The sequence below is a fragment of the Arvicola amphibius genome, chromosome 2 (assembly GCF_903992535.2).
Source record: "Arvicola amphibius chromosome 2, mArvAmp1.2, whole genome shotgun sequence".
Classification (NCBI taxonomy): Eukaryota; Metazoa; Chordata; class Mammalia; order Rodentia; family Cricetidae; genus Arvicola; species Arvicola amphibius.
This window is the reverse complement of record NC_052048.2, coordinates 189,236,699-189,362,056: the sequence shown is the minus strand read 5'-3', so window position 1 is coordinate 189,362,056 and position 125,358 is coordinate 189,236,699. Positions and strand designations below refer to the sequence as shown.

General features: G+C 44.6%; 6 protein-coding genes, 1 non-coding gene and 1 pseudogene across 11 annotated transcripts; 1 reads left to right on the top strand and 7 right to left on the bottom strand.

The window, feature by feature from the left end:
* Positions 1–2,024: 2,024 nt before the first annotated feature.
* Positions 2,025–2,951, bottom strand: LOC119806289 (taste receptor type 2 member 41). The gene has a single exon (XM_038317913.1). It carries the CDS (start codon positions 2,949–2,951, stop codon positions 2,025–2,027), a length of 927 nt encoding a protein of 308 aa, XP_038173841.1.
* Positions 2,952–5,698: 2,747 nt separating this feature from the next.
* Positions 5,699–15,965, bottom strand: LOC119807367 (annotated as a pseudogene).
* A 20,420-nt stretch (positions 15,966–36,385) lies between these two features.
* Positions 36,386–39,642, bottom strand: LOC119807368 (proteasome subunit alpha type-3-like). The gene is given in 6 exon segments (XM_042054576.1): positions 36,386–36,486; positions 36,735–36,842; positions 36,845–36,916; positions 36,919–37,308; positions 38,691–38,859; positions 39,580–39,642. Coding segments are annotated over 6 exon segments (903 nt in total).
* Positions 39,643–44,981: 5,339 nt separating this feature from the next.
* On the bottom strand, positions 44,982–46,061 carry Tas2r60 (taste 2 receptor member 60). Its single transcript, XM_038317907.1, has one exon. It carries the CDS (start codon positions 45,945–45,947, stop codon positions 44,982–44,984), a length of 966 nt encoding a protein of 321 aa, XP_038173835.1. The 5' UTR covers positions 45,948–46,061.
* Positions 46,062–49,697: 3,636 nt separating this feature from the next.
* Positions 49,698–50,606, bottom strand: LOC119807369 (taste receptor type 2 member 143-like). The gene has a single exon (XM_038319397.1). It carries the CDS (start codon positions 50,604–50,606, stop codon positions 49,698–49,700), a length of 909 nt encoding a protein of 302 aa, XP_038175325.1.
* A 26,491-nt stretch (positions 50,607–77,097) lies between these two features.
* Positions 77,098–93,909, top strand: Epha1 (EPH receptor A1). Of its 2 annotated transcripts, none has more exons than XM_038320259.1 (18): positions 77,098–77,238; positions 78,157–78,224; positions 82,346–82,627; positions 86,341–86,743; positions 86,960–87,115; positions 87,434–87,778; positions 87,901–88,028; positions 88,159–88,309; positions 88,551–88,647; positions 88,849–88,907; positions 89,653–89,778; positions 90,510–90,695; positions 90,829–90,890; positions 90,993–91,199; positions 91,314–91,463; positions 91,725–91,918; positions 93,396–93,551; positions 93,642–93,909. In XM_038320259.1, exons 1-18 carry the CDS (start codon positions 77,157–77,159, stop codon positions 93,718–93,720), a joined length of 2,931 nt encoding a protein of 976 aa, XP_038176187.1. In that variant the 5' UTR covers positions 77,098–77,156; the 3' UTR covers positions 93,721–93,909. The 2 variants fall into 2 exon arrangements, with proteins under 2 accessions (XP_038176187.1, XP_038176188.1); XM_038320260.2 differs by lacking the exon at positions 77,098–77,238 and adding an exon at positions 77,469–77,894.
* Positions 79,903–80,004, bottom strand: LOC119808513. The gene has a single exon (XR_005284453.1). It is a non-coding gene; the product is annotated as a U6 spliceosomal RNA (small nuclear RNA).
* Positions 93,910–94,091: 182 nt separating the features above from the next.
* On the bottom strand, positions 94,092–102,987 carry Zyx (zyxin). 4 transcript variants are annotated; one of them, XM_042054612.1, is made up of 10 exons: positions 102,971–102,987; positions 102,200–102,419; positions 101,541–101,743; positions 101,309–101,401; positions 100,702–101,196; positions 96,504–96,624; positions 96,210–96,379; positions 95,941–96,119; positions 95,038–95,158; positions 94,092–94,603 (listed from the first exon to the last, which is right to left on the bottom strand). In XM_042054612.1, the coding sequence occupies exons 2-10, from the start codon at positions 102,405–102,407 to the stop codon at positions 94,499–94,501; spliced, it is 1,695 nt and encodes a 564-aa protein (XP_041910546.1). In that variant the 5' UTR covers positions 102,408–102,419; positions 102,971–102,987; the 3' UTR covers positions 94,092–94,498. The 4 variants fall into 4 exon arrangements, with proteins under 4 accessions (XP_041910546.1, XP_038176762.1, XP_038176763.1 ...); XM_038320834.1 differs by lacking the exon at positions 102,971–102,987 and adding an exon at positions 102,556–102,683; XM_038320835.1 differs by lacking the exon at positions 102,971–102,987 and adding an exon at positions 102,556–102,682 and having other exon boundaries at positions 102,200–102,422.
* Between the last annotated feature and the right edge of the window lie 22,371 nt (positions 102,988–125,358).

Here is a 125,358-nt window from a genome sequence, read left to right as displayed (position 1 = left end):
GCAAGCACAGCCATACCCAGGTTTTTTTTTTTTTTTTTTTTTTTTTTTTTGTGGTGCTGGGAATTCAAATTTAGGCCCTCATGCTTGCAGAGCAAAGCCTCTTATCTGATGACCCAGATCCTCGGTGCCTATATTGTCATAATACCAAAAGTTAAGAAATGACTTTGATGACCACTGACAGGTGACTGATGAATTCGTGCTCCACCTATACCACACAAACAAAATGAGAAGGCTCAATGTGTGCCCACACAAGCAGACCTCTGAGATATACTGTGAAGTGGGGAGCGAGGAGCTGAGCAACACATGGATTACACAACCATTTGCATGGAAAGACACAGAGACGGCGTAGTGAGTAAGTCGTTTGGTTAGGAGTGTGGAGTTACCGGAGTGTAAGTCAGTGGACTGCTTCCTTGTGTCAGTATTAAGACAGAATAAAATAGTTCGAGAAGCACACACGTAAAACTGCTGAAAGTGGCCCCCAACAGGATAGGTAGAAGGGAGATTTTCCAAATACACTTGTCAATACAGTTTGAGTTCTTAATTATGTCAATGTATTACTTCCACACTACGGTCCGCAGCCCGTGCTCACTTAGTCCCGTGTACCCTCCAATGGGGCAAGAGTTTTTACTCAGGGGAGAATGCACCCTCTCTCTGTCAGGAATCCAGTTGTAAACTGGTTTCTGAAATTTGCATATAGACGCCTTTTAGCAAAAGTTCTTCTTTCCTAAATGCCAGAATTTCCTGGATCACAATGAATATGCACGCAGCACCAGTTTCATCAGACGTCTCTGTTTCCGCATGGAAGACAAGAGTGCTGGAAACCACAAGTTCTATTATCCCAAACTTAATTATAAATGTCAATTCGAATCACATATTACACTTCACCCAATGCAGGGGGGGACAGACAGAGAGGGAGAGAGAGAGAGAAAGAGAGAGAGAGAGAGAGAGAGAGAGAGAGAGAGAGAGAGAGAACAACAAAAAGGGGTAAATCAAGAGCAATGAGCTGGCATAGACTACCAAGAGTTTTTCATTCTGTCTTACAAACACCCATGTCTAACCATATTTTTTTTTTTGCCAAAATTACCTTTCAAACCACTTGTATAATAATCGGAGCAAGTTAATTTTTAAATCATAATCATTGGGACATTTACTCAGTGATTTTTGAAAATTGCATTTGCATGTAAAATAAGTGAGATTCTCGTGTCTGTTTTTCTGACTGAAAAGAACATGTTTATGCAGTGCAGATGTGGGTTTGTAGCATTTGCTTGAAGGAAGTAAAAAGGTTCCCTAAGACAGATAGGAAAATGAGGCAACCACATTGGTCTTTTTTTTTTTTTTTTTTTTTGAAAGAAATAGTGAGCAGGGGAAGCTGCAAAGAGGAGAAAATTCAAGGCAGGAAAAGGGAAATAGTGATGAGAAATAAAACAGTAGTGGCACGAATTTCCCCAGCAATTGTCCCAAAACCAAAGCCAAACTTTCCAAAATTGGCAAGAGAAAATAACTTCCATAGGGTGGAGAGTGATCAGGACTCCTAGCCCAGACCACTGCAGCCACAGCCACCTGGCCGGTCCTTGGAGTTCCCATACAGACTGCTGCTCTGCCCTCACGAACACTATTGCTTTCCGTGCACAGCTACATCCCAGTTCAGCTGAGACACAAGCATCTTTTCTTTAACTCCCAAAATAGCCAGCCAAGATGAGGTGATCCAGTTGACCAGGACTTTTACCTATAGCAACAATCAGCAACAAAGGAATAAAAGACACAAAAGCAACAGAACGTATTGCATTTTGCACTTTAGGTCAATACTGGCTGCCCGGGATTCAGAATCTCCATTTTCACAATTCCCATGGTAAGGAAGAATGCTGAGTCCCTGTGTTTTCTTCTCGGCTTTCCCAAGGAGGGAAGCCCACAGTGGTACCTTCATGTCTGCCTACAAAGACATTTCCATGTTGGTGAGTTCACTTCAAGGGTGGTTAACCTCACCTGACTCTCCTCAAGGGGTCTCCGTAAAGAGACAATGCCTTCTAAGCCACCCAGAGACCCCTGGCCAACAGGAGTAGCTGCCTGAATGTGCCTCGAAACCTAAGATTATTGGTGATGAGGATGAATGGATGCACAGACATGCACAAGTAAAGTATAATTTGCCAGGGCCAGTACCACATGTTATCTGAGGAGATGACAACTGTAGCATCAACGACCATGGACACAAACGACAGTGCATAAAGAACCAGGAAGGAGACGAGTGACTTCAGCGCTCTGCTGTGAGCCTGGGCGCTGGGGTCCTGCATGCCGTGGGCATTGTGCTGCATTCTTTGGGTATGTCTCCTGAGAGACTTAATCAGCATCAATATTGAGACCAGGAAGAGAGAGCAAGGAATGGACATGGTGACAAGCTTCAGAGGCATAAAATAGTCGATTTCCAGCCTTCTGTTCCACTCCTTAAAGGTTGTGTTCCCAGAAATTTTTCTTCTTAAGAATGCCTGGTATGCAGAGTGGTTTCCCCAAAAGAACAGCAGAGTTACAATGAAGGACACCAGGATAGAGCCCAGAAGGAGCCGGGGCACCAATCCTGGGAGCCTCCACTTCAACCACAGGAAGGCAGGATGCGAGAAGTTAGCAATCTTGATACAGAACAGGACGCTGAGCCAGGTGCCAAACCAGAAAGTGGCTGAGTTCAAGAAGTCCCAGTGGAGACCAATGAGCTGCCGGGCAAGACCCCTGGAATACTCAACCAGGTAGAGAAAGTAGTAGAGACTGTTCACAAGCCCAATACACTGCTGGCAAAATCGGGAGGTGCCCAAACTGAAGAGGATCATGTCCAAGGGGGGCAGCCTACCGCGCCGTAGCCATTCCCTGCTCAGCATCAACACAATGAATCCATTGGCCAGGATCCCCAGGAAACAAAGCAGGACAAAGATCAGCATGAAGAAAACTGTCAGTGCTGGGAGCATGTCAGTCCTTCCTCCAGTCACCACGGATGGCCTTGGTTCCTGGCCTCCTCCCTGCCACTACCCACAGTCCCTCGCACTCCCTTCTGGAGACGTGGGAAGAATGGATGGGTTCTGCATCTGAGCAAAAACTTCAATGGGAAGAATGCTCAAGCCATAGATAAAAGGTGTGCTCTTGGCTCAGATATGATGCAAATATCCCCTGGGCTTGGGTACCATGGGGCACCAGCTGCTCATGATTTGCCTTCTCTGATTTTGCCTACATGCTACCACGCTTGGAATAGCATATATGGGGAGGGTTTTTAGTCTTGGTAAGTGAGTTTCATCCTTTTTATCTCATCATTGGACTATATGATCACACATCTTCCTATTAGGTGTAGATAGGTAGGTAGGTAGATAGACAGATAGATAGATAGATAGATAGATAGATAGATAGATAGATAGATAGATAGGTAGATAGATAGATCGAACAGGGAGATATCTAGGAAAAATGGTAACACTAAAGAAGTCAGTCTTAGCTGAGTTTCCCTGACATACATCTTCCCTCACTCATGAATAGCTGCCCCTTCAAGGTCAACACCACAGTCTACCTTTCTACCCAAACCTCTATTTAAATCTCCCATGATCACTATGGTATAAGTAATTTATAACCATCTAAACTGATCTCTTTCCAGGGAGAGAATACATCTCCTTGTGGTTTGCAGGACTGAGTGCATTCGTTTCCTCCTGGATATTGTTGGGAATGCACTTAGGTCCCACAAAGATTGACACAGGGGCTGTCCCCAGTCTTTGCCAAGTGAGTTATTTATGGCCACTGACTTCATTAGTCCAGCAGGGTGCAGTATGAGCAAGACACAAACAATTCAGTTCTAGAATTATTGACTGAAACAGCACAGCTCTGTCACTTAGGGCACAGCATGTTGGACTCCTTTGTTTAGAATCAAGACACCGGTCTTATCAACTGGGAATGTGAGTAATCCACAGAGTTCCAAAAGTCAGGGTTGGTGTTCATGAAGGCCACCTTAGGTTTGTCTACCACAGCTTAGAAGACACAAGTGAGCCCCTGTCTACCAGTACCAACATTAGAGAGTTGTAAGAAAAGCTACTTTAACATGCCTATCATCTCAGAGAGCTACATTTTTCAATTTCTTTTATGTGTGACGAAGGCACATAAGATCTACTCCTTCAGCAAACTGCAAGTGCATTCTTTGGTAGGAAGAGCTGCTGTCACATGTCTGTCCATTTAGCCTCAAGGACTGAACTGTTGGTTAGCATAGCTGGAATGTGGTACCCCATGACCAACATCTCTCCATCCATCCCCTCATCCTAGATCCCTGGCAAAATCACTCTACTCTTGGCTTCTGTAAGTTTGGTTATTTTAGCTCCCACATGTGAAGTCCTGCAGAGTATGTCTATGTCTAGAGTTTTGCTTAGTTTCATGTCTTTGAGAGCATAAAGCTCATTTGCGTTGTTTTGAGTTTCAGTGTTTCTTTTTTAATCAAAATGGTTTTAGATAAAGGATGTTAAAAATTAGACATCTGATTGGGGATTTAGTCATACTTTATTTACACATATCAATTTGTAGAGCAGACTTTAATTCTGTAGTTCAATGGGACTTCCACATGATAACAGCCACAAAATTGGCGCACAATATTAAAAAACAAAACCAAACGGAGACAGACAGAATATGAAGCTTTATGCCAGCTTAGACCCAGGATGCACTGCTCTTCATACAAGATCTTAGAAGTGTCTGCGGTGAGCTTACCAAAGTAGAACCAGAGATCAGACGTCACAAACACTGACTTTCAAAACAAAAGCTCTTTTCCAAGAGTGACTGGTTTTATAGAAAAGTACAACAAATAAAACTAATGCTATTTGAAGTTTTTATTCTAAAATCGCAGTTGGTACACTGGTTCATGCCAACCCCTTAGGACATTGTGCCTGGTGGAGACTGCCTTTCTGATCAGGTGCACCATGACTACCCTCCCAGTGCAGGATGATCAAAAGTTACAAAATCATAACATTGTCAACCATTGGGTACACTTACAATTTGTTCCTACTTTGAGATGCAGAAAAATTGCTCTGGAAACATGACATAATTTGTATTTCTTCCTGAAGGAAGGGAATTTGTAGAAATCTGTCAACGTAAAACAGATTTTCTTTTTTATAGAAAAAAATAGCTGATTTTTTTTCATAGGTGAAATTTTACTCACAGATGATTCGAATTTTAACTTTGGTTTTTGAGACAGGGTCTTACTATGGAAGCCAGGGGTCCAAGTTAGTCTGAAACTCTCGACATAGCCCAGATTGGCCTAGGACTTAATTGTAATTCTCCTGCCTCAGTTCCCTGAGTGCCAAGTTACCATGCCCAGCTTTAAATTATCATGTGTTCCTGAAAGGCTAAAGGCTAAGGAACATTTGGTAAGCATGGATGTTGCAGAGTACTCCACTTAGTCCAGTCCTCCAGGTTTTCATTCATGATTATGTAAATTATAAAGAAAAAACATCTTACAAGCTATGTACAGCACTTTATACCTCGGTTTCTTTCTTATTTGTTTACTTATTTATTTTCACGTACCAATCCCAGTTTCCCCTCCCTCCTCTCCTCTTGCTTCCCCCCACATTTCCCCACCCCTATGTGCTCAAAGGGAAAGGTAAGGCCATCCCTGGGGAAGTCAGCTAAGTCTCCATCACCTCATTGAGGGAAGACCTCGGTTTCTTTTTTCACTTGATGAATGGTTGAGATGAATTCATGACATACATTCGTCATGGAGATCTGCATAATCACATAAAGGCTGAAGTGTCTTGAGCAGGATCATGATTCTGAACTCTACTTCCTGAATGAGTGTGACCATGTAGTACAGGAGTCCTTCCCAGCCATGCTGCCTTCTGTATGTTTTTCTTCTCTGGCCTGAAGATCTTTATAAGCAGTAATCACCCCCATCCAATCATTGCTCCTGGTTGGAGTTGGTAGGATCTGAGTTTGTATGTGTTGTGTCCGGCTCTTTCCAAAACTGATCTCCAACAGCAGCCAATTCGATTCCTTCTGTAGAGAAGCAGTCATTTCTGGCCTTATGGAAATTTACAGATTTCTGCTTTTCTTTGAGTTTCTTCATGACCTCTGTAACGGCTGGATAACTTCCTTGAAACATCCATAGATGGACGGCTTGATCCTGCTCGCCACACCATGTGTTCCACGTCCCTACAAAGCTGTCTTCTTGGATCTGAGATAACACTTCTTGACAAATTTCGTTGTACGTGTCCAGGCATTCTTGCTTAACGCTGTGAAACTGTAACCTGTGCAGACTGCTTGTCTCCTTTTTAGGCTAGGAAGTTAGCAATGAGCTTTCCTTGGATCAACCTTCCTGACAGATAAGGATTTTAGCCAGCTGTCCTCTGGAGCTCTGTGACTTGAAGACGTCACTCTCTGGAGCCACAGCAGGCCCCCTCAAGCAAGCGGCACTCAATCATCTTGCTCCAGAGCCTGAAGTTTCTACCTCCTGGGTGCTGCCTATGACAATAGTACCCAGTATTTCAGTTTTTAAGGCTGAGTAATATTCTATAGGGATCATGTACCATGTTTTCTTTACCAGTTTACTTATTTGTCTCCATGTCTTGGCTACTGTAGCTGACACTTCAATGGACCTGAAAATGCTGCTATTTCTGATACAGTGATTTCTTTTTATTTTATTTTTAAAATTGTTTTTATTGAGCTATATATTTTTCTCAGCTCCTCTCCCTTCCTCTCCCCCCCCCCTTTCTACCTCCTCCAGGGTCCCCATGCTCCCAATTTACTCATGAAATCTTGTCTTTTTCTACCTCCCATGTAGATTAGATCCATGTATGTCTCTCTTAGGATCCTCATTGTTGTCTAGGTTCTCTGGAATTGTGAATTGTAGACTGGTTTTTCTTTGCTTTATGTCTAAAAGCCACTTATGAGTGAGTACATATGATATTTGTCTTTCTGGGTCTGACTTACCTCATTCAATATGAGGTTTTCTAGATACATCCATTTGCCCACAGTTTCTCTGGATATTTGCCACTCTGATTTGGATGTCTTTGGTCCACACCAAAACTCATGCTGAGCCTTGGTTCCAGGGTGTCCATATTAAACTGTGTTGCGAACTTTCAGAGGTGAGCAGTTCATTAAAAGAAATTAAGCCTTTTTTTCTCATGTGTGTTCTCACTCTTGTGGGAAGGACTGTATTGGTTGGGACAGAAAAAGGACTAAGATATAACACAAACCCAGGAATGGGGCTGTTGAATAATAAAGTAGTTCTGTTTGGGTTTCTTCTTTCTCTTTATTTATCTCTCTTTCTTTTGCTCTAACATCCATATTATTTACCAAAGTTGCTGGGCCAATTCACATTCCAACCAAAGCATACAGGGACTTGTTTTCTCTGCCTCCTCCCAACATTTATCTCTTTTTGGTAGCCACTAACAGGAGTGAGGTAATGCCTCTTCGTGGTTTGGATTTGCATTTCCCTGAAGCTCACAGCACTGAGCACATCTCCGCATATGTCTTGTCTGTATGCCACGTTTGAAGACTATCATCTCCTCAGCTCCTTTGCTCACATTTAAATCAAGTTGCTTGGGGATGATTTTGCTATTGAGCTGTGTAATTCCCTTGCAATTTTCTTTTTTCTTGGTGAAAAAAAAAAAAAACATTCTTTCCACATTGCATGCTATTGGCACCTGAATCAAAGCTCAGTGGTCTGCGTGTGTGCAAACTTGCGTCTGAGCTCTCAGCTATGTCTCCTAGGTCTATAAGTCTGCTTTTGTTCCAGCACCGTGTTGTTTGCATTCTTTTGGGCTAGTGACTGGAGATTTATTGTGTCCCTTCTGTTTTACGTTTCTTTGATCTTCCATGTCCCATATAACCTTGTGTGCAATGTTTGTATTCCTGAAGAAAACTTATCTTTTCCACTGAGTTGAGTCTTTTCTTTCTGTTCATGAGCTTTTAAGTCTGTTATAACCTTCTTTCTCTATTTGGATGATGTCCTAAAGCTCAGATCCCACATCAATTTCAGGGAGTATTCGACTGTCTTCACTCAGAGTTTTATGATTTAAGATCTCACTCTTAAGTGTTTAACCTATATTAAGCCATTTTTGCATGTTGTAAAATATAGGGGCCTGATGGATGGAGGGGGGAGGACCTTGGACTTCCCACAGGGCAGGAAACCCTGATTGCTCTTAGGACTGGAGAGGGAGGGGGAGAGGGAGTGGGGAGTGGGAGGGAAATGGAAAGAGGGGAAGAGGTGGAAATTTTTAATAAATATATATATATACATACACACACACACACACACACATATGCCTGACTTTACTCTTATTCCTATGGATTTCCCATTTCCCCACTTTTCCCAGCATAATTTATTTAAGAAATCATCTTTTCCCCGCCACATATACTTGGCACTCTAGTGAAAATTCAGTTGACCATACGTGTGTAAACTTGTATCTGAGCTCTCCGCTGTGTCCCATTGTCTCTACTCTTGGTTTCATTCCTGCACCATATTCTACACATTCTTTTGGAATGGTTACTGGAAATTTATTGTTTTCCTTTAGTGTTATGTTCCCTTAATTTTTTTATATTCATATAATCTTTCTTTATACTCAAAGAAGTAATTATCTTTCCCAGATTCTACAAACTTGAGTTTCAAAGGAACCACAAGAAGAAAAATGAACATTGAAAAACCAAGCCAGACATGGTGGCTAATACCTGTAATCCCAGCACTTGGAATGTAGAGGCAGGAGATTCAGGAGTCCACAATCATCCACAGCTATACAGTAAATTCAAAGTCTGCTTGAGTTATGTGAGACCCTGTGTCAAAAACAAAAGCGCAAAATTTAAAGTGTGTATAAGTATGAAGTCACAGGCTAAATGGAACATTGCCCTCTATGTATGAGGAGGACAATGGTGGCTCCAGCTCCAGCTGATATAATGGCTCTGGTCCTGGGGCAAAGGGACTACAGAACTCTGGCAGCTCCACCAGTTGAGCCTGGGGTTGTGAAAACTGCAGGCAACCTCAATGGAAAGAGCTAAGGGTGTCTCAGAGAGTGCAAGGCTGCTCAGATCAGCACTGAAGGCCAGCAGGGACCTCCTGCTCCACCTTTCACTGGTGGGGCCGCTGCGCCAAATATCTCTTTCCCACATTGAGCTGTGATGATTGCTGGCAAGGGTCACACACGTTTAATGCTCCCTATCTTCTGTGTCACCATCGTAGCTTCTGTGCTCAGCTGCATAGCTGCAGCTTACTGTGTTCTGCAGCTCTCTGAGAACAACTGTTTCCAGGAGGAAGTGACTACTACTTTGTGGGAAGGCTTGGGTTATGACTCTTAATCTGCCATCTTGTTCCAAAAATATTTTCAGAGTGAAAACATATTTAAGGTAATCTATATTATGAGATTTTCCATTTAATATTTTCAATGTGTACTAATTTTTTCCGCGGCTGTTTTTAAAGCATTCACATATTCTGTTATAATATGATTTTTTCACAAAAAGAGGCATGTGAGGAAATTAGACCAACTAACAATGGGAAAACTTATTCTCACAGCATAAGGGGAAGGCACTGAGATATTCCTATGATATTCATGTGGCATGATTCCTTGACGTCCCGTGGGACCCAAAATTCTCAAAATGCCCCAGTCCCTTGACACAATGGACTAGAAGTTGCACATCACTACGACACACCTGTATGCTCTGCAAATCTCTAGATTGCTTATGATACCTCATTCAATATAAATGCTGTGCAAGTGAAGTGCTGGGGTTGTTTTCCTCTTCTCATATACTACATCCCAGCCACAGTTTCCCCTCCCCCACTTCTTTCACTCCCCCCTACCACCTCTCTTGCCCAAATCCGCTCCTCCTCCATTTCGCTTCAGAAAAGAACAGGCATCCCAGGGATACCTTTAAGTAATAACGATGAGGGAAAAAAGTCTTTACATGTTCATTACAGACATAGTTTTGCTGTGTTTTCCAGTTGCAATTGGTTGAATCCATCAAACCACAACTTGGACCCACAGGCCCTACTACCACTGTGTGACAATAAGTAACCTACAATAAAAAGAGCAATTTCACTAAAATCATCTGGATATGTATTCTTGTCGTTATTATGGTTCTTATATTGTTTTTCATTTATTTGTTTGTCTACTCACTAAAATGTTACCAGCATTTGCTGCGATTCAGGGGACGCATCCTAGAGCCACACATATGCCCTCTCGTGTTAGCTGTATCCCTGGCACTCAACACGTATCTCTGAGCACTTGAGTTTGCTGCCACCACAGTCATCGAGGATGTAAGTGATAAAGAACAAGCTCATGAACAAGGTGTTTTCAAATATTGATTAGTTCTTTGAAGAAAATAAAAGAAGACTCTTGGAGATTGCTGGAGAGTGAAAGCTGTTCCTTCTTACTTCCAAGGGACAGGGAGAAAGTTAGGAGAAATTTTCTCAGGACTAAGTGTGAGCTGAGAGGCCACAGAGAGCAGAGCCAGGCAGTGGACCAACATTCATTCTTACAATATTATCTGACTGTCACTGAATGCATTCTCCCTCACCGTTGTTTTCAGTTTGATTCTGAGAAAGCACACAAGCCAAAGCAGAATGCAGAGCTTTTCTTTACGTTTTCATCACATAGCTTATCAGATCAACTCAAGTAATAAAGCGGGCTTAAACCACCTGATATACGAATTAGGTAGCAATATAGAGGCAGCTTCAACCCTCTGAGATGGGCTGATGTTGAGAATGGAGAGGGGGCAGAAAGAAGTTACTGAGACTAGAACAAGAACCTGACTTTGTGCTTACTGGACCTGGAAAAGGGTTAATATAGCCTTCTCCTTCCTGGGTTTCTGTTGGAGAGCTGAAGATTTCCTACCGGACCTTTTTACACTTGGATATCCAGTTTCCCTGGCATAATTTATTGATGAACCTATCATGACCCCATTGGGTATCCCTGACTGCCTGGTGGGCACACCTACATCAGGCGTTAATACAGAAAATACACTACAGGCTGTGTATAGGTCAATCTCATATTCAGTTCAGTTAACTGTGTATATGGAAACCTATACCTGTGATCTCCAAAATCAAGACAGCCAACTTGGGTCTTACCTATGTGTTAGTATGGGGTTTTTTTTTTTATTGTTGTGATAAACATGACCAAAGCAACTTGGAGAGAAGATGGTTTTATTTGGCTTACAGGTTACTCTGCATCACTGAAGGAAGTGAGGGCAAAAAAACCTCAAGGATAAAGCAGAGACAATGGAGGAGAGCTGCTTACTGGCTTGCTCTTCATGACTTTCTCAGTCTACTTTCTTATATAACTCAGGACCATGTGCCCAGGGATGGCAGCACTCTGCATGGGAAGCAGCCACCCACATCAATCATTAATCAGAAATTGCACTGCAGACTTGCCCGCAGGCCAATTTTCTAGACTCGCTTTTCTCAGTCGAGGTTCCTCTTCCCAGATGACAGGTTTTGTCAGTTTGTATCTGGTTGGCAAAACTAACCAGTGCACCCTCTCCATCCTTCTGACAGAATGAAGATCCCAAATCTGTTATGACTCCCAACTGAAGACATAACACAGTGAACTTTGTTGATATCACAATGGACTGCTCATGGTCGCAGGTTTTTGATGTGAAAAGAAAGAATTCCTCATCTTTCTCCACAAACCACAAGAGGAGACTCTGCAGAGTTCCATCAATTACTTACTCAACACAAAATCCAGGGGCTTTTTTTCTTTTTTTTTCTTCTTGTTCATTGTTTTGTTTGTTTGTGTTTCCTTTGCAAATCTGGAAAGGCTAAAGTGGTAGAGATCTCATGTTATCAAGTATATGCTCCTTATATAAATGTCAATGTTTAGCATCATGTAACTAAAATTGTTGGTCTTGGGAATTTGGATATTATTCTAGGATAACTGAAATTCATCTGGGGGATTAAAACGAGGAGTGATGTGATCAGATTTATCTTTTAAAGTGGATCCCCTGGACAGTCGTAAATAACAGATCCAGGGCAGGTTAAGGTTACTAGCCTGGATTGTGCATGTAGATTAGAGGTTCTCCTCAGGTGGAAACTGGAGATGAGGAAAGCAATAATAAGATGTTGGCCTGATATAATTTGTAGGCGTAAGAAGAGGGAAAAAAACCTAGCACCAATTCTAAAGTTTCAACTTAATCACTGGAGAGTCACTTGCCGAGATGAGGAGGAATAGAAGAACATGTCTGTGGGTGGCAACCTGTTTTGGTCCTATAGCACTTAAGATGCCTGCTAGATATCTAAGCTGAGACATGAGCTAGACAATTGAAATGTAAGTCTGGATCGCAGTGAGCAGCAAAGGCTGGAGTAACAGGTTTGGAGACTCAACACTTACATGGTATTTAAAGCTATTAAACCGGGTGAGATCATCTGGGGAAAGAATGTTGGTGGAGAGTGTAAAGGGGGCTGGAGTAAGCATTATACCTTCAGCTTGGAGAGGCTGGAAACAAAAGGACCCAACTAATATTAAAGAGAGTCGGAACTAATCTCAGAGCTTACACTCAGAGCAAAGGAAAGAGGAAGCAGAAAGATGGGGGTGGCAGCACCAGAATGAAAAACATACCTAAGAGGTTCTATGCTAGATCCCAGAGTGATCTGCATCCAGACGTTATAGGCCATGTTCTCTGTGATGATATCAATGAAGAACATGTGGCTAACATGTTCTAAGGTTAGAGATGCTCTTGGCTAATCTTGTGTCAACCTAACACACAAACTAGAGTTATCTGAAAAGAGGAAATCTCTCAACTGAGAAAATGCTACCATAAGACCTGGCCATAAAGGCATTTTCTTAATTGGGTTGTGGGAGATAGTGCAGCCCATTGTGGGTTGTGGTCCTGGGTTCTACAAGAAGGCAGGTTGACGTTCCCAGTAAGCAACGCTCCTCCACAGTTCCTTCATCAGCTCCTGCCTCCAGGTTCCTGCCCTGTTTGACTTCCTGTCCTAACTTCCTTAGATGATGAACAGCAATATGGCAGTGTAGGTCAAATAAACCCTTTCCTCTCCAACTTACTTTTTGGTCATGGTGTTTCATTGCCGCAATAAAACAGTAACTAAGACGCCTTTCAAACTCAGTCAAATACAATAGAATCATCAGTGTTAAGGATAGCATTTTCTCAGAGCTTCATTCACTGAGTATTTCCTCAGAAAAGCTGCCTGCTTATTATCCATCTATTCAACAAAATCAATCCATCGCATCTCTCTCAGATAATAGACAAGGTATATTGTTATAATGACTGAGATAGTCTCTTGCGAGAGAAAAACAAGCAAACAGTGTAATAAATGATAAAATAATAGCCGCAAATGTATACTTGTAACCACTATGCCTCCTCCTGTACTATCCAAAATTCTCTGAATTTATTAATGTTTTGATTTTCTTAAAAATTCAATAAGTTTCAAAAATGGTGCTAAGATGGTTCAAAAACTCAAAACAGATCATGGCTCTAAATGTGAGAATTACAGCTATAAAGTTCTTAAAGAAACCATAAGACTATGTCTTCAGGATCTAGATAGAACAAAGCATTCTTGGTTATAGCACCAGATTATAAATGTCTGAAGAGAAAAATAAATTGCACTTAATCAAAACTAAAAGTGTTTTTTACCATCATAACCTGAAAAGCAATCACATAATGAGAGAAAACATTTACAAGTCACAGATCTGAGAAGGAATTTGTAACCAAAAATGTAAAGTGCCTTTCGAATTCAGCAATAGAAAATAAAGTAATCATATGGGGGTGGGAACTTGGGAGGAAGAGGAAGAGAAGGAGAGTAGCTGGAGAGGAAGGATGAATGTGACCAGAATTCATCATGTATACTTGTCAAAGGATTATATTCATTAAAAGATTTGAATAAAAATTTTTCCACAGAAGAGACAAAAAATGGTTAGTAGACACAGAAGTTAGCAGTGGGTACTTTCATTGTTACTAATAAAGCATTCATTGCTAACTGTAGGTCATGTATGATCATGTTTCTCAAGTCTAGACTTAGCAGTTGAGCCTGCAGTATCCTAAACTCTCCAAACCATCACGGGACCACATTTGTAGGAATACAAAGCATTAATTTTCAAAAAGATTACTGTGAGGTTGACCTATTCAGTATACACCCAAATCTCCCAGCTCTGAATTCTTAGCATCCCACATTGCTTTCTGCCAACACCCCCCATAAGGACTCCCCTTATAGCCATACCCCCTAAACATACCAGATCTCAACACGAATGCTATCACAATGCCCCATCATTGTTCAGGAATGGGGTATAACATACACTGCCCAAAAATAGTGTTTCTAGTCAGGCCAGAGGTACTCTGTCAGTAATGCACACTTGACCCCAGTCATTTATGCATTGAAAGGAAGAGGTGTTTATTTTGTTTGTTTTCTGGTAGCTGAAAATAGGAAGCTGGAAAGTCATACTCTGTCTAGCCTGGAGTAAATTAAACATCCAACAATGGGCTGTCTATTAGGGCCATGTGGCAAGAAACTAGTGGTTTCTAAGCACTGAGTACAATGTCCTGACAAGAAGCAGAAATGAAGGCTTCAACTCACTTGGCAGTAGGCAGCTAACAAAGCAGAAACTCCCAATGTAACAAAGGATGCTGAGAATAAGGGACTGCTGAGTTCTCAGCCCTAAATATGACATCTATTCCACCAGCTCCAAGACCAAGGGGACATCAAGGAAGAGGGGAAAGAAGACTGTAGGACCAGAGGGTTGGAAGGAATACTGCAAAATGATTGACTCAAAATATGATATAGTCATTGTGATGATGAGCACACAGGAACTATGACCATATGCGCAAGATGTGAAAATGAGGGGGAAGGGTAGTAGGGAGGAAGGAAGGAGTCAACAGGCATGAGAAGGTCGTTAAGAAAATGTAATAAGGGAATATAATCACAATACGTTATATACAAGTAAGAAACTGTCAAAACTTTTAAACCAATTTAAAAATAAGGTCTTCAGTCTCATAGCTGAGGAAATCCATTCTTCATCATCAGTGAGCCAGGAAGACTCAAGACTCAGATTAGAATCAAAACCAAACCCAGGAAGATGAGCAGCATTTCTGGCCAGGCAGAACACAGTGTACTGGCCTACAGAAATATGAGCTGATAAGTGGGTGCTGTTCAAACCATGGAGCTGGTCATCTATTTTGTAGCAATACAGAATGAATTCAGTCTCTTTAGCAAGTTATCTAAAGCCGACACTGCACACCATTGACTAGCTTTAAGAATAAACAGAAAAGGCCGGGCGGTGGTGGCGCACGCCTTTAATCCCAGCACTCGGGAGGCAGAGGCAGGCGGATCTCTGTGAGTTCGAGGCCAGCCTGGTCTACAAGAGCTAGGTCCAGGACAGGCTCTAAAAAAGCTGCAGAGAAACCCTGTCTCGAAAAACCAAAAAAATAAAAAAGAATAAACAGAAAAAGTATATTACTTTTTCTCTGTTATCCCCTAATATTTAAATAAGAACTTTAAAGTAATTTTGCAAATACATTTATCAGAATGCTTAGATAGAATATTGGCACCAGCATACCTTGGCTGGAAAATATCATCCTCATTTGGACTTTAATAATAGTTATGAAATGTGCAAAATACTAAGCAGTTAATCGCCATTATCAATGTTTATTCTCACAACAAATAGTGGACTAGGAATCAACACAATCATAGCTTTAAAAAATGTTCAAAAAATTTATGTGACTTCTTCAAGCTCACTCAAAGATCTTCTAATTAGATTTGGATATTTTTCTGCTATGAATCGTAAAACTCTGTCTGCTATGTCAAAGCCATCAAATCTACTTCACTGTGTGTATGATAGACAGACCAGAGAGATTTCACTGAAATGACACAAAACTATGCAAAATAAACTAGTCATAATAAATATCCCCAAAGTGACAGACAGCCAACTAACACAGTGTCTGGGCCTGTCTAGGATAATAAAACATGTGTCTGTAGTAGTTTCAAATAATAAATGTTGCCAACCTACCTGAACACATGCTGCTTGGGACATGATGTTACAGGTCAGAAAAACCCAGGCTGAGGAGGACAACGGGTAGAATCAGTCCATGGCTACTCTCTGACTGTCTACAACAACCCTCCCATTATAGGTTACAAACAATGAGTAAAAATGTAAAGGTCTTGCCTGAAATATGTACCTATTAAGACCTTTTGGGTTCAACAAAGGGTGAATAGCACAACAATGGAACAATCCAGACACTTTACTGTATCTATCCCATCCTAATTCCATTTATATTTTTGTGATAATGTAAAAAATAGAGTTCTCTTAGTAACTGATTAAATCAAATATTTTTACTCTCCAGCATTGTACAGGGACATTTTCTTGTGTTACAGCTTACTTCCCTGTATTTGGCTGTCTTGAACTTTGCCATCTGTCAAAACAGATGATTTTGCTTGTGGAATGGAAAGAATTCTTTGCTTGTTATTCATTGTTTGATATTTTTACACATCTCACTTATTTTTATATTTCAAACTCTCTTTTCATAGTCACAGAAGGGGCTTCTTGTAGCTGTCATTGCAGACAAAAAAAGAAAGTCACAGCATGTTGAAAAATAATGTAAATGTATTTTTCTAACTTTGTAAAATTATGTTCATATGTCTGATACGTTGGAACTGTATGTTTTTGTAGCACACACATGGCACAGTTCAGGCGTGAAGCAGCATCTAGAGAGGGTAGTGGGTGCTAACTGCAATTATCTCAAGGGATCCATAGAGATTCTTAATTTTGTTTGTAACACTCAATATTCCAAGCTTTCTGCAATGATCTTATTATCAAAAAAGGACATCCATGCTTTTAAATTGCTAAACGATTTGTGGTATGGCTATTACCTTCGTTTGTCACCCTAAGTTCATGTTAAATTTCATTACTAATATTATAGCATTGAGAAGTGGGGACTTTGAGGAACTTACTAAGCCCCATGAATGGGATGTGTGTCCTTATGAATGAGTTGAAGGAAGCACGGTGATGGGATGAGCGTCCTTATGAATGAGTTTGAAGGGAGCATGGGGACAGGATGAGTGTCCTTATAAATGAGTTTGAAGGGAGCACAGGGATGGGATGAGCATCCTTATGAATGAGTTTGAAGGGAGCACAGGATGGGATGAGTATCCTTATGAATGAGTTTGAAGGGAGCACAGGATGGGATGAGTGTCCTTATGAATGAGTTTGAAGGGAGCACAGGATGGGATGAGTGTCCTTATGAATGAGTTTGAAGGGAGCACAGGATGGGATGGGTGTCCTTATGAATGAGTTTGAAGGGAGCACAGGGATGGGATAAGTGTCCTTATGAATGAGTTTGAAGGGAGCACGGGGAGGGCATGAGCATCTTTACAAATGAGTTTGAAGGGAGCACAGGATGGGATGAGCATCCTTATGAATGAGTTTGAAGGGAGCACAGGGATGGGATGAGTGTCCTTATGAATGAGTTTGAAGGGAACACGCTACCTTCTGCCCTTTTGTCATTTTTCTGCTCTGACGTCTTCCGTGTTATGAAGAAGACATGAAGTAAAAGAGTTACCAATAAAATAAGCGGATGAGCAGCTTAGTCTTTGATCTCAGATTTCCCAACCTCCAGAGAGGCAATAAAATAAATGTCTGTTGTTTATAAATTACTCAGGGTTACATATTTTCTCATAATAGGAACAGAATAAGTCTGATGTATTTCACAAAGATTAAGTGCCTCTATCTCTTTATTAACCTTAACTTGTAAGATCCTATGACATAAAGAATGGACTAGTCTCGAAGGGCAGAAGAGGGTTAAGGAATGGGTGGAGCAAGGCTGACCTGATAACAGGAGCAAATGTCCTACCGTTTTAAAAGAGTGTATATTAATCTTTTGAATACTTAATTACTTTTGTGTTTCTGCCAATCCTCTGTTTTGACTAACTGGCCCAACTAAAGCTCTCAGCACATCTACTCTGCCCTTCCCTATAGACACATGTGGCCACTACCAATCACCGGCACTACTGACTTCCATCCACCAAATTCTGAGGATGGCAACCTCCACTTCCCTCCTTGAATATGGAATCTGAAATGCAATGCCTTTCTGGAAGTTATCAGGAAGAATTACCACTTGAACTTGAATCTTAAGGGCAAGCCAGTATCACTCATTCTCTCAGATCTGCTCACCTAGTTTACTTCTCCTCATCTCTGGATTCACCTCTGAGCAACTATTATTCCTCTTTGCAAATCTCTGCATCTTTGTAAGTGGGATGTAGAACAACCAAGTGGTTGACTCTCTTTGTGTTTTAGAAATGAGAGATTAAAAGGCCCTCTGACTTTGACCAATGACCCTAACTCTCCTATTAAGAATTCTGTGATTCTGACCCTACAAGATTCCATGAGTTCGTAGGAGCCTTCACAAATTTTAAATCAAAACTAAAGTGAGCTCAGTCTAGTACTCCAATGTGGGTCTCTGTCTCTATCTCCATCCATTGCCGGATGAAGGTTCTATGGTGATATGCAAGATATTCATCAGTGTGGCTATAGGATAAGGCCAGTTCAGGCACCCTCTCCTCTGCTGCCCACGAAACTAGTTGGGGAAATCCCCTTGGACACCTGGGAACCCCTCTAGAGCCAAGACTCTAGCCAACTCTAAAATGGCTCCCTCAGTTAGGATAAGTTCTTCCCTGCTCCCATATCCACCCTTTCTCCATCTCAATTATCCCATTCCCCAAGCTCTCCCCAATCCTCCCCTTCTCCCTTCTCTCTCCCCATCTCCCCTCCCCCCAACCCACCCCCATCCCCTTGCTCTCAACTTTTGCCCAACGATCTTGTCAACTTCCAATATCCAGGAGGATAACTATATGGGTTTTGGGGGATTCACCTTCTTATTTAGCTTCTCTAGGATCACAAACTATAGGCTCAATGCCCTTTGTTTATGGCTAGAATACACTTATGAGTGAGTACATACCATATTCCTCTTTTTGGGTCTGGGTTATCTCACTCAGTAAAGTGTTTTCTATTTCCATCCATTTGCATGCAAAGTTCAGATGTCATTGTTTCTACCGCTGAGTAGACCTCTAAAGTATATATGTTCCACACCTTCTTTATCCATTCAAAAGGAGGAAGAACATGAGCAAGGAAGTCAGGACCCTGAGGGGTGTGTCCACCCACTGAGACAATGGGACTGATCTAATGGGAGCTCACCAAGGCCAGCTGGACTGGGACTGATGGAGCATGTGATCAGACTGGACTCTCTGAATGTGGCTGACAATGAGGGCTGACAATGGCACTGAGTTTTGATTCTACTGCATGGACTGGCCTTGTGGGAGCTTAGTCTGTTTGGATGCTCACCTTCCTAGACCTGGATGGAGGGGGGAGGACATTGGACTTCCCACAGGGCAGGAAACCTTGACTGCTCTTAGGACTGGAGAGGGAGGGGGAGGGGGGAGGGAGAGGGGAAGAGAGGAGGAGGTGGAAATTTTTAATAAATAGAAAAAAAACTGAAGTGAGAAAACATGTTGGAGGTTTGGCAACTTTATTTCTCAGGGTTGGGTCATGACTGGTTGTTTTGCTGCCAAGGTGATCAGGAAAACACAGAGGGGAAATAAAGGGACTCCTTGAGGAATGACAGTATCAAAAACAAAGACAAAAGCAATAGGGACTAACAATGTGGGTCAAAAACAGTGGCTCCAGGACTGACCCAGGATGGGGAGAAGATGCCTGGAGCAGTGTTTTCACTGGGAAACCAGCGGACTTTCCAGATTGCATGCTTTACAGAAGACATTAAACAAAAGTTGGCATTCAACATTTAAAATAAGCAAAAAAAAAAAAAAAATGTGAATAGGTTTCGTTCAATTTTACCCAAGAATGAATGCTATTGATCTCAGGGCAGGGACTATCTGCCCCAAACTCAGTGACTTTAGGATCTCTTTGATGTGCTAGAACCAAAGCTTTCCCATAGGTAGTCTCCAGAGAAAAGCATGGCTCAGGAGCACATGCATGGCACATAGTGGCTTGGAAACTTTCCAGAATCTTGAAGTAATGCTCTACAAATCAGCATCCAAGCTGCTCCCCACATGTGAAGGACTCTGTATTATTTACATCCTGGGTGCTCTGCTATGCCTTCTCTCTTTCACTCTTCAGTTTAAAATTTTGATAAAAACTTATAGATAGATGATAGATACATAGATACATAGATACATAGATACATAGATAGATACATAGATAGAGATAGATAGATAGATAGATAGATAGATAGATAGATAGATAGATAGATAGATGATAGATAGATAGATAGATAGATACATAGATACATAGATACATAGATACATAGATGGATGGATAGATAGATACATAGATGATAGATAGATAGATAGATAGATAGATACATACATACATACATACATACATAGATGGATGGATAGATAGATAGATACATAGATGATAGATACATACATACATACATAGATGGATGGATAGATAGATACATAGATAGATAGATAGATAGATAGATAGATAGATAGATAGATAGATGATAGATAGATACATAGATACATAGATAGATAGATGATAGATGACAGATAGATAGATGACAGATAGATAGAATACATACATACATACATGCATGCATACATACATACATACATACATACATACATGGATACCTAGACAGATGATAGATAGGTACATAGATAGATACATAGATAAATACATAGATAAATACATAGACAGATAGATACATACATAGATACATACATAGATACCTAGATAACTATCCTACCAATGCCTACAAATACTTCAGTTAACTGTGATTCTTGATCCTTCCTTACAAAGTATGTATTATCATTCTACTTCTGTTGCTCAAAGGGATTTTCACAAAGAATCTTTGCTGAATACAGCATAAAATCTGACTCATCTGAACACATGCTGCAGCTACAGATGTGGCTCTGGATCATACAATAACCATGTCATTCTCCAATGGCCAAACACAGTTTCCTTCTACTCCCACATAGTGGCACAGAATACCTGTCCTGTGACTGAAGGATAGCTACTTTTCCTTTTAAAGATAATCTTCGTTTGTGAGCACATCTTACAGAGCAGATGCTTTTGGTATTTAGCAATCTAAGGAAAGTGGATTGGTAAATCCTCTGATAAATGCTATGATAACTAAAGCAGAGACTCTCTCGTCTTGCCAGGCAATATCTGCATTTCCATCTTTTTGGTTTTCCACACATATTGCTGGGGTACCTGTGCATATGACTCAGATACAGAGGTGTTATTCTTTGGAAATTGAGACAGGAGGATCAGGAGTTGAAAGCCAACCTGGGCTACATATCAAGACCCTGTATCACAAAGAACAATATAAGGAGCCAATGAGATGGTTCAGTAGGTAAAGACCACTGTTGCCAAGCTTTAGCATCTGAGTCTGATCCCTGAGACCCATCAGACAGGAGGAGAGAACTGCCTCTTTAAAGTTGTCCTCTGACCTCCACATGTGCTCCTTTGTGGCCCCCATATATATATATATATATATATATATATATATATATATACAAAATGAATGAATTGTAGAATTTAATTAAATAAATGAAGAGGAAGAGTGTTTAAAGAACATGAGAAGAAAAACAACTATGTCCTAGTGATTACCTGTAATACTGAAAATAACTATGTCATAGTGATTGCCTGCAATACTGTAATATTCAGGAAGTAGAGACAGGCACATCCCAAGTTTGAGGCCTTTAGGAGTAATTAAGGAGGTCCACAAGAGCCTGGCTAGCTCAGTCAGTAGAGCATGAGACTCTTAATCTCAGGGTCATGGGTTTGAGCTCCACAAGAGGTGCCAAAATATAGGCATAATTAAGGAGGTCCACACGAGCCTGGAATAAAGGATAGTAAGTATTTATTTATTTGGAAAAAAAAATCTCACAATAAGATTAAAGAGCCTCGGTCCTCTCCGGGTGCTAGAAACTGTGAACCAAACTCTGATCACCAACCAGGACAGTGATCACACTATTTGTCTGTGCTTATAGTGCCTCAGACCAGGCCCTAGTGGAACCTATTGGTTGAAGGAATTACCACAACAGAGGCCAGCATGGGTTGCACAGTGGGACTTTCTGACAAAAAGTCAAATATATATGTTACAACCTTTTCTGTTGAGGCCCTGAAATCTAGTCTCAGTTCTGACAGTTGAGGATGACTTTTAGAGAACAGTTAAAATAATAACAATAATAGATTAATAAAACTCAGTGACCATAAAAGAATGTTACTGTTCACCTACATGCATGGCACTGAGTCTAACTTGAAAGTCTGCTCTTCCCCCCAGTTTCTTGTAGAATTTGTAACTATACTTCAGAGTGGCTAGGAATCCCGATTCCTTCTAACCATACATTTTAAGACTGCCTATTTTTCTTCCCTCTTTGAAACTTCCCACCATTAGGGACAGTACAGTCATGCATTGCTTAACAACAGAGGCATTTTCTGAGAAATGAGTCACTCAGCAGTTTCATCGGATTGCGCCTCCCAAAGTACACTCACCCGAACCTGCATGGAGCAGGTGGTCACTCCCCAGAGCCAAGTGATGCAATCAGGAAGTGTGGCGAATGAAGGTGTGTGGGGCTTTTGCTGGTGGAATGTGGATATTATCTTACTGTAGGGTTTCAGTTTATAGACCGCAGCATACTCTAAAGTAACAGTCAAACATAAAGCATGGTAAACCCATAAAGCAGCGGCGTAGTCACTGATTTTCACTATAAAGTATTACGTGCCTAGATAATTATGCTGTTGTTCTTCTCTATGACTAGCAGCACACAAGATATGTTTGTACCACCATCTCCACAAACTCCTGAGTAATTCTTTTGAATTACAATGTCTTTTTAGTTTCCCTATTTTGTGAGATCTTCCTTACGTTCATTGCCCATTGTTGATGAGACTGTCGTGATGTAGCACATAGTGTGGTCTTTCTACATCAGGAAAGGATGGAACCTGCCTTTAGTGGTGACTCAATCATCAGACCCCCAAGAGTTTGTCAGCAGAGCAGGGAGCCATTAACCTCAAATTTTAGTTCTAAACCACTTATCCCTAGAGACAGAAAGTAGTCTCTCCTTCATTTGAGTAGGCAACCTGCCTCAGTACGTAGAGTACTTGTCATGCTAGTGTGAGGACCAAAGTTCAAATCCTTGTACTCGCTTAAATGCCAGACAGGTGTAGCCCTTCCTGCAATTCTACCCCTGGGGAAGGGGAGATAGGACTCCCAGAGCAAGCTGGACACTTAAGCTACATGAATCAGTGATCTCTGTGTTCAAATGAGAGATTCCACCTCAATATAAGGTGGACAGTGATCAAGAGAGACACTAAACATCAGTCTCTGGCCTCTACTTGCACATGTAAATATGTATCATACACAGCAACATGCACACTTACACAAACACACGCATGCACACATACACACACACACACTTTAGTTCTGATACAAAAGGTACAATAATCTTTTGGCACAGAAGTAATTTCGCATTTTTAAATCATCACCATATGCAAAATAGTGATTAGTAGTGCCGTGTAAATATTTTATCATAACTAGTTTATTCAATCACTTCTAGAACCATTTCATTCGCAGGAGGAGAAATAAAAATTAATAAACTCAGAAATAATTGGCCTTCCAATCACAATCCTTGCATCCTTAGACTTGATTCCATCATTATCAAAAAGAGTAAGTCTTATTTATAGTTGAAAGTTGTGTCAGTCAGCTCAGCTTACTGGAGTTCAAAATGTGTTCAAACCACTCACTGCTAGAACCCACTGTCAAACCTTTCATCTGACAATAAGGCCTGTCACCCAGACCATTAAAACTTTGCTTCATTGCAAGTCATGTAACAGAAGCCAACCCCTGGAGAAGTCTCAGAAGACACACCCTGCTCACTCTCAGTCTCACACTTCTGCTCTGACCTCAAGTGTTTATCTCTCCTCCCACTTAGGGGCTGGTCACATGGCTTTCTACATCTGCAGAATGCCCATTTTCATCTGAGTGATTCACACAAGAGGAGCCAGTGAGGCGAACCATTAGCATTAAGGCAGAAAAATACTACAATGGCCATAGGAAATGTCAAATCAGATAAAATGTCATAAGAAGTGGGTGGAAATTCTCCAATATACAGTATGTGAACAAACAAAATTAGCAGCAATGTGCTATAAATAGATCATGCCAGGCAATGGCTGTACCCGAATAATTTTCACTTTAGAGTTCTCTGAGTACTAAATGCTGTTAGAACTTGACTTATGGTCGCTTTAGGTCTTCGTTGTCTTGCATTCCTCTATCTAGTTCTTACATACAGGAAGCAAAAAAAAAAAATCATTCCATACAGCATGGAAAGTTTCTTGAGTGTTTGCACCCTGCTTGCACCCTGCTCTCAGTAGACCAATGTATGTCTAGATCACCATATCTATATGTTTGATACATTCTTTTAAAATTAATTTGGCTGGGATTTTTTAAAAGGGTCTCACATATCTTATCATCACCTCAAACTTACTGTAAAGCCCAGGATAATCTTGAACTTCTGGACCTCCTGCCTCTGCACATACCTCCTGAGGGTGAGAGTTACAGACACATAGTGCCACAACGTTTATGCAGTGCTAGAGATTGAGCACAGAACTTTGCACACACACAAGTACTTTATCAGCTGAGCTATTTCCCAAGCCCCAATAAGTTCTTGTTAAAAAGTGAGAGGAGCCAGGCAATGGTGGTGAATGCCTTTAATCCCACTAGTTGGGAGGCAGAAGTAGGCAGATCTGTACGAGTTCAAAGCCAGTCTGGTCTACAAAGTGAGTTCCAAGACAGCCAGGGCTATGCTGTTATATAGAGAAATTTTGTCTCACAAAACCAACACCTCCCCCACTTCATCAATTCCAGAGGCAAGTGGAAGAGATGGTCCTGTGGTCATAAGAGAGGGAGAGCTGTCCCTGTCCCCTACCAGCTGCAGCACTCAGGGGAGCAGGTCCTGCACCTCACCAGGGCAGCACAATAGAGCCAACCCTGCTAGTGCAGGTATGGTTGAGTCAACCCCAAAATTGTGCGCTTGGGAGAGCTGTCCCCATTACCCATCTGTTCTGTGGTGGCATAGATGCAGGGGAGCTACCTTTGCAAGCCCCCCTATCAACAGCTAGGGTAAGTGGAAGAGCTGGCCTTGGCTCATAAGAGCGGGAGCGCTGTCCCTGACCCCCAGCAGTTGCAACTCTCAGGAGAGCAGGCCCTGTACCTCGCCAGCATGGCACAATAGAGCCAACCCTGTTAGCACAGGCTTGGGTGAGCCAGGCCGGAAGATGTGCGCATGGGAGAGCTGCTACCATTTCTCTCAGTCTTGCGGCAGCATGGATGGGGGAGGGAAGCCTTCCCCTCCCCCACTGCCCCCGCCCACCAATGCCTGGAACAGGTGGGAGAGCTGGCTTTGTAGTCACAAAAATGAGACACTATCCCTGATCCCCACCAACTGCAACACTCGGGAGAGCAAGCCCTGCACCCTGCCAGGGCAGCGCACCAGAGCCAGCTCTTGTAACGGAGATGTGGGTGAGCCAGTCCCGAAATCGTGACCCTGCAACAGCTGTCCCTATTTCCCATCAGGCAGACTGACCCTACAGCTGCCCAGGCCCAGACCCAGGGTTCTGACTTGCTCTGCCCCGACATCCACCCGATCTATAATCGCTGGAGCATGTGAAGGGACCTGACCCACAGACCCAAAGCTGCAGGATCTGCACAAGGATCTCCACACAGGGCGCCAGAAAGAGTCCTAGTTGGGGTCGAACATCGAACATGTAGTGGAGGCCAGGGGCCTCAAACCAGGTCAATGACTCTTTGCAATGAACAGTTGCAAGTTGAGATTTATGGACCAAAAGGTATATGGCATGACTTGGGTTGCACTGCTTGCTACTTCCACGACAAGATTGTGAATTCCTTCCTCTTTTTAAAATTATTTTTCTCATTTTATTTTTTCCCGTTTTTTTCTCTTTAATTTTATTTTATTCTGTGGCGGGGGTCGTTTGCAGGGTGTCATTCCTCTGACAGGGAATGAATGGATCAAGATGTGAAGAACACATAGAAAAAACAAATTTCATTTTGAAAGAAGTGAAAGAAATGTAATGATGTTCATCTCTGTAGGTGTTTATCAAGGAACCATCAAAAATCACTCATATTTCTGAAGATATAAGATAACGTGGCCTGTCAGAGGTGGTGCACACCTTTAATCCCAGCACTCAGGAGGCAGAGACCGGTGGATCTCTGTGAGTTTGAGGTCAGCCTGGTCCACAGAGCTAGTTCCAGGACAGCTAGGGCTGTTACACAGAGAAACCTTGTCTTGAAAAACCAAAAAGAAAAAGAAAAAGAAAAGAAAAAGATAATGTCAGCTGATGATCTAGCTACCAATGATCATTCTCACTGATGTAGGAAGAAAAATTTTGTGTGAATAAAATTAGTCTTATTTATTATGATATAAATAAATGCATTCAAATAATATATATTGAGTGCCTACCATGTGCCAATAGGGGACAAGACAGGCACAAATCTCCGACCTTTTGGAGCTTGTATTGTAGTGAAAGAACTAAGCTGTAGACGATAAAAATAAATACATTAGATATTAGTAACTACAGGAAAAAGCAGAATAGGCAGTATTCAGGTCTGTGGTTTATATGAGCAACAAGGAAAAGGCCTGGAAGAAGTAAAGGAGTGAACCAGGACACTATTTAGAAGTCCAATTACCAAGAGCAAGGATCAGAGAAAGATGCCTGAAGACCTCAAGGACCATTAAGGAAAAACTCCAAATTATTGTTCTCTTCCAAAGCTGAGACGAGCATTGGACTCACGCAGATGACTTCAGATTTGAAGCATTTCTTCTCACCCTCAGACTTGAGCTCCACTCTCCAGGTGGAAAGCAAACAGAGTTACGAAAGAGCTACAACAGGATACAGTTTGTATTCCTAATGGATCCTACTGACTGCTGTGCTGAAAACAGATTAAAGGTAAAAGGACGGTAGAAGCTGCAGAACCAGTTTGGAGGCAATTGTAATAATACAGTATGATAACAGTGGCTTGTACCAGACCGGAGCCGTGGGGGTGGTGCCGGACAGCAGAATTACAGATTCTCCTGGAAGCGGGACAGCTGCAATTCTATCCCTTCAGTTTTCAAACCTTGTGCCACAATCTGACTTCCAATAGAAGTAAGGAACAACTTTGCCTCCTATGAAATCACAACCCAGACGCATGTCATCTACAAACATCTTAGCTCTATGCTAAATGATGTGGCAGCCCAGTTGCTGAGTTTCAGACATTGACTGCCCAAGATGTTGACCAAAGCAACTGGAAGATGGAGATGTCACATACAGACACGAAGTCAACAGACAGAAAACAGTGAGACAATTGTGTTAGAATGAGACAGGATAGCAAGAGTTCTGTTTTGATGCAGGCTTGAAAAGCACAATCACATTTGCATATGTAAAGAATATATATGCGTGCGTAGATCAGAGAGACATTCTTTATGAAAGCTACATGACTCTGCTCCATTTTTAAGATAGAAAGACTGAGGTGGAGACACTTGAACACCTGATATTTGGAGGAGCTACTTTCAGTTGGAACCCACAGAAAAGTATAAAACATGGGAGAGAGCAATGGACGCCTACACAATACACAAGGCATTACATAGTCAGTATCCTTTCTCTCTGATCCTGTTTGCTACAGACTGAACTACAAAGCCTGTCTCACACAAAAATATGGAAACTGTACTGTCTTCATCCTACACCACACAGCCATTACCACAGATCCTCACAAGGAAGGTTGAGAGAAAAGCTCCTAGAAGACTCCTTCAGGTAAAGCAGTTCCAACAAACCAAAAGCAAATCACCTCAGCAGTGAGGTAATGGTAGTGATGAGTCCATCAACTTGTGCAGAGAGCTGGGAAAGGGAGAGGATGCTTGAAGGGTAGCCTACCCCTTAAACCATCCAGTTTTGCCTGACACTCTCAGTGGGTCCACTCCATTTCCTCACAGCTTCCCCGTGACTCGGGTTGGTTGACATTTCTGGAGAAACTTGCAAAGAGTTTTAATGAAGCCAACTATGGGTGTCTTCCACTCTGAAGTTACATGTAAGTATAAACCATTCTCAGTTCTTCATCTCTCAGGGTTTCAAGATTTTATTTGTAGTCAATTGTACTTACCCAGGTACAATAGATACTATAGTGATATTTTGTTTGTAATCTAACAAATAAAGCTTGCCTGGAGATCAGAATGCAGAGCTAAGGCAGTAGTTAGCCTTAGAGGCCGGACAGTGGTGGCACACACCTTTAATCCCAGCACTCAGGAAACAGAGGCAGATGGATCTTAGTGAGTTTAAGTCCACCCTGGGCTAACACGAGATTGAGCCTGTCTAAAAGAGAAAGAAAGCTCATCACATAACCCAAGCACTAGGGAGGTGAGGACAGGACTGATATGGTTGGGTGGACAGAGGAATTTAAGGCAGGAGGAGACAGGAACTTGGATGCAGTCTGAGGATTCATTCTGAGCATGAGTCTGAGGTTTCGTAGAAACAGCATTCAGTCTGAGGAGTCATAGAAACAGGATCACCTTTTCGGTCTGAGCATTGGTAGAGGTAAAAACTCTCTAATAGTTGGCAGTTCTGCTTCTCTGATCTTCCAGCCTTAACCCCCATATTTGACTCTGGGTTTTTATTATAATGACCAATTAGAATTCGTGCTACAACATACAGCTTCAAAAGTCCCAGGGGTTAGCTCAGTGGTCCCAAAAATGTGGCACATATTCCTCATAGCTCCTTTTCCACATGATAATCATGGTCAAATATTCATATCAAAAGGAAACTTTCCCCTTGCTGCCTGATCTTCTGAGACCAGGAACAGAAAATAACTAGGTGGAAGCCATAGAAATTTTAGGACTCTTGTGTCACTCTTTGGTAGTGTCCTTGAACCTGCAAAGCAAGACTTGCAAGCTCACAAACTCTAATCCTAATGTGGATGGGAAGCGTAGATTCTCAGAGTGGGTCTCTTGGAAATATTGTCAGCAAAAATCATTCTCAAAAAATTCCTGACTCCTGGGTATTTTATTTGCTGAAGATAGTGTGCAAATTAATGGCCATTACTTTAGGATATATTCGCCCATTTTAAGAGAAGCAGCCTACATGCCCCCTCCCAGTCACCTCAAAGCTAGCACATCTGCAGCATGCTCTGCATTCTTGTGCTCTCTAGGTAGACAGCTCCCAGATGGCAAGGCTGTGACTGTGCTAGAGAATGTGGCAAAAAGAAAACAATGAGTATAGGACTTGGAAAGTCCAACACAAGATCCAGGTAAAGGGCCAGAAAGCCTGCCTGTCACATACAACAACAACAACAACAATAATAATAATAAATCTCTTTTCACATGTGATTCTAAAGCCTGAAATTTCTGAGAAACAAAACAGGAATCCACAGAGTGAGTGACTGAGATGTGGTAAAATGTTAATTCTCTGAAAAACTTAGGACACCAATCTGGGCAGAGCAGGACCCAGAAAACTGAGATGGAGACACATGGGTATATTCCAATAAAGGCAGCAATATAGACCCCTAGGTTCTGCCGGGTCTTCTGAAGCAACAGAATGCTTCCTGCCAATGCTGTATAGTAGACCACTCTTTCTCTGCAGATCCTGCAATGGACTCCTTACAAAACACAGGCAGGCCTGCTCACAGCCAGGCTCCTCCCCTTTCGTTGCTGATTCACGTCGCAGCAGGTCTGAGAGGGTGAGGTACCAATTGCAGCCCACGAAGAGGCGTGCTCCACACCAGACTCTCAAGGAGGATTGCTGAATCAAAGGGTGCAATTTTATATTGCCAAATTACCCTCTGTATGTATTGTACCAATTTATACTCTTATCAGCAATGTACGGAGTGCAATGTTTTCTTGACAACTCAGCAACAGAATATTTGGTGACTGTTTAGAAAGTTTGACAAATGGGTACCTATTAAGTGATAGGAGTACAGTCTTCTTAAGTGTGTATTTCCCCAACTATAAATCATATTTAAATATATTTCTTTTGTTTCTTTCCCTTTCTGTGAATTTTATGCTCAGATTCTTAAGGGGTTTTTTTCTTATTTTTGTTCATTTTCCTTTTATTTCTAGTATCCGTTTATATGTTGAAGAATAAAGCTTTTATGATACAGAGATTCTCCCAACTTTATATTGTGTAATATTCTTCTACATTTCCGCTATACAGATATTTTCACTGTAATGACTCCATCATTTCTTTTGTTTTTTGTTTGTTTTTCCAGATAGCTATCTTGTTTTCTAAATATCAGCGATTGAATTTTCCTCTGATTTGAAATTGTCATTTCAGCTACACTGAATTTGTACAAAAGTATTATATTACATAGACTTGTTGTCCTGGACTGTCCAGTCTGTAACCCCGCCGGCAGGGTCAGCTATTCAGGGTCCTCTGAAGGGGCGCTAACCTGCAAGACATGGGCTGAAGAAGAGGAATGGAGACCAAGCAAGATTCTATTGTCAAGGTCTCCGTTTATTGGGGTGAAAGTTACAGCTTATATACCCTTGAATGGGGTGGAGGTAGGGGTAGGCAGGAACTCTGCCGGGGTAACTGAAGGTCATCAGCCAGCACCTGGTGTAAGCCGAAGCATGTGATTCATTAACATTGGAGTAAGGGGTAGGTTTCGTTAGCAGATGTGATCCATTAGCATTGGAGTAAGGGGTGGGTTCCGTTAACGGATAGCTCTCAAGATAGTTTGGGATGAGGGGTGGGATCTCTGTCAACATCCTTAGGGCAGTGACCTCTGCAATCCCTGTAAGGACGATGGTCCCTGACAAATCTATCCTTAGGAAAATGGTCCCTGACAAATCTATCCTTAGGAAAATGGTCCCTGACAAATCCCCCTTCCTTTTATTAAGGAAGGCAGCTAATAAGTGGAGAGCACTGGTCAGAATCTAACCACATAGTCAGACCTATAGGAGAAGGGACTGGGGCAAGGAGGACCCTTCTCTCAGGTGGAGTCTCCTATCCTCTCCTGGGAACAGAGGGGTGTCTTATGGGTAGTATTAATTATTTTTTGGCCCTTAATGATGGCCTATGATGAGGGCTCTTGTCTTAGGTCGAGTGGGGACCAGGTTTTTCTCCCCATTACCCGTCGTAGGGTTCCCAGGGCCCTGTCTTAGGTTGGGGGCGGTCCCGCCATCAGTTGCCCATCCTTGAAGCTCCTCAAAAAGGTATCTAGCAAGACCAAAGTAAGCAGGTCTTTGAATGCAGGGTCCCTGTCTTAGGCTATGTGGAGGGCAATCCTCATCCCCTGACATCATGCCATGTTGGGCCGGCCTGTATGGCCTCTGTATGATGTGCTGTTCAGGGGAGGGTTCCACAATATTCCCGTCATTGGGCCTCTGCATGGATATTAATGAAAAGACTGCGAGGAGCTTCTAAAACAAAAGGTATAAAAGATGTAATTTGGACACCAATGACTCCATCTCTGGACAAGAAGAAAGGGTACCTTCCAAACCCAGTATTCACCTTTTAGTCTGACCTATGGTATAAACTCCTTCCTAAGTGTCTACTCCAACATAAGATTACGAGTGCTGCTTGCCAAAAATTTTTTCCATGGATTCCAGGTTTGGGGTCTGTAGCAAGGGTAGAGAGACAGAATGCATGGTCCTCTCCCTGCAGTACTTTGTCTCACACCCGTTTTGCTGGTGTCTATGCCTATCGTGGACAGGCACACATATCTCTGGGTTTTATGTGGCAAAATCTAAAAATTTTTAACATATGCTTTAAACCCAAACGTTTTACAGGGTGTGTCAAACTTTTCCCAACATCTATAAGCAGTTACAAATATCATTAGGTCAATTCCAGTAAGAGTACAATGACAAACATTGTTATATCAAAACACCACCAGTTCCAGTCTCTGAGCAACAGTTAAAATCCTGCTCTTTCCCCTTCTTAAGTGAAGAGGAGTTAAGATTTTAATCAAAAGGAGTTTTGTGTCCCAAAGATTAAAACAGTCAGATGTTAAGTCTGCATCTTAGCTCCAAAGCAAACAGAATTCAAACTGCAGAAAATTGTAGTCACCAATGGTCAGGTCATCTCAGCAGGGCATCTGTGTCTGTGTCTCAGGTCTGGAAGCATCTCAGCGTTTGTGCTTCAGGGCAGGTGGGATTCCTGGGTGGGTGAGCTGGATTCAGCTACCTGAAGCACACCTTGGCAATTATCTCAGCTGAATCTCTGGAGGCAGGATGTGTAGAGTGGCATAGCAGGTCCTGCTATCAGGCACTTCTCTCCATGGGGGCAGGGAAGACTGGATGAGGACTTCCTCCAACTCCTCTCTCCTCGAACTCCTCCATGGGGTGTCCGCAGCTATTACATCATCAGGTCCAGCTTTATTTTCTTTCTGTGAAACAAGGCATAAACATATCCTCGACCCCAAATATATATAGGTCGGGTTTTTCTTATAATGCATTGTAAGGGCTTTTTTTTTTTACCTTGCATTAGTAAAGATCAGCTTGATGTTATCATGTCAGATCTGTTCGCATCAGGATCTGTTTGCAACTTTTTAAGTTGCTTTCAAGGAGCCTTGGTATCATAAATACATGCATGGCCTTTTCCCCAAATAAGCATAGGGTCAGGGCCAGCCCAGACTCCCAACAGGGGGTCCTTCCATAGGGCTTGTGCATAAGTAGATTGGGTAGAAGGGTGCCACAATCTGTCCACAGCGGACTGCCCTTGATTGTCCAAAGTTAGGAAATTGAGCACAGAGAGAGCATCGGCCAATATTGTCTTGGCATTGCCTTTTATGGGGTAAAGGGTCTCTTGTGCCATTAACTTAGAGATGGTATGCTTCACTAAAAAGGGATAGAAGGGCAAAACCTTGGATGAGGTAGCAGGCGCATGTATCCAAAGAAGCGGCTGCTCCTCTTGCCACAGGAGCCCTGATGGCATATAATCAGTGGCAAATGTCAATAGATAAAGGATTTTTTCAGGATCAAAATATCCTAAGCCTTGTTGAGAGATAGCTTCTTCTACCCTTATAAGGGTGGCTTCTGCCTCTAATTTAAGCCTTTAATATCTTAACTGGCAAAACTGGGAAGGTTTACCCAAAAGCAGCATTTTGCTTTTTTATAAAACTGTTGTTGAATAAGTTTTACATTTAATACATAATTTGCCATAGCTGTAATATACTGTACTTATAAATTATTGTACATTTTACCTGTTTGAGTACCTGTTAGGCAGCTTCTTTAATCTTTTTATTGGAAATTGGCTCATTGTTTTTTGTAAGAATTTTACCTATTGGCTCAAAGTCTCCTATAAGAATATTATAACTAGGGCTTTAACCATTGTATATCTAATTAAAAGTTTGTAAGCTATCCTCTTAAGTTGTAAGTCTGCCTAGCAGATAGGAAAATGGAAAAAAAGGAAGCATTTTAACTAATGATCGACATGTAGAAGAATAAAAATAGATCCACATCTCCATGTACAAAACTCAAGTTTAAATGAGTCAAAGGCCTCAACATATAAAAATTACATTGAACCTCACAGAGAAAAAATTAGAAGTACACTTTGCCACATCTTAAACACAGCCTCAGTGGCACAAACATTGGGAGAAACAATAAATTATATCTCCTGAATTGAGAAACTTTTGTATGACAAACATAATATCAGCCTATAGAATGGGAAAAGATTTTTACTTATCATAAACCCATTTCAAAAATATATGAATAACTCAGGAAATTAGTTATCAAAAAATTAATCCAATAAAAATATTTGTTACAGACATAAACTGAAAACTCTCAATAGACGAACTTAAAAGTGACTGAGAGACACTTAAAAAATGCTCAAACATAACATCCTTTAGCCATTAGAGAAATGCAAACCAAAACTCTGAGATTTCATCTTATCCTCGTAAAAATGACCAAGACTAAAAATTACTACTTATGCTTAAGAAAATGTGGGTAAAGACAAAACTTCATTTCTGGAAGTACAAACTAGCACAGCCGCTTTTGGATCATAGTATGGTTATTTTTTAAAATTAGGCAACTATCTACCTTGAAACTCAGCAATACCCCTTTTGGGCTTAAATACAAAAGTTTTTCAACCATACCAAAAGGACATGTGCTCAGCTATGCTTACAGCAGAATACTTTATAATAGTCAGAATCGGAAAACAACCCAAATGTATCTGTTTTACACCTAGGATGAGATATCATCCTTTTAAATAGCCATAAATACCATAAAATATCTTGGAGTAACTCTAAGCAAGCAGGACAGAAGTTTGGATCCTGTCATCTCTGCTTGTGAAGGAGTAAATGTTTTTTATTTTTAACCATTATCACTTGTTAGAGGATAACTCTGGCCCTTGATAAATTTAGTAAGAGGCCTGAGTCTCAGCAGTCCACCCTGAAGCAACACGTGGCAGCAGGAAAAGACCACAAGCTGAGATAACTCGACTCCCACCCAAGAGCGGGCCATACAAATGGAAAAACTTGTATGATAAGAACTTTAACTCTTAAGAAAAAATTAAGACATTAGAAAATAAAAAGATCTCCTTTTTGGGGGGAAAGTAGAAGAAACACAGCAAAAATGACAATCTCACTAAAAGCAATCTACAGATTCAGTGTAAATGTCCATTAAAAAACTATAGCAACATTTCTCACAGAACTCACAAAAACTTAGGATAGCCTAAACAATCTTAAAATCCTGTACAATCAAGGAACTTCAGAATGTATTACAATCTCTGACTTTAAACTTTACCACAGTACTGAAATCAATCCACCTTGGGTATAAATTCACCTGCCTACAAACAGCAGATTTTTGACAAAGAAGCAAAATTGTGAAATGGAAAAGAAGCATTTTAACTTGCTTATCTCAGAGGCTACCTTAATTTAAACCTGTCTTTTTTCCTTTAGCTGAAGCTGCGCCGCACGACAGGGGGTGGAACACAGGCTTACTTTGCCTGTTAGTGTTAGTTAGACTGCCTTCCCGAGCTCTGGAGGGCGGATTTTTAACTATCTTTTTTATTTTAGCTTGTAAATCATAAAATTAGGAGAATTTTTTAATCCTTTCCTCTGTTCTATAGACTGTGTGAGGTTAAATTTGCTCTCTAAACTTACTCTTGCTTCTGCTTGCCTTTTACCCACAGGTGAGTTAGGTTAGCTGACTGTGTGCACGTGGCCCTTCACAAAAATCATTTTTTCTTTACCTTTTTTACTCATTTAGCATGTAATAAAAGTTGCAATTCTACATCTATCATGCTTACTGATTCTCAATAACTCTGCCATTGTTCCTGCTCCATTCTTACTCCCTTTAGTTACCAATATATATAGCTGAATACTTTCCTTATCCCCATTATAACTTATTTACAAAGTTTTACTCCCTATTTTTGTCCTGCTTTTCTACATTTTTTTTCTATGTTACATCTCTATTAAGAGCCCAGTAACTGAGGACAGCCTCCAGCACAGGGTCTCCATTTTTTAACATTTTACTAAGATCTTTCCCTACCTTGTCCCATGTCTGGGGGTGAATTCCTGGGCTGGTTAAAATTAACCAGGGGCATTTTTTTTATCTATAAAACAAAAGAATTCAACTAAATCTCTCTTTTTTTTAACTCTTACTCCTCTCTCCCTAAGTGACTGTTGAAATTCCTCTACGAATTTCTCTTCCTTTGGAAGCGATTGTCCCATGTCCTATAGACGACAACGAACCTGCGCCTACCTCCGTCCTGCAGACCTGTCCGAGTATCACAGCTGGTCAGGACCTTATTTTCCTTCGTCCCGGGACTGCGCCTCGTCGTCCGATTAGTTGGCCGTACTTCAGGGTCCCTGTTCGGGCGCCACTGTAACCCCGCCAGCAGGGTCAGCTATTCAGGGTCCTCTGAAGGGGCGCTAACCTGCAAGACATGGGCTGAAGAAGAGGAATGGAGACCAAGCAAGATTCTATTGTCAAGGTCTCCGTTTATTGGGGTGAAAGTTACAGCTTATATACCCTTGAATGGGGTGGAGGTAGGGATAGGCAGGAACTCTGCCGGGGTAACTGAAGGTCATCAGCCAGCACCTGGTGTAAGCCGAAGCATGTGATTCATTAACATTGGAGTAAGGGGTAGGTTTCGTTAGCAGATGTGATCCATTAGCATTGGAGTAAGGGGTGGGTTCCGTTAACGGATAGCTCTCAAGATAGTTTGGGATGAGGGGTGGGATCTCCGTCAACATCCTTAGGGCAGTGACCTCTGCAATCCCTGTAAGGACGATGGTCCCTGACAAATCTATCCTTAGGAAAATGGTCCCTGACACCAGTCTATGGGTAGATATTTATCATAGTTTTAAATTGTGAGGTTATACTATAGTTTTTTTGTTTATAAGATAAAATTTAATGAAAATTGGTCAGTGAGTATATATGATTTATGGTGCTAGTCATATCAAACTGCCACAGAAATGTAAAAGAGAAGACATGGTGAAGAAAATGTTACATATTGTCATCATCTGATTCATCTTCTTCCTTCGAAGACTCCTTGGCATACTTCTCTGCTTCCTCCCTTATATCTTTTGGAACAATTTCATGTCCTCCTTTCAACAGTTCACCAACCCAGCTGAGTTCCAGTTCAAAAGCTTTGTCCTGCCGGGCGGTGGTGGCGCACGCCTTTAATCCCAGCACTTGGGAGGCAGAGGCAGGCGGATCTCTGTGAGTTCGAGGCCAGCGAGGTCTACAAGAGCTAGTTCCAGGACAGGCTCTAAAAAAGCTGCAGAGAAACAGAGAAACCCTGTCTTGAAAAAAAAAAAAAAAAAAAAAAAAAAAGCTTTGTCCTTCACCTCACCATGTACTATATAAATTATTTTTGTTACTTCTTTAACTACATCACGGCAAGTCATTTCTTTCATCTGAAGCTTCTCTATTTCTGTCTTTGCAGCCTCAGTAGCCATATGAAACCCCCCGACGGATCAATCATGTAGAGTTGTGGACCATCATTCACACTGTAAGACCCTAACACGTAACTGCGCCAAAAGGTCTAACAGCACTGTAGAGTGTATAAGCGTGCACATACATGACCACTCTGTCTGCAAGATGTTTGAGAGGAATGTGATAGCCAAAGTTAGATCTAAAGTTGGACGCCGCTTCTCTTGCTATGTCTTCTAAGGAACGAGCATCTGCCAGCAGACCTGTGGCTGCCATTCCAACATGTCGATCAATATTAAAAAGTCGTTTATTGGAGCCTTCTTCATAAAGTTTAGAAAGGACTAATTTTTCTACCCTGAACACAACACCATCTTTATATCTGATCCCAATAGCTGTACTACTGTTTTCCATGGCCTTCATAGCATACTCAACTTGAAAGACTCTTCCATGGAGCTCATGGTGCCGACCCTGGAAGCCGTGCAGCGATCCCAGGCCTGAAGTGTTATACTATATTTTTAGTTAGGAGAGAGCCTGTTTAGTTTCACGGTCTTCTAAGGCACCATTCAAGTTCATAATAATCTTTGACTTTGTCTATATTTCTTATATAGATTTAATTTGATATTTCTATAATCTTATGTTAAATGAACAAGTTCCTGAGGACAATTAACATGCTTATCATATCAAATATTCATATAGAAGCAAGAACATAGGTTCCATTAGTTCCTGTTTTATTGGGTGTTTTAAGTTTTGTTTCTTATAGATAGTGTACATTTCACGTAAGTTTTATTTCTAGGTATTTGTTATAGCAAAAACAATCCCTTTTTTCATTATGTATTCTAGCTGGTAACTATTTGTGTATCAGAACTTATTTCTATGTGTTTACTTTGTACCTCAACACCTTACTAATTTTTTTTTGTTCTATGGTAGTTTTTTAACTGTTTATTTGTGGAGGGGACACATGAGTGTCAAGGGCCAACATGTGAAAGCCAGAGAAAGTGCAGGAATTAGTAAGTTCTCTTCTTCCACCATGTGGATCCTGGAGAGTAAACTAGGGAACATCAGGTTTAGCAGTAGGTCCCTCTACCCACTCCCCCTATGTTCTACAGAAATTTTAATGTTGACTTGGGTCATTTGAAATTACGTCTTAATGTAATATGATATAAATACACACACATACACATACATATACATATACATACATATGTACACATATATATACATACACATATATAGCACACAAACTTTTTTTTCTGGGCTGGAGAGATGGCTTATCAGTTAAGAGGACATGGTTTTAGTTCCCCATACCTACGTGGTGATTTACAACCATCCTTATCTCCACTTCAGGAAATGTGATGATCCTCTGAGGTCTCGGACAACAGGCATGAATGTGGTAGACTTACATATATGCAGGCAAAACACTCACATACATTGTATAAATAAATGATTTTTTTTTAAATTTTTTTCTCTCAAGTGGACCTTGCATCTCGCCTGGACAGGACAATAGAGTCAACCTTGTTGGCAGAGATGTGGTGAGCCAGCTCCAAAGTTGTGAACTTGGGAGAGCTGTCCCCATACTCATGCCTTGTAACTGCTTAGACTGAGGAAAGACAGCCTCTCACCCCAACCCCCTCACTTACCCCTACCTACCCTTCAATGCCGGAGGCAAATGAAAGAGCTGATCCTGATATCATAAGAGCCAGAGACCTGTCCCTGCCTCCCGTCGGCTGCAGCACTCGGGAGAGCAGGCCCTGCATCTCACTCAGGAAGCACGATAGAGGTGAGGGTGAGCCAGTCCTGAAGTTGTGAACACCGGAGAGAGGTCCCCACTAATCATTTGTCATGTGGTGGTGTGGATGAGGATAGATGCACCCCTTACCCTCACTCCTCATTGCCTGTGACTGATGAGCCAGCTGAACCTCCCGCTTAGCAGCTGCAGCACTCAGGGTCAAAGTGGACTCTGCACTTCTCCTAGGCTGCACAGTAGAGCTGACCCTGACACAGGCGAGGCAGACCGGAACTTGTGAGAACTGGCAGGCTGACCAACCCTGCAAGTACCCAGGGCCAGAATCAAGGTTATGTGATGGCCCACCCCAACATCCGCCCCATCTGTGATCTGCTAGAGCACGGGGGTGGGGGTTGGGCATGGGATCAGCCCTGTGGACCCAAGGCTACAGGATTTCCATGATACAGTGAAGCAACGGGATGTCCAGAGGAAGAGTCCCAGTGGGGGTCAGGCGTCCATGGTATAGCAGAGACCAGAGGCCTTGAACCAGACCAATGATTCTGTGTGGTGAACTCCTGCAGGTAAGAACGCATGGATAAAGGGGTTTACTGCGTGACTCACTGTGGTAAGATTTTTCCCTCTCCCCTCTGCCCCTTTTATTCCCCGTTTTTCTCATAAATTTTATTTTTGTTTTATTCTGAGGTGGGGTGGAGATGGGTGGGATCGGGAAGTATGATGTGAAAAACACAAAAAAAATAGATAAAAAGAAAGTTTTAAAAATAACACTGGGATAGACACTCATTAGGTCTGTATGTCTTTGTCACTGGAATAAAGAACACATAAAGCAGCTATCGACTGAGATCCTGGGGTACTGGATCACATGACAATGATCGCTATTGGAAAAGAATGTGAGAAGATTAATTCTGGTATGCAGTAGTGGTTTTAATACCTCTGCCTTTCCCTCTCCCTCTCCCCCTCCAGTAAATAAAGTTACCTTGTTATATATTTATAACATTAAAAAAATCCCTCATCTTTCTGTTACCTTTACCCTAATTGCCTTCTCTAACTTAGGAATTTTTACTAAAGTGAAAACAGTGGCAGTCATGATCATCCCCATTTTTTTTTAATTTGTAAGACTTCCTCTAGATTCAATAAATGTATTATGAGTGTTTATCAAAATTTAGTGTTAAAACATTTTCAGTGGTGTTCCAGGATGTTTAGAGATGATCTCACAAATTTTCTTAGGATTTATTAATATAGGAAACTGTAGTGATAACTATCCTGAAATTATTTTATTATTTAAATACTTAAGAAAGCAGAATTTCACCAGACTGTGGTGGCACAAGCCTTTAATCCCAGCCCTCAGGAGGCAGAGGCAAGTGGATCTCTGTGAGTTTGAGGCCAGTATTGTCTGTAAGGTGAGTTCTAGGATAGCCAGGGCTGTTACACAGAGAAACCCTGTCTCAAAACACTAAAAAAAGGAAGGAAAGGAGGGAGGGAGGGAGGGAGGGAGGGAGGGAGGGAGGGAGGGAGGGAGGGAGGGAGGGAGGAAAGAAGGAAGGAAGGAAGGAAGGAAGAAAGAAAGAAAGAAAGAAAGAAAGAATGAATGAATGAATCAGGGTTTCTCTATTTAAGATAATTGAAAGACAGATGCATATCTTATAACAGCATCAGAGAGATAAGGAATGTATAAAAACATGTCCTTAAATTACTCATTTCTTTATTTGCGTATCCATTTATTGGTTTGTTATTCACCATCAGGATCTCACTCTGTAGCCTAGGCTGGCCTTGAGCAAGCAGTAATCCTGCTGCCTCAGCCTCCGGAGGATTACAGGTCACATTCGACTCCTTAAAATGTAGAGCTAGTATTTTACAGGATAAAATATAGGGAACAAATTAAATCATTTGTTAGAAACAAGCAGAGCTTTAAAATGTAGGTAACATTTATATTAAATATCATCTACTTGGAAATTGTCATGAAGGGGCCTCATCCATTTCGTCCAGGTTAGAATGCTAATGTGCTGGAGCCCTGCTAAGTAGTCCTTTTCCCCCGGGGCTTACAGTGCTTTGCCTCTCATACATAGCTTTTCACACATGTACTGACTGATAGTGGTGGTCGCTCTTACACCACACTGCTTTATCTTTGCTTTGCTTTTTACAGTGCTGAAAATTTGAACTCAGGGCCTTGTCCTTAGCAGGCAAGTACTCTACCTCTGAGTGCCATCCCCAACCTGCACTGTTTTAAGGATAATAGCAGTCATTTATCCCTTTTCTACCACTTACTAAGCACAGCACAAATAAACCTAGGTTGCAATTTCCATGGTATGGTATTTAGAAGTCATGCATGTAGGGGCTGGAGAGATGGCTCAGAGATTTAGCACGCTTGATGCTCTTGAAGGGAACCTGGGTTACATTCTCAACACCCACATGATAACGCACAACCATCTATAACTCCAGTTCCAGGAGATCTGATGCCGTCTTCTGGCCTTGACATATATTCAGGTAAAAACATTCATATAAATAAATACATAGTCAAGCATAGAAGTTAATATTCTAGCCCTGTGCTTTATACAAACTAAAGACTCAATAAATAAGCATTACTAATGTCACTATTGTAAAAATGCAGAAATTGGCCAATGAACAAAGGTAACGATAATAACAAATTATCATTAAGTATTCTTAAATGCAGCAAACTTTGCTTCTTATCTTTTGCTGTGAGCTCAAGCTCCAAATGAACTTGTCCCTGTGGATAGGCCATTCAGATTCTAGGCTTCTCTTAGCTAATGATGTGAAAACCAAAAGGAACAAAGAAAAACGTATATAGGGCAGCCTGGAGAGGAAGACTAGGTCAGTAACAAAGGCAAGAACTGGCTTCTTATGAGATGTGATAGGAAGGACCTAATAGCCGATGATGCACAGTTGCTTAGCAACATGCTAATGTATTTTTAAAAAAGGATGAAGTTATCACAAAATGATATGTGCACTCTCAGCTCTACATTTTTTTGTTCCTCTACATTTTTTTATTCCTCCATGGTACATTCTTCAGATAGAAAATTAAACAAAGACTTGGCTTCTAGAAAGTAAGCCCCTGACTTAATGAAAGGGTTATGGCTTAAACCTAGTCAATGAGTCACAGGCAGCTCATACAAAACTGAGCAGGCAAATGTATGTGTGTCCTAGTTGGCTGTCAGGTGCCGTGGTCCATCTATTTAAGGCAGTAAGTGCTTATATACATTGCTGAGCACACACGGACGAGCATCAGTTACCCATCCCTTTAAAAGTTAATATCTCCTAGGAAGTACACAGCTGACAACTAATGGCACCACGAGGTAGAATTCAGGTCACAACCAGAGAATACTAACTTGCATATCCTCAAAAGTGGGAAAGATCAAAGCTTGGGGATCATACAGAAAGGCTTCGGTGGGGAAGGAGTATAGGGGTCAACCTTTAAAAGTCAAAGAAGAAAGGCAAAACGTTGAATAGGATTCTGACAGGTACATGTGATAGGGAAACATTTCCCAAGGCAGGGAGCAGCTTCAGGTTTACTCACCACAATGACAATCCTGGTTCACTGAAACATAGGATTCTCCCGGAAGATGACACCCAATTGTAGAGGCATTTGAATGCCATGTTCAGAGGCCCGCATTTGGTCTGATAGGCACCAAGACTGGCTTATGTATTTTTGAAATAGATCAGAGTTTTGCCTTTCCAGAGATTAGCGTGGTAATGGTAGTCATTTTAGTACAGAAATGTTGCAATAATAAAATGCCTGAGGCTAGGCTGCTTTCTTTCATAACCGATATTTTATTGGTTGTGTTAAGATACACTGACAATTCATACATAATTATTAACACGCATATTGAAAACAATCAGAAAGCCATGTATTATATTATTTTTTTTCAAACAATGTTTCCAACAACTTTTCAATATAGAAACAATTCAGCCCTTGGAAGTAAAGACAGGAGATTGTACTCAGCTCCATCATAGTCCTGCCTGACTGAGCTACATGAGACCCTATCTCAAAAATGTGTATAGGCACTGAAGAGATGGCTCAGTGGTTAAGAGCCCTTGCAGTCCTCACAGAGGACCCAGATTTGCTTCCCAGAACCCACATAGCAACTCAAAATTGTCTGTAACTCTAGTTCTCAAAAGATCTCACCCTCGTCTGGTCTCCACGGGCAACATACACACATGGTTCACAGACACACATTTGAGAAAAACCCTCATCCACATAAAATAAAAATCAATTAATCTTTTTAGAGTATACATATATATGAAAGAAATTTTCTTGAAGATAATATTTATTGACATCTTCAAACACTGATAAGCTATTATTTAAGATGACAATTGACAATGTTATATTATATGTATGGTGCTAGGGAATTAGTAGAGAAACAAGGAAGGAGTGTGTGTGTGTGTGTGTGTGTGTGTGTGTGTGTGTGTGTATACAACCTACTACATCCTTTCAGTTCTGCTGTGCTCAGGGCTGACCTCTTGGATTTGGTCAACCTATATGGAGTTCATTCCTGAAGATAACTGAGTCTCCTTCTCTTAGTAACCATCAGCCACCTGTATATCTTCATCTAGGGGTGGGACAATGTGAAATTTCCCCTGTTCATATTACCCTGCCCATAGTGCTGTTCTTATGCTGGTTTTGCTTAGGTACCAAGTGGAGAATGAAAACTTAGAAGTCTGAATTTACCCCCATTTAAGTGGTAGAACAATGTTGCTCCAGGACAGTGGGAGGAGCTAGTAGGGACACAAGACAATGGGAGGAGCTAGTAGGGACACAAGACAATGGGAGGAGCTAGTAGGGACACAAAAGGAAAGAACCCTGAAGGGACGGAGAAGAAACCTGAATTTGTTGTGTGTGAAGTGCTCATGAACTGGTAAGTGATAAAATTCAGCAAGCGGGAGAAAATACAGGTGTAGAGTTTGGTAATTACACACCTGGAGTACCTGAACAGGAAGGAGCGGGATTGGATTGGATTCTATACGATTAAGGGCATAGATCATAACTAACCATGTTTGCAATCTTTTTTTTAACCCTTTACAAAGATTATGTAGAACTTTTGTTATAAAAAAGTTTCCTAAGAAACCATTTGCTATCAAGAGAGATAGACACCAAAATCTATAGGAGAATGAGGGTCAGGATAATGTAAAATGAGTAGGCGATCATGTATGTCCTTAGAGAAACACACTTCAATAGCTTGGAAGGAGGAGTGGAGGCAAGCTCAGCAAGGAGCTGGTTGGCAAGTGGTCCCTTGGTTGGGAAACTAGGGGAGGGAATGTTTTTGTTTCTTAGAAAAGAAACTTCAGAAGAGCATTTGTTGCAGAAAAAAAAGAGTAATAAAGAGGTAATGGTTGCAACATGTGTAAGAGGACATTTTTGTCTTAGTTGAAGGACTAGAAAGGAGAAATGTGGCCAAGAGCATAAAGGTCAATCTAGAAAATCCAAAAGCACAGTGGCATTGGGAGAAGCATCCACAAACAGAAAGCAAAGCTGTCTGAGAAATGTACAAGGGACCTGAAGTTGAGAGATGTCTGTTTAAATAGTTCAAAGGATAACTGAGTGTAGGGGATGTTTGAAAATAGAAGGCTTCTTAAGAAAAGCAGAAATGCAGTCTGCAGTTCCTCATCAAACCCAAAGTCTTTCTGTTCTTAAACCTAAGTTCCATCGACACAGATGATCTTGTCCATATCAAAAGCTTCAGCCCATCCCTATATCAACACAAGAGAAGATAAATCTGAACCACAACTGAAAATTTACAGAAAAGACTCAGAAATCAGGCCATTGCAGAGGACTTTGATGATGAGCAGATGCAAGACCCTGGGCTTTCAGAGGGGTCTCAGAAGGTCATCTGAGAATATAAACATTCAAGATGTCGCACACTGCTGTACCCAAGCACCAAGTATATCATGGTCTGTCTAGAGAATTTAGAGCAGGGACGGCTTAGTTTTGTCTCTGATGATGGAAAAAAATCTCCGTGGCAACTGGCTAAACTGCTGAGAAGCAGTGAAAAGGGAAGAGTGGGTCACAGGAGTGCCTCCCAAGGGAAAGAAGAAGACGTTATAAGCATCTTTTCCAGTCTGACTCAGCACTGGAATTATCATGTGGTGTGTGAGGGTCTCGTCACCCAGTTCCCAGGGGATAATCTTAACCTCCAAAAGATATATCACAGTGAATGTCAAAACTCTCCAGTCCTTTGATGACATCAAGCCCCACAGATAACATGAGGCATATCAGTGACTCTGTTCATTTTCAGGGTCTTGGAGCCCACCTTGAATCCTACTGCACTGAGGTTATTCATGGATCAGTATGTGTACTCAACTGGGAGTAAATACCAAACATAACATAAAAAAGAAGCTAAGTCCCCTGCTCTCATGCCTTCTGGCCCACTGTGCACCGTTACCATCAGCCACCATTCCGGCTGCCCCGTATCTTCAGCAGCATCTCCTCGTCACCGCTACCTTCAACCCAGGGTTGCTGAAGAGTATGACAATGGGGTGTATCACTGTGCACAGATGAACCACCACCTGCCACACCCAGTACCTGAATTCCTGAAAGGGTGTGCTGCTGGCAGAACTAAGTACCAGGGTCAGAAAACAGGAGATGAAAAGAATGATGAAGGACAGGAGGATGAGGAGAGCTTTCACATGGGCCTGTGCGCTAACATCCCGAAGTCCCGAGAAGGTCAAGAGAGTCTTCTTTGTATGTTTTATCAAAGATACGAGGAGCAAAATCATGAAAATGCTAAAGATAGCTGTAGGGATGGTCCACATAATCATTTTTACGTAAAAGAAGTAGAATTTCTCTAATGAGACTCTTAAGCTATTCCCTGTGACATTCCAAGGTTGCTGGTCACTCTTTATAAAGTTCTTATATATCAGATAATTGCCTATGAAACACAGGATACTAGTTAAGCTCGACATGCCCACGGCACTGAGTAGCATCCACGGTACCCACCCAGGCACCTTGAACTTCAGCCAGACAAAGACAGGGTGGGTTAAGGTTGAAATCTTCACACAATAGAAGAAACCTAGCAAGGAGCAGAACCAGATGGTTACAGCAGTCAGGAAGTCCCACATAATATTTAGGAGCTGAATTACAACGTTGTATGGGAAGACTGTTGGATTCAGGAAAACATAAATATTCTTACCTATCACCACCCATTGCAGACAGAAGCGACCAGCTGCTAGACTGATCAGCAACTTATTATGAGCTGACAGTGTTCTCCGGAGCAACCATTTCATGCCCAGGGCTATAATGATAGATCCATTGCCTACCACGGCCACCAGGCACAGCAGAATTAAACTGATAAATAAAGTGATGACTGTCTTATCAACAGTCTGGCATCCCAGAACTGTGTGACCTCTGCTCATTTCTCCTGTGGGCATGATGGGTCTCATGAAGGGCCACTGGTTGGTCTAAGAAGTCTCTCCAATATGTTTGTCTCTCCGCATGCCTTAAGTGGAGAAGTGAAGCCAGACGTGAGGATGCAGGCTCTCTTTGGAGGATGAAAAGGTTTCTTCTCTTCAGGACAGATGCAAACACTGCCAAGGCTGAGTTCCCAAAGTCGACCTGCCTGCCTGTGAATTTGCCTGCTCTCTTGCCTATCCCCTACCCCATTGTCGACATCAGTGTGGATAATGTATCAGGCCCTTGCAAATGGTGTCTCTTACATAGGCAGCTGCACTTCTCGAAGCTGATACCTAACACCACACACCTGGAGCTACTTGGTAATAAAATCTACAGGATATGAACCCTACTGAATAGCTGAGATCATATCCATGATGGGGGGTAGGAGGTGATTGTTAGGTTCTAGACATTGTTCTAGATGCCCCCCAAAAAATATTTAGTTCTTATAGCAACCCTGTGAAAGAGGTGCAGGAAGAGCATCCCTTTAGGCTGGGTGGTGGCACACACCTTTCATCCCAGCACTCAGGAGGTAAAGGCAAGCAGATCTCTGTGAGTTCAAGGTCAACCTGATCTACAAGAGCTAGTTCCAGGACAGGCAAGGCTGTTACACAGAGAAACCCTGTCTTGAAAGAAAGAGGAAGGAAGGAAGGAAGGAAGGAAGGAAGGAAGGAAGGAAGGAAGGAAGGAAGGAAGGAAGGAAAAGAATATCCCTTTGACATAGAGTCAGAAACTGATCCAAACTTCTCCTGAGAGAGCTTACTTAGCTCTAATCAGTTGAGGATTCAGCATCCCAGAACAGAGCAGGAGAGACAGTTACACAGAATGAAGCAGAAATTTCTCTAAAAAAAATTTAGACAATGTTCTCTTAGCAGTGACTTTCACAATGGCATCTCAACAAGAGAGTTGGAAACCAATGGGACAGGCAGTGAGCAGCTGCTCAGAGACAGTCTTCAACCCAAGTCCCACTCCTCACTGTGCGTGTTTGATTATGCCAGGGAGGCCCTCTGGTTCCTTATGCTCATCTCTATCACGTGAAAAGTACTCGTTCTCGTATACAGACTTTCCTTGCTGGATGTGGCTGGGTAAAGACATCAAGAGTGATTCCATACACAAAAGAAGTGAAGCCTCAAGTAACAGATGAAGCCTCATATTTAAGTCGTACTTAACTCATAGCAGAAAACCAAGAGCTGCACCGTTTCCAGGACCAGCGCCTCTCACCACAGTTAGCAACATTAATCTTACCCCTCCAACTTCTTCTGCCTTAGCAACTGTGGATTCTATCTAGATCGGTATTCTTTTGCCCATTAAAGCTTTAGGAAAGTAGAGTGGGTCAAGGTAACTGCTTGCCAACAAGCCTGGAGACCTGAGTTCCTTCCTGGAAGCCACACAAAGGTGGAAGGAGAGAACCAGCTCCACGAAGCTGTCCTCTGGTCTCCGCATAGGACACCTTGCTGAGAGAGTAGGCGCACACATACACACAAACAAATAAAAACATTAAATTAAAAAAATAAGATTACAAGGACTGGGGAAATGGTTCAGGAAGTGCTTGCCACATAAGTATGAGGATCTGAGCTGTCTCCCCAGCAACCATGGAAAACTAAGAATTAATGAGAACCTGCGATCTGCCTGCTGGGTATGAGAGACACAAGGAATTCTGGGATTGGTCACCAGCCTAGTCGGGGTGGGTTGAACTCCATGTTCAGGAAGTGATCCTATCGCAAGGGTAAAGGAAGGAAGGCACACAAAATTGGCACAGTGATTCCGCCTTCCTGTGAAAATGCCAGTTCCCAGGGAACAGCGTTCCAAACTTCCTTCTGTGTCTGGTTTCCTTGGCTGACTTTTGACTGTTTTCCACTGGAACCTGGAAAAATGAGACAGACTGGGTCTTTGAACTCTGAAGTGTGTGCAGCCACAAACCGTACAAGGTGGGAAAACTCCTATCTCTTCCTTCTTCCTCCTACACCATCGATGGCTCATAAGATTAAGGATGTACAATTAACCTCCATTGCCTTAACAGCTAGTTGTAAGCATCTCTTATTCCATAATAAAAGTCTGAAGAGCACTGGGCTACAACAGTGAATTAGTTGCCGTCAAAGTGCTTTCATGCACAAATCACAAACCACAAACATTTATTGTGAGTATATTATGTGCAAATTAAATTCATTCGAAAAGCTGAGGGGTCTTTTATATTTAAATGCATGATGCATTTTATGGTGTGCCCTTAACATTTACTTACTATATTTTTTGTGTAGGAGTGTTTTTGCATAAATGTATGAACATGCACCATGTGTATGCCTGGCATCCATAAGATCTCTTAGACCTGGAGTTACAAATGGCTGGGAGCTACCATGTGGGTGCTAGGAACTGAACCTGAATCCTCTGTAAGAGCAGTATATGCTCTTACCACTAAGTCATCTCTGCAGCCTCGTATTCTACGGTGATTTTCATCATTCCTGCTTTCTCTTATTTAGATTTGGCTTTTAGGTAGACACAAAGTCTGATAATTTTGAGTTTTTCATAGTCTTTTTTTTTTTCTTTCATCGAGACAGGGTTTCTCTGTGTAGCAGCTCTTGGCTGTCCTGGAACTCACTCTGTAGACCAGGCTGGCCTTGAACTCACAGAAATCCGCCTGCCTCTGCCTCCCACTTCACTATTGTATTGTGTGCATTGTAAAACATGCCCCAAAAGATGGGAACTTAAGATAAAAGTGAATGAAAATTGAAATGGCCATATTTTTCCTTCCACTCCCAGGATTCACTTTCCCAAATTCCAGTCTGGAGAGTGTTAACCTGAGCAACAGCATCCAGGAAATGCCCCCTGGGCAAGAGAAGTTGAGATAAGATTACCAAAATTAACAATGGCCACGTAGCTTGTCCACTTGCCTATAATCAAAGCACTCAGAAGGCTGAGGCAGGAGGATTATGAGTAACCTGAGCTATGTGAGAACTGATCTCAAAAACACCAAGGGATAAATTTGTAGTTCCGTCTGTGAGTCCTCATCTAGCATGGGCAGTGCCCAGGGCTGGATGGCCAGCACGAATCCAAAACAAAACAAAATCTGAGAATTTCCTTTGTTTTCCATCTGTCTTCAATAGGCCAAAACCTAAACATCTTTTCACATCAGACAGAGCATCTTCGCTGAACATGAGGTCATGGGTAGGGTCTGCAGAAGCACAGACTCTTACCGCCCTCAGTCTCCTAGCCCAATCTGAAAAGGACCTTTTGGTGGGATCAGCCTTAGTCGGGGTACAAATGATGAGGGTGGCACAGATCGGGAAGGGACAGAAAAGAAGGAAATAAGAAGAGAAAAGTAGAACTGAAAAGAGCTGAGGGGGACAGTTGGGGTCACAAGGTGGGTGGCATGCAGGAATCTGTGCCATGGAAGCAACTGATAATGGTTACATATCTTCCAAAAGGGAGTATAGACAGAAATGAGGCTCAGAGATTAAGATTTGGGTTGCTTTCATAGAGAGCCACAGGAGCTTCAGAGTCAGTTCCTCTGATGGCCTCAGTTCGGCCATCGGCTAACAAAAGCCTGGGTGATTTGGAACACTGACCAGGGACTACTAGAAATGAAGGGGACAAGAGAAACACGGAGAGTTAGGGGGGAAATGTGGAGCATGGAAGTAGTTGAAAAGAAAGAAGGACCAGACCTTATGAATTCTTGCTACACGTGAGCTCATTTGTCACAGGACTGACACTGATCACTTGAGAGAAGAGACACCTTTGGACCAAGGCCTTCAAAGCTTAGGGCAGCACGGATGCCCTAAAATCATCTTCAGGCTCTTTCTCAGCTTGGGGTTGCTAAACATCAGGATGATGGAGTTCAAAGAGATGCCCACATAGATAATGACTTCTCTGGGCCAAAACCACTGATTCTGCAAGGTTTTGGTTTTTGTAATAAAACTTATCAGAGACAGGAAAAATAATATATAGAAGATGAAGAAGAAGGTAAGGGATTTTAGAGCCATGGTATGAGCCTGAGTCCGGAGATCACCAGGCTCAGGCCGATGGTCCCGCATCTTCCCCACATGCCGGTACAGTGAGAACATAAGCAAGATAAAGGACACTAGGAACAGGAAGAAAGGAGTGAACCACATGAGCGCTACATGCGACAGGTAAGTGTGCCAAAAGAAATCCAGTGTCATGTGGCCAACAGTGCAATTCCCAAGGGAACCCTGGGAGCTGATCACCTGGATAGCAATGATGTTTCCAGTGGCTGATATAGTGCCTGACAGGCCACCCATGATGAGAGAGCCCAGCAGCAGCCTGGGAACTAAACGAGAGATCCTCCACTTGAGCCAAAAGAGGGTAGGGTGGGAGAAGGAGGAGATCTTCACACAGTAGAAGACGGCAAGCCAGGCAGTAAGCCACAAAATGAGAGTGTTGGTGAAGTCCCAGAGGATGCTAAGAATGTTTGCTTGGTAACAGAAACCAAAGGAGGCCAAGATATTGGTCAGGGTGGATATCCCATGTAGGCAGAACCGGGAAGAAGCAAGAGAGGCCACAATCATGTCAGCTGCTGGCAAGGCCCGGTTCCGCATCCACTCTCTGCCCAGCACAATGATTACGAAGCCATTCTGTAACATAGAAGCCAGTGACATCAGGCAAAAGATGATCATGAAGATGATTGTGGGTGTGGAGGACATCTTGTTGAGGGAGGAGAGATTCAGACAAGCTGCAGAGCACTGAGACACAGGCACAGGAGGAGACAGAATCTACAGGCAAACCATCGTTGGGACCAGAGACATGGAAACTCTCACTCTGGATTCATACAAAAGCCCAATCAGCAGCAAAGTCCAGTGCCCGGGACTTAAAATGATAATAATTACAGTCTCCCTAGACATGTAAATCACTTCTAGTTCAATGACACCTGCCTCAATTTGCATAACTTGTTTTTGCCCACTCTGCCACAGTCAGGTGCAGGCAAATGTTAGCAGGAAATGCTCTGGAGTACTGGGGAATACTCCTCTTTTGCAGATTGTTTTTCTCTCTCTCTCTTCTTTACATTATTTTCATTTATTCTTTGACAATTTCATATGTGTATCTTGATCATATATATCCATAAATCACCCTTCCACTTCTTCAGTCCCCTCTACACACATCGTTTTTCCACCTTTGGGTCTCCTTCTTTAGCAACCCACTGCTTCCAACTGCTGTTGCCTGAATATACACAAATGTAGGACCATCCACTGGAGCATAGGCAACCTTCTCTCTCTCTCTCTCTCTCTCTCTCTCTCTCTCTCTCTCTCTCCTTCATGTCTTTGGGGTTTTTGTTTGTTTTCTTGCCTGCTTTGTATAACTGAGTCCAATGAGTGTTTTCTGTGTAGACATAAGGTTGTGGGGATGGGGCCTCCCATTACTACATCAACAACCTACCAGTGGCCACACCCCTAAAGAAAATAAATTGACTCTCCAATTAGCTTTAAGCCAGGGGTGTGGCCCCTTGACCCTCCTCTGTCCGTGCTGGAATTTTGATTGTCTCGACCTTGTGAGGGCTTTGGGTAAGTAGACACAGCTGCTATGAATTCTTAAGTGTAATGGCTCTGTCGTGTCCAGAAGATAGCATTTCACGGAAGTCCTCTTCATCTGGCCATATGTTCTTTTTACCACCTCCTCCATGATGCTCTCTGGGCTTTGGGTTAAGGAGAGTGATATAAATGTCCAATTTAGAACTGAGTCTCACAATCACTTATTCTCAGAACTTTAGCAGTTAGGAGGAGTTTCTGCATTAACTGTAACTACTACAGAGAGAGACTTCTTTAACTATCGTTCAGAGTAGCACAAATCTTTGGGTATAAATAAAGCACAGATATTTATAAGGCGGTTTGACAATCCTCAATAGAATCTATGACTCTATCCAGCTGTTGGGGAATGTTATTTCAAGGTGTATGACTTTTGTTTATGTTGCATTTACTTAACTCTGTGAAGCTGTGACTCGTTGCCTATCTAAAATACCTGATGGTCCTAATAAAGAGCTAAATAGCCAATAGTGAGGCAGGAGCAAGAATAGGCAGGGCTGGCAAGCAGAGAGAATAAGCAGGAGAAGTCTGGAGAGGAGAAGGAGCAACAGAGAACAAAGGGGGGACGACATTAGTGGCTAGCCACCCAGCCACCCAGCCACCCAGCCACCCGTCATGGAGTAAGAGTAAAAGTAAGACTCGCAGAAGTAAGAAAAGGAAAAGGCCCAGAAGCAAAAAGTAGTTGGGGATAATTTAAGTTAAGAAAAGTGGGCAAGAGACAAGCCAAGCCAAGGCTGGGCATTCTTAACTAAGAATAAGCATCCGTGTGTGATTTATTTGGGAACTGGGTGGAGGGCCCCTCAAAAAGCCAAAAGACAAACAACACCAAACAACACCCAGTCACAGGCTTTTGGCCAGAATTACAGTAGTAGACAAGAAATCCTTCCTGTATAACAAGCCTCAAATGCATGAAAACAGTTGGTGACCCCTATAAGCGTCATGCCACTATTGCGCATCTTGCCTGGCAAACACATTGTTTCTTAAATATACTATTTCTTTCCAACATTCTTCTTAAAAGATACTGCTACTCCTATTTCCTTCTCTGAAACAGAACCTACCCCTGAATCTTCATGCCCTGAGTAAATATTTTATTAGTACCCTTTTGACACTATGTAAAGGCTTATCCCTAGGTCAGCGACCTCGGGAGATTCCACATGTGTAAGGCTTGGAAGATCTCCCTACCCCGTGACTTTAGAGATGCCTATCAGACTCCATAGTAGGATCTCTACTAGAATATGAACTTCCCTGACATATTGCATTCCGGTCCGCTATCCATTACCATTTAGCTTTGATGTGTTTTACAAATAAAATGTATTTGTTCCTAAAATGAATAGATATGAGTGATAGAGATGAGGAAGGAAGGACAGAGAAGGAAAAAATGTCCCAGAAAATACATCACAGTAGAAGCTGAGGAGAAAAGAAAAAAACCACCAAGAAGAGCTCAGGACAAATTTGGGACCAAAAGAAGAGTCTGTCTTATGTGAAGTGAGCTTCCTTCTGCAACAATACCTAAGATCATAATAACTATCTTGCCAGAAGGCTTGCCATTCACTGAGTGATTCATGTCACACAGGTTATATCTTGTCTTCACCACCAGCCACACTATGTAAGCAGTTCAGATCAGCCAGCCCAGCTCAGGGGCAGAGGATCTCACCAACGTAAACTAAGCAAGGAAAGAAAAAAAATGGGAGAAACAGAGAGGAAAAGAGCAAAGAGGAAGTGAAGATGCAGCGTAAAACAGAGACGCTGGGACAAAAATCAAGCCAGGAATTCCCTTTTCTGATGCCAGTAAACCTCGAGTCAGGGTGTCCTAGGATGGCTCCCACAGAATGGCCTTGCTGCTCATGCTCTACGATCCCACTCGAGATGCCACAAGTGAGAAGTCTACGTATGAAAGACCAAAGCAAAATGAAAACAAGAATTTGCAGATTCACAATGGAAACGACAGGCTACACAGCCACCTGGGGAACAGTGATTGATTGAAAAATTGCTTTGTTTTTTTTTTTCCCTAAATTTTCGAAAGATTATCGAAGAAACAAAAAGGCACATGGACTGACTGCAGGCAGCTCCAGGGTCTAGGCCGGGTGCCTTGCAAGCTTCCCTCTGGTTCTCCTCGAAGATAGCAGCAGTGAGCAGCCTCTGTGCGTTTCACAATGTTTGGCCCTGCTCAGAGTTCCTGGGCCAGAGGCCAACTTCCTGATGTCATCATCGAGCAAGTTGAGGCCATGACACCCACGCCCTGTTGTAGCCATGTGTAACCAAGTGTACATGGTGTGCTCCCAAGCACCTTGATGTTATTTGTTCTACCACAGCAGCTCATCCCTGATCGGAACAAGGTTCTTCTTCCCCAGACTTTATCTTCTCTGCAGTTGAGAGCGCCAGAGTCTCATGTCTACATTCCCAACCGTAAAGCGCACTTCAGAACTGGGATGCAGCTCGCTTGTTAGAATGTTTGCCTCGCATGCCTAAGCTCTGAGTTCAATCCCCAGCAGCTGGAAATGGTGGTCCAGGCCTGGAATCCCAACACTCGGTGACTGGAGGCAAGAGGATCAGAAGCTCAGGGTCATCCTCAAATGTGTAGTGAACTTGAGGCCAGCCTGGGCTACGTGAGAGTTGGCCTCAGAAAAACGAAGAAGAAGAGAAAGAAGAGGGGAAGGAGGATTCTCCCATCACCTGTCCTAGCTCGCAGTGATACATCTGATAGGTTTTAGAGGTCCCCACCCCCTTCACAGTCTACCCCAATCACTGTAGCTGTTATCAACTGTCCTACAAATACAAACCAGTAATCAAAATATCAAATCTTCTCATATAATTTTTGGTCCTGTTTCTCTTTCCTAAAGGTGTCTGATGCCTACAGATGAAGCTAATAGATGCTTTTCTGTGACACAATTGGCAATATTGTTTTTCAGGATGATGCCTGAGTCCTCTCAGAGAGGACTAATGTCAAATAAGTCACAGCGGGATCTTGGATTCCAGATGGAAAATTCTGCAAAGAACTATGCACATTTCCTTCCTTTTAGCTCTCTACACTAATAAATGTTTCTGTTTGTTCTTTTCTGTTCATTAATTTTTTCATCTTGTTTTTCCTTTTCCTTATTACATTGTAATACATTGTGTCATCTTGGAGACATGTAAAAATGTGTTACATTTGACAAGGTTTGTTAATTCTTCGGCTCACTCTCCATTGACCGTTTGGGTGCCCTGTGGTGAGTGCATAAATACTTACATATTCTTACATGGTTTCTGCAAGCAGCAGGGCCAGAAAAAGGTGAATGAAGAAGGAAATAATGTCTTGATGTCTAAGCAGTAAACACATTTTAACCAAACTATGCATAAATGTCAGAGTTATTTTTCTTAAAAATGTTCTAAATACCTGTTTCTAGCCCTACAAACTTCTCCTCGTTCTCTTTAGGTAAATAATTTAAGATTGTAACATTGATTCTAATAAAAACATCACTAGAAAATAGAATTTTAGCTCTGTCTGTGAGAACAAATTTGGAAAATTACAATAACCTCATTCACCAAAATACGTATCTGAGTATGGAGCTGCAGGCCTCTAACCCCAGACTCAAGAGGAAGAAGGAGTTCAAGCACAAAGCCAGTTTATACCATTTATAGAGTGAGAGCCTGTCTCAAAAACAGAATGGGACCGGAGAGATGGCTCAAAGGTTAAAGTCCTTGGTGCTCTTACAGAGGATCGGAGTTCAAGTCTCTGAATGTTGTCTAGCTCACAACTGCCTGTAACTACAGGTCCGAGGATCAGACACTTTCTCCCAGCCTCTGTGGGCACCAGCACACATGTTGACACCCACATACAAAGACACATACTTAAAAATAAATCTTAAAGAATCAAAAGAAAACAGTTTTTGAAATATCAGAAAATCTTAACATAGCCCAAAAAACTACTTAGAGATGGCTAATATTGTTAATATTCAAGTAAATTTCTACATCATTTTCTTTTCCACTGAAAAGCAGGACTTTCAGGTTATTTTTACAATTAAAAGATTATCCCACAAGGAGAGTCTTCATCTACTTCTATCTTAATCATGAAAGTGGTTCCTTCTCACTTTCTTTTTTAATATTTATTTTTACTGTTTTTATTTATGCGTACATTGGGGGTGGGGTGTGTACATGAGTACAATGCCTAGAGAGGTCAAAGGTGTCCAATCGCCTGGAAGTGGGGGTACCCAACATGTGTGCTGAGAAGCAAACTCAAGTGTTCTCTGAGCACAGTCCAGCATCTTAACCACTGAGCCTCTTTCTCACTTTCTTACACCATTTGAATAACCAAGAACAATACCAGAGAACATTAAAGGAATAAATCGATGTTTCTTCATTAATGCCATACAGTTTATTAATGTATTACATCTGTGGGAGAGATGATAGTGTTCCAAGCCACTGAGTCAGTGGTTTGAAGGCCGTGTTCCCAGGATGTTCTCATGGACCCAAACTAAGAGGAAACAGAGAAAGAAAAAAAACCCCAGCTCTCATCCAGCAGAGCTGATCTATTGACAATTACTTTTTTATACTGAGTTTCCACAAAAGATTTCAAAATCAGGACTTTGTTCCATTGGGAAAAAAAAAATCTGAAACTATTGTCCTCAACCAAAACTCAAACAAACGGCCAGGGACAGATAGGAACTGGGTTTCGTTGTTGCCTCATTCATTTCTCAAAACTCTTCCAAAATTCCAGCGAAAGGATTTTTGAAAATTAATCTAGAGCATCAAGCCATAATAACAGAGAGAAAGGAAAAAAAAAACTCATTTGGAAATCTGAATAGTAGATGGACAAGCAATCAAAGACACAGTCTCTCTGAGAGAACCGAATCCTTCATGAGTGGAAGACAGAGTCAGGAACGAGCCCAGCCTGTACTAGGGGTAAATGGCGTCAGCCGCCTCTGGAGGAAAGAGAAGAGCCTGTTTAGAATGAGGATTGCAAGAGCTGGGCTCAGTAGTAGAGCTCTTGCCTGACATGCGGAAGGCCTCGGGTTTGACTCTCAATGCTGCAGGAAAAGGGGGAAGGAAGAGGAAGAGTGGAGAGGAAAGGACCCAGGTTTCTGGATCATCTCCCCTGTTTTGCACCTGCCCCTCACCCTAGGGAAAGATGTAAGTGTATTCTCTGTGGAGGGTAAAGGGGCTCTCTGAGCTGCATTGTCTGAGTTGAAAGAAGAGAACATACTTAAAGCAGGGAGACTAGATGAACAACTGTGTTTCCCTTGCTGAAGGAAAATTAGCATTGATCCAGACCTCTTTATCTGGATGCTCAAATGCAAGGGTGAATTCCTCCTGATTTACAAGGTTAGGCCCATTTTTTTTCCTGACATCACACCCGTGTTAACGCTATGGAAATTTGGTTGAAAATCACACTTTGGGTTTTGTGTTTGAGCTTTTCCCAGGCCAGGGATACACAGTTGAGATGTTGGGCAGCTCCTAGACAACCATGTAGTCCCAAGGGCCACATCCTATCCTCTGCAGATTGCTGTGCTGTCCATCTGTGCTACTCAGCGGGTTAGATATATTAACTGCACTTCTGACTAACTCTGTTTTCAACTGACATGGCTGATGTGGCCACATGTAGGTCAAGGAGCAACTTCACAGGCTTTACAGACAGATTTTCCACACAGTAAATACATAAAATGCAATTACTCCGCTATAATGATAAATGCAGTCAGGATGGCCTCTGGAAAAGGATGCAACTGAAGACCATTTACGTGAAAGAGACAGTCTTGGGAAGACAAGAACGGCATATTTTCTCTCATACAAAGATTCTAGGTTCAGTGTGTGTGTGTGTGTGTGTGTGTGTGTGTGTGTGTGTGTGTGTGTCAATGTGCATGTGTGTGTGTGCATGTGTGGGCACATGTGCTTGTCCGAATGAAACTAAAAAAGGAAAAGTGGAAGGGGATTAAAGAGATCTTGAGGGAGCAGAGAGGGAGGGAAAAGAGAGAGAGAGAAAGATGAAGTACAAGGAAGGCAGAAAGAAGAACTGTTGTAGAGAGAAATGGGAACAGGGAAGGACAGAAGGGAAGGAAGATGACTAAGAATAAAGAGTATAACGGCATATAGACTATAGATATGACAAAATCCATTATATTTTATGACATTGCAAAAGCTAAAATCAAGAAAAAGTTTATTCTACATCCGCTTTTCTGGGGAGTCACTGAAGAACATATTCTCCAATGTCAGAGGATCTGCTGGGGCAAAGGAAGACATGGTTGTAGCAATGCATGCTCTGAGATGTGTAGAGATGTGTAGAGGGGCACTGCAGCGATAAGACAGTGAGAGAGGTTAGTGCAGAGGGAGGGGAGATGGGAGGGAAAAGGAGACAGGGAGGGAGGGAGTGTGACAAGTCCAAGTTGGAGCAAAGCAAGAGGTTCGGGGAGGACAATCCCAGGCAAATAAAATTCTGTTGTACCTGCTTATTCTAGTTTGCTTTCTGTTGCTGTGATGAAACACTCTAATCAAAAGCAACTTAAGGAAGGGAAGGTTTATTTCCGAGGAAAGTGAGGGCAGCAACCCATGGATAAGCACTCCATCCTGGCTTCTTCTCCTCTGTCTCATGCTCAACCCCTCTTCTAGTACAACCCAGGCCCACCAGCCCACAGGCAGCAAAACCCACAATGGACTAGCACCTCCCACATCCATCCACAGCCAAGACAATTCCCAGCAGACATGGCCCCAGGCCAATCTGATCTGGGCAGTGGCTCAATTGAGACTCTCTCTTCCAAGTGTCTCTTATTGTGTCAAGCTGACAATAAAAACTAACCAGAACACTGGTGGACCCAAAATTGTTGAGAGAGATCTACACCGACGGCCAGGGTTGAAAAGAGTAAAACACTAACAAACAATTGTTAAGCCAAAGAAAACAAACTGTGTACAGAAAGGGAGGAGAAGTCTTAGATTAAAACATGCTTTCAACTTAGACCCATTTCCACTGTCAGAGCTAAATGTTGCATATGGATTTACCAAGCATTAGAACTACAGCAAATGGTGGGATACCAGAAGGGTATACCAGGACTGGAGGTGAGGAAGAACTAAAGTTTCGTTTTCCATAGTGGGAAGCATACCTATAACTGAAAAGTCAAAAGTAGTATGGGTATATAATCGAGACACACACACGCGCGCTTGTACACACATCTACATGTACACACGCACATCCACTTGTACCCACATCCACATGTACATACATACACACACACACATCCACATGCATACACACACAAGCTAAAAGAAGTCAAAACAGCTTCCCTTAGAAAGGTCAAGAGAATGGGAACAAAAGTCAATTTTAGAGTTTAGGTTTTTGTTGTTTCTTTTTTTTTTTTTTCTTCAAAATAGATCTGGGACAGATACCTGGCTTCTTGGAAGAGACACATGTGTAATATTAACAATTATACATGTGGGGGTGGGGGTGGGAGAGAAAGCAGCAAATGAAGTGAGGGCCACACACAAAAGACAGCCAAGCATGTTCCCTTGATGTTTGTCAATGCTGGTACCTGCTACAGGCAAGGATTCATTTTCTTCATCCAATTAGGAATCATAATCATCTAATACTCATAATTTCATTAAAATCTTCCAAGTATGTACTTTTCATAATCATTTGGAGGACGAAGGGGGTAGTATGAGTCATATTCACTGAAATAGCTTAATCACGCTTACAAAGAAAAATCCTAATCCAAAATTGCCATTTTCCAAATTGTAATTTTCTCCTGGTTTCTTTTCTGCCCTCTGCCCTTGTCCTGGCCCCTCCTCCCATGCTGAAAAACCCCCACCCAACACCATCGCATCCCTTCCTGCAGGCACAAGTCTGTCTGAAAGGAGTGTTGGTGGTAGCAGGTTATGAAATGTCTTCTTGGGATGAAGCCAAGACACGATGACCTACATACCACTGTGAAGTAGTGTTGGGACCTAAAGGATAAAACACAGGCAAATTAAAAAGTTCCTGCTATTGCCCCCAAAACAATGTGGAAACTCCCACAAGTCTCCCTTGAAGTCAGCTGAAAAGAGATGTTAAATAAATAAATAAAATTTTTTAAAAATTCCATAGTGCAACTCTCCCTGACAATTTTTGCAGAAAATCCCAGTCTCTGTGTTTATCTACATGAGATGAAAAGAGGAATTTCGGTGTGGCTAAAACGTGCAATTTAGACAGAGACTGTCAGTGTCTACACACACACACTGGATATGTTCAATATGAACCCACAGTAGACAAGCTTTGTGTTCCCAAGTAGGTGGGCAGGTGGGTGAGCTCACGTCCTACCATCACACTAGAAAAACAAAAATAAGGGTAAGACCAAAAAAAATTTAATCACAAGGTATTAAGTGAGCCTAGAAAAGGAACTCGATCTCAAACTGACTAACCTGCTTTGAAAGCCTATATGGCTGGCATTGTGTTAAGCTCATTTGCAATCATCTTTTCCTTGTGTAATCTTATTTAAGGATGCCATATGTGGTCCGTATCTGCTCCTTATTATTAGATACATAGTCTATGTTCATAGAAAAATGTAAGGAAGGTTCTGCAAATCAACGTTTTCCCTGAATTGAACATCCTAAAGCCATGGGGCTTCACTGCATGCCCTACTGCCTATCCTGGTCAAAACAAGCAGGCTTTATCTTGCCACCATTGCTCAGCGACTACGTTTCACATTTCTGAACTAAGATTGCCATTCTGAGTCACTAACAACTGTTTTCTCACCTTCTTGCTTCTCTAGTTCCTCATAATATTTCTTATTTACCACCAGGTGGCAACGAATAAATACGCCCAAGCAGGCAAACATTAGAAGCAGTCTAAGAAAATAGCACACCATTCCAAAGAAAGCTGCAAGATGAAGACGCTCATCTTGACAGTTTCAGAATAAAATTAACTTAGAGCTGGTTTGTGGCAACAAAGGATGGAGTTCAGATGCAGACACGCCTTCTTTTTGGTATCTGTTGCTTTGTCGTCCTAATCTAGGATGGCCCTTCCCGAAAGTACCATAATAGTAACACTAGACAAGGTCATGGTCAGGCAATCAACACATTGTTGATTGTGTTGGGTGGTGGGGCTCCAGCAATAACTCTGTTGGTAGCAAGCTTGCCTGGCCTGCATGTAGCTCTAGGATCAGTCCCCGGCACTGGATAACCTGGATGTCAGTGCACATCTGTGATCCCAGCCCTTGAGAATTGGAAACAGGAAAATCAGAAGTTCAAGATCATCCCTGGCTATACAGAAAGCTGTAGACCAGCTTAGGTGAGACTTAAGACAGGAGAGGAGAGACCCAGTCTTAAATATTATAAATAGATAAAGTTTTGCACTTTGTGCATGGCTAAACTCTTTCTAGTCATTCGCAAGACAGATACAACACACACACATACACACACACACACACACACACACACACACACACACACAGGCTGTGGATACAAGAAACAGAATGCTCTGGACAAGATGGTTCAGCAGGTAAAGGCTTTTACTTCCAAGCCTGAGTTCAATCCCAAAAACCCACATGGTGGAAGGAGAAAACTCCCTCCAAAAGTTGTCCTCTGACTTCACATGTGTTCACACATGCATACATGTAAAATAATTTAATGTAACAAGAAACAAACAGCAAGCCTAGAATGCTTTCTATGGTTTTCCTTTCTCTGAAGGGAAATTCTCCCACCACAGTCCTATTCCAATGTACTTTTAAAACTTTTAGTTAATTTTTACAAATTTATATTGCTTATATATGTGTGGGATGGAGGGTACCATGGCACATGGGGAAGTCATAGAAACTTCTGGTAAGGCTGGTCTTTCCCTCTACCACGTGGGTTCCAAGAATTGCACTCAGGTCATTAGGATTGGCAGCAAGCACCTTTATCCAGTGAGCCACCTCAGCGCACTATCAATATGCTTTCTTTGGATTAAACAAAAAAAGGATTACATGTTTTAAGATATATATCTTATGTGTTTTAATATATATTATATCTTATATGTTCTCATATATCTTATATATTAATATACCTTATATGTTTTAATATATTATATATATCCAGTCTTTTAATCACATCTTTCTAATGATTTGGAGCCCTGCCTCTTCCTTTCAGAACACTCAGTAGCTTCCTCCTTCATCTGTGGTACCCTAGGAGGCTGCCCTCTCATGGCATCTCATTCAAGGCTCAAGACTATTCCTCAAAGCTTCCTGCCAGCTATAACTCCAGGATTCTTTCTCTTCTCTCTTTCCTGGTTACTGTCTCTGAGCCTTGATCTCTTTCCTTTTCATTAACCTCTGGAAAAGAAAAGGTCCAACTTATCCTAGGCCCCTTTGCTCTGCTATAGCAGGATGTCTGAGACTAGGTCCTTTATAAAGCTCTGAAATGGTTGTCCAACAGTTCTGGGGGTTAGAAAATGCAGAGAAATGGGCTGGCACCTGAAGGAGGTTTTCATACTGCATTATCCTGTGGTAGAAAAGTGAATGGGCAAGACAGGACAAAAGGAAATGGAGCTCACCATTGCAGCAAATGCACTATTACAAAAATGCAGTACTGTGTTCACGAAGGCTGAGTTTTCATGGCCTAATCACCTCTCAAAAGGGCTGTCTTTCAATGCTTATGCATTGGGGATTAAGGCTCCCACACATGGGCCTTGAGCACACATCCAAACCATAGTATTGTCTCTCCAAAAAAATGCCTCCAGCCCATTTGCAATCTTCAATATGTACAGTCAAGATACCTCACTCATCAAAAGCAGCCTAAAAACATTAGCTTAAGCCTATTTTGTTCCAGTTATGATCCTAACATTTATCCAAGTCATCACGTGCCCACCAAAGGGGTGTCCCTTGAGGATTAAACATCTTTATAGAAATCATGTATAAAATTACAGGAGTCAGAATACATGAGGGGACCATTTCTGAGAGAGTAAGGTGAGCTCTTAGAAATCCGGAGTGTGTCCCCATGCAGACTCAAAAAACTAGGGTTCTAAAGAAGGGAAGGACACCATAGTTCTGGATTTTCCAAGTGAAACCAGATGTGGGGGGAGGGGCAGACACAGAGAGGAAAAAGAGGAAAGTAAAATAGAGAAAAATTCCTCTAGCGAAGCCACCCTCTTCCCTGAGCAATTTCCTGACATACAAGGATGCTCTTTGAAGCTTTGTTTTAAACAAAAGTTTAAGGGCAAAGAAAACAATAACCATCATCATTAAAACATTTGTTCTAAATGAGGAGAGTTATCACCTCCTTAGATTTTTCTTAGGAAACTTTTCTGGGTGTTTCTGTCACCAGTGTGGGGGGCAGGTGCCACTGGCACTTCTTCACTCATTGTTTGTGGCCAAGGTGCATCTGTCCCACACAACGAAGAACATCCACCACCCCCAGCGATGATACCAAGTTTCCCACCAGACATCTGTGTGGGTGAAAAATATCTGAGCTAAGAAATTAACTACACTAAATATAACCTCAAAGTAATTTTTGCGCTGCTCTAAGATGTAATGTTTTTTTTCCAGGAATAGAGCAACCAAATAAAATAAAAAGTATTGAAATTTTGTTTGGTTTGAATCTCTCCCATGAGTTCTTGATCATCTGAGAAATGTCAAGAATTGATGACAATTTATCCATAAGCATTTAAGTTAGCAACACTCTGCCTTCACTCTGCCTATATATGGATCTGAACCCTCCAGATAGGGGCAAGCAACTGTCTGCTCCATTACGCTACCTGCTGTATGTGTTCATGCCAAGTGATCAAAATTCATATTTGTTTACTATAAATAGATTTCTTTAAACATTTCTGATACAATTAAGACATTATTTTGTGTTTTAATTATATTTAAGATAAACTATTATTTATTAACTTAATTTCAGTAGTGTAAAGTGGTCAGTCCCTAAGATTTTCCTAGGAAGAAGGCAGCATGACAAGTAAGGTAATGTATTTGATTCAGAGAGAGAGAGAGAGAGAGAGAGAGAGAGACAGAGACAGAGTAAGAGAAGCTTAATTTAGCTCACAGACTTGGAGTTTCAAAGCCCAACATCAGGATGCCCTGACTGGTCTAAGCCCATGAGAGCAGCAGATGGTGGCCCAGAATAGCAGGACGGCCTCTAAGAGAAGTACTCAAGAAAGAAAAGTGGACAGAGAACTGGGTCCTGAAATCTCTTCAAGACACAATTGCAATTGTTGTAAAATATTAACTTAAGATGTGTTGCATTTGTTTATGCCATGAAACATTTGTTTACTGATGCAAAGATATGTTGCATTCTTTTATGTTGTATTTTTTTAACTCTGTGAACCTGTGCTACTTTGCCTGCCTAAAACACCTGATTGGTCTAATAAAGCACTGAATGGTCAATATCTAGACAGGAGAGGGATAGGTGGACTGACAGGCAGAAGAATAAATAGAAGGAGAAAAAGAGAACAGAGGGGAGAAAAGGAAAAGAAGAGGAGGATTCTGGGGGCCAGCCACCTAGCCACACAGGCATACATGGAATAAGAAGGAAAGAAAACATATACAGAAATAGAGAAAGGTAAAAGCCCAGAGGCAAAAGATAGATGATATAATTTAAGCTAAGAAAAGTTGGGTAGAAATAAGTCAAGCTATGGCCGGGCATTTACAAGAAAGATTAAGTCTCTGTGTGATTATTTGGGAGCGAGGTGACAGCACCCCCCCAAGAGCGAAGAGAAAAAAAAAAAAAAAAAACAACTGCATGTAATATCTTTAAAATCTCCTGCCAGTGCCCAATTTCCAATGTTTCCAAACCTTCCAGTTAAGTCCTACCTGGGGGACTCAACATGTGACTTTGGGAGGGCACTGTCTGTATTCACACCAGAGCAGAAACTCTGGTCCAGAGTTTTTGGAGATGGTTACTTGGCCTCTGTTGATTTCAACTTCCCCATCAAGTGAGCAAATGAGGGGCTGGACAGACGGCTCAGTGCTAAGGCAGAGGATCTGGGTTTGGTTCCCAGCAACCTCATGGCAGTTCAGAACCATCCATAACTTCAGTTTCCAGGGGATCTAATGCTCTCTTCTGAAAGTCTTGGGCACTGCATACATACGGTACACACACACAAACATGAAAGCCAAACACTCATAAACACAAAATAAAATAAATAGATCTTAAAAAAAACAAAAAACACATAAAAATAAAGTATATCTCCTGGAGAAGGGAAGGTGACACCAATATTAAGAGTACTTACTGCACTACAGAGGACCCAAGTTCAATTCCCAGCACCGACGTCAGGTGTCCCACAACCATCTGTTGCTTCAGTTCCAGGGGGGATCAGTTGCCCTTTGACCTCCGCTTGCACCTCTGTACGTATAAAACTCACACAGGCACAGACGTACAAACATACACATAGAACTGTAAAATGAGGGCTGGCATGTTAGGGTTTCTGTCCTGCCCAGTTCCCCATAGCCGGCAACCCCCAAAGAAAATCACACAGAGATCTCCATAAGTTATAAAACTGATTGGCCCATTAGCTCAGGCTACTTATTAGCTCTTGTAGTTTATATCAACCCATTATTCTTATCTATGTTGGCCACACTGCTCAGTACCTTTCAGCCGGGCAGGTTACATCTTGCTTCTCGGTGGTCTGGGCTGGAATGAGAGGAATGGGCTTCCATTCTCCTGTTCTCATCGCCCCACCTCTACTTCCTGTATGGTTGACCCACCTATACTTCCTGCCTGGCCAATCAGCGTTTATTCAAAATGTGATTGACAGAATACAGACAATTCTCTTTCACCATAGAACTAAATGGAAAAATCTTTAGAAGAAATTCAAGCGTGTCTTCTGTGGGAAAACAGGTCTCAGTGGTCATTTAAAGAATCGGCTCTCCAAAGCTGGTGGAGAGGTCATCTCTCTGGTAGATGGGCCTCCTCCTCCCTGGGAGCAGAAGGAAGCTGGTGGTAGGCAGAGGCAAGGACAGGTGGCAGCAGCTGAGATGGACAGGAACAGCAGTTGTGGGAGAAGAAGCTTGAGCAGCTGGGGGGGGGGGGAGGCACATGCAAGCCTGCAAGGGGAGGACCCCAATTAGAGAGTCACACAAGTTGGCAGGATGCACAATGTCCAGTGCCACTGTTATGTGTCATCTGTCCCCCAGACTGCATACAAATTGATCTTTTAAGTGTAAAGCATCTTCCAAACTGGGCCAAGTAAGTGTGCTATATTTGGAAAAGCTGCCTTGCCTGAGGGTGAGTCCTTGTTTCTCTGTTGTTCTTAACATTGACAAGAGCCCCGTGAGCTTCCAAGGGGGATGCTTCTCGTTGCTCCATCACGTCGAGACTGCTATGATTCAGACACCTACATTTTGTGTGTGTTTTTTATAATTGATAATCAAGTATATGTATGAATTTTTCTGAAATAGCTTTATTCATTCAACTACTAGTCTTATAACTTTTCCCATATTGTCATATTAGATTATCTTAGCTAATTCCTTAACAGTGACAGAGCATTCTCTAGTAACAATGTCCTATAACTGTTTAATGGGCTCTGAGATGACCATAGATAGCTCTCTTGGTGGGCTCATGTGAACCACAATTCTCGTGAGCAATGCATATACTTTGCAGTTGGATCTCATAGGAACTCATCTGAGTCCCTCATTTGCTCAATCTTTTAGAAGTATTTTATTTTATATGTATGAGTGTTTCACCTACATGCATCATATACACACATACACATACATACTATATTCATGTCCAATGTCCAAGGGGTTTAAAAGAGGGTATTAGATGCCCTGAAACTGGAGTTATGGATGGTTGTGAGCCACCATGTGTGTCCTGGGAACAGAACATATATTATCTTCCATAGCAACAAGTACTGTTAGCTGCTTTGTCACCTCTTCAGCCCCAGGAGACACATCTTAGTGGCCATCACACCCTGCCACAGCTTTGATGTTAAGAGCAGAGGCCCATGTAACTTAGCAGCCTTCATTCTCTCCAGACTGGGATGCTCGTTCCCTAACACCTAATGTTAGTATTTCCTTATTTTGTAAATAGTCTCGATCTATGGATCCCCAAGAACCTGGTCACCCCTACCAAGATACTCGCATAAATCAGATCCTTGTTGTCCACACACACAAGCAAAAGCCAAACTTAGCAATTGGTATTCTGAGTTCTAGTTTCAGGCTATGTTTGAAGGTCCCTTTTGTGCTTACAGATGCAGAGCCTTGAGCCAGTTACCTTGGCCTTTGCTGAATTAATTTTCATTGCCCATCAGATGAGCAAATCATGAGTTCCTATAAGATCAAGCTGCAATGACTGTGGAGTGTCTGGGACAATTATGGCTTACATGAGTCTGGCAGAAGGGCTATCTGCGCTCTGTCTCAGGACCTCCGAGAGATGTGCAGAGGGAGCTCCGTTTCTAACCTCCCCACATAGCAGTCTGTATGTTAAAGTCTGGCGCAGCACCTCGTTTCCTTCCTTTGACCTTAACTCAGAATTCTCCTCGGTAGAAAGAGATTATTCTGAAATTGTTTTGGATCACCAGTGACTTAGTTTCCTGGAGCCAAGCAGATGATACTCTCTAATTAGTGGTCTTAATGCTAAAGGGTCTTTATAGCAGACTGTGAAGTCCTACTCCAGAACTCAGGTAAGATCTTCTTTTCAAAGCCAAGAGAACCCAAAAGATTTGCCCACAAGCTCACAGGCAGTAATGGATGAAGATCAAAAGCAAAAGGCATAAGGCTGACCCATGTATTTGGGACATTTGGTTGCTTTGATTGTATGTAAATATCCATGAATTTTGGTATTAAACTCCCAACTCTTCAAGAACCAAAAGAAGATCTATGATTTTTTTTTTCTTGCTCTCTTTATCAGCCTACTACAACTGGGTGCTTCATAAAGAGCTGTGACAAAAGTTAAAATAGTTATGTTTATGACAAGGTAACTGCCATTTCCCCCATAGGGGTTTTGTTATTGTTTTGACTTGTTCTCAGTTCTCAAAGTTGCACAGAGACTGTAGAATATATTTTAAGCTAGAATGGTAATAAAAGGAGGTGAAGTCAATCCTCATAAGAAGCTAAAAGACAAGTAAATAACTGGGTGGACTGAAGAGCCCCATCTGCACAAACATAACCTTTTGGCTCAGTCCTAGACCTGAGGTCAGTGGAGAGGCCGGCACGGAAGGAAAGAACCAGAAAAAAATGCAGAGAAGCTCGCAGACAGTGCTCTTGACTTCCATTCCAACCTCTGCTGCATGATTCAAAGCAAAACTCAAATCACGGGAAAGAAGCACAGAGCAAAAGACAAGACTAGCAGTCAGCAAGACTGTAACACATTGAAAAGGAGAAGGAAAATATCTCGGAGTCCAGCTGAAATTCCTACCTGCTCTGTCCTCAGGTAGCTAGTGGCAGAGGAAAGCCTGCCCTTGCTGCAGGTCATGCTCTTCTTTCTATCCTGTCCACCCAGGAGAACTGCACAACTGCACAACAACTGTGTGGGGAGGCAGAAGCCCACGGTCCACACCACCCCACAAACCATCACAAATGTCCCTTAAGAATCTTCCCTGTCCTTACTCTGGGACTCCACCTTACATCTGCCAGAAGGCTAAGTTCAAAACCACCAGCGACAGCTCATGCTGGAGAGGGTGCGAAACAAGGGGAAAACCCCTCCGTTGCTGGTGGGAGTGCCAGCTTGTACAACCACTCTGGAAGTCAGCATGTTCCTCGGAAAACTGGGAATCAACCCACCAAAGGCCCAGCTATACCACTCTTGAGCACATCCCCAAAGGATGCTCAATTATACCACAAAGACACTTGCTCAGCTATGTTCACAGCAGCTGTATTTAAGCAAAAGGCTTCCATGTGCAGAATTATTGCTGACTCTGACTTACAGAGAAGGAAGCTCGAGCTCCACAAGCCGGTCCCCAGGACCAGCTCCAGGCCACGTTGTTGAGATTCTCTCCCCTTCTCCTTGCTGACCTCAGCCTAGCCCACCACACTACACTGCCCAACAGTTCTTGGGCAGATGCTACTCCCCTAGTGTATACTTATCAAGCTTTGCCTGCCCAGACATGAAGCCAAGTCTGCATCCAACTGACCAACCTCCAGTCCCAGCATGCCCCACTAACTCCAGGATTCAAGGTTTCTCTTCTCCTGTTCTGCTGAGGCCACGGCCCTCCTCCTGGGTCCTAGCATCCTGCCCAGCCTTCAGCAATGGCTCTTCCACTGACAGCAGATACAGCTCCTTGTTCCCACTGTCTGTTTAAGCCTCACTCTATCTACATCAGAGATGCTGCCTCCCACAATGCAATCCCCCTTTCACCTGCTTTAATTCTCTCTTAGTGTTTCTCACCAACTAAAATGTTACTAAGGTGCTGCCTGTCTCTCGCTCCTCCTAACAGGTGAGCAGTGAGGCCAGGTGTATAGGGGTTTCCATTTTCTTTTTTTGCTGCTGTGCCTCCAATGCTTAGGGCAGTGTCCAGTCTATCAGAAGAGTTCAGTAAATTTCTGTTGAATGAATGGGCCCAAACTGCAACTTGGAAGTTACACTGCCAGGGTGAACATAAAAATCGCCTTTTCATATATTCCTGCACTACCTCAGCCTTCCCTTTCTGCCTCTGAGTAGCAGACTTTCACATATACGAATGCAGTTGTTGGCAACAGAGGTAACAGGATCATAGAAATCTATGGAATCCATCTAAAAAGTCGTTCAGACTCAGGGAGGTTAGCTCAAGGTCTTACTCTTTCCACTAATCCCAGTAGCTCTCGAAAATCTCAAAATAAACATCAAAACTAAGTACATTAAACTCCTAGTACAGGGGGTATTGGGCTTTCATTTTACTCCAACATATGGATAGGAATTCCAAACAAGAAAGGAAGAAAAAAAATTAAGAAGAGAAAAAGGAAGGGAGGAAGGAAGAAACGGCTGAGGAAGAGAAGCAGCCCTGAGTTTGGGGGCTGAGTTTGGGAGGAAGAAAAAGAAAGAACACCACACAACCACCCTTTTCTTCACTGGTGTCCTGCCCAGAAGATATTCCAACTTTAGAATAAGATGCTCTGTGCATGTGGATCCCTCTCTCCAGCTCAAAATGGAGCGTGTGTATACACACACACACACACACACACACACACACACAACAGAGGTGGGATGAGGGAGAGAGGAAGAGAGGAAGCGGGGAGAGAGATAACAGTGGCTGTCCTTTTCTCTTCAGCAGGCACTTCCCAGACCACTTGTTCTCTGGCTTTTGTTGTGTTTGAAGCAATCCTTCAGAGAGTTAAGCCATCTCATGGCAGACTCCTCCCTTCCTTCCTGGACTGGTTGGAAGGCTGTTCTTAGTGAGATGAAGAAATCAAGAAAGTGTTCTGCCTCACAGCATATCTCCATCTTTATAATCACGATACTATGTGAAAGTCATATCACTAACACATCTCACTGAAAAGTATGAGATGTGTGGTTTTCTATGATTTTTGTGAACGAATTTTATTGGCTGGCATACCTGGAAGTCGAAGGAGCAGATGCAGTTGCTGACCTTGATCGCTAGGTGGCTCTCAGAATGCATGGCCTGGTTTTGGGGGTGGGGGAACTCAAGCTCGGGGATAGATTTAGAAAAGTGGACGTTAGTTTCTTAACAGCGGTTGCTATTGTCTGTATGCGAAAATGTATACGCATCAGTGTGTCTATAGAATGGTAACTTTTAAAAAAATTATGGAATATATAATATATGGTATTGTAGTAGTAACTTTGTAATAGTACTTGGAATATATATATATATATATATACTATATAATGCATAACTAATAGTATGTGATATGTATATATAATACATAGTATATATAACAGTAACTAATGAAGTTAGAAGAAATTTGTGGTGATTTGAATAAAATGTCCCCCATAAGTCTCAGGCATCTGAATACTTGGTCCTCTGCGGGTAGCTGTTTCAAAGGACTAGGAGGTGCAGCCTTGCTGGAGAAAGGCTTTGGGGTTTCAAAGGATTCACACAATTTCCGGTTTCCTTTCTCTGTTTTCTGTTTGCTGTCCAAGATGTGAGCCCTCAGTTGCTGCCTCAGCTGCCTGTTCCCTGCTATCTGAGGTCTGCTATCATAGGCTCCAAGCCTCTGGAAACGGAAGCCCAAAGTAAACTCTTCCTCCTACAAGTTGCCTTAGCCTTATCACAGCAGAAGAAGGTAACTAAGCTGGAATCTTGAGTTACCTGTTAGAATTCTTAGTAAAAACTTCTTCAGCTCAAATTTGAAAGAAAATCAATCTATGCTCAAATGAGAGTTCTCATACTACCAAGTCCTTTTGTGGGGTGTGGGGGGGGGAGTGTTTTTGAGACAGAGTTTCTCTGTGTAGTCCTAGCTGTCTGTGAACTCGTGCTGTAGACCAGGCTGGCCTTGAACTCAGGGATCCACCTGCCTCTCCTTCTCAATTGCTGGAAGTACTGTTTTGACAAGACAAAACAAGATTTTAAAACTAAAGGAGTCCTTATCTTTTAAAATAAAAGCGTGGCTTCTGCCAGCCTTCTTCCTGGCTCTCTGTAGAAGCGAATTCCCTAGAGATGCAGGTGTAGACTGGCCACACATTCTAGCAGTGAACTGTACAAGCCTGGAACACATAGTTGGCAGTTTACTTTATTCCTCTCCACGCCCATGCTTGCTAAACTAAAAATCAACCTTAAACCACGACCAGTTTGCCGTTTTATTTTCCCCTCCCAAAGATCTAACCAGTAAACTCTTGACAATGACCAAGATCTCACCGTGTTCCCGGGGGATTGCGTTTGGCACTTGCCTCAGCCTGCCCTTATTAAATTTTTGGCATGCCTCAGTTCACTGAGACATGTGCGCGCTCTTCCTTTTCCTCCCACCCATCTACCTGCCTGGGTGTTAATAACACCACACGGTAATTCCTTGGCTTGGCATCGCTGTCTTCTCAGGCAGCCATGCAAACAAGGCAGGGAAGGCAGGGCAGGCAGGCAGGCAGGATTTCTCACGAGACACACAAACATGACCATGAGGAATCTGAACCACAGGCCCCTCCACACGACTGACTTGTACTCTTTTACACTCCACTGTTGCAGAAATGAATTGAAATATTAAAATGGTTGTGAATCGATGTTTGTGTGTGTGTGTGTGTGTGTTTTGGTTTTAGTTTTTTGGTTTTTTTTTGTTTTTTACTTTGCTATGAAATCTGATAAGAATGGAGGCAAGAAGGTATTTAGGTAAATACACACTAGGATGTAATGCATAACTCCAAGCTAATTCCCACACTACCTTCCCTTTCGTCTTCCATCAGCCTCCAAATCAGCTCATGCCCCTTGTGTGGCTTCTTCTAACCATCTTTTCAAGCTGAGATTCCTCTTCCACATAACCCAAACTAGACAAACAATGCTGGCTCACGGATTCTCCAGTCCTTTTTTGGCCCTAGGAAGAAACAGAATGCTTTAGAGAACTTTAATTCTGCAGAGGTATAGACGAAGCTTAAGGAGTATGTAAACACAGAGAGAAACACAGTATATCCCAGAAGTGCCAACATGGTACTTAGTCCCCTAGGGCTTCTTAATGGAGGTGGATGAATGGTGATTTCTCTTGGTTGATCTTTTCTTTTTTGCTTTCTCTGGTCTTATCTTGAGAGCGGGTGGAGGGGGTTCAGCCAAACCTCCTATTTTGAGGCTAATTTTAGTCAGTGTCTCCCTTTCTTTCAGTAGACCTCACCATCGATTCCTCGACCTGCTTCACAAATAAACCTGGACATAAAGACAAAGGGCCCGCATCTCTAAGTAACATGGCGATTGCTGGACATTTCACCACGTTTGATTTGCCTTATCTACGACCAACATCATGGCCACCATTCTTAGCTTTTTTTTTTTTTTTTCTGTTGTAGTAACAAGATATCTGAGATTGGGTGGATTTATGGGGGAAAGAAGTTGGTTTAGGTTCTGAAGCTGGGGAAGTCACAAGGATGGAGTGAACGTCTTACCAAGAGGCATCGGGTGAGGGTCTTTTGATGGTATCACAACATGAGAAGACACAACCAGGGTGACAGCTCGAGCTTCCTCCTAGTGGAAAGCCACTACAGGCCTCTTAAGGGGACCCACTCTCATGATGGCATCTAATCCCAATTGCCTCCCAAAAGCCTCACCTATAAGTATCATTGCAAATGAATTCGGGGATTAAATTCCCCACACATGAAGCTTAGTTGGGAGGGGGGAACACATTCAAACCATAACATCACTATTCCCCTCCTTTTATACACGGGGAAGCTGAGGCAGGTGGTTTGCAGAATATCAAACAGCTATCAAGGAAGAGTATTAAAGCCTCCCAGTAGATCTCAGAGAAACTTCACACTGTCACTGTCTCAGAACAGACAGAACATTTGGAGCAAAGAGTCTGGCCCCAGACTTCCTAGGTAGATATTAATCAATCGGTGACTGCTGAGGTTAGTAAAACCTTAATGGAAGTACCTTGCATAGGATTAAACCTGTTTAGAAGGCACACGGACTTAGCAGAATAAACCATGGGAGTTACCCATTAGAGCAATTCAAGGGTAGAACATTCAGCCATAGATCAAGAGGCCTTAAAAATAAGGTGTTCTTCACGCAATGAACGAGCGTGAATCACACACTTTGAGAACAAATCAACACACAGCCCTGTGAAGAAACTTCACATCTCTAATGTAAACCAAAGGTCTCAAATGCCAAAGAATACATTCCAGATGACTCCATTTTATGAAATTCAAAAATAGAAAATTCTATTTGATAGTACTTTACATTATGATACATGTTAGTTTGTATGCATAGAGGTGGGAAGAAGGAGGCAAAAATGAGGTGATCTGACATTTCATGAGTTGGGGGCACTAGCCAAAGGGTCCTACAGCACTGAATTCAACCCTGGTTCTACAGCTGAGCGACTTTAACAAGTGACTTCCACTGTCTGTGCCTTGGATTTTTCCATCTATAAAATGGACTAATAACACACTGCTCAAAGGGTTGGTGTGAGAAGAGACATAATATATGTAAAGTGCCCAGCAGCATGCGTAGGTGCTGTCATAAATGGTAACTATTATTATCCCCGCCCCTGTGCCTGATAGTAAACCAGGATCAGAGGGGAGATAGGTGAGCACACAGCTGAGAAGGGGAGGGAAGGACCAAACCAGGCTATGATCAAAGATGTGCAGAATCCACCCCAACGCTGCACAGCTAGGAGCTAGATTTCCCTCCCACGGCCCACACAATCTCCTAAATCTTGCTTTTGCAAGTGTGGGCTGGCCCCATGGAACTAACAAAGTTGTTCTGGTCCCATCAACATGGGTCGTTGTTAGGAGACCCGACACTGATCTGATACGTTTATTTGTACTAATGGTCTCAGCGTGGTTACTTGCCACCCTTCTAGAAATATAAGTTGCTTTTTAACCAGAACTCTATGGACATAGGAAGCCTTGACCCTGCTGGGCGTAATTTCATCTTATCCCCTGTCAGAGAGGAAAATGTCAGGGAGAGAAGTCGGGGACAACATAAACAAAGCAGTGGGAAGTTCAAGGCTACAGGAGCAAGCGAGAGTCCAGGGGAAGCCCCAGTGTCAAAGACAGCAGCTCTCTCCTGACTGCTGGGTAAGGATGAAGCAGACACATGGTTCTTTCTAACTAAGGAGGAGCAGTCCATGTGGGAGGCCTCCGGATCTGAGGTCTAGGCCACTGGGGTGTCAGAACAGAGGGAGAGGTCTCAGTTTTCACTTTGAATTGGTAAGTGGTGTCTTAGGACATCCACTCAGTGGATGATGCTTAGCAACAAGTGCCAACAGTTGACACATGTGTAACAGGGAGGGGCATCCTGCACCATCCTGCTAAAGGGGAAAATCTCGGCCCCAGAGACTCATGAAGTTCTGGAAAAGGCCCTGCTTATCTATGCTGACTTGTGCCTGGGGCCAGAAGTGGGACTGTTCAGAGAGGCACGCGAGGAGCTAAGTGGTGGGAACAGTTTGTGTCTATGTTGAGGTGGCCGCAATGAGGGCCTATGTGTTGGTCGGAGCCCATCAAACTGTACACACAGAATGGGTGCAGCTTATTTTCATGTGAAGCCGCGATAAAGTTAATTTTAAAAAGGAAAAAAGAATGATATCTTAGTCACGGAGGTTTCTGAGCTCCGGAGTAAGGCGAGGAGCCTGTGGGGAAGACGTCACAAGTCCCAGACTCCACCGTTCTCCTAGCAAATTAGCAATTGCTCAGAATGCAGCAGATAAGGAAGGACTTTCTCCCATCTGACTGTCACTCCTGATCTGTGAGGTGGATATGATTAATCCCATTTTAAGGCAAGGAAACCAAGGGTACTGGTGCAAGTTTTCTAACTCAGAGACTTAATGACCTCAGAAATGATGCTGCCTCAGCAAAACTAATGCCAAGAGAGTGTAAATGTCTTGACGCGGTCACACTGCTAGCTAAAGACAGCGTCCAAAATTGAAAATGCCTCTTGTCCAAACAAACATCAGAAAGAAAGGTCGCATTGAGATCGCCTTGAATGAAGGTGGAAGACTCAGGTCCCATATGCAAGGAGCATGGGAAGAAAAGGGTTTATTTCAGCTTACAGTTTATAGTCCATCGTGTAGGGATATTGTCAGCCAGGAACATGGGGCAGGAACTGAAGCAGAGGCCATGCAGGAATATTGCTTACTGGCTTGCATCCCAAGGTGTTCTTGGTTTGCTTTCCTCCACACCCAGGACCACCTGCCCAGAGCTGGCTCCGCCCACACTGGCCTGGTCTCTCCCACATCAATCATTGATCAAAGCCATATCTCCACAGACTTGCCCACAGGCCAATCTGATGGAGACAATTCTTCAACCCCGGTTTTCCTGTTCCCAGATAACTACAGCTTGGGTCAAGCTGACAAAACAACAAAACAAAACAAAACAAAAACAAATAGCACATCAGGATAGAAAATTTACCCTAAAACAAAAGCAGGATTCCTTTCCAGAGCGCAACACTCCACATTTCACGGCATGACACAGTTCCCTCATCCCCTGAAGTCCCAAGGGTCCTCTAACTTTAACGAAGTCCATGAAACAGCACACACATTACCTCACCAGGGTCTGGCTTATTTCCTAGCAATGATTGTCCAGCGCTGTTCCTTCCCCCCTTCTGTTGGCTTTGCACCCTTCATCCATTCCTCCCTGCTGAAATCACAAAGCTCTGCCTGGAGAGAGCATGCATGAGCCTCCTCATCAGGAAAGAGTACCCTGGTGCAAGGTAGAGGGTGTCATCTGTCCCTCACCCCCTGCCCACAATTTAAAAGTGTCTGTATGTGTAGAGGAGTGGAGGGAGAGGCACAAGGAAAGTATAAAATGGCAGGGAGCTAAAGAGAGAATTCAGAGAGGAACCACAAGAAATAGTTGGTACTGGATAACTTGGGTCACTTTGCAGGGTTGGGGAACGTTCCGTTCCACACTTAGTTTCGTTCTGTTGAACGTGATTTTTCTAATGACTATTATAGATTGTTTATTGATGTCAATTAAGAATAGGGTAGGCTGAGAAATTTATTTATTGATGTCAATTAAGAATAGGGTAGGCCAGAAAATTAGGGACAGCATTTAACTAGCAATACTTATATTTTTAAAAGTGGGAAATAATGAGAAGCATTAATTCTAAAAGTTAACTAGGTATCTATAACCTATCTCCTGTACAGTGACCAAAATACACAACTTAAATGACAGAAAAATTATGTGTGAGTCACGTTAATGGGATGAAGCCAGGAAGGAATGAAAAAGAGGTACCCAGGGAGAGGGGCATTCAGTGGCTGGATGGCTCGCACTGCTAGCCTGTTCTCAACCTCTGTGAGGTTCAGTTCTGCTTTCCTTTCAGTTCAGCTCCCCCTACCCCTATCCCTCTTCAGACAAGTAGTTTGTTCAGCATAAGGACTATGCTACTGTCCCTGAGTTTAAAGAACATACATAGCTAAGGCAGACAGACACCTATTAAGTAGGATGGGAGTCAGTCCCCCCCCCCAAAAAAAAGGAGAGCCCAGAACTGCTACCATAAAGGTAAACAGAAAGCTTCTTTCTTCTCCAAAACTATATTGGAATGCTCCCCAGGTCCTCCAGTCCCCTCTGTGGGTGCATGGTAAGGTTCAAACTCCTCCTCGTGTTTACCAAGACCTTCCTGGCTCTGCTCTGCACCTGTCTTTCTGCCCTGGCTCCCAAGACAAATGCTGTACCCCAGCAGTCAAACTGGTCCATGCGCCACTCCCTGAGCACACCTTGAGGCGCCCTGCCTGGAAGCCTTTCTCAATCTCTGCCACCTAACATCCTGGTCACGCCAGCTTCCATCTGAAGACTCCTCCAAGACTTTGCTTTGCTAAGTATTGTACCAATTTGCATGGTCGTCATCTAAGCCGAAAAGAATGAAGGAGTGTTTCCTTCTCCTAGCTTTCCCACGACAAGTCTAGAGTCTGCCGGAAGGAAAAATAAATAAATACAGAGATCTCTTTCAAGTCAAGCCGAATTAAAAGGATGGATCAAGACTTGGGGTGGGTTTAGGATACACTTAAGAATGTCTAGTCAGTTCCTAGCAACTCCCACTAGGCGGCGCCCTCAGTCTCATTCCGACCAAGACGCCTCCAGGTCTTAAAGTTTATTACCTGTCTAGCAAGTTTCCTTCCTAGCCTACTGTCCCTTTAAGAAGGTGAACCAGGTGAGGTCGAAGCCCCGCCCCCGTGCTGGCCCCGCCCCCACCCCCGCTTGGCCCGCCTGGCTTGCCCAGAGCCTCGCGACCTGGCCCAGCCGTCGGGGCCGAGGTCCCAGGTCCCGGCCGGCGCCATGGAGCGGCGCTGGCCCCTGGGGCTCGCGCTGCTGCTGCTGCTCTGCGCCCCGCTGCCCCCGGGGGCGCGCGCCGAAGAAGGTACTGACCCCCTCCCTTTCCCTCTCCCTTTCCCGGCTGGCGGGCAACAGCCTGCAAGAGCCGGCATTCCTGAGGAGGCCCTCCTCTCCGCGTCCCACTCTTTCTCCCTTGGCTTCGCCCCAGTAGCGGGGAGATCGATTGGCTCGGCCAATCCCTGATCTTTAACCCCAGACTCCTGCCCATGGGATCAGTCACCCCTACCCTCTGCTGGCCAGCAGTGCTTCGTGGGTAGAGAGGGAGTTCCTGACCACAGCCAGGAAGCTGCACTCCTACTGCAGCATCATGGGACCCTCCATGTGCCCACTGCTGAGTGTGCAGCGTTCACAAGTCCGAGGTGGAAAGCCTCCTTTTGCCTAACTAGACCTCAGATAGGCCGACGCTGTGGAAGGATTAGGACTTCGGGGGCTCCCTGGTGTAGGGGTCCAACCTTACACTTAAAGTTTTGCAAACCCTCTCTGACTGTGTGTGCCCCTCCCACTTCTCCAAATCGAAGCTGAGCCTAGAGCCCCCCCCTCCTATACCCTCGCCCACCAGAGCACCTACCATTGACAGCAGAAGAAAACTCCACCAGGAGCCCGCTGCCAGGGTCCAGCTCAGGACTACAAAGGCTTATCATCCCCGACGTCCGCCCGTGGCATCCCTCCCGGACCCCTCTGGTGCAGTGTCTGATGTAGCTGTTCCACCGCTCGCTGTCCTGACTCTGGTTCAAGCACCAGCCCCTAACCCTTGCCCCCACTCTGAGAAATCCGCTGTACTCCCTGGAGCGCGTCACCCCTCATTCCTGGACCCCTTTGCTTCCTCTGCCTCACACTATTAGAAGATGTGGCAGCCTCGGGCTGGGGAGGCCCGGAATACCCAATGTAGGTAGTAGGGCCCCTCCTCCCTCTTTGGTGACACCCTCGTTTTCTCCCCATTCAGTCACCCTGATGGACACAAGCAAGGCACAAGGAGAGTTGGGCTGGCTTCCGGATCCCCCGGAGGATGGGGTAAGTGTCTGAAGGACCTGGGAAAGTTCAAGTCTGAAGGCCAGTGGGGAATGGGGTGGAGAGGTGGGTGGAGGAAGAGAAAAGAGCAGGAAAAACTGGAAGTGTCTCCTCCGGTGGGGGAGGGGAAGCTGAGTCAGAGCCTCCTGAATGGCACTTGTAGGGGGTGTCAAACTTCACTCCCCTGGGACTAACTCCACTACCTCACCCTCTTAACATGGGGGGTGGGGGGTGAGCTCACAGCCCCTAGTGAGAGCATGCCTATGCTAAGGAAGGCTGTCAGCTGGTTGAGGGCAGAGACACCTGGAAATCATACCCCGTCTCAGCTCCTGTTCTTTTACACTAGAGTTATATGGATGGGTTTCAGAACATTAAGGAGCTCCATAAAAGTTTAAATGGTGTATGGATTTTTTCTTTTTTTTTCCCCCCGAAGAGGTGAGCCAAAACTTTCACCAAAGTCTTCAAAGGTCCTTTGGCTCCCTCAAACTTAAAAGCTGCCCCCCTCCAAGGCCTCTGAACACTCACTCGGCTTGTTCTCCATCCCTCCCAAGCAGGCTCCAAAAACACCTCCAGCTCACAAGGTGTCCCTAAGTGAGCAGAGGTGGGTTTTTAGTGTGTCATTTTAAAGAATGTATTCAGGCCTGAAGTCCAGAGACACCCTTGCTGCAACCCCGTAGAGCCGGTCTTGGAGCCACATGGCAATACCTGTGGGGTTGGAGACTGACTTACTTACGGGTCCTGGATGTAGGCTCTGGATTTCCTCCCCTTTTCCAGCACCTAAGGCATGTGCTGCTGCTGCTACTGTTTCTGGGATTAGGGATATTGCTTTCTTTCTCTCTTGGACTGGAGGTTCGAGGCTCCCCTTTGAGCTCTTCCACAGAGTGGCCTATAATTAGAGTTAATAGACTAAACCATAATGTATCCTGCAGGAGGGGCCGTTTGGATCCTGGATTAGGCCAACTCCAATAGGTGCCTCGTCTCATAAACCAGCTAATCACCCACAAGGAAGGCAGCAAGACCATCTGCTGGCTCCCACTGGCCCTTCCTCATGCTCCACCAGCCCCACCCAAATAACTCTTCACTAATTGAGCCCCAGTGGCTTCCACAGCCCAGTGCGAGAAGCTCTGCTCTTGTCTCCTTCCCTCTTTCTAAAACCAATTACATTCATAGAACCGGACTCCCAGAATACACCCGAGTTACAACCTGCAGCTCCTGTGTGTCAAATGAAAGGATCCTCAGTGTTGTCCTTAGATGACAATTGTCCCCTATCTGTCCCTGCTGGAACTGGAAGAGGCAGTTGCAGCTGGGAACATCTGTTTCCCTAGGCTCTAGCTGCAGCCTTTGTACTCTGGCTACAGATCTGCCACACATTTCAATGACCACCCCGTCCACCTGCCTTTCTCGTGGGCTCCTCAGCAGAGCTCAGCAGTACAGGCTGTAGGTACCCTTTCACCCCAGATTTATAGCCTTTGGACACTCCTCTTGATCTTTGAACTCTGACATAATGCAAAATTGTGTGCTTCAAGCTAGCCCCACCCTACCAATTCTTAATTAGTGAAACTTTTTGTTCTTTGTCATGAGAGCCCACTCGCTGGGGTAGAATAAAACCTCAGGATGAACTCTCCTAGAGCCCCAATGTCTTCTCCATCAGATTATGGCATGGCATCCAAAATATCAGTGGAATGGTTTGTGAAGTATGTATGCTTCCTTCTTGCTTGTGCAGGGGCCATGCTAATCTTCTCTGTATCGTTCCAATTTTAGTGTATGCCCTGCCAAAGTGAGCACTGTATGCTTCTTTCTTCGCTATATCTGGCCGAGGAAATATTTAAGAGAAAGAATGTTACTGATGAAGTACGATATCTGTCCCACCAGCATACAATCAGAGCATCAACAGTAATTAAAGCCCGGAGTGATGCCAAGGACGGAACAGAAAGTCCAAACACAAATCCACATGTCCGTCCAATAATTTCATGTGGATGACCATGGCATTCCAAGTCAATGTGGAAAGTATTGCCGGGGACAGAAATACGTCCTACCCTCTCTCTAAGTGAGCCAGTGGAAGTGACGACAGAGGATGAATGGACGGAGAAACACTGTTTTAATTACCTTCATTCACACAGGATGAAGTTCCAGGAAAGTTCAGAGGGTTAAAGCTTGTGCGTCGTCCTGAGCTCTGGAAAGGAGTGGGGGTGGGGAGGCAGTGACTGGCCCAAGTGTGAAGTGAACAAAGGAGTCCTGCTGTGTCCATTTAAAAGTCCCTGTGAGCAGCCTTCTTCCTGGTGCTGGTTGCTCACAATGTAAATCCCCCTCCAAAGATGTAAATGTCTTTTACCAAAGGGCAGCTTGTATGAGCTAACCCTGTATTTATAGTTTCTCCCTCCCCCCCAGTAACCATCCCAATGGCCAAATAAGTATATTTTGGGATGTGCACCGGTACCCAAAAGTATTGATTTGTTACTATACTGACAACTGAATGTCAGTAATTTTTATGACAGAATGAAAGGGAAAACAGATCTCCATGTCCTCTGAGCAGATACAAAAATAAATTCTGGTGAGATCAAAGTTTAAAATGAAAAAAAAAAACCTACCAAAATTTCAAGCCAAAAGATAAAAAGAAATGTATGATCTCAAGTATAACACACAGCCCAAAACTCATGATGTTATCATGTAAAAATGGAAAATGTGTTTTCACGTAAATGGTGCCATTAGCAGAAATGTGATATGGCTGAGAATATTAGAAACACACATACCAAGCAAATAATTAGTATCTATAATGCGTTTTTTAAAAAGCTCACCCAAGTGAATAATAGCCGAGTTTAATAAAAATACTAATAGCCAATGAACAAAGAGAAACATGCAACCTCCCCCTTCAAAGAAAAATTTGACTGGAAAGGCTAAGTTACTTTGACCATAGGATTGGCAAAAGATGAAAAGAACATTAGTATCCCTTCTGATGAGCTTTCTAGAAAATGAACTCTCTTGCCCTTTTTTGTGGAAATGTAAAACTGATAGAGCCTTTGGAGGCCAGTGTAGCAGCTTATAAAATTCGTGATCTATCTATGGATTCAGCAATTCTATAGAAATCTTACAATCATCAGTCTGCTTTCCTAACACAAAAACAAACAAAAATCTTAGAATCCAAATAATGACCCAACAATAGAAGGATGATTGAACAGTTATGGTGCATCCATATGAGGGGGTGCTGTTTATATATTGCAACAAGAGACAGATTTGTATGTATTCTGTAGGCATAATTCCAAGGCATCATTTGTTAACAGCAAGGGAAGTTACAGAATAACTCTTGCATAAAAACACAAAACCCTTTAGACAGTTTCTCAGGAAGTTCTGAAATTGGTCTAGAAAGCTTGGTTTCAAGCCATTCAGAATGGCTACCTCTCAAAACAAAAGTGGAAGGATTGGGGAGACCTCACCTTTGTTAGTCCGTTCCTAACCTACTAACCTAAGCAGAAATGTGAAGATTAAGTGCATACATTCTGAACCTCAAGTGCCTGGCTTCATATTCCAACTCTGTCTCTTAGTATCTAAGGAAGTCCCCCAGATACTGGGCAGGCTACTCCATACCGGACCTGTATCCGTGGCCTGTGGGGAGCTAGAGTGTTGCCAGCCATTACGATCACTAAATTTAAAAATTCAATGTTAAAAAGACAAGGGACAGACTAGATGGTGCCTGGGAGTCCAGCTCGCTGTTGAGATGTTGGTGATGGCTCCAACTAGAAGGACTATTGTAGACAGTTCTGTGCCTGTCCCTGTCCTCCAAGGGCAGAGGGGCTTTTTACTATTTGAAAAATAAGGCTCTGAACTAACAGGCAGGTGGATTTTGAATGAGCTTTAGCTTTGCCTTTGGTGGCACCTGAGAATTCTGCTGATTAAATGGGTCAAAATTCCTGCTATACTCTTTTATTTAAAGCAGATGAAATTGAGGGACCAACCAGATCTGGCTAGGATGTAAAGGGGTTGTTACCTTATCTGCCCCGAAACACTTTAGGTACTCTCCTGGGGCTGAGAGGTCCAGTAAGGCAGGACACATCACCTTAACCTGGGGGCTCAGACTCCAACCCCCTCTTCATCAGCTCTGGTCACTGAGTCTGATCCTTTTCTTGCAGTGGAGTGAGGTGCAACAGATGCTGAACGGGACACCGCTGTACATGTACCAGGACTGCCCAGTACAGGAAAGTGGGGACACTAACCACTGGCTTCGCTCCAATTGGATCTACCGAGGCGAGGAAGCTTCTCGTGTCCACGTAGAGCTGCAGTTCACCGTGCGGGACTGTAAGAGTTTCCCAGGGGGAGCTGTGCCTCAGGGATGCAAGGAGACCTTCAACCTTCTCTACATGGAGAGCGAACAGGATGTGGGCATTCAGCTCCGAAGGCCTTTGTTCCAAAAGGTACTGCCGTTTCTTCGTGCCTTCCCATCCCTTATGTAGATCCTAACTGCGATCCTCACCATGATCCAGCTCAGCCAAGGAGAAACAGGACGCATGCAGATGTGGAATAAGGGAAAGAATGCAGGACAGCATACCAGAAAGGCTGAACTGAGTGCCACTGGCTGTGCTCTGACTTTAAGGGCATCACTTAGTCTCTCTGAGCATTGGTTACCTCATCATATAATAGCCTTGTTACTTGCATCCATTGAAATAGCATGATGCTATGGTTGAAAGGGGAAGTATAGCGTGGGGGTTTTCAGACATTTTACCTCAGTGCCCATCATGTTCGTATGTAACATGCCCCCAAGAGTAGTGTTGGAACTACACAGGACAGTTCCTGGCTGCCAACCACTAGAACCATGACGTTCTTTCATAGTGTGGAAGCATGCTAGGAAGCAAAACCGTCTGAGCTGATGTAGGATGTGCTCTCATTTCTTTCCAAAGAGCGAAGGTTGTAAAGTTTGTTATTGGTAATAAATAAAATTAGTTATGACACACTCTGTAACTGATCACCTCGTTGGCACCAAGCTTAGGAACACCTCCCAGCAGTGGAAAATTTTATGGTCTATAGCATTCCACTGCCTGGGATCCAATCCTAGCTCTGCCGTGTCATTGTAGAAGGACTAATTTGTCATAGCCTTAATTTCTTCTTCTGTTAAGTAAGATGGTAAGACATCTTGTCTCGCAGGATTATTGTATGAGCTAAATAGCATGTCTATAAAATGGTTACCCTGGACCCTGGCACATCAAGCTCTTCCATCATGGTTATGTAAATTGGGCATTGCTTATCCATAATGCTTAGGGTCTGAAGTGTTTCAGGTTTCAGACTTGGGAATATTTATATAGACATTGGGGATGAGACCCAATTTGTTGTAAGAAGCCACATGGTAATGGCTTTCTGGCAATGTTTTGGAATGTCTACCTCTTGTGGCCGTGGCTCCATGACTTCTCCTTGACTCTGCTCATTTCTCCCAGCATTCAGTTTAGTTTTCCCCACCTAGCTCTACACTACCCTATCAGGCCCAGCCAGTATTTTTTATTAATTAACCAATCATATTCACAGCATATAGAGGGAAATCCCTTTTCGGATTGAAGAAAAAGGAAGGTTTTTAACTTTAACATAGTAAAATTACATAAAAGAGTTATCAGGCAAGAATTATAATTACACTATTTATATCTACTTTCTATCTATTCTTCAACTCCATCAAAGACTCCAGAAGGGTATGATATTACCTAAGTAAACAGAAAGTGCATTATAAGCAACTTCCAAAACTCTAGAATTGACAGAGACATCTCACTGCCTAGACAGTCACCCAAAGTTCTTCGGTATCATAGGGGTATCCATCTTCACCCTACAGTATCTCATAGTATCCAGCACACTTTTTCCATGAAGCAAGAAATTTCAAAGACAGTTCTGCCTATATTGACAGTTTGTCAGTCACTTTTCTTCTGTGTCCTGCAGAATGTCTAGGGGACTCTTTCTATTCTTTCATGAAGCAGGAACCCCAAAGGACTGCCTCACCTTTAGGCAAGTTCAGCAGTCATTTCTCTATAGGTCCTGCATGTCCAGTTCACATAGCATAGCATCAAGCAGTCCAGGCAAGAGCAGTTTCTTACCCAAATGGCTAACCAACTCCATAAGGAGCCTCTTCAGTGCCCATCATGCTCTTGAAGTAGCTTGGTGCTGCCAGGAGCAGATGTGTCTCACAGTCATGAAAAGTCCGAAGTTCTTAAACATTTTAAATGCCATATTCTGTAGTTTTTGAATGGTTTGAAGAATGCCCATCCATCTGAAATAGTATCTGTACATCTAGAAAATTTAACATGACTACAAGCTTGATTATTATAGATGATTATCTAGTAGCCTATATTTCTTAATTATACATTACATTTTTAAATGAGCTGAACAAATGCAATACCTTAATCAAGAGCAGAAATATATACACAATATAACAAAATTGACCTTAAATTTGTATCAATAAACCAAGATCCATACCAATGCAAAACTCTATAGCATATCCCCCTTTAAATGTAAAGAAACATTTATAAACAATATTTGGGAATTTGGGCATAGTTCTCTACAAACTGCTTCCTGCTGTTTATTGGGAAAAGTAATTTATTGAGGGGTGTTCATGGTGACCTTTCAGAGGCTCTTGGTCCATCAAACCACATCAGTCTGGAAGGATTCCACAGGTTCTCCTTCTCTGTGGAAACTTCTTTTCCAAAGCAACATATCTTTAGACCCAAATTTCAGGATCAAAATACCTTTAAAATATATAGGTTGGTTTAGCTAGCAGCCCATCCAATGAAATGTTTCTCTGTACTTAGCTCCTTCACAGTCAAAAAATTCAAAGAAAACACAATAGTATAAATAAACTAGACTCTCTGTGAATTTTCCATTTTTATATGGCTTATTTTTTTTACTCCTTTTAATCTTAAATTATTTACTTCTTTTCCAACTACACTCTTTTTCTTCTCTCTCCCAAGTATGTACATTTATCCAACACTGTGACCCATTTAGAAGTCTTTTTTTAATCTGGATTTGTCTTTATTATATATCTTTTTTTCTGATCGGATGTGCTTCTTAAAATCCTAAGCCCTTTTTATGAACTTAAGTGGCAACATTGCTAGGGGACATATGGCACTGCTTGCTTGCTCCACCCAGGCCAACGTGGTAGACACATGTTTGCTGCCTCTGAGAGCCATATACATTGCCCCATTTTTAGGCACACAGTGGGTCTAAAGTTGCCATTAAGCAAGTTGTGGCACTCTGCTCACAGAACCCATTTAAATGCTCGGCCTCCTGAAAGAGGTACGCTGGCAGCACAGCCCAGAAAGCTGGCATTTCAAAACAGTACGGCTTTCTATCTGCTGCCACTGAATCAGGAAAACCTCTCTTAAAGGAACCATGCCTCTGCTTGTTTCTAGCAAACAGAGCCAACCCAAGAAAATGCCACTACCAAACCATGCTTAACTCTGTTCTTTTGTGTCTAGGATTCCATTTTAAGCTTTCTCGGGTTTTATGTGCATTTTAGTCGACCACACTAGAACACCAATTTGTTGTAAGATGCCACTTGTTCATCTCCTGGCCACCCAGACTCCTGAAATAATCACATAGAAACTATATTAATTAAATCATTACTTGGCCTGTTAGCTCTAGCTTCTTATTGGCTAGCTTTTACATATTAATTTAACCCATTCCTATTAATCTGTGTAGCGCCACGTGGTAGTGGCTTACCGGCAAAGTTTCGGCATGTCTGTCTCTGGCAGGGGCTCCATGACTTCTCCTTGACTCCACCTCCTTTCTCCCAGCATTCAGTTTAGTTTTCCCCACCTATCAGGCCAAGCCAGTTTTCTTTATTAATTAACCAATCGTATTCACAGCATACAGAGGGCAATCTCAGATCACCAATTCTAATCATAAATTTCATGCCTTATACATGTAGCTTGAAGTACTTTTATACAAATTATAGTATGATTGCATTATTGTTGTGTTCCATCATATGACATCATTTATAGACATTTCCATTTGTAGCATGCTGTAGGTATTGGCAGGCCTGAAAGTACTTTAGGTGGATTTGTGCATTAGAGGTAGTCAGCCAACATGAAACCGTACATTGTTTGTTATGAAGGGATGAAGCACAGGCTTGCCATCATTCCCTTTTCTCCCCTAGGTGACGACAGTGGCTGCAGACCAGAGCTTCACCATCAGAGACCTGGCATCTGGCGCTGTGAAGCTGAATGTTGAGCGTTGCTCCTTGGGACGCCTAACCCAACGTGGTCTCTACCTAGCTTTCCACAACCCAGGTTCCTGTGTGGCCCTGGTGTCTGTAAGAGTGTTCTACCAGCGCTGTGCAGAGACTGTGCACGGCTTGGCCCGCTTCCCTGGCACTCTCCCTGGACCTGGAGGGTTGGTAGAAGTGGCTGGAACCTGCCTCTCCCATGCACAGATCAGCCCGGGGTCCTCGGGTACACCACGGATGCACTGCAGCCCTGATGGCGAGTGGCTGGTGCCTGTGGGCCAGTGCCACTGCGTGCCTGGCTTTGAGGAAAGCAGTGGCAGCGTGGGATGTACTGGTAAGACATGCAGTGGCAGAAAGACCCAGAGACCCAGAGACCACCTGGGTGGGCCTTCCACGTCCCAAAAGAGGGCTTCATTTGCACGATATTTAACCTGAATGACATGTCCGCTTGGGTGTTCCAGTTTCAGGGAATGGGGTAAAGGGCGTGTAGGGTTGGTTTGTCGTATAAAAAACAAAACAACAAAAAACATGGTTTTGCTTCTCTTTCTAGCCTGCCCTGTTGGCTCCTACCGAAGGGACATGGAAACACTCCATTGTCTCACGTGCCCCCAGCACAGCACAGCAGCCTCTGAGGGGGCTACTATCTGTACCTGTGAGAATGGACATTACCGAGCCCCTGGGGAAGGCCCCCAAGTAGCATGTACACGTAAGTTTTGCAGCCAGGGCCTGGCAATGTGGCCACAGTTACTGGGCCCTCTTTGGGGCCAGGACTTCCCAGAGCTTACCAAGTAGTGGAAACCCAGGGAATCAGTGCTGATTATAGCTCCTCCCTGCTCTCTGTTCTCTCTTTCTCTCTCGAATGCAGAGATGTGGTTACACTACTTCCTCTTTGGTGGAAGTCAAATCTGTCATGAGGGCTTTGGAGAACAGCAGTCATTGATTGGGATGATGGACAGAAGCAGGGGTCAGCAGCTAAGGTGAGAGCAAAGTGGGTGTCTATTTAATTGTTCTTCTTCTCCCACAGGTCCTCCATCGGCTCCCCAAAATCTGAGCTTCTTTGCATCAGGAACTCAGCTGTCCCTGCGCTGGGAGCCCCCCAGAGATACAGGGGGACGCCAAGATATCAGATACAGCGTGGAGTGCTTGCAATGTCGAGGCATTGCACAGGATGGGGGTCCCTGCCAACCCTGTGGCAAAGGCGTGCGCTTCACCCCAGGGGCTTCAGGACTCACCGAATCTACTGTGCAAGTTGAAGGCCTTGAGCCTTATGCCAACTACACATTTACCATCAAATCCCAAAACAGAGTGTCAGGACTGGACAGTTCCAGTCCCAGCAGCGCCTCCCTCAGCATCAACATGGGGCATGCAGGTGAGGAGACTGGAGCCAGCCCAGACCACAGGAATGAGTGATGGGCCGGAGGCAGCGGAGATGCAACTAAAATTATTCCTACTTTCCTTCCAAATTCAACCCTTGTCATTCTGGGTGTCTAGAGTCACTCTCTGGCCTGTCCCTGAGGCTGGTGAAGAAAGAACCGAGGCAGCTGGAGCTGGCTTGGGCAGGGTCCCGACCCCGAAATCCTGGAGGGAATCTGAGCTATGAGCTGCATGTGCTGAACCAGGTCAGGATAAACGTCTGCAAAGGTCTTGGACCTTACTGGGGCACCCCACCGTGTCCAGACCCTTCCACGCCTGCCTGTCTTTACCAAAGCTGCCTCAACACAGCCTCATTAATGCAAGTCCCACCCACAGGACGAAGAATGGCACCAGATGGTTCTGGAACCCAGGGTCTTGCTGACAAAACTACAACCAGACACCACATACATCGTGAGAGTGCGAACACTCACCCCACTGGGCCCTGGCCCTTTCTCTCCTGACCATGAGTTTCGGACGAGTCCACCAGGTAGGTTATCTATCTCTTGTCCTGCCCATTTATCATCTCATGGAGGCTCATCGGCTCGTATTGTTTTAATGGCCCTTGCTCTTCTCTGTATATATGCACACACGTGTCCCCTTAAATAATATGTTAGGAGAGACATACACCCAATGCCCACTTGACTGCGGGTGTACACTCAGGACCCTACCTTTTAACCTCTATCACCCCTAAGGACTATGAGCCCCAGACTTCTGATTCATATGCCCAGTTTCCAGGAGCCTGACTGGAGGAGAGATCGTGGCCATCATCTTTGGGTTGCTGCTTGGAATAGCTCTGCTGATTGGGATTTATGTCTTCCGTTCAAGGTGCTGGCTCTGTCCTCCCCACCTACTTTTATGGGGTTCCTCTGCCTTGTTAGAAGCCCTGCCTGTACCCCACATGATCCTCCTGTTCCTAAAACCACTGCTCAGACGTTCCTTACACCCATCTCTCATGTCTGTGGCAAATTTAGTCAGAGATCACTGAGATTTTCCCGGGTCCCTGAAAAATTTGTCCTACCTCCACAGGAGGGGCCAGCGGCAGAGACAGCAGAGGCAGCGTGAACGTGCCACCAATGTTGATCGAGGTGAGGCAAAAGTGTGTGTGAGAGACAGAGACAGAGACAGAGACAGACAGTGATGCCCAGGTCAACTCTGGGAATGTGGGAGGGGTATGTTCTCCCTAGGGCTCTTGTATTTTGCTACCTTATTAATTTTGGTTAATTAACTTTGCTGTGATAGCTGACAGCAGCTCCAATGCAATTATCTACTAGCTCTTGGTACCAGTGCACAGCCACCTTGGTCTCTGGGTGGTGTTCTTCATCTTGGTGGCCAGGTCTATGAGCTGAGGCCAGGCAGGAAGGGGTTAAGGTCCACTAAGGCATGTGGGCTTCTTGCTTGTCACCTCATTGGGTGGCTCTGCAAGAGGAAAGGTCTGCTGTCTATCTGAGTAGCTGGCATTGAAGGGAGGCTCCATCTGGGAGTGAATGAGGTGTAAGTGACTCGGACAGAATGGGGTCAGAAGCTGGGACACAAGTCATAGGAAGATTGGGTAACTCCGGACAGAATTTACGCCAGGGTCTGAGTTCCGGCCGCCACTGTAGGCCCTGAGCAGTCGTACAGAAGCATAGAGCATAGACAAGAAAAAGGCTGGAATGTGGAGGCTTCACTGAAAGAACAGAGGTTTTGTCTACTCGAGCTAAAGCCAGGCTCACCTCAGAGAGCAGAGAAGTATCGAGAACGGGCTTAGCTGTCTGCCCTTCTGCCTAGCCCCCATGCTCTGATTCCTGAAGTATATATGCTGCAGTGGCTGAGCCCTCTCGTCCTCCCTAGAGGACAAGCTGTGGTTAAAACCCTATGTGGACCTCCAGGCCTATGAGGACCCTGCACAGGGAGCCTTAGACTTTGCCCAGGAACTGGACCCAACCTGGCTGATTGTGGACACGGTCATAGGGGAAGGTAAGTCCTGCTGTGATCCCAGCTGGCCCCCTCTGTGTGGTAGCACATGGCTGCCATCAGGATCCTTTCTTCAAGCCTGAGGTCCCAGATGAACCCATGTCTGCTGGATCCTGTATCCTCCTTGAACTGCTGTGCCCTGGAGCAACCTCTGCCTCCTACGCACTTTGCTCTGTGGTTATGGGGTTTCTGATAAAGAATGTTAAACACATCATCTCTGCCCCTAGCGGTGTCACCATGCCAAGGTGCAGGTTGTTCTCAGATGGTTCCCAAAGTAGGAGAGAGTCACAGCCTCCCTAACTGAGCATTCCATCCCATCAGGAGCCCAGTGTCCTCGGACTGCCCCAATCCCCTGGGTCACCAGGGAAAATAGATCTCAACAGAAAACAAAGCTTGGCAATGTCCCTGTCGGTGAGGCAGCTGAGCCAGCGCTGTGCCCAGGGAGCTCATTCACAGGAAACAGGCAGGCCTCCTGTGACTTAGGCCCTAGTCCTGGACCAGCTTGTCCTTCATAAACACGGCTCATCCCTCTGCATTTAGTGAGTGCTTACTTAACATAAGCCGAGCGTGCTAGCCATGGAAGACAGTGGTGTGGTAGGCCTCAGTGGTTAGGTTCTCCAGAAGGGGCAACCTAAGCTCTTTCCTTCCTCAGATGGCCAGTGAGGAGAGACTGGGACTAGGGGTGTCACTGCCTGAATCACATCAGGCCACAACCTTATTTTCGTCCCACCTAGGAGAGTTTGGGGAAGTGTATCGGGGAGCGCTGAGATTCCCCAGCCAAGACTGCAAGACTGTGGCCATTAAGACCTTGAAAGATACATCCCCAGATGGCCAGTGGTGGAATTTCCTTCGAGAGGCAACTATAATGGGCCAGTTCAACCACCCACACATTCTACGCCTAGAGGGTGTCGTCACAAAAAGTACGCAGGTCATCCCCAGGAACTGGAGTAGAACGTGTGGGAAGTGGGAGAGGGGTGGGAGCAATGGAGGAGGGGAGTAGGTGTCAAAGGTAGGAAACCTGGCCCTGGGTGTGATGTGTGTGCTTTGTCTCAGGAAAGCCCATCATGATCGTCACAGAGTTTATGGAAAATGGAGCCCTGGATGCCTTTCTAAAGGTGAGACAGGCAGAGGACAAACTCAGGAGAGGTCACCCCATGGAGCCCCATGCCTTGTGGGAGCCTGTTCATCCTCTGACGTATACATTCACCCTACTACAGGAACGGGAGGATCAGCTAGCTCCTGGTCAGCTAGTGGCTATGCTGCTGGGCATAGCATCCGGCATGAACTACCTCAGTGGCCACAATTATGTCCATAGAGACCTGGCTGCCAGAAATATCTTGGTAAATCAGAACTTATGCTGCAAGGTGTCCGACTTTGGCTTAACCCGCCTCCTGGATGACTTTGATGGCACCTACGAAACCCAGGTTAGAACCCCACCCACACTCACATGTACAACCGATCTGATGGTCCGTGCACAAGCACAAGACCCAATCTCCTTTCCACATAGTTTTGCTCTCATCCGTGCCATGTCTCCTTAGGGAGGAAAGATCCCCATCCGTTGGACAGCCCCAGAAGCTATTGCCCATCGGATCTTCACCACGGCCAGTGATGTGTGGAGCTTTGGGATTGTCATGTGGGAAGTGCTGAGCTTTGGTGACAAGCCTTATGGGGAGATGAACAACCAAGAGGCAAGCCTGGCCTGTTTTCCCATGTCGTCCCTGACACACCTCCTGTCTCTTCTAAATTCCCTAACATGGTCTTTTCCTATAATTCTTTCTTTCCAACTCCAATTTTGGGCACTGTTTCCTGTGGCCCCTTCTCTGTTACTTCTTTACTCATTACTACATCTATCCTGGTCAGGGTTGCTTAGAGATTAGAGCTCAATAATTTTTGTGTGATTTCCTAGGGGATGTAGCTTCTTGCCTCAGTATCTCTGTCTTCTGCTACAGGTGATGAAAAGCATCGAAGAAGGGTACCGGTTGCCCCCTCCTGTTGACTGCCCTGCTCCTCTATATGAACTCATGAAGAACTGCTGGGCTTATGACCGGGCCCGTCGGCCCCACTTCCTCCAGCTGCAGGCACATCTGGAACAGTTGCTTACTGACCCCCATTCCCTACGGACCATTGCCAACTTTGACCCCAGGTAAGTATGTTCAGAAGGATGGGAGTTTGGAGCATAAATCTAGAAAAATAAAAATGGATATTCGATCCTATCCACTGAGTGCTGGGCCCTGGGGAGCTCTGGACAGAATCCAGCATATGAGACAGCACCCAGTCCATGCCCTTTGGGAAAGCCCAAGCTCACAGAGGTAGGATCCCATCTATCATGAGTTTTCAATGGCATGATTTAAAAAGAGTTAGCTCTAGATTACCAACCTCACTCTATTTCCCCTTGAATCTTTAGAGTCACTATTCTTTGTCACTCCCACTGTGTTCCATTGTGACTGGGACCCCACCTCTGGTGTTCCTGTGGCCATTTGAGACTTGGGATACTTTCTTTTCCCCATATATTCTTGCATGTGGAGGAAAGACAGATATGACAAATCTTGGAGAACCTACTGGTGCAAGCTCTTTGCTGAAGCCTGGTACCTGCTCCTGAGAGCTTAGGCAGCTAGACTGGGGTAGGGACAGAAGGCAGTCTGAGTCCATCTCTGACTACATGGTCAGCTGAGGAATGACACAGATCACAGACAGAACAGAATGATGGCAGCATTCAGTTCAGAGCCAGCAGCCCTAGGAGTGAGTAAACTGCCGAGATCAGTACAGAGGACCAGCCCTGCTGAGAAGGTAGGACTCTGTGAGAACAAGAAATGTTGACCAGTTTCCCAAAATTGTATTTTATCAAAAACACGGCCAGAATGTAGAGAATGAAGTGGAAGGAGGGGGTCGAGTCAGGGAGCCAGGCAAGGCTTTATCGGGTAAGACAGCCTGGTGTACTGGCCTCTGTATCAAACCCACCATATATAACCTTATTTCTGGGAGAGATTGTTTTCCATGTTCCAGCTTTTGAGACTATCTTTTGGAGCACAACTCCCTCGGACGCTGGAGACCGTGTGTGCTAATCTTTCTGGAATGCTGGATATTTTTTCCCCTAGCAGATTTACTTTGCTAATGGTTTTTGGCTCTGGCTGGCTTTCCTACAGGAACACTCATTGTATTGTGGCTATCACAGCATAATAATAACAGTCGGGGGTGAATGTGGCAAGTGAGGGCTGCTCCTAGGTGGCCATCTTAGGAAAAGGCAAGAAAGCATCTTGCTGCAGCCCCTTCTTCTGTTTTGTTTTGTTGTTATTGTTGTTGTTTTGTTGGGTTTTTTTTTTTTTTTTTTTTTTATCTTACTCAGGATGCATTCATGTCTAAAGGGCTGGGAATTCTCTTCCCTAGGGATGCCCATAGCATCCACATTCGCTAGATCTATCCATGGAATAAGTCAGTCAGCCGCCTACCCACTGCTGTGAGCAGAGCATGCCAGGAAACAGGTCAGGAAGTAGGCTCAGACAGTAGCCAGTTTATGTGCAAAGCCTAGATGAGCGTCACATTCGGTGCTTGCTGCAGTGTGATGGCCCAGGCCAACCAGCTCCTGTACTCAAGGGGGACAAACATAACCTTGAATCCCACAGGGTGACCCTCCGCCTGCCCAGCCTGAGTGGCTCTGATGGGATCCCTTACCGAAGTGTCTCTGAGTGGCTCGAGTCCATTCGCATGAAGCGCTACATCCTGCACTTCCGCTCGGCTGGACTGGACACCATGGAGTGTGTGCTGGAGCTGACAGCTGAGTAAGGAGTCTGGGGCCAGGCAGCCTGGGCATGGGAGGATGACTGTGGTCTGAGCCTCGAGACTCAAGGCCTCCCTTCCTTCTTCCATAGGGACCTGACACAGATGGGAATCACACTGCCGGGCCACCAGAAACGCATTCTCTGCAGTATTCAAGGATTTAAGGACTGAGTGGTCACCGAAAAGATGCTTCTTCCCTCTACCCCCTCCATGAGCAAAGACAGGGCCACTCCCCGAGCCTTCCTCAGCCTACAAGATGTAGGTTATTGGTGCTGCTCCTGCTCATTTAATCAGGACTCTTGCCTTGGAGGAAGGAGCCTTTGTTTATAAAAGGGAGGTGGGAGGTACAAGTGAAGGGGACTGTGGGTGGGTGGGTGCTGGGGAAGGGTTTAATATATATACTTATATATGCATTATCTATTTTTGTAAATAAACAAGTTGAGTTTTCATCCCTACCTGTGATCTCTCCCCCTCCCCCCCCCCAAGTCCCTCTATTTCAACCCCAGGAGTTGAAGTGTTATCAAAGAAGCAAGTACTAGCAATTCTGGAAAATGAGGTTTTATAATTTTCGCTGTGGCCACAACCTAGCAGCACAGGGCAAGGTGGGTGTCCAGGCTGCTGGAGCCAGGCTCCTGGAGTGTGAGGGCTTCTCCCACCCTCAAGCAAGCACATCGCATAGGCTGCTCAGGCCAGCCAAGGGCCTGGGTGCAGCAGTGAAAGCAGCGGCACTAAAGGTGACCGACCCTTGGGGTGGGGACCTCAGGAGGACTGGGCAATCCCTGCAAGAGAGGCAAGAGGTGGAGCCCAGGGCTGAGGCCCTGGGTCGGGGCGCTTGAGGTACTGGGGAGGGGTTTGGAATGCAGGGAGGGCAGAGGCGAGGATTGGTCTCAGTGTGGGTGGCCCGCAGTGGGGAATGGACCTGTGGTCTGGAAGGAGACCCACCCTCAACTCAGGTCTGGGCTCTAGCAGTGTGGCACTTCCGACAAAGGACATGGCCATCCAGAGGGAAACAGCCGTTGTCATCTGCCTCGATGGACAGGGGCTTCCCACAGTCCTGGAAAGGAGGAAGGGTAAGAGTGATACTGGCCAGGAAGATCCCTTCTGCGCCCTAATATACTCCACGTCCATCTGAAGTAGGAAGTCCAAGTGTTCCATAGGTTTGGGATTGATGTTCTGACCTTGCTTACCTTCCTGACCACACTACCTTCCCTGCTCCTTACCAGGCCTTTCCTGCAGGAAAGGTGGGACTAGACAATTCCCGGAACCTACCCCCGCCATCCCACTACAGGTCTGACTATCCCACCCTATCTCAACTCCATGATGACTGCTTCTCACTACTATAACCTCCTCCAACACCCTCAGCCCAGCCCACCCATGCACATGCGCACACCAAAAGGAAAACCCACCACTCTTCTCCCTCCTGTCAGAAAGTCCCTTAGTTTTTCCAAGGCTCAAAGTGACCTCTGCTAGACAGGAGGGACAACTGACCTCACACTTGTAACACTTCATGTGAAAGTTCTTGTCCAGAGCGACTACTCGCACGGTCTCATCGCGGCCAGGCTCAGGCATGATGGGCTCAGAGCAGACAGAGCACCTTGGGGCGTATTGCCTAGAGGGTCAGAAAGCAGGCCCAGAGGGTTCAGTGGATCCAGGCACCTCGGGCTTTCAGCCCCTAGGAGGGCACAGGATAAGGAGGCATAGGTTGTGTGGCCACAGGGTTGCATTCCACATATCCAGGTGCAGCAAGTTCACGAGAAAGGCCAAAGGACCAAGGGGAGCACACAGCAGGCCCTTATCAAGAGAATTTCCTGCCTCTCCACTCACACAGTCTCTTATCACCCACAACTCTGTCACAGGTGTTTGATTCCACACCCGTGCCCCACCCATAATACAGCTTGGCAAGAACCCCAAAGGAGGACAGAAGACACCTCCTGCATGTGCATACCTCCAACCTGGCCCTAGAGAAAGCAGAGGGGCCAGGAATCCTAGTTACCCACACAAAATCCTGCAAATGTATCTCCCAGGCATACTGCCCACGGTGGGGACAGACTTCAATTTTCCCATCCTATAGCTACATGTTGATACTTTGCCTGCCAGCCCAGAACTGTGATTGCTCTAGGGAGAAGTCAGTACTCCAAGCATCTAAGCTCCGAAGGAACTTTGAGAACCCAGCCTAAAAGTGAACATAGCTATTCTAGGACACGCTGCTGAACAAAGGCACACCCCAAGAAGCCCAAGAGAGCCAAAGCTCACGTAGAAGAAGCCTATGGCCACAACTGTGGCCAGCAAGCAAGATCTATGGTCTGTCGCTGACCTGAAGCCAGGTGGCAGCCTGGTTACCAAACAAAACACAGATCAACAGGGAAAAAAAATAAAATGATAGGTCCTCACTTGTGATAGTCAGGGACACAGTGGGGCTGGTTGTTCTCGCCCACAATGAAAGAGGTGCCCTCCAGGGGACAGGCACAGACCACACAGGTGAAGCACTGTGGGTGGTAGGCTTTGCCAGTGGCCCTCAGCATGCGGTCAGTGATAGGCTGCCCACAGGTGTTGCACTTCTCCAGGGTGTCCTGGGAAAGAACAGAGCAGGTTGTAAGGGAACCAGAGTCTCCAAGGCTCATCCAGCCCCGCCCCAGCCAGAAGCCCCAGCCCAGACTTACGGTATAGCAGCCCTCGCAATAGGGCGCCCCTTCCAGACTGTAGAACTGCCCTCCCTGCAGCTGCTGCTGGCACTGATGGCAAGTGAAGCAGGTGATGTGGAAGAGCTGTCCCAGCGCGCGGACTGCAGGCTGTGCGCGGGGCAGTGGCTGACTGCATCGGCCACAGGACTCTGGGAAGATCAAAAAACTTCACCTTGGCAAAAAGGACAGAAGATCCCAAGAGCTCTTGGAAGTTCACGCCCAGTCAACATACCAGCAGGGACTGTGTGCCCCAAGAGGGGGTGGCAGACTCACCGTTCACTGCCACACTCTGCCTCTGAGGGTGCTCCATGTCCTGCATCAGCTGCTGGGTCAGCTGCTCTAGCTCCTCCACCTCCTTGAGGGTCAAGGGTCCTGGGCCGCCAGGAGAGCGCACCTAAAAACCCCAATGCTTTTTTCATATTCTCTAACTCCTCACTGAGCCAGCTGACCGTTTTTAGATTGAGACTTAAGCTTCCACCTCCTTCCCTTGATGCTAGGACTCGGCAAGCTCCTCTCTGCTGCCCCTGTGTTTATATATGTGCCCTGACCCCTAGCACCACACATACAAATAGAGGGGCAGGGCTGTCCCTAGCCTATATCTCCTACAGTGGGACATCTTCAGCCATGTAGCCCAAACCCTTGCAACCCCAGGCATCCAGACGGACCAGAACAACTAAGCAATGGGAACCTTGCTTATAGTCGCTCACGGCACCAAAGCACCAGACACACCAGGACACACACCAACTTCACAGAGCACGCACAGACAGCATCTCCCACGCCCCAGACAAGCGCCATACTATGCGTACACACACACACACACACACACACACACACACACACACACACCCCTACCCATCCAACCTGCTGCTGAGTCAGCATGAGGATGTCACGAGGCTGGGAGCATAGCTTAAGCCCTCAAAAGCTACGCACTCAGCTCTTCAGACACCCTGGGTTCCGTCCCAATGAGGGGCTAAGTGAGGGTTTTGTAGTCTACCCCATCCCAGTCCTGGCCCAGCAAGTCTTCAGGACAGATTCAAAGGCCAGCTCCTAGGCCAGCCCATTCCTCCTATGATCTTGAGGGTTAAAAACTGGGGAGAGGAAGAATGTCCTTGCCCAGGGACAAGGTGCTTCAGAAACCTGCGACCTTGAGCAGGGGCTTTCTAACCTGCACCATTGTGTCCCTGAGACACTCCTTCAAGAACTCTGCATGGGTGTAGTCTATTGCAGGACTAGGTCCACCCAGCACACTGTGACCCCTCTACCTGCGGATTCCTTCACCCTTCCAGCCCCTGGAGCCCCTCACCATGTCCTCCTCCACCACGACTGTACTCAGAGCTCTACCTGCCACGCTACACCTTCCCAAGGAAAGCACGAAAGTCACACTAGCCCTGACCTCAGCCACTTTCCTTAAGACTGACTTCTTTAGTCACCTATTCTTAACTAACAGGGGGTCCCTGAATGGAGGCTTCACCTTTGACCTCTTCCAAGGCATCCTTCCCTGCACTCTGAGGACAGGGAAATGGAATTGGCTTCTCCTTGCTCTCTAGTAAATGCTACTATAAATGGCTGTTGCCATCTGGGGAAGGATAAACTATTCAACCGCACTCCTCCCTGTGGGTGCCTGTGTCCTTCCTGCAGGACGCTATCAGCTGCTGCCTCCTCTGCCCGCCAGCAACAATGTCACTGATCAACTCCCGTGGCCTCAGGAGTCTCTTCTTCAGTATCTTCCACCTCAGGGTAGCTCGGACCTAGGATTTATCAGCACTTCGCTCTCAAGATCCCTTCCAACCAGCCCCCCTCTCCTTTCATCACCCATACTACTAACAGCCTAGCAGAAGGGACTGGGTGTCCCAGGCTTCAACCTGACCTTGCGCCTTGCCAATCAAGTCCCTAGACTGGCTTCTCGTACTAACCCTTTCTACAAAAGCCTCTTAGACCGCACTAGGCTATCTGGCCCGATCTCTAACCCTGGGTCACAGCACTGCCCGTTTCCTGTCTCTGCCTCCACACTGCAGAAAGTAGGTGGAGACACCAAACACTGCAGAGCTCCCAAAACACTGCAGCACCTGCCACACCCTCCGACTCTCCGGCCCCAGCTTCTCAGGCTGGTATTTGGATCTGCCAGATTCCCAGTTGCCTTCCCCACAGCAGCTGTTCCAAACCTTTTCCATCCCCCTGAGCCCCCAACAGCTCGGCCCCCTCCCTCACACTCACCGATGACCTCACCCCTTAAATGCCTGGCAGCTAGCCAGTTTAAGTTCTCTCATCTTTCTTTCTTTCCAACCAAACACTGTGTGTCACCCTGTCCTTGCTCCCTCCAGTGCCTCGGAGGTCAACCTCTGCTCTCAGGTCTTCTTCCCTGCTGGCTTCTGCCTCTTGCTTGAAATATATACCTGCATACCTGGACTCTTCTCCCCTAACTTGAAGCTCCTAACACACACACACACACACACCCCACACACACACACACAAAACACACCAGAGAAAGAGAGAGACACACACAGAGAGAGACTCTATAGACTGACATGAACTCATAACAATCCTCCTGCCTCAACTTCCTATATGCTGTGACTTACAGGCCACCATACCCAGCTTCACTGCCAAACTTTGAGAACAAGCTACATTACCAACTTCCAGGTTTCCACCAACATTCTCACAGGGCACAAACAATCCCAAGGCTATCTACGAAGTCCTAAAAGTCAAGTCTCTGCTTATCTGAGTCCTATTTCCTCAGCCCACAAAGAACCCCAAGGTCACCTCATGAACCTCTAAGGACCCCATCCTGGGATTGTCCTCCACTCTCCCTGCAAGACCCAAGGTTCCTGAGGCCGTTAACTTCCTGCTGTGGAGTTCCTGAGGTGTGCGTGCACCTCTGGCCTGAGGCCTGCCCCCACATCACAATAATCCCACAGTAGCTGAATGACAGTTGCAGCTGAAGGCAAGTGCACCTGAAGCCTGTTGCTCAACAACGCTGACAGCTGGACCCCTCCTCTTCCCGTCCAAACCATTTCCCCTTCTTCGCACTTCTCTATTTTGTCAGTAACACCGCCATTCCCCGAGGACATTCCCCAGGCTCTGAGCCTCCTACCCCTGTTGCTAGCCAGTGGCCTCTTTCCTTCGTTGGAACAGTTCTCATCCTTGGGTCTTATTTCTCACTGCAACTAATGCTGCTGTAGCCCAGGCGTGAACTCACCTGGGTCACAGACCTCCCTACCTCTATTATGCATCTCAGCTGGAATTACTATAGAAAACTTCCAAAAGCAGTACTTCCAGCAGTCCTCCGGGCCAAACCACACCCTCAATGGTGATGCTCTAGTATGTACAAGCTCCCTGTCGGAGATTTCTTTACCGAGTACTTCTGCCCCACCAATCTCAAGTACAGCTCTAAGGTTTTCCCATAGGAACCTCCTTCTGCGTTCTGTTCTCCAGCCCTCCCGATCCCTCCTCACCCCTTCCCCCCCCCCCCCCCGCCATGTTCATACCCTTGAATTTTGCACAGGCTATTCCTATCTAGGTGCCATGCCTGATCCTTTCTGGTTTCTCAAGTCCTTAAAATACTTGATGGCAGACCAACCTCACAAAGCTGTTCCTAACTTGCCAGTCCCCACCTTGGTTCCTAGTTTCAAATCCTTGTAACTTGCAGAATCTGAGCTATAGGAACTCAGCAACACTTCTTCCTACACTGTCTGAAGACACACAGGCATTTACAGTAATCGGTCAGATGACCACCAGGTCCCTTCAACTCAAAAGATCTCTTCCCTTGAACTAACTGACAACTGTGCTGTCTATTTCTATTTTGAGCATTTATGTGCTAGACTGAGAAGATAAGCTCACCCTTCACCACCGTTTGGGGTTGGTGGTTATCTCAGACAGAGTAAAAAAAGGGGGGCTCAAAGTTCACCCAACTTGACTAGGGTCTAACAGCACAGCTTGTGAGAAGCAGGACAGAAATTCTACCCTAGACCCATGACTTTGGAAAGCTGAACCTGTTTGATAGATCTCTCCTGCCCCGTCCCAGCTTCCTGAGTACAGAACACAGTACCTGGCAGTCAGCTGACACCGGCCCACAGGTGTGCACTGGTGCTGACTACACTTTTAATCTCTAGATGTGCCCTCGGGCCATGAAAGGGCTTAGAAAAGTCAGGAACCCTGGGATGAAGTCAAGGCCCAAGAATGGGAAAAACTAAGGTTGGGCTAGAGATCTCACGTTCCCCTTAACATTCTGGGGCAGAGGTACAAGTGAATGCTGTCTCTGCTTAACTTATGCCCCTGCTGCTCTACCTACTGACCCTAGCCCCAGCTAGCACTAGGCTTCCTCCAGAAGAACCTCCCCTGCCCCACCAGATAACCCCACACTTCTCCTACCGCCACACTCACTCTGGCACCCCAATCCTCTTTGCCACCCTTACCCCACCCGCCCTTTATTCTGTGTCCCACTCCAGCCCCTGACCTCAGCCTGCGGCTTTCTCACCTGGTTTTGGTTTTGAGCTGGTGGAGGCACTGGGTGCTGCTTCTCTTGAACTATGGGCTTCTCTTTCTGCTGAGCATAGGTGAAGTTTGGGGGTTGAGGGGACCCTGTGCCCACAGAAGAGGGAGCTTCCAGGGGCACCGATTTTTGATTGAGCTGTGGCCCAGGTGTACTTGGGGCACCAGGGCTGAACTTGGATGCCACGGGTGTAAATTTGGGAGCCACTGGAGCAAACTTAGGTGCTGGAGTTGGAGCCTGAGAAAGGGGACCTCGGGGGTGTGCATTAGTGGAGGACACAGGCTGGGGCTGGACCTGGGGCTTGGCCTGAGTCTGGACGTGGAGCTGGACCTGAGGCTTGGCCTGGGGCTGGGGTGGTGGCTGGGAGCTAGAAGGGGTCTTCCAAGGAGGCAAGGGTGCGGTGCCCCCAGGGACAGGCTTAGTACTAGGCTTGGGAATGAATGGAGTGGCAACTGGTGGGGGTACATATCCAGATGACACCTGCAAAGGTAAACAGAGGGGGGGGGATGCACTTAGAGAGGGCGGTCATCCCCTCCTTATATCCTCTCCTCTCCTTCGGGGCCCCAGCCTTTTCTACTATCCTGTCCCTTACCCGGGCCTTGAAGGGGTCGTTCTTGGCCATGTCATCCAGCAGTGAGGACAGAGAGTCGATCTCCAGGTCAATACTGCTCACTTTCTCCCTGGGCTGGAGGGTCAGGGGTCAGAGCACCCATCCCAGTCTTCCCTTGTCATCCCAATCCCATGGGGGAGAGTAAAGACGCCTCTCCACTCCACAGAGGTGTTCCCCCCACCTCACCTAAAGTTGCCCTCCAAGACCTCCCTACCTGCGATGGGACCTGGGTGGGGGCCTCAGGCCCTCCCTCCTCCACCAGTGGAGGTGGCGGGGAGGGGAAGATGTCCTCCTCCAGAGGAGCAGGGGGGAATGGTTCCTCGATCATCGGGGGAGGCGGAGGTGGGAATGCACCTCCCAGGGCACCCTCCGAGTCGTCGCTCTCCCCAATAGGGGGAGGAGGGGGCAAAGGAAAGTCTAGGTAGGAAGGAGAGAGAAGGCTATCAGTACCGGCCCCCTTTCCTCCTCTGCTCAGTTCTAACCCCCTGATCCAAAAACTCTTTTCTGCATCCCAGGGAGTGTGCGGACCATAACGAGGGGCTCAGGACGCCCGGAGAGAAGCAGGTCGAAAAAGGCCGGGGATGGGCTGAAGAACCATGCAGCTCCCGTTACACTTCAGAGAACGGATCCAAAGGGGAAGATTCCTGGCCCACATTCCCGCCTCCCACCCCCAGGCGGGAGACTTGGAACAGTCCCAAGGGTCCTGGCTCCTAGCCAGGAGTTCCAAGATGAGGTAAGAACATCTGCTCAGGACAGGGTGGCTGCGCCCAGCCCCCTTCGCAACAACCTTTCCAGACACCCCCAAAGTCCCCAAACCTCCGACCCCGACCTGCCGCTCGAGAGGGATCGGGAGTCCCAAGCCCAGCCGCATACCTTCCGGGGGCGGTGGGGGGATCTCGCCCACCCGGCCCATCTGTGCTCGCTGGGCCCCGGCTGCCACAGGAGGCTCGCTGTCCCCAGGCCGGAAAGGATTCACTTTGGGCTTCGGTGCCACAACCGGGGCGAACTTCTTCTGCGGGGCGTAAAACGCCGGGGCCGAGACCGAGACGGAGATCGCGGGAGGCGGGCGGGGGGCCGCCATGGCCAGGCCGGGCTGCTGGGGGTGGGTCGTCAGGTTACGCAGAGCCGTGCCGGGCTGACACCCCTTGGTCCGAGCTCTCCTCGGTGACCCCACCCGCGCCTCCCTGAGTCTCCTTCCTGGGGCGGTGGAGCTGCTCCCCGCGCCTCACCGCGGGCAGAAGCGTGAGCTCCGAGTCTCGGATGACCGCTCGGCGCCGAGTCCGCGGACTCGGCGTCCCGGTCCCAAGCAGCCTCTAGCCAGGCGGGGAGGGACGACGCGCGAGGGAAGGGAGGGAGGGGGCGGGGAGAGAGAGGCGCCCAGACCATACAAGGAGCGGCCCGGAGAGGGGGCGGGGAGAGGCCGGGGAGGGCGGACTGGGCAGGAAACGCCCCCAGGAAGGGGCCCGGGTCCTGCCCCGGGCTCCCGGCTCTGCGATGGTCCGCCTGCGGCCTCCCCACTCACCACCGCCCCCGCCGGGCACAGACCACCCTTCCCCAGCACAGGCCTCTGATGTCATTTCCTGACCTGCCACCTACCCCCCTCCACCCCCCGCCCGACCCGCGGGTGCTCGAGATCTGACTCACCGTCCCCACTCCTGGCTAGCGGGCAGGCGAGTATCCCATAGGTCCCGAAACAGCTCAGTCCCACTCCCCGGGCCTGCCTGCTATTGACTGACCCCCTCCCCCCCACCCCGCCACCCCCAGCAGCTCCAGCTCCTCGTCCCACAGGTCCTGTGGTCAGTCGGGGATCGCAGGGCTGGGATGGGGCCCTGCTCCTAAGTGGGCGGGGATGGTGAGGGGGCGTTCGTCCTGCTGGCACCCGGCCGGGCCCTGTGTAACCCACTAGTGAATGAGCAGGAGCCGAAGCGCTCTTGGGGGGGGGGGGGGGATGCTAACTTCCAAAACTAGGCAGCCACTTAAGGCTTCTAGGAATTCTCATAGTCATAGACCCTGCCTGCAAATCTGTTGCCCCAGGGGAAGAGTCCAGTGCTCAGTCTAGGAAATGGAGGTGGGAGGACTCAACCTGGGTGAGGCTGCTCTGGTACTAACTTCCTAGGAAGATCCAAGGATGTTAGTAGCCTCGGGGACTAGTCCTTGTGGGTCCTTCAGCAAACCTTCCCCAGTGAGGTGTCAGCTGCTCCTGGTGGTGAAGCTCGGTGGAGCCCCCCACTGGTCCAACCGAATTCCTCAGCCTGAGACTGCCGCAGGCTACGTGAAAAAGGTCTGACCGAGCTAGTGCCTGCCCATCTTACTTTCTTACTCTCCTTCCTGCCTACCTGCCTTCCCTTCCTTCTTTTTATAAGATTACATACGGAGGAAACTTCTTGCACATTCATTCACTACGTCCTAATTATAGAGTCATGCGTTCGGACCTCTAGTTCCGTATTCACCCCTGGGTGCTTCCTTTAGTTTTACCCTGTAATCCCCAACTCTTGGCGTTCCCCATCTGCTGCACCATACTGTCCAGGAACTCTGGGCTATGCTTTAGGGGAATGCAAACTAGTACCATGAATTTGGGATGAAAAAAACAGGGGTGTTACCTGAAGAGATGACCCCAGGGGCTAATTCAAGTCAGACTTAATTAGCCTCCTTGGCAAAGAGTGAGTGCCTAGTGAGGCCTGGGAGCCCAGTTTCCTACTCCGACAAGGGACAAGTTACAAGTTTCCTCATTCATTGGTTTCAATTGCCCGCATCTGTAAAATGGGTGATCTTTTATACTCATTTGCCTGCTGCTTTATGTGAAGAAATAAATAACATGCCATGTCTGAAATTTTTATATAGTTCTCAGTATTCCTTACCATTGCAAGTTCCAAGCTGGCCAAGAAAGGAAATTCCCAGCCAGTTAACTTAGGCAGCTTTCGCTCATAGACTCCCTTCTAGTTTGTCAGGCAAGTCTAATGTGTCTTGGTACATTCAGTGCTCTCTCCTTCCTTCAACCTTAAGTCTTTAATCATATCTGTGACTATGCATTCATCATCTTTCCAGGCCCTGTTAGTCTCTCTGTTCTCTGTCATCTTAATGTTCCCATCACCAAGATCTTGCATACCACGCATGGCCATGGATGACACAAAGTGTGCAGGTACAGACACTCTGACATGCACAAGCTGGTCCCAGGCCTGTCCCTATGATGATCTGTTAGAAATTTGATACTGGATTTACTCTGCATGTTGGAGATTGTTTCTTGGGCTTTGGGGACCAGGAGTCATCACCGTCCTTCCAAATAGGCCCATGTGGAGAAGTGGAGATTGTTCCCAGATAACTTTATAAGAGTAAAAGCCACCTACCCTCTCGAAGCCTCCTTAAGGAACATCGAAAAATAGAGTATGTGTAATTGTTGGCAGCTGAACCTATTTATAAATCAAGAATAGGAGATTGTGTAGGCAGACTCAATTCCACAGACAACTAAGAGCATTCAGGATGCAGAATATTAGAGCTAAGAGTTTTAAGCTGGTCATTCTAAGTACAAAGCAGAAGTAAAACAGAATTTCCCAAAGGGTCAATGCTATTAAAATACAGGCAGCAAGCAGAAATTACCCTAATGATTCCTGGGTGTTTTTCTTAAAGCAAGCAATTCTGATCATCTTGGGTAGTATGAGTGAGTGATGTGTAAGAAATTAGTCAATGTCTCCACTTCTAGCATGTGCTAGACCAGGAGAAGAAAGCAAGAAAGTAGACACTGACCTTGTCTACTACGATATCCCTACACACTTCCAAGGCTTTAGATGCACTAGGTATGAGAAAGTATTATCCCCCACCAAAGGTATTTAGTACAAAGTATGACATGAAAAGCATTTGTGGAAGAAACAGCATAGTGACCAAAGAAAGAATCCCAAAGCAAAGCCAGAGATGCTATCAGAAGCTTTTTCTATATGCTGGCTGCAGGCAGACCAAAGACTAATGATACGACACACTACCTTAAGCAGCAGCATACTGCTGAAACATTTAACAATGATTGCAGGAATGGCTCACACTCAGGGCAGGTACAGCTCAATGGTACAGTGCCTGCCTAGCATGCATGACACCTTGGGCTTGATCTCCGGCACCTATGGGTGCACGCACACACTTACACACAGATAATGCATTATCATTCTTGGTTGTTACACAGTTCTAAGCTGTAGGAAACATATTACTCCCATTTAGTATTAACAGTAAATCTATGAGGATATGTTATTATTTATATTATTATTATCCCTTTTGGCAGTTAAGGAAACTAAAGCTAACTAGATGTTGGATTTTCACCTCCTAAGCTACATACTTGTTTTGGTAATACAGTGCATGGGCTAGGTTTTTTTGTTTGTTTGTTTGTTTTTGTTTTCAGCTTGACACGGCTAAGGCCATCTGGAAAGAGGATTCTCAAACTAGAAAAACGCCTCCATCAGATCGCGTCTAGGCAAATTTGTGAGACATTTTCTTGATTTGTAATTGATGTGGGCTGGGAGAACCTGGCTCAATGAGGGCAGTGTCATCCCTGGACAGGGACAAGCTGAGCTCGCCATGGGGAGCAAGCCAATAAGCAGTGTTCTGTGGTCTCTCTGCTCCAGGTCTTTCCTCCATATCTTGAACTTTTGCCCCGGCTTCCCTCAATGATGGCCTATGACCTGGGATGTATAGGGTCAGATAAACCCTTTCCTTCCCAGGTTGCTTTTGATCGCGGTGTTGTCACAGCAATAGAAAGCAAACGAAGATATACAAGTTCTTTACCACTTTAAATATTCCTGCCTACTTCTCATTACCCTCCAGTCTCACATCCTTGTGTTCCATAACTCCTCTTACATCGCAGCCCGGCCCTCCACAGACTTTTCAATTCTGCCTCCACTGGACCCCACGGCTCTCACTTTCCATCATTCTGTACCATCAGATTCTGTCTGTCTCTGCACCGGTACACACACACACACACACACACACACACACACACACACGTATTCTGCATTCGTAAGCTGTTATAATCCCATTACGTAACATCATGCTGCCAAGAGGTTTCTTGGGGATTGTTAACATCAGTTGTTAGCTACTGGGACCAAGATTGGAGATGGCAAAGGCTTTTATACAGTTGTATTTCCCCACGAACGTGGACTGCTTCTGGAATCTAAGAAATTAAAGAGAGGAGACGTATGAGATCTACCATGTCCCTTTGCCTTTGCAGAGTGCTCTCCTTGAACTCAGGGCTGCGAACATGTGGCCTACAGTTTCCCACTTGCGGCCTAGTGTCTTGTTTCCCCAGTCCCGCGGGCACTTGCTTGTCAGTACAGAAACCTCCTGGACTTGAGAATGGTGATGGGCGTGGAGATGAAATGAAGGTGGAGCTTTTGGCCAAGGCCCCAGCCAAACAGCTTCCTGCTATGCCCAGCTGCCACTCCCTCAATGAAGGGCGGGACAGACAACAACAATGTCACTGGGGCCTCTGTGCTTCCAGGTCAGCCAAATGGCTGATGTCATAGCTTCCTCCTACATACACTTTCTCTTCCTCTTCACCAACCTCAGGTCAACCCATATTTTTGAATAACTTCCATATTCTAGACAGCCTAGTCCTTGCTCTCAGAGGAAAAAAATAAAAGTCACCTAGTTTTTTTTTTTTTTTAATTATCTACTCCATAGTGCTGTCTTAGTGAAGATATATAGTAATAGCTGGTTGGCTTTCTCAGCTATAACTTTTATTATGATCCCATCAGATCTGAAGTAGCAATGAGAGGACTACGGGGCCAAAGGAGACAAATCTGCAGAGGTCAGAGGAGCAGTGCCAGGCAGAGACACCACCCTTAGTGCTGGCCAGATGGGCACCCACAAGCATTGCAAACGTCAGTTCACTTCACAAATGTGGGGGCCAGGCAAGGCAGATGGTCAAATGGCAAAGAGTCAGCACTCACAGGAGCTGTGAAGGGCAGACAGGAAAAGAGGCCCAGGGCACCCACAGCAACACAGGCAGATTGCTGGCACAGAGGCTACCGGTAGTGGGGCATCTGCCACTTCCGTCTTCCCGCACCCAGAGGAAGCCAGAACCAGAGAGAGCCTGGCCTAGAAGCTGCCGCATTTGTCACTGAAAATAGCTCTGTCATTATAGGGAGTAAACATTTCAGAGAGTCGGGGATGCATGCGAATGGGGATAGCCGATAGGGCTGAAATGGAAAGTACTTGCTCGGAACTGCCTGCCACTCTCACACCCCTTCAAAGAGGTGGGCGGAACATCAGGAACCCACAAGGGGGTAGATCTGACCCAGGAAGTGACTGCTCATGAGCAAGCAGCCGAGCTTGCTTGTGCTACCCGGTTGGTTGCTGTCTACTTCAACCCCCAGGGATAGGAGCTAGGTGGCAGATGACGGCTGTGTCAGGGGGAAGAGAGGAATTTACTCAGAGCAGCAGATGCCAAGATCATCAGCTTGCTCAGGCAAACTACTCCAGGTCTTGAACCTAAGTGGGAGCCATGATACTCATGCCCCCCAAAAGTCTGCCATCTTCCAGCTTCCAGCTTCCAGCTGATTTGCTTCAGTTGACTTGGCAGTGACCCAGCACAGAGCCTGGTACAAATCTAGGGCCTTACATACACTTGCTGATGGATACTGAACTTCAGAGCCACTAGAATCCCTTAGTAGATGCCCAACTCTATATTTTAAAAAAACTCCAGAATCTTTATGACTTCCTGACTCATTGATACCACAGTCCTGAGAAGCCACTATGTGCAGTGTATTCTGCGGTGGGATATCATATGAACAAAGTTGCTTCTCAGCCTTTGTTTAACATCAAGCATAGTATAATACTGAGCCTTCATAGACAGTCCACACCCTTAGAAGACCTACTAGGAGAAATGTTTATCACATAATAGCAACCTGCAGCTCTTCTGGACACTGGAAAGAACATAGGCTTGGGGCATGTATTACCTGGGCCCCAGAGCTCAAGAAAAGGATGTCTGCTATAGAATCAGGACAATAAACATAAACATTAACCATGAGGAGCCATTCCTACAAAGACTCTGTGACAGCTGGGGACATAGCCCATGCCAGGACCACAGAGAGGCAAGTCCACAGGGCGTCCAAGGGGTGAGGGGCAGTGCAGGTTGACGGAAGGCCGGCTGGAGACAGGCAGATTATTATATGGAGCTTCAGGAAAGAGCTGTGGCTTTATCCGGAGGACAATGTGGAGCCCCTGCAGGGATTTAGATGCCAAAGAATGGCAGGACAAGAGTTCAGAATGTTGTGAATGCCACAGTAGGATAACGTAGTAATAGCAGGAACATGGGTATAGTCAAAAGGCTGTTGTAGAACAAGAGAGGCAAGGGAGATTTTGCAGATGAACCAAAGAGACAGATAACAGTTTAGGGGACCTTAAATTGTGGGCAGACACTAGTGATGGGTTGGATGTGGGGAGGGAGCGATGCAGACATCATGGGCCTCGCTCAACTTGTGGTTTCAAAGCTTTTATGTGATATGGTTTTCCCTTAAGGGTCACAGCTCTGGACATACGAGCTGTTTCATTCTGGGCATGCCCAGAATAACTCAGTGCACAGGGGCCAGTGCTCTGCCCTCATCCAGGCCATAGAATTTTGCTCAGGTTTCAAATGTATAAGTCATCTACCTTTGCACAGAATTTGAAGATATTCTTGGCTAAGAAAATCACCTATACTTAAAGGGTTTCAACCCATAGTCACCAGACCCTGTAGGCCTTGTGCCTATGAGGAGATAGGGGTAAGAAGGCTTATCTCATAGCAGCTGTGGAGAAAGGAGGGGCCGAGGTGCCAATAGTCCCTTTAAGGACAGACCCCTATGACTAACTCTATTCCACCAGGCCATACCCCCTAAAGGTCCCACCATGTCAAGATAGTGCCACCGGCTGGCAGCCTAGCATTTAGCATATGGGCCTTTTGTTGACATTTGTTTATACCATTCAAACAATACTACAAGTATTGTTTGGGAAGTTGAGAGCATTTTGGATGGCGCGCTTTGAGGGACTCTGTCATTTGGTGGCTAGGTAGAAAAGTAGGTGTGTCCCTTCCTCAGACTCGTGTGACCCCCATTTCCCCAATCGCCCATGTCCTCTAGCAGAAGAGAATAAAGGATGCTCTCTCTTCTCTACCTTTCTGTACTCACAGCCTTCCCCTCTGTCTTCTGCCTGGAAACTACCGGAGCGCATCTCATTAGGTTCCCCGCGTGTGCCAATCCCTTTAGAAGCCCTGGATCGTCAATGTGCCTTACATCTAACCCGCTTGCTGAACTCCGGAATCTTCCAGGTGGATCTGGAGCTCACAGGCCAAGCATTCTCTCCCTCCCTGCCCTACACTGCCAAGGACACGCCTCCTCTGTAGCCCTATCAAGGACACACCTCCTCTGTAGCCCTATCAAGTGGTAGCAATGTCTGTCCACCACAGCCTTTGTGCCGCTAGCCCTGACCACGGAACAACTGTTTCTTTGGATCCTCACTGCCATGTCTAGACAATTCCCCTTTGTTCCTCCATAATGACTCCCCAGCTTTGAACATCATGTCATCAAACTGTGAACTACTACTGCATGTACTTGTACAATCCTTTATCATTCCCGGGCCGTACACACTCATTTCCAGAGGATTGCTATGTTTTAGTGCACTGTCAGCTGTTCCAAAAGGACTCGGCCATGCGTTCTCTGTCATTTTAATGTCCTTGTAGATGGCTCCTCACTAGCCTTGTTCCCTTCATAGCCTTCTCCGTCATCACCGTTTCCTTTACAAAATATAATAGAAAGAAAACGTGAACCACACCCATAGCTTTTTTTTTAACATTAAAAAGAGACACACTAGTTTTAATAATATACTTTCAAGACTTTTTTTTTTGGGTTTTGTGGTTCTCATCTTTATGTGTGTTTGTGTACCACTTACATGCCTCGTGCCTGAGAAGGCCAGAACTGGGTGTCAAATTCTGTGGAACTGGAGTTATAGTCATTATGAACTGCCTCTGGGTACTAGGAACCAAACCCAGATCCTCTGGAAGAGCAGCCAATGCTCTTAACAGCTGAGTCATCTCTCCTGCCCCATAATATACCTTCTCAAACCAGTATATTCAAAATTCTACCATTTTGATGTGTGGCTGACATTTAAAAAAAATATTAACGCAATATTTCTTCTTCATGCTAACTCTTAAGAATTCACTATGTATTTTACACTGTAACACATCTTTCAAAAATATTATTCTTTCACTCTAGTTCAAATAATTCTTGGGTCCCAAGACCCATAATAGCACTTTCTTTAACCATGCTTCCATATCAGTTTACATTCCTTGGACAGCTGAAAAACTCACTCTTCCTGAGCCTGCACCGAGTCCCCTTGTACCTCTTCCTTCTTCTTTGGTACTTGTAAACCCAGTCCTGCGTTAGACCACACCTATGAATTTCAGCAGGATTGGGAAGAATAGACAGACCTCTGTCCAGTCTCATTTGAAAATTCATGACAATGGACTTCAAGTGGCCCTGGGCAATGCTTCCTGATAAGCATCCCAATTTTTATACCCATTTACTTTCCCAGCCTCTAGGAAGACTTGTAGACCTCATCCTTAATTTACTTATCCTTCTTCAGCCTCGTGCACAGCTGGTAGCCTTGCTTCTGGTTTCACTGCGGAAATCAAACTAATGCCGCACCCGCTGCTACACATCTGCCAAAAGTATTCCTTGACCTTATCTATTCATTCTGTTTCAACAACATATGCAAGATACACTCTGTGAATTTTGAATGTAATTGGCTCCCATAAGCTCAAAGGGAATGGCACTATTAGAAGAAGTGGCTTTGTTGTTGTAGGTCTGGTCTTGTTGGAGAAAGTGTGTCACTGGCGAGTCTCAAGCCACACCCAGTGTCTAAGTTCACTTCCAGTTGCCTGCCAATCAGGATGTAAGACTCTCAGTTACCTCTCCAGCACCATGTCTGTCTGCACACTGCCTTGTCCCACCATGATGATAATGGAGTGAACCTCTGAACTGTAAGCCATCCAATTAAATGTTTTCCTTTATAAGAAAGAGTTGTGTGGTCATGGTGTCTCTTCACAGCAATAGAAACCCTAACTACAAAACACTTCTACCTTGGATCATTGCACTTGACATTCCTTGTGCCTAGTTTATTCTCCCACAAAGCTAGGCATGGTAGAATATGACTGTGATCTCATATAACACAACTTTTTCTAGGTAAGCCAGGAACAATCACCCCCAGATAGGCACTGACAAAGAAAAACATCCATCCAAGTGCGTCTTGGTGAGTCAGTGCGTTTATAAGGGTTACTCAGGAGCATGGATGAGAGACTGCCAATAAGAACATGGGTGAAGTCAATTTTTATTGCCTCAAAGCCCAACCCAAGCATCAGTGATATCTCACAAAGAGTTGTTCCTCTGAGGCCCAACCTCCAGCCAACCTCTCACAGTCCTCCTCCAGGACCACATTTAAAGAACAGGAGTGAGGGGGACCAGAATCTCAGAAGGGACATTTGTGACTGCTCTCACCCCATTCTTTCTGTGAGGGGGTGTTTGACATCCTCTTTACCATCAACATAGACCTAGCTGTCACTATGCTGTTCTGTTTATCTTCTGACCATACTAAGCTATTACCATCTACTTCATTATAATTGATGGTGATGCCACACCTCCAGGAATTAGCTCTATTACAACACTCTATTACAAAGACTCCCCCTCAAAAGCAACCCAAACTGGAACAAACCAAAAACGTGATGCTCTTCAGCTGTATTATTTTACATTGCTGTAACATGTTATCTGACAGAAGAAGGAGGATTCATTTTGGGTCAGCAGGTTAGAGCCCATCTTGGTAGGGAAGACATGCATAGGGCTTAGTCTGGAGTAATAAGAATGTTTAGTAGCTTCTTGTTTCATGGTATGAACCAGGGCTATATCCAGAAATGGGGCTTGAGCTATACACAAAACCCAGCCTTGTTGATCCTCGTCCTCCAGATATGCCCCAGGACCTTTAAAAGTTCCAGCTACCCCAAATAGTTCCTCCAGTTAGGGACTAACTATTTAAACATATGAGCCTGTGGGAGCATTTTATATTTAAACCACAATATCTGCCCCTGTCCCTACAGGTTCATGGCCATCTATAAATGCAGAAGGCATCCAGTCCAACCTCAGAATTCCCCATGGTATTAACAATTTCAGCGTCATTCAAAAGTTAAAAGTCTAAGTCTGTTGGCAGCCGTCAAGTGAGCCAAGATTGATGAATATAAATACATTCAAGAGCTAGAATAGAAGAAGCAGCCAGATGTGATGCGCTCTTTTCTGAGGGTCTGGAGCTATCAGCTCTGTGCTCTGCACAGGGCTCCCCACTGCACACAGCCAGATAAAGCAGGCAGGCTGGGATATAAGGCCTACCAAGGTTATGTCATGATGTATAGGATTTGTGTCCTCTATGGTAGCTACAAATGCCCAGCTCCTAAGGAAGCAATTTACTAATTCTTTGAGAATATCTCCATTGACCCATTCTTTAAAGCTATCAGAAGAAATCCTGACATCCAGTGGGTCACCAAACCTATCCACAAGCACAAGGATATGTGTGTGCTGTCATCTGCAGGAGGCAGGAGACCTGGCCTTAGACTGGACCACAAACTCCACCAAATTATTGGTGGCCGCCGCTGTGCAGGCTGGAGAAGGTGCATGTCAGGGACCATTGTCCTAAAATATGATAGCAGGGACCATTGTCTTAAGGATGTTTGCAGAGAGCCTCACATTCCAACCATCTTAAGAACTGTTTGTTAATGGAACCCACCTTACATTCCAACTATCTGTTAGCAGAACCTGCCCTACATACCAACTATCTTGAAAACTGTTTGTTAACGGAATCACAAAAAAAATGTTTCCGCTTACACCAGGGGTGCTTTGCTACTCCAGCAAAAGTTCCTTCCTACCCCCACCCCATTCAAGGGCTATATAAGCTGTAACCTTCACCCTAATAAAGGAGACCTTGACAATAGAAACTTTCTTGGTCTCATTTCTCTCTCCAGCCCATGTTCTTTCAGGTAGTGCCCCTTCAGAGGACCCTGAATAGCTGACCCGCTGGCGGGGTACAGGTGCAATACTTTCTGGCTCTACCATTTAATACATATAATGTTTGTATAATTCATACCCACCAAACAATTTAGGGCAGTCAAAAGAAAAGCAAATGTTCAAAGCACTGTTGAGACTCAAAGTCTCATTCAAATTTAACATAACGAAAAGGACAAATGGATACTTTTGATATATAATGACAAATAGTGACCATCCCCATTCCAAACAGGAGGGAAGAATGGGGAAATAGTAAGAAAGGATTGGACCAAAGCAAGACTGAAACACAGTAGGGCAAACATCAAACCTTGTATCACTATGAGGCATTCAGGGTTTCTGGTAGCATCATTTGGGCTCCATAGGCTTGGGTAGTCCCACCCCACAGCTCTGTCATCTGCAGAATTCTATAACTTTTCTTTTGGACTGGCTACACACGATGCCTGCAGCTTTCCTCTGCTGTTCTACATTCCCGGCATCTCTAACATCTTAGGGTCTCCACTGTAGCTTAAGCGTCACCCTCAACGTTTTGCACATTGACTTCTTGGGCCTTCTAGAAAGAAATCTGATTCTGCTGCACACTATCTAGCCTCATTGATTGGTTCTTGTGTTTTTGTTTTTTTTTTCTGAAACCTTGGCTCAAGCCTCCTTGTCCCTGTTATTCTTGCATCCTGCATGTCTTCAAAACCAGCAGCAATTAAATGGTACCCAGCTCTCTTGCCAGCTCAAGATGTCCTCTTCTGACAGTAGCTACAAGTGCTTTTAGCTGACCCTGGGGAGACATTTCCCTAGATAGCTTTCACTAGAGGCTCTATCTTTCCAGACTCTTTCTCTTTAGTGCATGTTTTTCAAATGAGTTTTCGGTTTAATACCCTGGAGCCTCCTATGGGTTGGGTGGTTCTTCCATATTGCAAAGTGTCTGGTTTCTTTTTAATTGTACCAATCTCCTTAACAACCGTAGCTGGCTTGCCCTCACCAATCTTGTCTGAAATTTGAAGCTTCCTCATGCTCCTCTGCATACCAAACTACAAAATTTTCTCATACTTTTGCTGCTCTACTTTCTGTTCCTTGTCACTGAAAATCTTCATAAGAGCTGTGAGCAGTAACCATATCACAGCCTGGATGGTATGCTGTCTTGCAACTTCTTGCACTGAATTGATTAGTTCATTACTTTGTAATTAAACTATTGATCCTGCTGGGTGAGAATAAGATCACTACCATAATTTTGAGTCAAGTTTGAAGCAAGCTTTAATTTAAAACTGAACAGAATGATGGACCCTGGCCAGGTCCAAGCCTGGGTTCTCAGAAAATGGCCACATTTTTTGAGGCTTAAAATGGCAACCCCATAAGTCCTCGTATTTCTCACAGGTCCGGTCAGGGGAAGGCATACATCCTGACATATTTCCTGCCTACTGTACCTCCTGCCCGCATGTAATCAGGCACATCTGGTGCAGCTGGGTCAAACATACTTGCTTAGGGCAGTGAAAACATGTGGTTTGTTATCTTTGATAAACAGTAACCTCCAGCATTTCAGGAAGTATCTGATCTTGGGCAAAGAAAGGATTTACAAGCTAGAGGCATTTTCATTTTATGAATTTCTTAAGTACAAGGATTAAACCTTAAAACATAACTTTGCCCCCCCCCAAAAAAAACCTCACTAAAATCTTGGGATCACATGCACATCATAGTCAGATTCTTTGCCAGAATATAAAAATGTCCTCTACCCCATCTCCTGGTAAAGGCCTGGTTTCCCTCTGTAGTCTCAGGAACAGAGGTAGCCACATTTCTGCCAGCATTCTGGTCTTCTGAACCCCCTCCAGAATGGTGCACTAAACTCTGCTTACAGCATCCTAGACCTTCTGCAACCTAATGCCCCAAACTCTTCCCCACGCCCCCTGCAAACCAGTTCCAAATTAGTATGAACCATATGGCCAGGCTCATTGCTGCAATGGACCCATCCTTGGTACCAATTTCTGCCTTAGTTACCTTTACTTTCCTATGAACAAATGCCTGATGGAAACAACTTTTAAAGAGGGATGCTTTATTTTGACCCATAGCTGAAGGTTCATCACAGTTGGGAAGGCATGGCAGAGCGATCTGTCTGGAGTAACTGAGCGTTCAACAGCTGTTTGTTGAGTCTGGAAGCAGAGGGAATGCAATTTGGACTAGATAAAGGCTAGACTGTAACCATTAAGGCTCTTCCTACAGTGACACATTTCCTCTAGGTGGGTCCTACCTCCTATACGTTCCACAGTCTCCCAAACATACCACCATCTAAGGAGTAAATGTTCAAATCTGTAAGCCTCTAGGGCAGTGGTTCTCAACCTTCCTAATGCTGCAACCCTTTAATATAGTTCCACTTGCTGTGGTTACCTCCCAGCTACCAAATGATTTTCATTGCTACTTCCTAACTGTAATTTTGCTAACTGTAGTGAGTTGTAATGTAAATATCTGTGCTTTCCAATGGTCTTAGGCGACCGCTATGAAGGATCATTTGAACCCCAAAGGGGTCGTGACCCACAGGTTGAGAACCACTGCTGTAGGGGAACATTTTATATTCGAACCATGGATATCTATATGGCTTGCAGTACCTCTGTTATTTCCTGTCCCAAATGCTGCATTTCCAGTGAACTACTTCATGACCACCCTGTCCAGAACTATATTTACCATATATATTACCACTATATTTTCCTCCTCACCTTAATTTTACTTCAAAGCACTTGCCATCTTAAATACATCGCTCAACATTTTGCCTTAACATTAATATATACAAATATATAGTTCCGTGGGGTTTGTTTCCGAGGTACTGTCTCACTGTTTATTCTTGGCTGGCCTAGAACTCACCATGTAGGCCATGATGGCCTCAGGTTCACAGAAACCTGCCTGCCTCTGCCTCCCCTGTGCTGGGATAAAAGGCGTGCACAGCGGCACCTAGTTGTTTCGTTCTTGTTATCTCATTGTGGTCTCCTTCACGCTACTTTTGACTTGACTATCATCCCCAAGGCAGCATTCGTGTTGGCCTCCAGCCGCCGGAGCAGTACCATCACATGGGAGGTACTTTAAAAATACTTGTAACTTGGAATGAATAACTGGCAAATAAGGAAAAGGGGAAGCCGCGAGAAAGAGATGGGAGGAAATGTTAGGAAGTGAGCAGTTGTATGAACTGTTCCCGATCCGTACACAAAGCAGGGCTGGGCTGAACAAAAATCTACCCCCATGCAGATATAGACGGTGTGTGATCTGCTTCAGGAGAGTGAAGATGAGGACGGACAAGGACGGCTGAGGACTAAGTGGAAGCGGGGAAGAGGAGAAGGCGAGGTAAGCGGCAGTGGCTGTGCAGCAACACGTCTGTGAAGGAAACTGGAGAGATACAGGGAGGAAGACTGGCACACTCCAGCTCCCGCCTTCGAACAGGAAGGCGTCTTCATTCTTGCTCCAGTCTCAGTAAAAGTCGGCCTTGGCTGAAGAGGTGGTCAGCAGGCAGAGACCCTTGTTAAAGGCGCTCACACAAACCTGCTGGCCTGAGACTGCCCCCAGGACCTGATGTCTGTTCCTCGCACCCATAAAGGGCAGCTTACAACCACCCTTAGCAGTTTCAGGGAATCTGACACCCTCTTCTGGCCTAGGAAAGGAACCTATACTCAGGTGCTTATAAAGACACACAGGCATACACATAAATAAAAATAAAAATAATCTTTAAAAGTTTACCTTTACTACCACTAGCGCACACACACACATAATAATAGAAAATACAAAGAATAATGGTGAATTTTGCTTTACTAGTCTGTGTTTAATTTTCTTAAAATGAATCCATATTTTGTGTAACTTTCATTAAGCTAAAGAGAAGCACACATTACCTGAAATTATGTTTGTAGCCTCCTTTGAATTTTCTCATGTGGGTGGAGCAACTAACAGGCAGAAAAATTGACTCACCTAGTGAACAGGCTGCAAGTAGTCCCCCACCCCAGAGAGCAAAGGCTAGCCCATCAGCTTATCATTATAAAACCTTAAGTACACACTAGACCTGAACACCACCCCAACACTACACACCCATCCTTAAACACACAGAACAGAAGTTCTCTGGAAGTCTTAAGTCTCTCTCTCTCTCTCTCTCTCTCTCTCTCTCTCTCTCTCTCTCTCTCTCTCTCACACACACACACACACACACACACACACACAGAGACGGAGTAAAGCATCCACCATGGGATCTGCTCTCTTAAAACAGGTTTTTAAACTCAACAGCAAAAAAAGATGAAGCCTGGATTGATTTCAATAGTGGTTAATGTTACAATGAAAAAAAATCATGGAAAACAATCTGTCAGAACCACTAGGAAAATACAAGATTGGGGAAAAGAATGGCAGCGTAGGAGTGAGAGGGCCTGCACTTTGGTTCAGGCACCTTCTAGCGGGATAGCTGTAGGAGTCAGAGGTGGACTTGCTTTGTCTTTGAAAAGATAGCAAGGAAGTTGTTTCCACTTCTAATGTTCAGCAATAAGCAGTTGACACCGTGTGTTTGTTGTACTTTTCTTGGTTTATTTTCTCATTATTGCATGAGCTTTTGTTTGTCTGAAACAGGGTGACCTTTCCATAAGGCCCAGGATGATCTCAAATGCACTACATAGCTTAGGTTGACCTTAAATTCGGGAGTCTCCAGCTTCATTTCCATTTCCCAAGGGCTGGGATTACAAGTATGCACCACTACACCCAACCTTTGCTTATCCTTTTGCTTGTTTTTCATGTGTATGGATACTTTTTGCCTACATTTATGTCTGTGTGCCATTTGAGTGCAGTGTCTGTTGAGGCTGGAGGATGGCCCAAAGATCCTTTATGATTAGAGTTACAGATGGTGGTAAACCATCATGTGGGTGCTGGAAATCAAACCTGGGTCCTCTGGAAGATCAACCAGTGTAGGAGGCTCTTCTGTCTCTATGTTGCTTTCATTGGTTAATAAAGGAACTACTTTGGGCCTATAGCAGAGCTATAGAGGAACAGAGCTAGGTAGGGAAAACTAAACAGAATGCTGGGAAGAAGAGGCAGAGGAGATGCCATGGATCTGCCGGAGATAGACACTGGGAATTTTACCTGGTAAGCCACTGTCGCATGACTGGTGCTGGAGAATTGTCTGTATTCTGTCAATCATGTTTTAAATAAATGCTGATTGGGCAGACAGGAGGTAAAGGTGGGAAAACCAGATCGGAAGTAGAAATGATGCAATGAGAACAGGAGAATTCTGGGAAGGAGGAAGTTGATTCCTCCCACTCCTGCCCAAATCACCGAAGCAGCAGGATGTGATCTGCCCCACTGAATAAAAGGTACTGAGCCACATGGCTAACATAGATAAGAAAAATGTGTTAATCAAGATGTGAGAGTTAGCCAGTGAGAGGCTAGAGCTAATGGGCCAATCAGCTTTATAACTTTAGAGACCTATGTGTGATTTTTCTTTGGGGCTAAACAGTTGTGGGGTACCAGGTGGGACAGAAACCCAAACAAGCAGGCCTGGCCCCCTCATGTTACACATAACAATACACAGATTAATAGAAATGGGTTAAGCCAGGCGGTGGTGGCGCACGCCTTTAATCCCAGCACTCGGGAGGCAGAGGCATGCGGATCTCTGAGTTCGAGGCCAGCCTGGTCTACAAGAGCTAGTTCCAGGACAGGCTCTAGAAACTACAGGGAAACCCTGTCTCGAAAAACCAAAAACCAAAAAACAAAAAAACAAAAAAAACAAAAAAAATAGAAATGGGTTAAATTAATATAAGAATTAGCCAATAAGAAACTAGAGCTAATGGGCCAAGCAGTGATTTAATTAATATAGTTTCTGTGTGGTTATTTCAGGGCTAAGCTAGCCAGGTGACTGGGATAAACAAGCGGACCCTCCTCCCAGAGGAGGTGGCAAGACTCCAGAACATAATAGATTATTCGGTGCTCCCTTCCCCAACTGTACAAGAACTGAATCTGCTGTGGTGAGAAGCCAGAGTTTCAGTTCTAAGATCTATTTGTGTTCCGTGGAAGATGGTGCATGGCACCATCAGGAGGGTTCCTGAGGCTGGAATAGGCAGCTGCTCTCTGAGCTACAGACCAGCTCCTTCTTCTCTGCCCTTCTTGGGTTTATAGTAGTTGACTGCTTCCTCAGTTTCAGAAAATCCTATCTGGTCCTCCTCTCTTCGATTTGCACCTCCTTTCCTCTGACTTCTGAATGCCTAGATGCGAGGGCCCGCTTTAGCATCCTACCTGGTCTGCTACAGTTTGGGACCTGGGTACCACGATAACATCCTTACGGCCCTGTGTGAACTTTGGGATCTTACAGGAAATAGCAAGAAGGCAGTAGACCCTTGGTGAGAGAAATGAGCTCCATTCATCCCAGAGGGATGACCTTACTTAGGGTGGGTATAGATAGTGTCTTCATCTACTTTCTGTTCTAGCACAATTTGTTCTGCCCACCTGATGCTGGGTACTGTATAAGGAAATGGTTAATTTTGCTCATGACTTTAGAGAGAAATAAGCATATGTAGTCCTCTTATGTTCAGCATAACTGGTACATGACAACACATAGCAAAACTTCATGTGAGCAACGAAAGGGGAAGAAAGAGGTCAAAAGTGAGTGTTACACCTTATAACTACCCACCCAACACCGAGTTCAGTCCTGGGAGTCCTAGCTCTCCTAATAGAAGGGCACTAAGCCCTTCTGAGGACACTTCCCTTAATGATCTAATGTCCTCCAACTATGCTCCACTCTTTAAAGGATCCACCGTCTCTCAGTACTGTTAGAATAGGAAAGAAACTTCCAGTCCATGGGTGTTTAAGGGGACGAACTATAAGGAAGCTGGAGCAGATGGAACCTTCAAATTAGAAAGCCAGACTGAACTACACCGGAAATTTCAGGCTATGCTGGGCTGTACTGAGAATCCGTGTATCAACCCTCCTTCCCAAAAAAAGGTGCAAAATATATTAAATAAATATGTCTTCATTGCCAGCTCTCAGACTCGGTGATTTCCACTTACACAAGGTTGTCCCACATCCTCATGCCCATTCCCAGTGCCTTAAGCAAACCGGTTGCACTAAGATGACTCAGAAAGCAGATTTTCTGAACCTGTTCCTTGATACAAACTCTTTTCATAGATGGTAACTGGGATGTGAGTCATGAGTCCTGTACAACAGCACCCGAGACCTCTTGCTACAAGCCTCCGTGATTGCTTTTCTATTTCAGAAATTAGGAATCTGGGTAACTGCATCTCCTTTTAGCTTATGAGCACACCTTAATTCAAGGAAGCCAGGAGTGAAAGAATGTTTATCAACTAAAGTTTCCTTAACGGAGTAACACATTTTATTTATTTTAATCGAAAAATAAAAACTTTGATACATCATGTTTTTTCTTTCCTCTAATTCCTCCCAGATCCTCCCCACCCATTTAAATTATTTTTCTTTTTTGGGAGGGGAGCATAATGTAGTTAACATCACTTCCCTTTCCTCCCTCCAAGCCATATACCTATCCTTGCTTTTTTTCAAATTCATGACCTCTTTTTTCATTAATTGTTGCTACATGCAATTATGAGTAAGTATATACATGTATATTCTTAATATAACCTGCTCAGTCTATATAATGTTATGAGTAATACTTTTTATTCATTTATACTGATTATTTAAAAGCAATGAAGAAACACATAACCGAAGTTCTTTCCTACAATACTAGAATGGGTTTTCCATCTGATGTAACCTCTGGCTTCTTTTCTTCTAGCTGTATAATCTTGGAGATAAGAAAGTCAATTGAAGGGTCTTGGAAAATAGTTCAAGCAGTAAAGTATCTGCTGTGCAAATATGAGGACCTGACTTCAGATTCCCAGCTCCCACAGAAAATGTGGGTGTGGTGATGCGCATCTGGAACCCTGGCGTTGCTGGGGAAGACTCTGAGGCAGATGGAGAGAGATCTCCAGAACTCTCTGCCCAGTCTACCCAATCAGTGAGTATCTCCTTTATTGAGAGACCTTGCCTTAAAGGCTAGGATGAAGAGTAGGAGAGATGGCTCAATGGTTAAGAGCATTGACTGCTCTTCCAGAAGACCTTGGTTCAATTCCAAGTACCCACATGATGTCTCATGTCTGACTGCAACTCCAGTTCCAGAGAATCTGACACCCTCTTCTTGCTCCTGCAGGCACCAGGCAATCAAAGTGCACACAGGAAAACACTCATAGCCATAAAACAAATAAACACTGAAGAAAAGATAAGGTGGAGAGAGAGCAATAGCGGAAGACATCCCACATTGACTCTTGTCCTCTGTGCGTGTCCTGCCCATGGACACACACAAATATGATACACAGACACAGTGTCTCAAATACAAGGCTGCCATTAGGGCTTTAGTAAGTATACACCGAAAAGTCTTTTCCAGCTGCCACATGATATTTGTATATTAGCTTTTCCCCACTACCACTCCCATGCCCTGACTCTCAGCTTCTCTTCTCCTTTCCAGGAAGAGATGTCATCAGATGGGTATCCCTCATCTTCCTAATCCTGAAGCCACATGACCCGCTAGCATTGGCCCATTTTCTTAGGCTGGGGTGAAGGAGCAGTTCAGGTTCCCTGTGTATGAGCCTCCGCCCACATTGTTTACCTTCCCAGGTATCATACCTGGGAATGAATCATATCTGGGAACAGAATCATACCTGTTCTTGAACTTTGAACCCAGCTGGGACTTCTCTTAGCCCTTTGTCTTAATCTGATGTCTCTCATTAAGACAAAACCCCCAGATCACAAAGCTGTAAGGCACTCTCTATTTGCTGAGGAACACCACAGGGTTGGGCAGTGGGGCAGGGGAGGTGTGTGTGTACTGTGTATGGTGGGAACTGTTTCCCCTCCTGATGAAAGGAAGCACACACCACCAATCTCCGGAAAATCCCAGTGTATCACCTGGTCATTCCATTGGTGACTTTCAATCAGGTTAAATCCCCAAAGAATGAGAGAATCCTCCACTGAACATTTATTCAGAGTTCAGGAGACTTGAAGTATTTTTTTAAACCCTCGATCCCTAATATAGTAACATAGGTGCTTTATTTGTCTGTTTTTAAGATAGGGTTTCATATAGCCCAGATAACCTTGAACTTGCTCTATAGCCAAGGCTGGCCTTGAATTCCTGATCCTCTTGTCTTCCAGTGAAATGGTATTAGAGGCCTTTGCCACCATATCCAGCATCAAATATTGTGAAAGAGTGGCCTTGAAGCATTCAGGAGCTGGAGACGAGGCGTTCCATGAAATGCTGCCTTCCGTGGCTGCTGGAATCATGAACACACAGCATACAGATACCCAGAAAAGACTGGCCCTTCAGCATTCCATCGCAGACAGGAAAGCAACCTGCAAGGCCCTTCCTGTGGAGCTGCTGACTGCTAATGGTTAGCAGATTGGGGGACGGGGTGCCACTTTCTTCAGTGGTAGAACCACTGGGATTCTGGGGAGAAAAAGAGGGGGGTTCACAAGGAAAGGGGTAACAGAGGGTAATGGGGGCTAAATTTAAGGACAATAGACTGCATATGTATATAAGACCCTCAAAAAATAAATATCATTGGTCTAACTAAAACAGAACTGGGGCTTCGTACACGCCAGGCAAGTGCTCTACCGCTGAGTCCTATCCCTGGCCTCGTTGCTTCTCAGTGAAATCATTAATAACAAGTGTAAAAGCAGAGTCAATTTTAAATATTTTTTTTAAATAATTTCAAAGGACTGGTGAATATAAAGAATACCATAGGGAAAAAAATCTCCAAGGCCTGTTTTGTAAAATAAGCATTTGTGATTTTTGAGTGGCTGTGGAGATGCAATACCTGTAACACTACTGTGGCCTGTGGCCTATATGTGTAGCTCAAGTAAATGAAGAATGCAGCTACCTGCTAGTGAATATAAGTGTAGTTTCTTCCCGTACAAGGTTATCGATTTTTTTTTTAATTCTGCACATGGATCCTAGGTCAAGAATCTGCATAATATACAGTATGGTTCCACAACTTAATTGTGTCCTTCTGCCCAAGAGCTGCCCCAAGGGGACACAGCATGCACTAGTAACAAGAGAAAGGAAGACATGGTTTTTTTACCTTGGGATTGTGTCCCAAAGCGAACCAGTTAGGAAGTGCCATATGGGGACATTCTGCCAAAAGCGTTTATTTGAAGATTTTGGAAATGAATCAGTTAAAATAAGTGTTTTGTTGAGACCTAAACAGTAATCTTTGGTTAGGTTGGAGCTGTTTAAAACATGAGCTTTCCTCAGGAAATTCTATCAGAAAGACTGATTTCAGGAAGACAGGAAGGGCATGGATGTATTATAAACGAGAACTAAAAATTATAATTTTACATTATAGCCTGTGTTTTAATAGTATTAAAATCTGTTATGAATTATTTTCCATGAAACTAATGTAGTTATGAAACATTATTAAGGCTCATATATTATTTTATTACAGATACACACCACAATTACCTAGTTAGTCTCAGGCATAATGTAAGTTGCGCTGTAAGAGATACAGGTTAAATGTTTGTTCATATTGTATTTTTATTTCCTCTGAATATTTTATAAGAAGAATAACTATAATTTACAACAAGAACAAGGCATATGTTAAGGATTTAAGGATTGTGTGTGTGTGCTAGTTAGTATTTTTTCTTTTTTTTTTGTCAACTTGGCATAAGCTCGACTCATCTGAGAAGAAGGAACCTCAACTGAGAAGATACCTCCCTCCGACTGGCCTGTAGGCAAGTCTCAGGTACCCAGCCCACTGTGGGTGGTGCCACATCTGGGCAGGTAGGTGGCCCTAGGTTATCTGAGAAAGCAGGCTCAGCAAGTCATAGAAGCAAATCAGTGAGCCGTATTCTTCCATGGCCTCCCCTTTAGCTCCTGCCGTAAGCTCCCGCCCAGACTTTCCTGGATGATGGACTACAACCTGTGAGGTGAAACAAACTCTCAAGCTGGTTTCAGTCATTGTGTTTATCACAGCAATAGATAGCAAACCAGGACAGGATGCGTTCCCGGGAATTGAACCCAGGGCCTTGCATATTCTAGGCAAGAGCTCACCAGGCCCTTCTGAATGCTCAGTCTTTCTACTAGTTCTCCTGAATAGCTTGTGTTAAGGTATATATGTGTAAAAGCAGATGCAATTTTAAATATTATATGTCCATGCATACATGCATATATGATCAGTACTGTCAAATTGTCTTCCAGGACGCTTGTTTCCGTTACGAAAACTGAACATTTAAGCCCTGGCTCAAAAGAGGCAGAGAATGGGAGAGAACTCCCCAAGTGGTGAGAAGTCACTGTCCTCACAGAGATCGGAAGGCAGCTGTCCAGAACCAACCCCCCTCTCCCCCAGCATGTTCTTCTGTTTTAAATCCACCTTCAAGATCTGCAGTTAGTGTCAGTGATCCTTCAAATCCACGACTTGGACTTAATCCCTAAATTCATATGTTAATGGTATTTGCAGACAGGGTCTTAGAGCAGTAATAAGGATTCGATGAGGTCACAGGGGTTGGCCCTAGTGGCTTTATCAGAGAAAGAAGGTGACACTAACATATTCATCCCGTCTCACCGTATGATATGATGTCCTCTGAGTGTCACAATTCATCAAGGTCCTGACCACACACACTTGCAGCAGTGGCCTTCCCAGCCTCCAAACTTCTAGTCTTTATAAACTTCCTGGTCTCAAGCATTTTGTTATGGCACCAGAAAATGAACAAAAGTATCCTCCCCCACATATTCATCCGGGATTTCATAGGATGTCACTCCTCAGTCATAATCTAAATGTCACAAACTTACATCTGTAAGACTTGTCCTTTCTGCTCCAAGCCCACAAAGGCACCTAACTCCGTTGTCCTCTCCCTCTCTAGACCCAGGAAAGATATAAAACCTACGGATTTGTATTCTGAATTAGCGTTTGCTTCTGTTCAGTGGTACCACCCAGACCGACCTCTTGCTCACATCTTGCGGTCACTGGTTTCGCTAAGACGAAAGGGTCTCCTTGTCCT

What these genes read in the sequence shown, in the direction of transcription:
- LOC119806289 (XM_038317913.1), bottom strand. Translation starts at nt 2,951, where the DNA reads ATGCTCCCAGCACTGACAGTTTTCTTCATGCTGATCTTTGTCCTGCTT.
- Tas2r60 (XM_038317907.1), bottom strand. Translation starts at nt 45,947, where the DNA reads ATGAGACCCATCATGCCCACAGGAGAAATGAGCAGAGGTCACACAGTT.
- LOC119807369 (XM_038319397.1), bottom strand. Translation starts at nt 50,606, where the DNA reads ATGTCCTCCACACCCACAATCATCTTCATGATCATCTTTTGCCTGATG.
- Epha1 (XM_038320259.1), top strand. Translation starts at nt 77,157, where the DNA reads ATGGAGCGGCGCTGGCCCCTGGGGCTCGCGCTGCTGCTGCTGCTCTGC. An exon ending in CGGATCCCCCGGAGGATGGG is followed by an intron (nt 78,225 to 82,345) that starts GTAAGTGTCTGA and finishes CTTTTCTTGCAG; the next exon opens with TGGAGTGAGGTGCAACAGAT. An exon ending in CATCAACATGGGGCATGCAG is followed by an intron (nt 87,779 to 87,900) that starts GTGAGGAGACTG and finishes CTGGGTGTCTAG; the next exon opens with AGTCACTCTCTGGCCTGTCC.
- Zyx (XM_042054612.1), bottom strand. Translation starts at nt 102,407, where the DNA reads ATGGCGGCCCCCCGCCCGCCTCCCGCGATCTCCGTCTCGGTCTCGGCC. An exon ending in CCCCCCACCGCCCCCGGAAG is followed by an intron (nt 101,744 to 102,199) that starts GTATGCGGCTGG and finishes CTTCCTACCTAG; the next exon opens with ACTTTCCTTTGCCCCCTCCT. An exon ending in GCAGAGTGTGGCAGTGAACG is followed by an intron (nt 96,380 to 96,503) that starts GTGAGTCTGCCA and finishes TGATCTTCCCAG; the next exon opens with AGTCCTGTGGCCGATGCAGT.